The sequence below is a fragment of the Delphinapterus leucas genome, chromosome 12 (assembly GCF_059928025.1).
Source record: "Delphinapterus leucas isolate spDelLeu-1000000601 "Yukka" chromosome 12, BTC_Dleu_Yukka2, whole genome shotgun sequence".
Lineage (NCBI taxonomy): Eukaryota > Metazoa > Chordata > Mammalia > Artiodactyla > Monodontidae > Delphinapterus > Delphinapterus leucas.
In genome coordinates this window covers 25,611,629-25,755,807 of record NC_143140.1, presented here as the reverse complement: position 1 = coordinate 25,755,807, position 144,179 = coordinate 25,611,629, and the positions used below count along the sequence as shown (strand labels likewise).

The 144,179-nt window shown below is 38.4% G+C and overlaps 1 protein-coding gene across 4 annotated transcripts; it reads left to right on the top strand.

Moving 5' to 3' along the window:
* Window positions 1–37,114: 37,114 nt before the first annotated feature.
* Window positions 37,115–129,750, top strand: CEP162 (centrosomal protein 162). 4 transcript variants are annotated; one of them, XM_022552063.3, is made up of 27 exons: window positions 37,115–37,800; window positions 38,865–38,980; window positions 49,265–49,376; window positions 52,074–52,220; window positions 52,552–52,735; window positions 54,750–54,817; window positions 60,007–60,122; window positions 61,749–61,779; window positions 64,361–64,477; window positions 72,705–72,812; window positions 73,419–73,500; window positions 77,817–78,099; window positions 78,968–79,229; window positions 86,414–86,547; window positions 86,809–87,036; window positions 87,578–87,718; window positions 89,532–89,644; window positions 91,778–91,883; window positions 96,727–96,853; window positions 98,041–98,204; window positions 99,288–99,392; window positions 102,646–102,858; window positions 103,990–104,639; window positions 107,749–107,890; window positions 110,016–110,114; window positions 115,189–115,323; window positions 127,760–129,750. In XM_022552063.3, exons 2-27 carry the CDS (start codon window positions 38,924–38,926, stop codon window positions 127,967–127,969), a joined length of 4,134 nt encoding a protein of 1,377 aa, XP_022407771.1. In that variant the 5' UTR covers window positions 37,115–37,800; window positions 38,865–38,923; the 3' UTR covers window positions 127,970–129,750. The 4 variants fall into 4 exon arrangements, with proteins under 4 accessions (XP_022407771.1, XP_022407753.1, XP_022407780.1 ...); XM_022552045.3 differs by having other exon boundaries at window positions 72,621–72,812; XM_089921799.1 differs by adding an exon at window positions 114,855–114,959 and having other exon boundaries at window positions 37,743–38,980; window positions 72,621–72,812.
* The last annotated feature ends 14,429 nt before the right edge of the window (window positions 129,751–144,179 follow it).

The following is a 144,179-nucleotide window of genomic DNA, read 5'->3' as shown; positions in this document are numbered from 1 at the left end:
TGCGACATGTAAAATTTTTGCTAAACTACTGTTACATTCTTTTCTGATTTAGCTTTTGTCCACTAATACCTAGAAATTCCTCCCCCCCGGCCCCGCCCCAATCAGCACTGCAGATTCTGTATGAATCTGCTGTTTCAGTGTTAGTGGACATTACCGTGGCTTCTTCCAGATGATGGCGAAAGATACCTGAGCACAGCTGATTAGGGAGAACACATAATAATGTCAAGTAGATATTCTAAATGTACTTTCAAGAATAAGGAGTGACGTCCCCACTACTCATACATTTATCAGCTGTTATTTAATAAGTATAAAAACCTGCATATGGTTCTTTCACACTTGTTAGAGTTAATACTCTAGCTTTTCAACCAAACACTTACTGTCACTGTTTTACAGACAAGGAAACACAGTCCCAGAGTCCTGAGCAGAACCGGGGCTCAACAGAACCATGCTCTTTCCATGATATTTACTCATCTAAAAAAAGAGAAAAGAAAGTGAAATTACAGATACTACTTTGGGAAAGGTGTAGAGTGGTCCACCCCATGGAAAAAAAAAGTAAAAAAAATTAAAAATGGGACTTCCTTGGTGGCACAGTGGTTAAGAATCCGCCTGCCAATGCAGGGGACACGGGTTCGAGCCCTGGTCCTGGAAGATCCCACATGCCACGGAACAACTAAGCCCGTGTGCCACAACTACTGAGTCTGCTCTCTAGAGCCTGCGAGCCACAACTACTGAAGCCTGCGCGCCTAGAGCCTGTGCTCCACAACAAGAGAAACCACCGCAATGAGAAACCTGTGCACCGCAACAAAGAGTAGCCCTTGCTCACCACAGCTAGAGAAAGCCTGCATGCAGCAACGAAGACCCAACACAGCCAAAACTCAATCAATCAATCAATAAGAATCAGTGTGGTTTATCAGATATCGATCAAAAAATGTCAATATCTTTGTAATATTACAGATTACAACCCTATGAGTATGCTGCCATTGGCTTATAAAAGAAAATCCCATCTGCTGTCTGGCAGAGCTCTTTAGTTCAAAACATTTAAGAGAAAAATGTTGTGTTTTCAAGTGAGTGTTCTTTTTATAGTATATTTTAAACAAATTATGTTAGCTAGAAACACATTGTTGTTTATAAGCAATTTTTTTAAAAGCCTCCTTGATTTGCTTTTGGATTTTGCTTTCCTTTAAAATGCTTAGCAGAGGCCAGAGTAGATAGGCTAAAGTAACGGGGTGCTGTACACAAGGAGGAAGCCAGTTTCCTGGCTTCTCATCCCCATCTAAGAAAAAATGTTTCCTCTAGTGCATGCTTCTAGGTTTATGTTCCAGTTTCTCCAGCTACAACACATGACTATTATCGAATAGTTACCAGGACGTTGGCCTCTTCTTTTCACTGGTGCGCGTTTGAACCAACATCCGTACCCAGTCTCCAACCCCTCGCCTCCCGCATCCTCCAGCCTTCTCCTACAATGTGACACATTTGAAGGCAGGGCCTGTGTCTTAGCCTGCAGGACCAAGCACAGTGTCTGGCACGTGATCGAAATGAATTGAGGTAATTAATTGGAACTTGCTGTTTCCATATACCAGGTAATCCTGACTAATAGACCAGCGCTTCTCAAACTGGGCTGTGAATTGAAATCACGTGGGGAGCCTTAAAAATGCTACTGCATGGCCCCCACTTCCTGAGATCCTGATTTAATTTGTCCAGGGTGTGACCTGAGCATCAAAATGGTTTAAAACTCTGCACGTGGTTCTAACGAGAAGCCAAGAGTGGGAATAGCTGTAACGATTAGATGCTTCCCGAATTGACAGATTCTAATCCCATGTTTATTCTGTAACTGCAATGTCTTAGGTTATAATGGACAGTTATTTTCCCTCCCTTTATGATCCCATTCCCTGCTCTTTGGTAATAAGCAAAGTGACTGCTTTTTAGTTATTGGCTGCTAAACCAGTATTTAAATCAATGCAATATGAAATGCCCCCAAACTTCCAGTGGAATGTGTTTTGATTGTATTTTAAGTTGGTTTTGAGCAGCTTTTCTTTTAGAAAAAAGAAATCATTTTACAAGTCTAGGCTCAGGGAACACACAGAACATAATTTGTAACTCTCACTTACTCCCCCTGATATATAGATGTTTTCCATGCCAGTAATCTGAAAGATGTTTGTATGCTCTGGAAGACACACACACACACACACATTTTGCTAATATAATTTTATAGAGTAAGACCACACATAGATGTTTGGGGAAGCCATTTTTGCAAATAAATTGGCATGATTCTTAAATCAATAGACAATGTTCCTCTTGAGCTCACTGGGCTCGCACACCAGAGTGAAATTAACTCCCAGTCAACTATAGGATAACATGGCTTACAAGATCCTTTGTGTTCTGGCTCCCTCCTACCTTCGTCTCTGCTGCTAGGCAACCCCTCACTTTCCCCTTCTCTCCTCACCCTCCACTCTCAGCACTTCTTACTCTGTGGAGCCATCATCCCATGAATGTGCTGCCAGTGCCGCACTAATCTCATTTATATTCTTGTCCCCATCACTAGACTGTAAGCTCCTCATGGAGCCATCCTTTGTCTTATCTCTAACACCTGGAACAGAGCAGCGGCCAGGAATACCTTTGACCTGTTAAATGATTAAACTCCAAAGTCCATGCTCTTTCTGGGACCTTTTACAAGAGCAGTCAGAGAAGGTTAGGAGGTAGATAACTTGTTCTAATCAACCACAGCTCTGGGTGTGACTTGAATACACAGACCTTGGGTCAGGGTGTTAAGTCATTCAGAGAAAGGAAAGAACAACATGAAAAGTGGCTGTGTGTTTTCAGACAGCACCAATAGACTGAAATAGCAGGAGTTCATTTATATTATTAAGTTTGCCATTGTTTTCAACACTTTCTTGGTGGAGGAACTTCAAAGAATCATCATCTCTCCGTTTTCATCTCCTTTGAAAACTGGTTGGTATTCATCTGTTTCATCTCCTTCATTTCTGCCAGAGAAGGAAAACTAGCAAACGTGTCAGGGTTTACCCACGAAGTACTCAGGCCATTTATCTGAGTGTGGATTCTCTGGTATGCATTCAGGTTGACTGGTTTACCTTGCATTGCCCTCAGGTGGTGTTTTTTTTTTTTATTTATAATTACTCACTTGCAATCAATTTGTAGCAACAAGAAGATACTCAGGACCCGGCTCTCATCTGTGGCAGACACTGCCAGCTGACCACCAAAGCTATTTCCTTGTCTTCCTGGGCAAAACAGCAAGACTACACTTTCCAATCCTTTGCGATCCTACGTGGTCACCTGACACTAGCCAATGATATATGAGTGGAAGTGATGTGAGCCCCTCCCAGGCCTGGCCCATAAAAATCTCCAATGCACGTCGTCCGATAACGCTTTTTCTTTCCTCTACCACCAGCTTGATGCCAAGTGGTGAAGACCGGCAGAACCACCAGGTGGAAAGAATCTGCATCACTGAAACCGCGTGGAGGAAAACTGCCTGTAGGAGGACTTCACGTGAGCGTGAGTAAGCACTAAACTTCCACTGCGATAATCAACTGAGATTTGGGGGTATATCAGTTACACTGATAATACACAATCGAGCCCTGGTTCCCCGTGTGACGGGGATTCTGCACAATATTGATGCAGAAATGAGCACCGCAGCTGCCGCCGGTGTCTGGGAAACTCGGCACCCTGGAACCCTCACTGCTCCCCCTCTGGGAACTGGACCCACCTGGGCAACACGCCCCAGAGCCTCTCCCTAGTTCCTATCACCTTGCTCATCAGTGGATAGGATCACCGCAGGAGCCCCTCTTTACGCACTCCCCTTTAGAGTTTAGTGGCGGGTGGGCAGGTGGGGAAAAGAATAAAGAGAACGTTCTTGAGCATCCATTATGTATCAGGTATTGTTCACACATTATCTCATCTTCAACATCACAGACCCCACAAGGGAGGCATCCTTATCCCCACTCTCCATCCAGGGAAACTAAACACTCACACAGGGTTACCAGATGGTTGTGGCAGAATCTAGATACCGAGTGGCTCTTCTGTCTAGAGGGCCAGTGATGACTCCACCCACCATGAGCCCCATACAGATACACACCCATCCTGCTTCCCTGTCACGGGGTCTCCCTTGGAGCACGCCCCTCTTGGAAGGGCAGTGTGGGAGCCTCTCCTTGCAAGCCAAGTCGTTTCACAGAGACCAGAGTGGGTGGAGGATGTGTTACTAGCCTCCTCATTTAAAACTTGGAACACATTTTTCCATGGAAAAGAATATTATGCAGAGACATTCCATTTCTTTAAATGTATGCGAAAGCACTTTGCAAACCATGAAGAAGTATGCAGTATGCCTATAAGGACTTACTACTCTACAGTTCATTAGCACTCTAATTTTGATACTTTGTGGATTAAAGAGGTTTTTGTGAAGTAGTTGGAGAATTTAACCACTGACTGTTACATTGTCTCAAAGGAAAAGCACATTCCATAGCCAAACAGCTGACTTACAACAGACATTTGGAACCGAACGCATTCATAAACTGAGAGCAGCCTGGATTAACATGAAGAGGACACATCATCACCATCTTCATCAAGTATTATTTATTAAGAACAGTGCATAGGGTGAAGGCTTCGGGGTAGAGGAAAAAAAGAAGTGTTAATCTAATTTTTTAATGGCTAAAATTCCATATCCCCAGTTGTGAATGAACTCAAGCTGTTCCCAAACATCCCTCTCATCTTTCTCTTTATTTCCTTCCCTTCATTTTGCACTTATCTTTGACTTTCCTTTCTTTTTCTTTTCCTCTTGCCATTACATTTTTGGTCTATCTTCCCCATTTACTCACATTTATTCTTGCAAGAAACAAACGTTTTTCTAAAGCTAACATTTTCTCAGACTTTGTGATAAAGTCTAGAAATACCAAGATGAGTAAAATGCAGTTCTCTGCAAACTCCCCAACCAGTAGGGGAGGCGAGCCCGTAAACAAATAAAATTCTGTCTAGTGTGATCAACACAGAAACCTGTTGGGGGAAGTGAGGGTTTTGTCTAGGCAGGAGTTAAGGGGCAATTCAAGTTCCCTTCGTGCTCACCTTACACTTGCATGCCCTTTCTCCTGCCACGGCAGTTTAAACCTTTATTACTTCTCTTCTGAACTACTTTACACTGGTCCTAACCCGTCTCCTGGCCTCTGCCTCTCTCCACTATAATCTAATGCATATATTGCTGCCAGAAATGTTTCATTGGGACAACTTCAATTGTACAGTGCCCCCTACTTATCTCACTGATACGTTTTGCTCTCAGAGTTTTATAATAATTCCTCACATTGCATTTGGAGGCCCTCCATGGCTATATCTGTAGCCCATCCCTATACAGAGCTCCCTTATTAGTTAATCAAATTGAACCACATGTTATTCCCCAGACACGCTTCCTTCCGTATGCTATTCTGTCTTCCTGAACAGTACTCTGCAAACCACTAGCATGAACTTCTATGTATCCATCAACACCCTGCCCAAAGCCCACTTACTTACAGAGCATTCCCTAATCCCCTCAGCTATGGCTCCTTTATTCCTTGTTTTGAGGAATGAACCAATGTTTGTTGAGCATCTTTTATGTATCCAGTGTGGTCCAGGGTAGTTTTCATGGACTGTCCTATTCAGCGTTCACAACATCCCTATGAAGTCACAGTGTCAGTTTCCCCACTTCTCAGGTAAAGAAAGCAAGGCTCCGAGAGGTAGAGTGGTGTGCTCTAGGTAAGGAAGTGGCAGACCCAGAATCTGAACTGCTGTACAACCAGAGTTCAAAGCCCATGTTTGTCTCTTTCTGTCAAGCCTCATTGCCTCCTTCTCTTAGAAAAACAGATTGAAAAGTGGTGTGTGTACTCACTAATGTCTTTATAATCTTGTGGATACTTTCATGTCAGAAACTTGGTCTTAAACATCTTTGCATACCAGAGTACCAACTGCTGTGTGTGGGATAGTATTGATAGAAACTTAAATAATGTGACATTGATGAAAGTGCCCCATCAGCATGACACTGGGGAGGTGGGGTGGAATCAACAAGCCCTATCTTGTTGCCATATGCAGCTTAACTCATTAAGTTATATTATTACATTACATCAGTAACCGGACCACAGAATCATATGTCCACAGACTCATCAATGCAAGGAATCAGATATGGGATGCTCACCGGTGTAATTCTCTAAAGAGATTCCAAACAGAACAGAAACTAGAGAAATGGGCCCTTGGTGTTTGCATCTGGCAAAGTTTGAGGAGGAAAGGATAGTGAGTGTCAGAAAATACTGAAAATGCTTTGTTTATTTGCTTAGATATTCAAAGTGAGCTATTTGCCAAATTTAGGGACCCAAGTACAAGACTGAGAAACAAACAAGTGTTTCTTCTCAGCCAATAATAGCTTCTAATACCATCTGGAAACCTACACCAGTTAAGAAAGAAACAAATAGGCCTTTTTTTCGCTTTCCTTCTAAGACCTCAAAGCTTGTAAATCTGGGATCTGTTGGGTAGGGAAAAGGAGAGAGTTCCAAAAATGGAGGCCCTCCATAAAACTCCAGCCCCCTGGCAACCAAGACTTCAGATCATAGAGGCAGTCAAAGATGATGTTTGTTCTGATCTCAGTGGTTCAGGAACAAAATAGAGGTTGCTGCTATCTCATTCCGCCCTGAAAGAGCGTCACTGTGACCCAATTTAGAGTTCAGTCCAACCCTGTAAATTACTATGATATTTTTATTGATACCATGAAAATGTACCCTCATTTCTCTATTGTCACTAAAGCATGTTGTTGAAACACTTAAAATATCTTGGCACGCTTTAAAAGTGATTTTTACAAAAGAGACATGAAATTCATGGTGAATTTCAGTCAACATGTCCCTCACAGCGCTTTCTCTCCCCGTCCTCAAAGCCACAGAATAAAACAAAGTGGGTCTAAACAAGACCTCTGAACATTTTCTGATGGTAAGAACATCTGGGTACCCAGGAATGGCAATCAGTGTTACAATCTTCTCTCATATCCTAATGCACACAGGAACAGTATTAAGCTAGTTTTATCATCAGATTTCACTTTTCAGTGAAGTTTTAATTACCAACCCTTACCATTTCATTTCTGCGAGGGAGTCTTGTAGTTCACCTCCCATTTTCTTGCTTTCCAAATCTTTCTCTTGGCGGGTCCCAGCCTACTCCTTTTCCTGCCTCCTCCTTTCATGCCCCATTCAGAAAGCTTCAGATCCGATGTGACTGCTCACCATTCCCTCGGCAGGAGTTTTTTTTTTGAATCCTGTATTATCCTAACCACACAACAATTTCCAGCCATCAGGCACATAATCTGAGTTGCACATTAGCCTGGAAATGGACTTTTCCCCCATTTGGTTATCTTATCCACAACATGTGCAACAATTACCTCATTCATGCTTGTGCTGGTTCCAGAGATTAACCCCCAAACTGTCATGATAAATGTACAATTTAAAAAATAGTCAGTTTCCTCAAACTTTATTTTGTCAGCACTGTTTTAAATTTCATCCCCTGTTATGACGTGGCTACTAGAACTTGTCATCTTTTATACACTCTCATTTCCAAATGCTGGAGCCAAAGATGATGTCATATGTTCTAGTAGCACTGCACTTATCTAAAGGAAAAAGCATACCAAGAACTTTTTCTAATGTTTTTATTTGTTATAATAACACACACAGCACAAGTTGGAAAACATATTTTTAAGGGAAACCAATGAGACAAGCTTTAACCTTTAACCGTGAAAAGGATTCCTTGAGTATTTCAAAGGAAAGACAAATTCTATTCCTGAGACCGATTAGGCGCTGACCGGCAGAGGTTTTCGTTTTCTTCGTGAGTGTTCAGTACAAGCAAAATCACTCCATCTATTAGTCAAGCAACAATTTTGTCATAAGCATCGTGCAGGTATCATGGAGAGTGTTAAGAAGTGAGGGATTGTGTTCATATCCAAAAGAATTTAACATTTTATCTTTTTAAAAAAAGGAAAATAAAAGAATACGAAGATTCTTCCATTTTCTAATTAACACTGGTAGCATCATATTTAATCAGCATAAATGGAAGGAGGTGTCATGGGAAACAGAAGACCAGGGCATGGTCTTGGGAATGTGATACTGGACAAGTCTCTTGCTTTTCCTCGTTTATTAGAGATAGTCTGTTTTATCTCAAAGTGCTTGAGGAAGATTAAACAAGTAATTCATGCAAAAGTGCTTCGAAACTATAAAGTACTGCTATACAAATATATGGTATCATCTCTGCCAAGTTTCAGCCCCGCTCTTAATTTTTAAAATTATCAATAAAGATGTTAAAAAAAAATTATCAGAGTTGGAACTCTACCCAATTTACAGTTTGTACACCCTTCTCTCCCAGCAGTGACCACCCTGTCCTGTAATCACATCTATCTGATTGTCCCTCCTACTAGCCTGCAAGATCCTTCAATTCATCTTTATAGCTCCAGTGCCCAGGGCAGTCTTGGTACATGTCTGTTGAATGATTTACTTTCCAAGTGAATGCTTATATGGAGCCCGCAATTTTCATTAACTCATTTCTCATTTTCCGTCTTTCCATTAAAGCCTAAAGCTCTTGTCTTTGCCTCACTACTATACTGTCTACAAGAATAATGTTAATTTTTGTTCTACCTCCCAAACCGCCTCTTCTTCTTCCGTACTTTTCTGTGGAATTTTACCTTTGGCCAAGAAGAGAGAATTGTTACCATAACTGAAGCCACCACATGTAGGAAATTTCACTGAAGTCTTATGAATTACTCTTTCAAATTCATGGAAATTTTGAATGGAAACTCATGTTATAACTGAATTTATCTTAATAAAAATAATATTTTTTCTCCTAAGTATTTGAGTAAAATGGGGGTTTCAGAAAAATGAGCCCGCATATTCAAAGACCCAATATCTTGGCTATACAAAGCACAAGAATAATCTATATTAAAAGTTTTATTAATGTATAAAGATTAAGGAGGAAATTTGATCTCAAAAGTAAATGTAATTTAACTGTATATTCTGAGCATATACCATTACCACCAAACAAATTAAAAAGTCTGGAGAACGTAAGTAAGCCATTTTTTTTTTAAATCACCTGGGAAGGCGTTTGTTTAATAGAATGAACAAGCCTACTCTTGCATTCTCATTTAATTGGTCTGTTAGACCTCATGAAAGCATTTTTTAAGCTTCCAGTGTGCTTCTACTGCACAGTCAGGGTGGAGAATTTCTGAAGCACACCCAGAACTGAGAAGCACAGAGGAAAATGTAACCTAAGAACCTGGGAATAAGAAACAAATGCCTCCTATGAGTTAAACTCCAAAATAGGAATCCAAAGTTGCAGAGTACAGATACCTAACTTAGAGAGAGAGAATGGCTCTCAGATGCAGGATTTATGATTAGGGTGTTGATAGGGCTAAAGAAAGGATATTTCAGTCAGAAGAGGCACTGATCACCCGAGGAAGCATGGGGAAAAGAGTCAGAAAGATCAATATTGACAGAATGAGGACAGCATTGTTCTAGGGAGAGGAACTCTGACCTCCAGGTATACCCTCCATGGAGGAGGCAACCCCATCCTTGGGTGAGGCACAGGGGTCTTAGATTCAAAATAACCTCGGGCTAAATCCTGGCTTTAATCACTTATCAGCTGTGTGATCTTATGTAAATCACCTAACCTCTCTGATCTTCAGATCCTCCTCTGAAAAATAGTTTTATCATATTCAAATGTAAATCCATGTAAATTAGCACAATGTCTCCTATATAGTAAAAGCTCAATACTGATGGCTATTATTATTGTTGTTATTATTAGCTATTGTAAGTTGATGGCACAGTTATTGAAATCACTCAGTTAACACTCTCCTTTGTTTTCACACTTACTAAGCAACTATCTAATTGTAACTTTGCTTTCCATAAAGGTTTATCTATTGGGAAAGAATGTAATGATCAGTGATCAGAAGTGGCTGATCAACTGAATAGCTCTATTTCTCATCAGAAATTAATAAATTAGAATTTTTGTTTTTATATATCAGTCTTTTGTGACTGTGGTTACTGAGTTTCCTGGAATAAAGTTACTTATACTTAATTTTAACATCAAATGTTTTAGCTTTAGCCTAATGTTAAGAATTAGCCCCTGGGCTGTAAAAACTGACCAGAGACCTCCTTGGATAACACTGGGCCTAACCTAGACAAGGGCCCTTCTCATTCTAGTTGCCTACTGCTCCAAACTGCGACACATGTGCTTAAAGAAAAAATATATATATATTTTTAAATGTTTTTTATTTTTATATTTTAATTTTATTGGACTACAGTAGATTTACAATATTGTGTTATTTCAGGTATACAGCAAAGTGATTCAATTATACATATACACATATTCATTTCTTTTTTAGATTCTTTTGTCATGTAGGTTATCACAGAATATTGAGTAGAGTTCCCTGTGCTATATAGTAGGTCCTTGTTGGTTATCTATAAAAAATTTTTTTTTCAATTAGATCCTCAGGATTCTCCCTTATAAAATGAAGATAACTTCTTTTCCATTTAGAAAAGACCCTTTACCATTTCTTTTAGGGTAGGTTTAGTACCGATGAACTCTTTATTTTTGCTTCTCTAAGATGTTCTTTCTCTCTCCTTAGATTCTATTGATAAATGACAGTCTTGCTGGGTAGAGTATCCTAGGTGTTAGTGGTCTCAAGCAGCAGGGAAGGAGGGAAGGGACAGCACGAGAAGGAAATGTCAGCTGGTTTTCACAGAGAGAAAAGAGAATTCAGGCTCCAGTGTTGCTGTTTCTGGAGTGGGCACTCATCTTTAACGCATATAATGTGCAGACTATCTGCATTATGATTTTTGAGGTTTTTTCCTATAATATTGGGGGGAGAGGAAATTTCTTACAAATTAATCTTTAATTCTGTTTTGGTATATTTTTTCTCTCTGTCCTAAAGAGTACAAACAGCATTTTCTTATTCCCATATGAAAAAATCACTCCGAATGTAAGTTGGTGCAGCCACTGTGGAAAACATTGTGGAGGTTCCTCAGAAAACAAAAAAATAGAATTACCATATGATCCAGCAATCCCACTCCTGGACATATATCAAGACAAAACCATAATTCAAAAAGATACATGCACCCTGATGTTCATAGCAGCTCTATTCACAATAGCCAAGCCATGGAAACAACCTAAATGTCCATTGACAGAAGAATGGATAAAGAAGGTGTGGTACATATATACAATGGAATACTACTCAGCCACAAAAAGAATGAAATAATGCCATTTGCAGCAATATGGATGCAACTAGAGATTATCATACTAAGTTAAGTGAGTCAGAAAGAGAAAGACAAATACCATGTGATATCACATGTGGAATCTAAAATATGACACGAATGAACGTATCTATGAAACAGCATCACAGACATAGAGAACAGACTGGTAGTTGCCAAGGGGGAGAGTGTTGGAGGAAGGATGGAGTAGGAGGTTGGGTTAGCAGATGTAAGCTTTTATATATAGAATAAATAAACAATAAGGTCCTACTGCATAACACAGGGAACTATATTCAATAGCCTATGATGAACCATAATGGAAAAGGATATAATAAAAAGAATGTATATGTATGTATAACCGAATCACTTTGCTGTACAGCAGAAATTAATACAACATTGTAAATCAACTATACTTCAATTTTAAAAAAATGAAAATAAAGAAAAGAAAAATCACTCCCAGAATTTGATTTCATTTTGTGACCTCCAGTAGCTATTTATGAATGATGTGTGAATCATCTGAAATATTTTTTCTAGAAATGTCATTGAATGTTTCATTTCCAGTTGAGAAACAGCTGAAGGATTCTGTGCATACAGCATACTTATTATATGTATTACAGAATTTTATGTCAACCTTTGCATATCAAAAAGAAGTGGACATCTTCGTACTGATACACAACACACTACATGCAGAAAGAATAACCTTATCCGTGAGGAAACAGTAAAACAAAAGGAAGTGTGTATATGTGTAATTTCATTGTTGTGTTGTTGTTTTCATCATATTTGTCGCTGATCGAGAGACAGAAGGCAGTGTTGGTGGAATTTCCATGTATCTCTCAGTCATCCTTTTTGTGGGTCATAGGGCCTTTACAGACTCTGATGAATGTCATGGTCCCTTCCTCCCACAAGTAACAGACACAAAACTTTGCATTCAGTTTCTGGAGCTTATGGATCTACTGAAGTCTATCTATGTCCTAAAGGCCCAAGGTTCAGAACTTCTGCTCTAAGAAATTTCAGAATCTGCCCACAGTGGGGTCATGGTCTCTACTACAATGGATCCAGATTCACTTAATTTATTTGTGTTTGTTGGATTCAATTTGTAGATAAAACTACATTAATCTCTACCTTGTAAAAGAGGAAAGGCTAGACACCCAGTACCTGAGCTGTTTCCTCCTAAGAAAGACAGTTGAGAGCACACACCTTATGATGTCCATGAATCTGGAAAATAATGTAAACGAGCAGAAGCCATATTGACGATGTACTCACAAAACAATGTGAACAGTAGCTCTAATGTGTATTTTATTATGTTTGATCATTTTAATCTCCCAAATTGAAAGGAAGCCCCATAATATAAAAATATACATCTACATAGGCAATTATTGAAAATTTATTTCTATATGACTTGAACATGAGGAGCCTGAAATACACTGCCTTTTCTCTTTAATCCATTGCCATAGGAACAGGGTGATGCTTTCTGCACTGGCCCCTATTTGTGGCCTCTTATAAGTATTTAGGTCTGAAGAGATACAGTTAGAACTAAATAGAATATTTCTGAGAGTATGGATTTGTACTTCCTGCCAAGCATTCTATTCTCATATACCCTTGTGACCCTATGGAAATGGGAATGATGAAAATATTTTCTGGCTTGGAGGTTAATCTATAGTTCACTTTCTCCAATGTACTCCACCAAAGACCAGATGGGATACTAAAATGAACTAGATTCTAACTACAAAGCACCCTTGTAGCCTGAGGCAGGGGAAGGCATTACAAATATGTGTGCTATGTGGAAGTCCCAGCGGGATTTCCACAAAGAGCCTGTCTGAAGGCACATGTCCACTCTGGGAAGCAAACCACTCTGAAATTCCCAATTCACTCTCAGCACTGATCCTGCAGCCTGGGTACGAAGGCCAATTGGAACCATGTGTATGGACTACAGCTCTAGGCAGATTGCCGTGCCCTTGCCACACCGCCTTGTGGTTCTGGTCCCAGAGCCTTCCCAGTTCCACGCTTGCAGAACAAACTCTCTAAAGCCATTGACTTTGCCTTCCAGAAAAAGTGTACCTCTTGTGATGGGGAAACACAAGCTTTGGCATCATTCAGACCCAGGTTGAATTCTGGGTCTCCCGCGTTTTAGCTATATGATTTGGAGCAAGTGACAATCTCTGGGGTTTATAACCTCATATGTAAAAGGGATAATTATACCCTTTTATCTTGCAGAATATTACAAAGATTAAGAAAATAAAGTAGCAAAGTGGTTAAGCGTTTTAAAGCTCTACATTGTCAGCTTCAGTTTCCTCATCAGCAAAGTGGAAATAACAAAACACTTACCTAATAGGGTTCCTGGTAAGGATTCAGTGACTTAATATATTTAAAGGGCTTCAGCCAGAGTTTGACATGTATTAAACACTTAATAAATGTTCATATTATTGAATGATGCCCCTATAATATTTAGCAGAATGCTGTGGTAAAGTAGGAGCTCAAAAAAAATGGCAGTATTATTATCATTTTATTTCTTCCTAAACATAGTATGAAAGGAAACTGTAATGTTTATTTCCGTGATCCTACAAATTCAATGTTTAGTGTCCTCAAAAGCATCTCGTTTAAAATGTCCTAAAACGTCATATACCATATCCAGATTGTCTGTACCAAACTCAGCTTGTGTCTGTTCCCCAAATTTTCTAAGGATATAAAGCATAGGCTGAATTAAACAGATTCAGTGAAAGCTAAAGAAAAGTGCACAAGGGGAGAATGTTGGTCCAAGATAATAGGTATGTGACAGAAGAATTTAGTAATCTCTACCCAAAATACTCTGGTCCTTCTTGAAAATCTCAACAAGAAAAATAAAATATTTTCAAAAAAGAATCTTTTCTTAGTGGCCAAATGAAAGATTTGTATAGTATTTTACTCAAAACAGCAATTTTTATTCTGCATCGAGGATACTTTAAAGAGGAGAAAGCACAGTTGTGTGCACGGTCATGAAAATGATTCCAGGTGCAACGAGCCCTCAAGATTTATATAACTCAGCTCTTAATTTATTTCCTTTAATCCACACGATATTTCCCGGCTTCTCAATTGTCAGCCACATGTTTCTCAATAAAGACCATGGTGGCACCAAACTTCCAAGTTAGATGCTCTGAGTGCATTTCTTGAGTGGCCAAAATGAAAAGTAGTTACTCTTTTTAATAATTATTTTCTCTTGTGATATTTCCAGAGGAAAAAGTCAAAGGTTTAATGCCAAAACTTGTAATTCTGCATAGAACCTGTCAATGGACACAGGGTTACCAGGAAGCCGGGTTGGCAAATTCTGATGGTAATGCCAGCATGGAGCAGCCCTGGAATTGATAAGAAACTATCTCATTGGTGTAATGCATGGAGCATGTAATGCATGGGGGGAAGGCAGCTAATTAAAATCGAAGTCCATTGCAATTTCAATATAGAAGCGTTCTTTGAAAAGAACTATAATACAGGAATATTAACCAATGGGCAACATGCTCTTATTATCCAAGTAACAAGGGAAAAGATAAACCTGTGTAGATAACTGCAAGAACTATAAAACTATAATACAAGTTTTAGTGAATGAAAGTTCAAACTCAGTTATTAAAAATCAATCTTTTGAGAGATAGAAAAAAGCTTTTATCTAGAAGAAGTTCACCTTTACACCTGCCTGCTTGTACTTTACCTGCAAGAACAATTTCTTGCAGCCAATTAAGTAAGCAAAGGTCATTATGCAAACGGAAAAATTTTATTACATTTGTTTAAAAATCATATCCATAAAAAAAACCTATGGGGCTTCCCTGGTGGCGCAGTGGTTGAGAGTCCGCCTGCCGATGCAGGGGACACGGGTTCGTGCCCCGGTCTGGGAAAATCCCACATGCCGCGGAGTGGCTGGGCCCGTGAGCCATGGCCGCTGAGCCTGCGCGTCCGGAGCCTGTGCTCCGCAACGGGAGGGGCCACAACAGTGAGAGGCCCGCATACCGCAAAAAAAAAAAAAAAAAAAACTATGTAAAATTAAAAGTTCAACCAGAGTGACACTATTAACACTTTCCTCTAAGAGGTCTGAGTAAGAATTCATTAGAATGGAAAGGTAATTTGTGAAAGTTTTATATGAAAAATGCTATAAATCCCCCCTTTTAATATTAAACATTAATTTATTACATCCCCACTTAAAATTAGTGAAATCTATTCTACACCATCAGCTACCATTCAAAATTCCAGGAGAAGCCCTTTTGTTACCTTCCTCGTGGTATTCCAAAGCCTTTGTTAATATAAGGAGCAGTCATTTCTAGTTGTGCATCTTGTGATGAGAATTTATTTTTTAGGATAAACGTCCAAATGAGCAATTTTCACATGCTCTGAGTGTGGTGTTCATGTCGACATCATGGCTTATGAGCAGAGGTTAAATGATAGATAAATCATTTCATGAGGCAACATACTTAAAACTCTTTCTACTCTCCATGGCTATCAGTGCCTTGGTGCTGTCTTTATCTTTGCTACAGCCTGTGTTCTTTTTTTTTTTTCTTTTTAATATGATTCCCAGCGTTTTGATGTCATATGTTTTGCCTTATTCAGCCATTTGGAGTACAGGTGTGCCACTGTGTTTCTGATGGAGTGTTGCTATTCCAGAAAGCTCCATCCAAAACACAACCCCACACATGTAATCCAAACCCGAAGATGAGTCAGCCACGGTGCCTTTGCTCCAGTTCTTAAGAGAACGCCTCACATAGCTCCACAGAATATAGAATTAGTAACACACGCAATAGTTAAGGAATAATCCTGAACTTGAAAAGATCTCCATCTTCCTCTATGAATTTTCAAGGAAGAAATTTGGTTATAAATTCTGTGTGCATTCTACTAGAATTACAGTCAGTGCTTTCAGATTACAAGAGTCTTTCCTTGGCGAATAAACCCCCATATACTTGCCTTATACCAGCTCCGAAATGGGGACATTCCACAATACTGGTTCAATTATTTTTTCAATAAGAACAGGAAGCTTAAGAGAATTTCTCGCCATGGAAATATTCCCTCAAGTGCCGGTCAAGACTCTATGGATCCTGACAAGCACGTCACCCAATTCTTATGTCTTTGAAAATGTTTCAGTTTCTTATCACATTAAGGAAACGACCACTTTCCCAAAGCAGGCAACAACAAAGAGCACAGCCTGGGTTTTAGGTTAATCTGGGTATTATTTTCAAGGCACGCTTTGGAGAGAGCCTTTGAGTGCTCTGTCGGAGGCTTGTCTCTGCCAGTGTTTATTTCTTGTACTGATGCAGTTCAGAGGTGATTAGTGAAAAGGATGCTGAAAGAAAGGGAATAAACGAGTGGACGGGCGTCATAGTCTTTTTGCTCTTGTTCAGAGCCTGCACGGCCGATTCCATGGGGGCAGATTTGGCACTAGGTGGGTGGCTGCCTGACTTCAGATGCTCAGCTGCTCATGCTGCCTGGACACTGACAGACTGTCTCCTCCCTTTGGGACCCCCAGGTGATGAGTCTCTGACCCTTTAAACATGAAGGCTGAGTACCACATGGTGACTCGCGAAAATGCTATCTCAAGATGCAGGACTTTATGAAGAACATTCGCATGCCGCTTCGCTGCCTGGGGTCGGTTTGTTACATTGTTTTTGTTGGTAGAAACTACCTTCCAGTCTGCATCCTTTAATAAAATATAGCCACGGACGAATAGAAGTTTCAAGCTGGGAGAAACTGATAAACCATCTAGCCCACACTTCTTCAAGGATTCAAAAGATAACATGTGGGAAAACACTTTGTAAACTGAAAAACTCTCCCTAAGAAGAATGTATTTTATTTTGAAGATGGGGGCAACCAATGACAAGAGAATTATGTCTTGTCTACTATACTTTAGGCTGATTGATAACGGCATAATTAATTTTAGCATTTTCATACGAAGTTTTAATGACAAAGTTCATTTAAAGTTTAAAATTAGACCATCGGTTCTGTGACTTCTGTTTTGAATGTATATTTTTGGATGAGGAATTCAGGACGTTTTCGTGCAAAAAGTCTGTCTTACAAAAATACGTGAAACGCCAAACAAAGAAGTTGTCAACCACAGCCAGAACACTTCTGTAGAGGTGACCACACAATCTGACCTAATGGGAAAAAGTACAAGTGAGGAGTGAATTATTTCACAGGACAGACAGAAACACTTTGCCAAGGCATGTTCTTTGGGTAAAAATAAAAGAGTGATATAAACTCTTGTGTAATACTTTAATACCAGAAGTCTTCCCATGCCTTTGTCTAGGGGTATCTGCAATCCAAAAAGCAGAAAGGTGTAGGTGGCTGCCCAGAGATGCGCCATCAGATTTCCATTTTTGACTAGGATCCCTAAACTAACAGAGCCACAGTGGTACGGAGAAGCAAGTTCCAGGCCCTCTTCCCACACGGCATCGGACAGGGAGGCACAGGAAAGAGAGAGAACTGCCAGACAGGCTCACACCTGGTTGATCTCAGCCGAGGTGCTGGATGCTATGGTGGCCAGGAAGCCAGGTGTTTCTTTATCGCTACACTTTGGGCCCATCAGTGATGCTCTCAGGTTTGAAGGAGTGAGGGTGAAATAATTGTTCATTGACTTCTGTGGATGTCCCCCAGCATCCACAGCTGTCATGGAACCTGCACGTCCACAGCGAGCAGCTCGAAGAGGCCTGGCTAACAGGTGGAATCTGGTGGAGTCACGTCCCTGCTGGGATGCCACCATCCTGTTTCCTCATCCTCTTTTTCTTTTGTTTTTTTTTGGCCGCGCCTTGCGGCTTGTGGGATCTTAGCTCCCCAACCAGGGATGGAACCTGGGCCCTTGGCAGTGAGATCACAGAGTCCTAACCACCAGATCACCAGAGAATTCTCTCCTCATTCTTTTCTATGAATGCCTTCCGGCCCTCTGCATGGACCTCAGGATTCCCTGGCCCAAGCTTTCTCCAGTTCCTCCACTAAAACCCTCTCCCACCTCCGGCACGTGCCTCTTAGCTGCTCATAATGTGTTAAAGAAGAATAAGGGTATTGATCCACAAAGTGAGAAGTTGAGAATTCAGAGAGAAAGAAGGAAGTGTAGCAGTGCTGACTTTACTCAAAGCTAAGACATTAAATGCCTTATTAGAATTTGACTCATTTTAGCTTCTTCTTAACCGTGGGCATCAGCAAATTGGGAGGAAATGGGTTAAGCATTTGGAGTGATTTTCATGTTATTAACTAAAAGTGACACGTAAGATGATCTTGAACGGCAAGATTAAAATCCAGGGCACTTCAGTGACATCCCAAGCCCAGAAGGTGCCAGATGTCCATCCACCCTCTTGTGTTTCAGTACCAGGCCCCCTTTTATTTGTTTTCTTTTACAAAGTGGTGATACTGGGAACGGGGATGTATAGTGTCGTTTATCCAAGTAGCCCTGTCAAAGCTCTTGATGACAACTGTCAACACATCAACCACCCCCGCCTCCCTGGTTAGAGGCTGTCTCTTATTCACCAGGCCCAAATCTGGCAAACCCAGGAATCCAGTGGCAGAACTGAAACAGACTTCATTTCTCAACTCCACCTGGGGGGAGAATTTCCACCCACCCTGACTCCCATGATCCTCTTCCATTCCCGTAATGGAGGGAAAAGACTGCATTCAATTCCTCCAATATCATATTGGGAAATTTAAAACAAATATCCACTTTTATAGCTTAAATTTGGTCCTGATTTACCTTCTAAGCTAATAAGAGGGATGAAAACTGGTTATAATGTTGAGAGTGAATCTCTCATGTCTAGAGAGGGAATCTCTCTCTCTCAGTGTGGTGCTTAGGATAAACATACATTCACATACTGTTTGTTATACTTCAAAAATTTAAAAAAAAAAGTTCAGTGCAGGGAAAATGTTTCTAGCTGTATTTAGAGAGTGACCTGAGATGTGGGAAAGTTGTCTATTGCTTATGTTATTTTTTTCACCCACTTTTGAATTCTTTGAGGCTACATTTCCCCTGAGTTAAGCAGAGATTGCCACCCACCTTGGCTCTTCCTGCCTCTGCCCCAACAGAACCTCTTTGTTGTTTTATCTAATCAGATTCAGAGGCCCTGCTATGGTTGGCTCGCTTGGATTTTTCAAGGAGGTTATATTTCTTATTTCCCAGGCTTCAGAAGAACTAAAAATAACTGGGTGAAAAATCTGAAAGGCAAAGCTGCTCTATCTGCCAGCATTATAAGGAGATAGGATCCGGCTCAACCAGAAGAGAGCGTATCTCTGTCCGTCTGGGATGATTAAAGCAAACTGGTATCTGATACCAGTTTGGTAGCTACAGACTCTGGTTTTTTGAATGCTCATATTCAATAGGCTTATATTTTTCTTATTTGTCGGTTAACACTATTCATGTGAACACTGCTTCTGTGTAAAACTGAAATTGCCGTTGAGTCATGCTTGGCCTTCACCTTTCTGTGTCTAATATTGAAAAAAAAAAACAAAAAACAACAACAGCTAGTGGAGTAAATTTAAAATAGCACCAATGGAAAGTGTTCTATCTGAGTGGCCACTGTCACCATTAGTCCACTTCCAGTCACCTTCTACATTGTAGTCTCATGCTGATTCTTTTACCACTCCCTGTCGAATCTCATCCAGAAACCTGAATAGTGTGTAGCCCTAAGGCTCATTATGAAGGATTTGCTAATCAAGACAAGCAGTCCTCTTTTTGGAGGCTTTGCTGGCAGAAACATCCACCTCTGTGTTTTTGAAAGACGGATTATGCCCATGAAACACGGGTGAGAGAACATCTGTCACACGTGAAAGATAAAATATATCTGGCTTTGCCTTTTCATGTGTTATTTTTCAGAGCCATAAAACATTAAGAGACTAAGTCAGGGGAAAAAGTTCAAAAAAGGAGTTTGTACCATTAACTCTGCTAGGGCGTAAGAGGAGATATAGGATTTCAGTTTTGAACTTACAAATATGTGAAACTAGAGATTATGAAAATAAATATTTAGCCATATTCCTAGTTGTCTTTTTGTAAAGGTTAACGGTTTCATACTGAACTAAAAGCAAACGAACAGTGGTGAAATAAGAACTTTGTTCAAACTGCTTTCTTTGCCGTGTTCACAGTGATAATCTCGCCTGACAAAGATAAGCAATAAAAAAAGTTAGACTCTCCAAGATAACACTGAAAAGTGACATTGTTATCAGAAAGCATTTACATACGACATGGAAATTTTAATAAATAATCCATCTTAAGTATATATAATAACATATAAATGAGTTCAATCATCAGATTTGCCAAATTGTTTCCTATAGCTGAGCTAAGTCCCAATTGATAAGTCAGAATAATAAAACTGACTTAAATGGGTTGTAGGGGAGTGATGAGTAGGACCCGAAGCATATGGGAACAGGATTATTCCCAATGTCTTTTGCGTTTTCCATACTGGATCACAAAAATGGTCGGCGGAGATTCTGGGTTCTCTGTGTGGTTTTTGCAAACCTTTTTCTACTTCTGACTATATTTAAGCTCTATTCAGGGCAAGAACATCGCTACCCTATTCACAGCTCTTCTCCAGAGCTTATCAGTCACTGGTGCTCACAAAATATTTGTTGAATAAATAAGTGAAGGAATGAATCTTTGAACAGCCTGGGTAGAATTGGTCTCTTTTGGGATGATAGATTTTAAATGGGAAATACAGTGTAAGAAACACAAAACTTTTTGTTAGTGTTGATGATAACATTTTCTTTTCCCTCTCACTCTAAAATTATTTTCCAATCTAAAACTTTGCAAATAAAGAAGTAGAAAATTTAAGCCATTATCTGCAAAACAGAAGGCTTCTTTTACTAGCTATTCCATGCAAAGTTTTGTTTAAGAGGAAGGAAGGATGAGTGGATGCGCAAGGAGCAGGAAATCTCTGAGGAATTTTGTGTCTGTTATAAAGGGACAAAGAGAAGAGAATATGGTACAAAAAGGCCACAAGCAGCTGACAAAATGCTATTTAAAAAAAATGAAAACTGTCAATACCTGCATTATTTTGCCTTGTCCAGTAGCCCTAGTGCTTATTTTCATCCCCAAAGCTTGTTTTGCTGGAAAATGCTTTTAGATCATCACATTTTGTTTCAACCCTGCTAGGCATTTGGAGGCAAAAGGCACCAACACTTTTGCACAATATTTCCATAGGTCTACCCTTGCTCACAGATTATAAGCTGGGAATATCATGACAATATCTACGCAGTTCAAGTCATTTTGAAATGGGATCTTGTACATACAAAGTTTTAAAAAATACATATCTCCATAATAAAGAAAAGACATAGTTCCCCATATACGTTAAATGACTTCACATACTCAATGTCTCTCTCATCTGTGTATAAGCACATATCTCTTCTGTAATACATATGTGCACGCATATAGGAGAAGTCGGTTTTGAATGAAAAAGTCAAAGAGAACAAAGTGGAATCCCACTTCAAAGGGCGTATGATAAGTACGCCCCTGTTAAATGTCTAGGAAAATAGATCAGACCCATTTCTCTTAATTATTTGCCAAGCGCCTAGCAGAGCCAAGTATATTACCAACACTATCTTGTATTTTAACAGCCCTGAGAAATAAGTATTACTGTTATTCCCATCTTACTGATAGAAAAAAGAATTCTCAAGGAGGTGAAGTAACTTAAAGCCCAAGCCACGCAGCTCTAAATAGCTTAAATGAGTAGGCCTCGTTCTACTGACAAAGCCATTGCTCTTTCCAAAACAGTCTAGTTGTTTGTTAGCTGTGTTCCATGTGTAGCCGGGCATTTTTGACTGGATACTGATGGTTTAGATACCATCCCACTCTCTCCACACACATTCATACATATGCATACACACACAAGCACACACCTTTACAAACATATGTTTGACTACATTTATTTGCTTTTTTTTTTTTTATGAGGGTGAGAGACAGTAAAGGAAGTTATAGATGGATGGGATGGTTATCTGTTATCATCTGGATCAGTAGACTGGATTTTTTAAAAAGGCAATAGCTCTAAGCAGATGGAAATGTTCAGATGTGCTTTGGGTTGTGGAGAAAAGTATGTCAGAGCATGAGAGAGAAGACCCTTATGCCCCTCTGTTGGACACCCCACACTGTTCTGGGGCCCAGCTTAGGGAGCTTGGAGAATGCCCTGAGACAGTGCCCCTGGGGTGGACATTCGTGATTTCCTGGTAGCAGTGGCAGGTACAACTCCCCACCTGGCACTGCCAGCAGCTACCAGAGGTAACAGGAGCCAGGGAGGCAAAAGAGAAACAAGGCAAACCCACTGGGGAGTACAAGTAAGGAACTGGGGGACACTTTGGAGAGAGGCTGTGGATCTATGGTTACAGACCCACATATGTCTACATACAGATGTCCATTACACCTGGAGCCTTGGGATTCTCAGGAGGGGCCTCAAGGCCCATCTTGGGAATTGAGGAGGAGACCCAACAGGTGGGACTTCTGGCCTCTATGCCTATTTCAGCCAGAGCCTCTCTATTTTCTAATGTTTTATAAACTGGTATTCCACACAATATATCATTTGAAAAAATACTCTGCTGCTTTAAACATGTAAATTACAAATCTAAACCATAGTACCTCTCTTTTTTCCAATTAAAATTGAGTTTGATTTCCCTTCCGCAAGTTATACAACAAAATGACAGGAAATGGATGCAAGAGAGAGTGGTTGCTGTTGATATTCCCAAGCATATTTTCTTGAGCCAGCTATTTACTTACCTATAACTCTCAAAGGTGCTTCATCTACTCTGAACACCTAAAAGTCATCCATATCATTCCATCCCCCACTTCTCTGCTCAGATTCAGCTCTACATATGTGACTGCCTACTGGATATCTCCAACTGCACCTTACATTCCATAATTCAACATATATCCAGCCCTCTTTAGCTTACCTAGTCAATGACCCCAGCACCTATGTACCCATCCATTCATCCAAGTTAGAAGCCTCAAAGCCATCATCAACTTCTCCCTCCACCCGACTCCACAAGTCAGGAAACCAATACATTTAGCTTCTGGAAAATCTCTCAAATCCTCTTTCTCTCTGTCTTCTTCACTGCCCCTTTCTTTTAAAGCCCTTATTATCTCTCACCTGACCATCACAATAGTCTTCTACCTGGACTCCTTGTCTCCATCCTTCCTACCAATCTTGAGACAGACAACAGAACTATCTTTTTAAAATACAAATATGGTCATAACATTCCCTATTTTAAAGGCTTCGATGTGAAAAAAAAATTTGGCATGACATATGAGACCCTTCACGCTCTACCCTAACCTTCTTAACTCAAATATGAGTGCTATTGACCTAAACAGGGTCATTTAGTTGCAAGAATTATGGCCAATAAAACAGGAAAGGAATTTATTACAGGATACATTGAGGAGCTCACAGAAATTTTGGAAGGGTTGAAGAACCAAACTCAGAAAAGGCAGAAAGAAAGGGAGGCAAAGCAGAAAAACCACAGCCCAAAGCAAACTACACAACCAAGAGAGGAGAGACCACCACTACTGCCACCACAGAACAGTGGTCCTGGGCTTTGAACCTCCACTGCAGCTCTCTCTAGACACTGGGCGTGGCACTGCCCCACAGCCACTGCCTCTGGAAACTGGAACCCCAGTGATGCTGTTAAGACCAGAATGATTCTCCATGCAACGTGTTTTTCTGCTTCGGTTGCTCCATCCGACTGGCAGCGCCTAAGTTAGCTATCCATTCCTTGCCAAGAAAGGCGGAAGTGGGAAAGGCTGCAAAAGCAAGCGGCAGATTTTTCAGTGTCATAGGGAGAGGCTGGCCACAAAAAGTGGAATCAGATGCTAGACAACAAAAAAATCGACAGAAGTACAATCCATGCTTCAGCTAGTTGGGCTGTGCAACCTTCTCCAAAGGAGACCTGCTCCTTTTGCCTCTTTAAAAATGCTGTTCTCAATATTTGAAAAGATGATTTCCTGTTTTCTAATAAAGGGAGCACCTATCTACCCCTGGTCTAATGTCACCTCCTCTGTGAAGCACTGGCTGGTGTCTTCAGGCAGAGCTGGCGTTTCTTTTGTTTGTGGTCATCACACTTAATTGGAGCACCTCTCACAGGGTGTTGTCATTATTATGTCATTTCACAATTCAATGTCCCATCTCAACAGTGAGTTCCTCATGGCAGGGACTGTGTCTTGATGTCTGTGCCTTCAGAGCCAGGCATTGTGCCTGGGACAAAATATGTTCTCAGTAAAGTTTGTTGAATAATTGTTGTGGCTCCCCTAAGGAGAATGTTTTGGAGTCTATGCGTGATCCCTAGGAGACACTGGCCTTGACTGCCAATAGTAGAGGCACCATCTTCCCCTTGCCGAGAAACTGACAGTTCCCAGAACTTTACAAGACAATTGCAAGCTGGAAGGCACTCCTGGCATGAACATTGCCCGTCAGCCTCATAATCAGCACTTCTCAACTCAGTTCTCAGCTCTAACATTCATTACGGTGTGTTTTTTGGCATAATACTAAGGTTACAGCTGTACCAAAACTTATATGCAGTTGTTTTATTGCCTAAACGAGTTATAATCTGGGTAGTATAGAAACTGTGAAAAGTTTTCCATTATTTCATAGGTGAAGGGTAAAGTAATTTCAAAAGTAATCAAATCCTGTTGGGTAGGACTCATACACACTAAAATTTATATTGTCTTCTCTCTGTTATAAAGACTGTAAAGAAACCATTTTCTCTGCCTAGATTTCAGATTTCAAATGAGATAAAATTCTTTTAACTTTTTTTTTTTTAAAGAAGGCATTGGGTCTTTTTTTCTAGTTGCGGCAAGCGGGGGCTACTCTTCCTTGTGGTGCACGGGCTTCTCATTGTGGTGGCTTCTCTTGCTGCAGAGCACGGGCTCTAGGCGCGAGGGCTCAGTAGTTGTGACTCACGGGCTCTAGAGCGCAGGCTCAGTAGTTGTGGTGCACGGGCTTAGTTGCTCCATGGCATGTGGGATCTTCCTGGACGAGGGCTTGAACCCGTGTCCCCAACATTGGCAGGAGGATTCTAAACCACTGTGCCACCAGTATGTCAGTATAACAATATAAAATTTGATAAATTTCAACATATAGTATAACTATTAAATTTCCAAAGGCAATAAACTTCATACTAAGTATTAAATTTTTGATCAATAATATAACTAGAAGATAACATATTCTTTATACTATTAATATTATCTGAAAGGTAACAGAAAGCATTTGTGAATAATGTACATTTTTTTTAGGAATGAGATATTCTACTTGGTATCCACTTAGATGATGGCCTGAAAGTAACATGTTTCTTCAGCAAGCTGAATGTCATTTATCAGCTGAATGTCTCTTGGAGGAACAGAGAACTATTGTTCTTCAGGCATTTGAGAGATAGTGGTCAAAAACCATGGTAATTATTCCACCAACATGCACCATTTTCCTTTGCCAAAAGGAAATTAACCTAAATAGCTAACTGGAAAAAGAAATGATACCATAGTTGAAATGGGAAAATTGTGTGAGGAATAAGTATACATAAATTCGGAGGGAATGTAATTATTCTCTTGTCGTGAGACTGGGTGAGATACTGGTTTTTCACATCTGTAAACTTATTTTTTTCATTTCACAGCTTATGGCTTTCATCAGTGTGCTTGGGAAGATTTGACACTCCAGCAGTCCTCTGAAATTTATTTTGATAGAATTTCTTGACCTTGGTTTTTGAGAACCTTTTTATTCCAAATGATCTTGCTTGGGTTCTGTCATAATATGTTGGGCCAATGTAGGTGTGAGCAGTATTCTTATGAAACTATTAACATGTATTGTTTGTCCTTTCCCTACCTCTGTCTATAAACTGCATTTGCTTCTTTACCCTGGGGTCCCGTCTTTGGTCCAGGACGCCAAGAAATCAAATAATACGCGAGTCTCCAGCTTTAAGAGGAAATGCTTAGATTCACCGTGACCTAGATAAACAACAATGGTAGGAGGAAATTTGTTACAAGTCTCAACCCTCATACCCACCAGTCCTAGTTTAATATTTATTTATTTTGCTATTATTAGAGCATTATTAATTTGGACCCCTTGCACAACATGAAATCTTTATTACAAACATACAATAACTTACTTTATTTTCATTTAAACTATAAATACCCTTAAAAGTTTACTGATGGTTCAGCCTCCTGTGGATTTTTTAAAATATAAAACTCTCACATTAGGAACTGCTCATGGAAGAGGCATAAACATGGGAAATGCAACCATGTTTACAGTAACTTCTCAGAAAATTAAAGCTTTGATTGTTTTTTTAATGAAAAATGTATTTTTAAAAATATAAATTAAACAGGAACTTTAATTTTATCTGATAATTTTTCTTGCCAAAAAATCTCAATCAAAACATTCACAAAATATAAACAAGAGTAATGCATACTTGCATGTTTCTTATTTTACTTTGTACTTTCCCTCTTTTTGCAAACTTGAAAAAAAAAGACTACACTTCCAATACAGATAATTAGAAAAATATAATAAAATACCTAGAAAATTAATCAAATATGTCCCCCAGCCCAGACAACTTTCATGAATGGCCTATGCATATTTTCTATGAGGTTATATGTGTATGTATTTAACAAAATTCAAATTATAAGTTCTAAATTTGATGTTTGAAATACTATCCTATCCTCTGATTTCAGTCTTTAAAGTATAGAGAACTTTTCAAAATTTAAAAAGAAATGGAAAAGAAAATAGTCTTTTGTTCTTGAAGAGTTGCCAGAACTGAAAATGTAGAACAAATTCAGCTTAGTAGTATATTCTAGTTGTGTTACCCAGACTTTAAATGACTGTTGATCTGAGCCAAAAATATATACTTCTCTTCTAATGTCAGATGCTACCTTCTCAGTAGCCTGCCCGTAATTGGTTTTCACTCCATTTCCTGCTCACCCTGCCAGCCCTGCCTCTCTACCCCTGTGATTCACCACGCTTTGGCTGTGCTGCATAGGGCTAGGAGTCCTCGACCGTCCAGTTTCATCCTCCTTGATGGTAGATGTCTTGTCCATTTGTCTGCCATGTTGCCGGATGTTTGGGTTCAAACAAAGTGTATTTGTGATGGTGACATTTCCAAGGTCTATACAGGGTCTACCTCCACAGTTAAAATCATATCTGGGCGGGCTTCCCTGGTGGCGCAGTGGTTGAGAGTCTACCTGCCGATGCAGGGGACACGGTTTCGTGTCCCGGTCGGGGAAGATCCCACATGCCGCGGAGCGGCTGGGCCCGTGAGCCATGGCCGCTGAGCCTGCGCGTCCGGAGCCTGTGCTCCGCAACAGGAGAGGCCACAACAGTGAGAGGCCCACATACCGCAAAAAAAAAAAAAAAAAAATCATATCTGGGACTCTCATGAGAGGCCTTCCCCCCTAGTCAGCCTAGGGCCTCTTCTTAGATTTACACACAAAGTATGTTTTTGTGAATATGTGACTTTATTTCTTCTTTATTTCTTGCAGTGTCCGTGTTACATATTTTGAAATAAAAAAACTCAATTTCAACTAAAATGAACTCAAATGTGTCTCCTTTTAAAATAGTATCAAGAAATCAGAAACAACCTTGAAATGGTCATCATCTCATGAGTTTTACTCTTTTTTGTTTTAAAGAAAAATAAAGAATTAACACCCCTCTTCCCAGTGGACAAAAAGGAAGGGGAGCATATATGCTGCATCTTTACCAATGTATTAGAAAATAGCTTCTCAGAGTAGGTGAACAGCCTAAATGCATTTACAGTAAGTCCCCTACATATGAACCTTCAAGTCGCGAACTTTCAAAGATGTGAACGTGCCCCTGTATGCCAGCTGTCGTACTGTACTGCTGTACTTTTCAAGGTACTGTACTGTAAGATTAAAAATGTTTTCTGTATTTTGTGTGTTTGCTTTTTTTATGTATTATTTGTGTGAAAAGTATTATAAACCTATTACAGTACAGTACTCTATAGCTGACTGTGTTAGTTGGGTACCTAGGCTAACGTAGGACTTAACGAACAAATTGGACTTATGAATGTGCTCTTGGAACAGAACTTGTTCGTATGTAGGTGACTTACTGTATTTTTATAAGAGGAAGGAAATAAAACTGCTGAAGTTACTTTAACTTTTTACGTTAACTAATGAGAAAAACGTGGCAAAAAATAGCAAAGCTTATTCAGACTTTTCAAAGACATTGGGACCGGGTACCTTATTCCAAAGGTCATCACCAATGGTCATCCTCACTCTAAGGACTCTGAGGGACCCTCTTATGGAGCAGTAAGCAATTAGTCCAGGTTTTTCATTTATTCCAAGTCTCTCAGAATTAAGACACAAAACAAAAGAATTTTTCCACTGATGCGATATTTATCCAGATTAAGAGAAGCAACTTATTCATCCACTTACTAGACTCTGGGAGGGTACAGAACATGTGGGATGACTCTTAGCAACTGCTGAGCTGATAGAAGAGATTTTGCAGTTCCCACATCTCTCATTGTGCCTGGACATTTGGTTTTCATTGCTCTCTCTGAAATTAGAGAAAGTAATAATGGATCACCACATTTATAGTGTAATTGTAATTACTCCTACCTAGAAATAATGTGCTTACCCATGCTCAGGGCAAAGGACAGTCTCTCTGTCTAATACACAAAAGTGGGCTAGAAGGGTGGGGGGGCAGCATTACCTCCATACATATGACAGTCATTTTAGAAAAGTTTTAAGTTACAACTTAAACCATTAGACAATAGAATGGAACCAAGAGACAATAAATCCAATAGTTTCAACAACTAGCTATTCTACACCTACTTGTGCAAAACATTGGTATGATACAAAAATTTGTAACACAACAGCCATCCTCAATGAATTTATGATCTGGTAGGAGAAAGAGAAAGGGCAAGTATTCAATAAGTAAGTAAATAAATATTTTAAAACATAAATAACTTTTCTACTAGAAATATAAGCAAAGCAGAACTATTGTTTCCAACTTGAAGTATCAGAAGGTCACTGAACGCTTGGGTGTGAGCATGAAATAAAGCTAAATTGGATGTTCTTTTCCTCCATATGCAGTTTTCCCAAAGTTAAATGGATTCCTTTAATAAGGTAGTGGTGTTATAGAACTAATGCTATTCTCAATATAGTTGATTATGGAATGTGGAACAATGCAGATGGTGGATTATTCAGGATTTGTCTTCCTTTGGCTTTCACCATGAGAACCAGTTCATTGCTCATAAAACTCCTGCAGAGAGCAAACAAGGGAGGGGATGGAGATGAAATTCATTTTGGAACTTGTTAGAAGCATTGGTGAAAGGTTTGGTGGAATTGTAGAAACAGACTCTTTATATATATTTTTTCTTTCACGGAAACCTTGTGAGATTTATACGGTGACCAGAAAGTGGTACGTGTGCTTTGGCTTTCTGGACAAAGGAGTTCTTCAAAGAAGGACTTCAAGAAAAAAATCAAAAATTTCCCCCATTTCATATCAAATATTGTTATATTTTTCCTCTTAAGATTGATTATATAACCCAAACAAACAAGAAACATAGTAAAATATTTTTCAACTAACAGAACACATCAGTATTCACACAAGTAGCAGAATCTATTTTCATGTTAAAATTGATGGATGCTAAATTTAATAATGAAGCAAGTGTGAGCATCAAAAAAATCTAAAAACAAAAATTTTTTTTAAACCCAAAGAATGACTTTAAAATAATTATTATTACCAAGAAAGGAGCATGAGTTAAAATAATAAAATCTGCGGTGAATATTTCTGAAGCTCCAGATTCTAATCGGCCTCCCCCGGCCACCACACACAGATGGTCATCGTATGTAAAGACGATTTCAGATATAAGCAGTATGGAGGCTTCCAGAATTTGAGAGCCACTGGAAGATCAGAGATTAAACCCAGCAAGATAGAACTGACTCAAAAAAGAGGACAAAAATGAGGGGAGGAACAATTGTATGGACATTAGTTAAGACTAAAGTTTGGTTGTTTAAACAAATAATTCACAAAAATGAATTCCTCTGTTAGTCACAGATTTGTGGTTTTATTACTTTTAAGGCTTTTTGATGGTTCTGATGCCTCTGGGGCTCCAAGAGACAAATGAAAAATGTCTTTTTATACACTAGATTGGAAAAATGGAACAAATAATAATGGTGATAATAATAGGTATCAAATCATCGTTGACCGCATACACCGTACGATGTGCTTCATGCAAAACAACATGACAGTTAACGTGCATTGAGCATTATGACGTACAATCACTGATGAAAATTTTTATATGTTAACTCATTTATTCCTCACAATGCTATGGTGTAGATTCTATTGTTGTATTTGTTGGATGAATGAGGAATTTGGGATGGATGGTGTCATGCTTTAATCTAAATTTCTTGTGTAAGTCAAATACAATTTCTCTCAAACAGGATTTTGATTGTCCAATGTCAACTCATGTGCCACAGTATTTTTTAGTCCCCATTTTTTAATAGTGGTAAAATACACATGAAATTTACCGTCTTAACCATTTGAAGTGTACAGTTCAGTAGTAAGTACATGAATATTGTTGTACAACCTTCAGAACTCTTCAAATCTTGCAAAACTGAAATCCCATACCCATGAAATAATCCACAGACCCACCATTTTACATTCTGTCTGTATGAACTTGTCTACTCTAGATAGTTCATAGAAATGGATTCACACAGTATTTGTCTTTCTGTGATTCACTTATTTCATGTGCCACAGAATTTTTGAAAACATATAAAACTATGCCAATACAAAAATATTAACAATCATTTTACAAGAAGGTTTTTCATTATTATTACTCCCCAAAAAGGGCAATGACAACTGATGACTTGTGTGTTTTATAATGCCAATGAAACTTATTTTAACTTATTGGTTTTTTGCATTTCTAATAGAGCAAGAAAGGTTTTAGGGACTTCCCTGGTGGTCCAGTGGTTAAGACTCCACGCTTCCAATGCAAGGGGCACAGGTTCAATCCCTGATCGGGGAACTAAGATCCCACAGGCTGTTCAGTGCCACCAAAAAAAAAAAAAAAAAAAAGATCCATCCACCTCACTACAAATAACTCAATTTCGTTTCTTTTTATGGCTGAGTAATATTCCATTGTATATATGTGCCACATCTTTTTTATCCATTCATCTGTCCATCACACTTAGGTTGCTTCCATGTCCTGGCTATTGTAAATAAAGCTGCAATGAACATTGTGGTACATGATTCTTTTTGAATTATGGTTTTCTCAGGGTATAGAGTTTGTCATACAGAGTGAAGTAAGTCAGAAAGAGAAAAACAAATACCGTATGCTAACACATATATATGGAATCTAAAAAACAAACAAAAAAATGGTCATGAAGAACTTAGGGGCAAGATGGGAATAAAGACGCAGACCTACTAGAGAATGGACTTGAGGACATGGGGAGGGGGAAGGGTAAGACGGGACAAAGTGAGAGAGTGGCATGGATATATATACACTACCAAATGTAAAATAGCTAGCTAGTGGGAAGCAGCCGCATAGCACACGGAGATCAGCTCGGTGCTTTGTGACCACCTAGAGGGGTGGGATTGGGAGGGTGGGAGGGAGGGAGATGCAAGAGGAAGGAGATATGGGGACATATGTATATGTATAACTGATTCACTTTGTTATAAAGCAGAAACTAACACACCATTGTAAAGCAGTTATACTCCAATAAAGATGCTAAAAAAAAACAGACAAACAAAAAAAAACATTTTAAATCAATGTGTGCTACCTATGACAGACAAAACACATATCGATAGTAGATATTTAAAATAAAATTTATTATCACTAAGATATTTGATACATTTTGCATTGTCAGTTTCTCAGGTGAAAAGTTTGTGAGACACACTTTACTATGCTTTATGAAGTAGATGCTATGTGCACTAAGAAATGTATTCCTTAACACTTCTAAGTTTTAATTTTATTTCCTTTCTTTTTTTAATAAGTGGAATACTTTTTGTCAATTATAGACCCCACAAACCAGATGAGATTAAAAATTATATATTCCCAAGACAAGTAGTCACCAACATTTTGCATTTAAAATTTTATTCTTAAGCTAAAAATTGAGACCACCAAAGGCAAATAGAGCCTCATGTTTTTGTAACCTAGTGGATAATTTTATTGTTAAAAAATATTTTTCTTCCTTCAGAAATGACATTAAGTAGATTGTGGTTTTTTCTTTGTAAAAAGCCTCCTAAGAATGTTACAGGCCAGATTTCAAACTTAAGTTTTTTTCAACAAAGCTCAAATTTTCTGTTCAACATTGTTCTTTCATGACCTCTGATGGTGAAAATGTAAACTGACATTACAAATACTAACAGAAATAATACCACAAATTCCATTTACCTTTTAGTGAAGATCCTTTCCCTTCTTTTCATATTTATTTACTTTGAGAATGTAATGGTATCAATTATTCAACAATACAGAAAGAGTGTTAGACAATTTCCTACCACTTCAAAGCATAAGAAAGCCCTCTTATTCAGTCTATAAATCTCTGAATGTATGTGTGCATAGAAAGAACATTTTAATGATATAAAAACTTACTACTGTGACTACTAGCTCTCAAATGGAAATGGAATAAAGTTTCGATAAAATTGAAACAATTATTTTAATTTACAAAATCATCACTCTTCCTAAATCTCTGTATATATGAATAAGGCAGCATAATTGCATATTAAGACCTGAATTATTTGGACTTATTTATTGCTTCAAGTTCATTAATAAGATTACTGTCTAGACCTGAGCTCCTCCCTAAAAAGCGTCCACACAGGTAATTTATCTGGCAATATGACCCCAGAGAGCAGGAATAATGAACAGGGGAATAAAAAGAGGAAAGAAGGAAGAGCTGAAATAAGGATGCATTATCAAAATGATTATGGCCAAACTATGCCGGATTCCACAGGCCTTTTAAAAGGCCGCAATGAAATCCATGAAATAAATAGGAGAAGGGAGAATTCCCTGGATGTCTAGTGGTTAAGGCTCTGCACTTCCACTGTAGGGGGCCCAGGTTCGATCCCTGATTGGGGAACTAATCCTGTAAGTTGAGTGGCACAGCCAAAAAAAAAAAGGACAAGGATTTTTCAATGGGCTTCCATCCCCCATGGATTTAGTGGCCCTTGGACTTTGACTACCACATACCCACTTGTAGGTTGCACATGTGTGGCACTTCAGTGGTCATTCCACACCTGCACTTGTTGCCAGAAAATGTCCAGGGAAGGAAGCGGAGGCTCACACCTTGGTCAGAGGTGAGGCACTCCCCAGTTGCACCTGCAGAAAGTCTACGAGAACTGATTGTAGAAACTGACTTCAGTTGAATGCAGGGCCAAGAGAATTTTAAGTGATGAACAAAGTGGTCACTGATGCACTAGAACCTTTGCACTACTCAGATTCACGTTTTCTCTCCATTAACTCCTATCTGTCACTGCAAGGTGCTAGCCAGCCACAACTTGTGCAAGAGGGTTTGTGAACTAGCTACCATCCCTGCTGCCACAGTTGGTCCCAAAGCCTTGTTGATAGTCATCAGCTCTCTTCTCCACCAGCGATTCTAAATTTTTCTCACCCATGGCCAGCATCTCAGCTGATCTAATGTTGTTTGCCTGGCAGAGGGATCCAGACCTTCTTCCTCTAGGTTGATTTACTTTGCCTTCATCAGGGAATAGTTGCTGTAAATGCTGATTCACCATTATCACCTGGCACAAAACACCAGGAGATGCATCAATCAAGCTGATGGATATTCCTCCCTGCTTCCATCATAGGGCAGTGACCCAGGCTCTTCGCGTTAATAAGGGTAGGTTAGTCTTGCAAATATGCTAACATATTAATTCTCTTTTGCTTGATGATCCAGGAACGAGGAGCCCAAAGAGGTGGTAGTTAAGTTCTGTGGAACTCTTTTACTTTGTCCTCTGGTGGCCCTGGTGAACGGCCATAAGGCCCTTTGTGGAAAGATAGGGAGAATGTTTCTAACTATTCTTACGATATTACAGAGTCCTTCCTCAAGGGCACTCACCCTCCCTTTGAACACTTGGTATCTGGGTCTGTTGAAATTAAATAAATCCAGAAATTGGATGAAGGATCTGGATTTTCCATGATGATAGCTAATGTCAGTATTCCACTCACTAGATCACTTTGTTATACACACACACACACATACACACACACAATCAAGTAATCACTCAATCAGCTGTCCATTTATCTCATCCCTCAAAACACCATGATTTATTAGCTATTGGCACAAATCCCTGCAGGTCGAGGCACCTGATTGCTACTAAAGACTTCTGCCCATTTCAGTAATTACAACCATCTTGCGATAGTTTTGTATTGCTACATGGGCTCTGCCATTGAGAAATCTCATAACTGCACTGATACTGGGGAGACTAGTTCCACAACAGCATCTCCTGTTAATAACTCTGACCTATGCAGGACAGACATCACCAAGTTTTTTCACAGATGCTGGCCTCTTCCTCACCAGTGAATTCCTTCTTGCCTTACTGAAGGGGATGTCCTATGAATCCTCCTGGGGAGCAAAGTCAGAGGCTAGGTTCTAGATATCACAGATATCTACTCTAACATTCCCATCTCTGTGAGCCTTCTGACATCTTCCTTAGTACTCTGCCAAAGCAATTTTAGCATCTCTACCTCATTTTCCTATCGGCCATTATCACATTCAGGCTTCAAGGAAACATCCCAGCAGTGGGCGAGGACCAACGCCAGGTGTTCTCGCTAGCATGTTGAACCTCAAGACATGAGTGAGTGTTCCCATGTCAATAAATCCTTATGCAGCCTTATTTTATTCTCCCTACCAGTTCAACACTCTCAAGATTCACTCCTACATGTGTTCCCCTGGTTCCTTTTAGTATATATAACATGGGACATGCACTTTCTGCAAACCATTTCCTCCCAGAGCAAGGATTATAGTTCTGCGCTCAGAAGATGTCTGAGACCTGACCGGATCACTGGCATGGAGATGGTGAATGGCGGCAGGGCTGGATCCTGAGGAGGACAAGTGTCATCTTGTGAGTTGCCTTCCTCATATGAGGGTCTCTAAGTCTTTGCAGGCTCTTTAGGCAATAGGAGGATGCTCTCTTTTAGCAAAGGGAATGGGACTGCTTCTGCCAGTGAGGAGAGTTCAGGGAAATTGAGAGTTCAAGATTCCCAGAATCATTTACCCAAATGTCTCTATTGCTGGTTTCAGGATTTAACTGTTTTCAACCAGGGCCCTAACTCAGGACACCCAAAGAAGCTGTGTCTTCATTCTCCTTTGCACCTATGCTGCAGAAAATGATGATCTCCTCAAATGCTGACAGAGGCCCTTGGCGTTTACCATGTGCCTTGAATCGATTTTGGCTGACCTGAGCCAGTCATTTTCCTTATTTCAAAGAATTCAAAGAAATCAATAAAAATCCAACCATCCTTATAATTACCACTGCCACCATACCATTCAAGTATAACAGTAAGTATGTGAGTCAACCCTTCACTTTCCACCTGTACCTACGGCCAACGAACCTCATATAAGAATCGTAGAGCTGTGCTCCATTGGTTATCACCACCCCATTTCCCATTAGCAGTGGGATCTTCATTGCCATCTGACTGTTGAGTTACTCAGTTCCTAAATCCCATCCTAATGGTCCATTTTCCAGGGCTAATCCTGATCTATCTATCTTTCCTAGTGTTTGCCTGAAAGCAGAACATGAGACAGAGCTCTGCATGAGAGTAATTTACTCAGGAGTGGGTTGCCACGTAGCAGTAGCCATGAACAAGGAGAATGACGTAGAGAAGGATGGAAAGCCAATACAAGAATGCGCTATCAAGTTGGTCTCTGTTGTGAACAACTGGTTCTGGATCACAGAGGACATCGTGATTAGTCTTATGAAACGAGTATCAACACTGTCCAGGGCCAGTAAGGGGAATCGTTTGTTCATCAGATCCAGCCCCCACTGATCAAGCTTGGGCCTGTAGAGATTAAATCCCCCACTTCTAAGTTGCGAATGTTGAGTGCTGAATGGTTACCCTCAAGGATCAGAGAAGTCCCACGGATCAGAGAGCAAGCAGTTCACACTGCAAGCTCCAGACAGGCACACGGACGAGCTACACCTGTGTGTAGCTAGTGACAGCCTGAGTGGCAGTGGTCCCAGTAGCTGTGGCAAGAGTAAAAAACGAGGCCAAGAAGATCTGAGGCTACTACGTATGTGTGAATTAGTGGGAAGGAGGCTGAATTTGCAAAATGCTTCCTAGTAGGGATGGGTGGAGAAAGCTTCCTAGAGGAAATGAGGGCTAAATTGAAACCTAAACCACCTAAAGGATGAGTAGAAGTCAGCAAGGGTTGATAAAGAGGAGACAGGCCATTTTCAGTGAGAAAGAAGCTTCCTCCATCTTCTCAGAGGTTGAGGTGGCTTCTAATGTTTTCCAACCACACCATACTTCTTCTACAATAGCAGTGGTCATACAGAATTGCAATTGTCCGATCACTTACCTGCTCCACTAGACCAAAGACTCTGTTAGGGCAGGGATTATGACTGTCTTTGCCCATGCAGCACATATTAGAAACAAAAGTATAAACTTAATTGAATTGTCTTGTAGATTGTAAAGATTAAGTGAAGTAATGCATGCACAGCTCCTAACAACTAAAGTGCTCAGTAAATAGTAGCTTTTAAAAATCTCTATTATTATTCAAATCTTTATCATAGGGCACAGTTCTGGCATGTACACATTTGTATCGCAATAAACACCTGCTGAAAGAAAAGTTCAGGCCGGACATGATGAGGTCCTTAACTATGTCTGCCAGCAGCAACGCTTTCAACTGCTGTCGCTTTTACATTTTGTATCCTAAATGCTGTCCTCTGAAACTCCAACGTGCGTTGTGTTCTTATTTTTTTAGAGGAAGGAATAGCAAAAATAAAATAAAAATCCAAGAAAGTAATTGTAAGATGCCGCTGTAGAATGGGGGGAAAGGAGGGGTAATGGGAAACCATAGCGATGTTCTGATATGGGTAGGACTTGGGGTGTGTCTGTGTATTTTCAATTTCTTGTCCACTAGATGGTGGAACAGAGTCCCTATCCTGGCAACAGAGTTCTTCATAAAAGGTTACAGGTTCTCTCACAACGCCCACGCAGGGCTTTGCACGTGAAGGAAATCACCCAATAAGTTAAATTTTTTCAAGGCTTCCGCTTGTAAAGCAGAAAGCCGAAACGACACAGGAGGCAAATGTTAGGGAGAGGTGAGAAGGGATGAGAAATGCAGAAAGACAAGGAGCAGGGGAGCTAAACTACATTTCCCAGGAAGCCACGGGCGCACCTGCCGCACCCACCACGCCTGTTACGGCGCTCGCGACCCTGTCGTCCATCCCACCCCAAGGAGCACAGAGAAGGGCACGGAGTCTCCACTGGTGTAGCAGCGGTGGCGGCTCCAACCCGCCAGATCGTCCTGCTGAGCCACGACCACTCCACCCTGCGCTTGTAGAGCCGAAGAGACACTCACCGCTGCCCCTCTGTTCCCGCGAGCCACGTGACCAGCTCGGGTCATGTGACTCCAGAGCCTGGCGGCTGAAGTCAGTTACCCTGGCAACTGCTGGGCCCCCTCAGACCGTCCGGGAAAGCGGGGAATTCAGAAGCAAAGGTAGGTGAGGCGTGGATACTTGCTTTCCACTCGGTTCAGCAGGGCCCAGACTGTGCTCAGACCCGCTGCTCAGGGCTTTAGTTTCGGGTCACTCCCTTCCTCCACCCCGGCTCCGCTGCGGGCGCGTCTTTGTCTTCCCGCCGACTCCGGAGCCCGCGCTTCCTGGGGCCTGGGACCCTCTGAGTGGGACCCGCGTTTGACCCACAATTTGGGGCCAAGACCTTAACCGCCCACACACTGAACTGAACAGAAATGCAAATGAGGGGGAGGAGGTGTTACCGCGCAGCCTGAGCAAAGTATTGACCAGATCTCCACACCTCCCGCCTCCACAAAAGGAAGCTGAGGTCGGAGCTGCCTCATGGAGTTACGGTCCAGAAGCTGACGCAGATCCGAAGTTGGGTTCTTTAGGGAGACTGGGGAGAGTTGGGCATTGCAAGTCACTATTGCGTAGTTTTTGTTGACCTTCCCTCCGTCCAAGAGAAACATAATTTGTTCTAATTTGCTCCATTAACTTTGTTTTAGGTAGATTCTGAGTCTTAAGGTATTAATCCAGAAATTTGTATCTGGAAACGCCCCCATATCAGGAAACAGTCTGTTTTTCAAAACTTCTTAATATGGATTGATAAATAACTAGCTGAATGATAAGATGGCACAGACTCTGTCCTGCGCTTTGCAAAAGGGAAACAGTCTTTTGGATTTGCTAGTTTTTACTTTTTAAAAGTTTCCTTGAGAAGCCCTGGTTTATTTAAGGGATGTTAAATAACACACACACACAGACACACACACACGCTAATATGCATAGATTTAGGAAATATTCTCGAGGCCACTTTTTAACAACTGTATATTAAGAATGAAAATGTAATTCTCAACTCTAAGTCAAACTGTGAAAGCTGCTTTTTCAAATCAGTTTTATTAATGAATTAAAAATCTCTTGTCCAATTTACTGGTCAGTAATTGTGTGTATATGCTAAATCATGAGAGAAATGTCTGAAGTTCAAGGCTGACGGTTTTTATGATGTGATTTGGATTTCCTTAAAGGATGTTTATTATCTCTTGCCATTTAGTGTTTCCACTGTTGTAAATACTTTGGAATGTTTACTTTTGGAAGGGAAAATTATTGATAATGGCCCACTATTCCAAAGAAGAGCTGGATGAAGAGTTTGAACAGTTCATGAAAGAGGTAAGTTTATATTTTTAAAAGCTGTATTGTAAATTGTCCTACAAGAAACTCATTCTTCTAGGATGCAGTCAGCCTATCATCAAGCTCTGTCACCTGTTTCCAAAATACATCTATCATCCCTCTAGTTCTCTCCCTTTTCACTGCAATTTACCTAATCCAGGACTCCATCATCTCACTAGGCTACTGCAACAGTTCCCACGTACTGTCCAAGCGTTCCTTCACCACACGGCTGCCAGCGTGGTTTGTGACATAAATCAGACTCTGTTACTCCCAATGGAAAACACTATTGGTCTCCCATCACATACAGAGTAAAATCCAGACTCCTTTCTGTGGCTTACAAAACCCTGGATGATTTTGCTCATGCCCACCTCACTGACTATACACTGCCCTTCCCCCTTTTCCATTCATGCCTTTTTTCTCCTCCAGACACGCCAAGCTCATTTCACATTAGGAGCTTTGTACTGTTCCCTCTGCCAATAATGCTGTCTATTCCTCTATCCTTTACCTGGATGGTGAAGATCTCTCTTTAAAATCACTACCTAAGAGAGGTTTCTTTCTGTTGATCCAGTAAAAAAGTAACTACCAAGTTCCTTCTTATACCATGTACTTAATTTTCCATGTAGCTCATTCTTCATGTAGCTCTTAGAACCATTCATTATTTCACTTGTTTAGCTCTCTTTTCTGCCTCCCTTAAGAATGAATGGTCTTTGACATGACAGCTGTATTTTTTTTTATTGAAGTATAGTTCATGTACAATATTATATTAGTTCAAACAGTGATTCAATTTTTATAGGTTATACTCCATTTAAAGTTATTATAAAATACTGGCTGTACTCTCTGTGCTGCATGATATATACTTGTAGCTTATTTATTTTATTCATAGTAGTTTGTGCATTTTAATCCCTACCCCTACCCCTATTTTGCCCCTCCTCCTTTCTCTCTTCCCACTGGTACCCACTAGTTTGTTGTCTATATCTGAGAGTCTGTTTTCTGCTTTGTTATATTCATTTGTTTTATGTTTTTAGATTCCACATATAAGTGATAACATACAGCATTTGTTCTTCTCTGACTTGTTTCACTAAGCATAGTACCCTCCAGGTCCGTCCATGCTGTTTCAAATGACAAAATTTCATTCTTTTTATGGTTAAGTAACATTCCATCATATATCTGTATACCACACCTTCTTTATCCATTCATCTGTTGATGAACACTTCCATATCTTTGATAGTGTAAATAATGCTGCTGTGAACATTGGGATGCATTTATCTTTTCCAATTAGTGTTTTTGTGTTCTTAGCATATATACGCAGGAGTGGAATCACTGGATCATATAGTAGTTCTGTTTTTAGTTTTTTGAGGAACCTCCATACTGTTTCCATAGTGGCTGTACCAATTTACATTCCCACTAACGGTGTACAAGGGTTCCATTTTCTCTACATCCTCACCAGCATTTGCTATTTGTAGCCATTCTGACAGGTGTGAGGTGATACCTATTTGGGGTTTTGATTTGCATTTCCCTGATGATTAGCAATGTTGAGCATCTTTTCATGTGCCTGTTGGCCATGTGTATATCTTGTGCCCATTTTTTAATCAGGTTGGGTTTTTTTGTTTGTTTTTTGATATTAACCCCTTATTGGTCATATGATATGCAATTGTTTTCTCCCGTACTATAGGTTCTTTTCATTTTATCGATGGTTTCCTTTACTGTGCAAAAGCTTTTAAGTTTGATTAGGTCCCATATGTTTAGTTTTGCTTTTGTTTCCTTTGCCTTAGGAGACAGATCCAAAAAAATATTGCTACAATTTATGTCAGAGTGTTCTGCCTATGTTTTCTTCTAGGAGTTTTATGGTTTCAGGTTTTTTTTTTGTTTTTTTTTTTCGGTACGCGGGCCTCTTACTGTTGTGGCCTCTCCCATTGTGGAGCGCAGGCTCAGCGGCCATGACTCACGGGCCCAGCCACTCTGCGGCATGTGGGATCTTCCCAGACCGGGGCACGAACCCGTGTCCCCTGCATCAGCAGGTGGACTCTCAACCACTGCGCCACCAGGGAAGCCCAGTTTCAGGTTTTATACTTAGGTCTTTACTCCATTTTGAGTTTATTTTTGTATTGATACATGGTGTGCGAAAATGTTCTAATTTCATTCTTTTACATGTAACTATCCAGTTTTCCCAGCACCACTTACTTCAATAAGAGACTGTCTTTTTTCCAATGTAAATTCTTGCCTTCTTTGTTGTAGATTAATTGACCATAAGTGCACGGGTTTATTTCTGGGCTCTCTATTCTGTTCTGTTGATGGATGTGTTGGTTTTTGTGTTGTGATTACTGGAGCTTCCTAGTATAGTCTGAAGTCAGGGAGCTGAAGTCAGGGAGCTTAATACCTTTAGCTTTGTTCTTTTTTCTCAACATTGCTTTGGCTTTTCAGGGTCTTTAGTTGTTCCGTATAAATTTTAGGATTATTTGTTCTAGTTCTGTGAAAAATGTCATACATGTTTTGACAGGTATTGCATTAAATCTGTAGCTTGCTTTGGGTAGCATGGACATTTTAACAATATCAATTCTTCCAATCCATGAACATGAGCTATCCTGCCATTTCATTGTATCATCCTCAGTTTCCTTCATCAATGTTTTATAGTTTTCAGACCATGAGTTTTTCACCTCCTTGATTAAGTTTATTCCTATGTATTTTATTCTTTTGGATGTGATTTTAAAAAGGATGGTTTTCTTACTCTTTCTGATAGTTCATTTTTAGTGTATAGAAAAGCAACAGATTTCTGTATATTAATCTTGTATCCTACAAAGCTACTGAATCCATTTATTAATTCTGAGAGTTTTTTGGTGAAGACTTTAGGGTTTTCTATATGTAGTATCATGCCATCTGCAAATACTGACAGCTTTACATCTTCCCTTTCAATTTGGAAGCCTTTTATTTCTTTTCATGTCTGATTGCTCTGACTAGGACTTCCAATACTTTATTAAATAGAAGTGGTGAGAGTGGGCATCCTTATCTTGTTCCTGATTTTAGAGGAAGCGCTTTCAGTTTTTCACCAATGAATATGATGAATATGATGTTAGCTGTGGGTTTGTCATAAATGACCTTTTTTACGTTGCTATGAGTTTAGATACCAACTTTGATGAGAGTTTTTGTCATGAATGGATATTGAATTTTGTCAAATGCTTTCTCTGTATTTATTGAGATGATCATGTGACTTGTTAATGTGGTGTATCCCATTGATTGACTTGCAAATATTGAACCATGTTTGCATCCCTAGAGTAAGTCCTACTTGATCATGGTGTATGATTCTTTTTATATATTGTTGAATTAAGTTTGTTGAGGATTTCTGCATCTATATTCATCAGAGATATCAGCCTGCAGTTTTCTTTTTTTGTAGTGTCTTTGTCTGTTTTTAATATCAGGGTAATGTGACCTTGTAGAATGAATTTGGGAGTGTCCTTTCTTCTGTTTTTTGGAATAGGTTGAGAAGGATATTAGCTTTTTATATGTTTGGTGGAATTCTCCTGTGACGCTATCCTGGACTTCCGTTTGCTGGAAGTTTCTGATTACTAATTCAATTATACTACTAGTGATTGGTCTGTTCACATTGTCTGTGTCTTCCTGATTCAGTTTTGGAAGATTGTATGTTTTTAGAAATTAATCCATTTCTTAGGTTGTCCAATTTGTTGACATGTAACTGTTTGTAGTATTGTCTTATGATTTTATTATCTGTGATATTGGTTGTTAGTTCTCCTCTTTCTTTTTTATTTTGTTTGTTTGGGTCCTCTTTTTTCTTGATGAACCCCTGGCTAAAGGCTTATCAATTTTCTTAATTTTTGGGGGGACTTCCCTGCCTGGTGGAGCAGTGGATAAGACTCCACACTCCCAATGCGGAGGGCTCGGGTTTGATCCCTGTTCAGGGAACTAGATACCACATGCATGCTGCAACTAGGGATTCACATGCCATAACTAGGGAGCCTGCATGCCGTGAGTAAGGAGCCTGTGAGCCACAACTAAGGAGCCCACGAGCTGCACCTAAGGAGCTGGCAAGCTGAAACTAAGGAGCCCTGGAGCCATAGCTAAGGAGCCCGCGTGCTTCAACTAAGGAGCCTGTGACTACAACTGGGGAGCCTGCCTGCTACAACTAAGATGCCATGCAACCAAAAAAAAAAAAAAAATTCTTTATTATTTCAAAAAACCAGCTCTTGGTTTCATTGATTTTTTAAATTTATTTTATTTTATTTTTTTGGTCTCTATTTCCTCTCTGGTATTTATTATTTCCTTTCTTCTGCTGACTTTGGACTTTGTTCTTCTTTTTCTGATTCCTTTGGATGGTAGGTTATGTTGTTTATTTGAGATTTTTCTTGTTTCTTAAAGTAGGCCTGTATCACTGTAAACATTCCTATTAGAACTGCTTTTGCTACATCCCATGATTTCAGAAAGTTGTGCTTTTATTTTCATTTGTCTTAAGGTATTTTCTGATTTCCTCTTTGATTTCTTCATTGACCCATTGTGTTTTTAGTAGCATGTCATTTAGTCTCCACATGTTTGTGTTTTTCCCATTTTTCTTCCTATAATTGATATCTAGTTTATACCATGGTGATCGGAAAAAATGCTTGATATAATTTCTGTCCTCTTAAATTCGTTGAGACTTTTTTGTGGCCTAGAGTGTGGTCTGCCCTAGAGAATGTTCTATGTTCACTTGAAAATAATGTGTATTCTGCTGGTTTTGGATGGAATATCCTGTAGATATCTATTAAGTCCATCTGGTCTAATTTGTCATTTAAGGCCAGTGTTACCTTACTGATTTTCTGTCTGGATGATCTGCCCATCTGTCCAATTGGGTATTAGCATTCCCTACTACTTTTGTATTATTGCCAGTTTCTCCATTTATAGCTGTTAACATTTGCTTTATATATTTAGATGCTCCTATATTAGTTGCATATATTTTAATGAATGTTATATCCTCTTTTGTATTGATTCCTGTATCATTATACAATGCCCTACTTGCCTTTTGTTTTAAAGTCTGTTTCATCTGATATGAGTATTGCTACCCCAGCTGTCTTGTTTCCATTTGCATGAAATAACTTCTTCTAGCCCCTCGCTTTCAGCCTGTGTGTGTCTTTATCTCTGAAGCGAGTCTCTTGTAAGCAGCATATAGATGGGTCTTGTTTTTTTGTCCAATCAGCCACCCTATGTCTTTTGATTGGAGCATTTAGTCCATTCACATTTAAAGCAATTATTGATAGGTATGTTCGTACTGCCATTTTGTTACTCTTTTCTGGTTTTTGTACTTATTCTCTGTTCTTTTCTCCTTCTTTTTGTTTCTTCCCCTGTGGTTTGATGATTTTCTTTAGTGGTATGCTTGTGCTCCTTTCTCTCCAGTTTTTGTGTGTCCATTATTGGGTTTTTATTTCTGGTTACCATGGGGTTCATATATGTTGATCTATGGTTATATCCACTTGTTTTAAACTGGTAGTCATTTAAGTTCAAACACATTCTAAAAGTTCTACATTTTTTTCTCCCTTCCTCAACATTTTGTGTTTTTGTGTCATATTTTACATCTTCATGTTTATCCCTTACCTTTTTATTAGAGTTATAGCTGATTATACAATTTTTGTCTTTGAATCTTTGTACTAGCTTATTTAAGTTGTTGATCCATAGCCTTTACTATATATTTGTCATTATTAGTGGGGTTTTTCTTTTCCTATACATGTCTACTTCTTGTTGTAGCATTTTCTTTTCCACTGAGAGAAGACCCTTTAACATTTCCTTTAGGGTCAATTTAGTATTGATGAACTCTTCTAGTCTTTGCTTGTTTGAGAAGTTTTTCATCTGTCCTTTAATTCCAAATTATAATTTTGCTGGGTAGAGTATCCTAGGTTTTAGGTTTTTCCCTTTTGCACCTTAAATATATCATGCCGTTCCCTTCTGGCCTGCAAAGTTTCTGCAGAAAAATCAGCTGATAGCTTTTGGGGGGTGGGGTTCCCTTGTATGTGACTCTTTGTTTTTCTCTTGCTGCCTTTAGAATAATCTCTTTATCTTTAACTTTTAACATTTTAATAACACTTTAATTGTGATATGTCTTGGTGTGGGTCTATTTGGGTTCATTTTATTTGGGACTCTCTGTGCCTCCTGTACCTGGATATCTGATTAACTTATTCAGGTTCAAGAAATTTTCAGCCATAATTTCATCAAATAAATTTTCAACTCCTTTCTCTCTGAGTTCTCCATCTGGGACATCTATAATATGAATGTTGGTACACTTGATGGTATCTCAGAGTTCCCTTAAATTGTTTTCATTTTTTAAATTTGTTTTTTTTTTCATGTCTGATTGGGTGATTTCCATTATTCTGTCTTCCAGATCACTTATGCATTCTTCTGTATCACCTAGTCTGCTGTTAATTCATTCTAGTGTGTTTTTCATTACAGTTGTATTCTTCACTTCTGGCTGGTTCTTTTATATTTTCTAATTTCTTGTTAAAATACTATGTTCATCTATTCCTTTTTCAGCATTCTTATTAGTAATGCTTTGAACTTCTTATCTGGTAAATTATTTATCTCTGTTTCATTAGTTGTTTTTCCTGTTCTTTTGTTTGAAACAAGTTCTTCTGTCCTCTCATTTTGTTTAACTTTCTCTGTCTCTATGAAATTAAGTGAAACAGTTACCTATCCCCATCTTGAAGGGGTGCCCCTTTGTGGGAGTGTCCCTGTGCAGTCTGCATGTGCCTGGTGGCTTTGATGGGAGAGCTGGATCTGACGTAAGCAGGAGCTGTGTCTTTCTCCAGGGTGTGCTGGCAGCTATCACTTTGGTAAGAGGTGGGACTGGAGACGAAGGGGCTCAAGGCAGAGCCAGGTGTGAGCCAGGGCTTCTCCTCACTCAGTGGCCAACACCACCCTATGAGGGGTGGGAGTGAGTCCCAAGGTGCTGGAGCAGAAGCCCTGAGGGTTGGGTCCCAGCTGGTTCTGTTTCCTATAAGCATGTACTCTTTCCTCTCCTAGCATTGTCACATTGTCATCTTTGCCCCAGAGAGCAGTAGTGCTGGAGCAAGAGGAGCTGGAGTAGGGGTTTGGCTTGTGCCAGGCCTTGTGCCAGGGTGGTCATAGGAAACCAGCCAGAGTCCCGCGCGGTTTCATTCTGCTTCTTCCACCTTGTTTCGGGAGTAAGGAAATATGTGCACACTCTTCATGAGCAGAATCTCGGTTTCTTACAGCCCCACTGTCGGTCCCACTGGTTTTATAACCAGCTATGGGGACTCATCTTCCCAGTGGCAGACCCCAGGGCTGTGGCCCCCAATATGTGGTTCTAGCCACCTACTCCCCAGAGTGGGTTTCCAAGCCTTTTAATCCCCTTCCTTTTCTGTGTCCCTTCCCTGGGGAACAGGTCCTGACCTGATCACTTTTCTTCCCTTCCTACCCGATTCCATATGTCTTTCTTACAGCTTGTTCTACTTAACGTAACAATTTCAAGGTTCATTTATGTTGTCATATCTGTCAGTACCTTATTCCTTTTTTTATAGCTGAATAATATTCCATCGTATGGATTTGCCACATTTTGTTTACCTGCTTATCAGCTGATGGACATTTGAGTTCTTTCCACTTTCTAGCAATTATGAATAATGCCGCTATGACAATTGTATGTAAGTTTTTGTGTGGTTGTATGTTTTCATTTCTCTTGTGTGTATACCTAGGAGTGGGAATGCTGGGTCATATGGTAGCTCTATGTTTAACCTTTGGAGGAACTGTCAGACTGTTTCCTAAACGGCTGTGCCATTTTACTCTCACCAGAAGTGTATTAGTAATATTAGGGTTCCAGTTTCTCCATATCCTCACGAGCACTGTTGTTAACTGAGCGGCCAGCTGTTTTGTTTTGTTTCGTGTTTAATGATAGTAGCCTAGAAAGCAGTGTGGAAGATTGTCAGAAGTGAGAATACCTGCTATGTATTAGACAGTAGGATGGGCATTCTCTGTTTCTTTGCTGATCTTTGCCACAGCCCTGCAAGGTCAGTGTCGCCATGCTTGTTTTACATATGTATAAACTGAAAAGAGGCGTAATTTTCCCTAAGCAACAGAACTAGCTTATTTTGAAGTTAAAAGTTTGAACTCAGATCTGTCTGGCTCCAAAAACTTACAGTCCTTCTTTCACACTTTTACGTAGCCATGGCTTTAGGAGGAAAAAACTGAATCTGAGGCAGATTGTCAGAGTTTGGTAAACAGCGAGAGATAGAAAGAGAGAAATGGAACATTTCAGCATGACAGTGAAGTATAAGACTGTGTGGAAGGTGATGCAACTAAAATTCAGATGGAGTAAAGAATACTCTTTCTTTTCTCCTCCCCTCATCCTGCCTGGTGGTCAAGGAAGACAGTGAGTTCTTTTCGAAGATTTAAAAATGGCATTCTTACAAGTCACTGGGGTAGAGTTGTTTGGTTGTGTGTGTAGTCATCTCAGAAGTTTAAGAAGTGCCCCAGGTACCAATGTCCTAGTTGGGGGACCATATAGAGTATTTGAAAGTGGACAGGCCTTAGTTAGAGAAACCCAAGTTTGAATCCCAGCTCTGTATCACTTACTGATAGTTGCAACCTGGACAAGTTGCTTAACTTCTTTGAGCTTACTTCCCCATCAGTAAATCTCTGCTGGATTATTTAAAGACTAAAATAACCTGAGTATAGATCCTGACATAGAGCAGGCAAGTAATTAATAAACGTTGATTTCTTCTCCAGAAAAAGTGTGTAGAATAAGGATAAAAAGGACCAAGAGCAGAATCCTGGGGAAGTCTCGTGTTAAAGAAAAGGGCAAAAGGGCCAAGAGCTATTAGAGTTGGTTAGGAAAGGTCACAGAGGTGAAGTATAACCTGGAGGAGGTGGTGCTATGAGGTCAAAGGGCGAGATTTGCCCGAAGTGAGAGTTGGTCACCATGTCAAACTCCGTGGTATGATCAGGGAGGTGACTGACAGTCATCCTTTATTTGTGGCATGTAGGAGGCCTGTGGTGACTGAGGAGAGCTGTTTTGGATGGGGACCAGATTTTAAGGGGTTTAACAGTGACCTGGAGAAGTTAGAATGTACATAAAGGAAAGATGATAGAATGAAAGGGAGGTAGGAGTAAGGAACTTTGCCTGTTTGCTTTGTTTTGTTTGTTTGTTTTGTTTTGTTCTTTTTAAGTAGGGTAGACTTAAGTGTTCATTTTTTTTTTTTTTTTGCGGTACACGGGCCTCTCACTGTTGTGGCCTCTCCCGTTGCGGAGCACAGGCTCCGGACATGCAGGCTCAGCGGCCATGGCTCACAGGCCCAGCCGCTCCGCGGCATGTGGGATCTTCCCGGACTGGGGCATGAACCCGTGTCCCCTACATTGGCAGGCGGACTCTCAACCACTGCACCACCAGGGAAGCCCAAGTGTTCATTCTTATACTATACAATTATGCCAGGTGCTGTGCTAGGCCCTGGGGATGCAGTGATGAGCAAGTTTATAACCTGAGGGAAGGAGGGCAAGGAGATTGTGGAGGGAGTGAGGTGCAGAGATGGATTAGGATAACCCAGCAAGCGAGAACTTGGTGAGGCGGGAGGTGGCCCCTCTGCAGGTTCTCCTGGGAGTGGAGGAAAGAATTGCTCTTCTGAGAGAGGAAAGCAGCGTCTTAACGGGTGAGTTTAGTGGTGGAGTGAGGGGAAGGAGAAGGAAGGTGGTTTTTGACCTAAGGTCTTTATTTTCTCTGTGAAGAGAGAGCCCAAGTTATTGGCTGAGAGTAAGGGTGGTAGATCGAGGTTAGAGTAGGGGTTTAGGATTGTAGTAAGATTTGAACCTGAAGAGTAGAAAAGGACAAATAAAAGTTTATTAAAGTTTATTAATCATTGTGACAAATGCAAATTTCTCTGGTAAACACCTCACACTCAGTTCTTGCTGGTCTTAGAATTTTGTGTTCTTCTAGAGTGATGCTAGGTGATTTTGCACAATCATTATTTATTCTTAGACCCGAGATAGTGTCTAAAAAAGGATTATATCCTTTTATTCCTTCCTGATTAGGTTTCTTGATCAAGTTTTTTATTTCTTTGTTTTTATTGTTGATGTTTTTCTCCTTGTTTCATCTGCTTGTTTAATTCTGGGTATGAAATCAGTGTTCAGAGATGTATTCTTGATGTTTAAGTTATTTTGACCCCATAAATCTAGAAATATATGAATTTATACATAATTGCTGAGAATGTTTAGATGATAACTGAAATATCAGAGAACAAAGAAACATTTTCAGTGATAAATCTGGGATTCTTGAATTTAAAATTCACTAACTTATATATGATTTAGCTTTCAGATGATTCTTTTGAAAATTCAAATAAAACACCTAGACAACCTAAAGAAGTGAAGAAGAATGATACAGTGCCATGGTGGATAACTGAAGATGAATTTGAAGATGGTGGTAAATATTGCTGATTTTTAATTTTAAGTTATTTGACCACAGGGGGGCAGTCAAGACTTTTTTTTTTTTTTTAAACCCCACATTTGTTTGTTTATTTTTGGCTGTGTTGGGTCTTCGTTTCTGTGTGAGGGCTTTCTCTAGTTGTGGCAAGCGGGGACCACTCTTCATCGCGGTGCACGGGCCTCTCACTATCGTGGCCTCTCTTGTTGCAGAGCACGGGCTCCATACGTGCAGGCTCAGTAGTTGTGGCTCACGGGCCTAGTTGCTCCGTGGCATGTGGGATCTTCCCAGACCAGGGCTCGAACCCATGTCTCCTGCATTAGCAGGCAGATTCTCAACCACTGCACCACCAGGGAAGCCCAGACAAGACTTTTAATTCTGGATTTTCTTACCATGCTTTTAATAAATATATAAGGAAAATAATACTAATAGTGTGAATTTTTGAAGTTTGACTTGATTTTCATATTACTTTATGATATATTTTTTATATAATAGGGAATCTGTGTTTCTGCATTATCAGATTATTTTACATTGAAATAATTTATCGTTCCTCAATTTAAGCTGGTGAATAATGTTAGGTATATTTATATATTATCATGTTTAATGGTAAATTGATTTAAAGTGATTTAATAAAATATTCTGACAATGTATTAATGTCACTGCATTGGGAAGATTTTAACAAATCTATAGATTTTGGTATTGGCCTGTGTTAATGACAGTAGAAAAAAATAATTTTATTACCTTAATAGTAAATAACTCATTATTGATCCTGTCTAGCACATGAGTATATCTTTTTTGGAACTATTCCTACTCACATCTTTACAAATAGAAAATTACTCTCTGGGTGTTTTCTTCAGTATAGCTACTATATATGATATTGCTGTATTCGCAAGGATCCTCAGACTACCTCTATTAAGTACCTATGTTCACAATATTTGTGTCTCACTAAGCACCATTTTATGAACTGATAGGATTTCTATATCTCTTCTTTTTCCTTGTGCTCCTTGACCCTCAACAGTAAATAATAAATGTGTTTAATAAATAAATGTTACTGTGAATTTGATAGTCACTTCTCTGTTCTTCTTAATACTTCACAGTAAGGAATTGCCTTATTGAAAAGTTCAGTGTGTTTTCATAAATCCATAAACCACGCACAGTGCTAAAGTTTGCATGTGAAGAATTATGTTTTAGAATCTTTCCCCCTATTGATGCTTGAAAAAGATACATGATTAAGTACTATTGAAATAATTGACAATGATTTGTGACTTATTTAGCATTAAAATCTTTATCTAGAAAGTAATGAATCAGAGATGTAGTATGCAAACTCACCCTAAAGGGAAAGAATAGGTCCTAGACCAACACTTGAATGTAACCTGACTAAAGATACTAAATTTTTTTTTAAAAGAATGTATCAATCAGAGTGGATTTGATTAGTAAAGGATGCAAAGGATACTTAGGAAGGAGACTTTGACAGTGTCCATTTAAACACAGCGGAAGAAGGTTCCTCTGCCCAGGGGTATAACCTGGTCCCTGGTTCAGTCACAAACATTTATTGAGTTCATGTTATGTTCTGAGTACTTGGCACTAGTATGCAAAAACTAAATATGATTCCTGCCATCAAGAGTATAGAAGCTTCTAAGGGAGAATTGAACACCTCTTTTGAGAGGAATGCATTCCCAATCTTACATAGATGCCATTAAACATCAACATTGAGCTACTTCAACCTTATAATTTTGCTTTCTCTTTCAGTTGCCATAAGGACAAAATGTTCTGTCTAGTTAGTGAAACCGTCTAATTCTCCTACTGGTTATACTCTTCATTATAAATAACTGAATTGGATCTTGGTTTCAGTTGTATTAGTCTCAAATGAGGTTGGTTAGTGTGGGTCACATCCCTGAGTCCATCTTCAGAGCCGGGCTGAGACCCTGGACAGATGCCCCGACGGCACCCTGACCTTGGCGTGTATGTTTTCATTTGAAGTGCCTATAGATATATCTCCTGATTTTCTCCAGCTGTTACTGGATCAGTTAAAACCATTATTCACACAGAGCCATAAAATAATTTGTTTCTAAAGCCTCTCCAATAGGATGCTAAGTAGGAAATTGAAATCACAATTTGTAACTTCTCAATAAGGCTTCCTTCTAAGCAAAAGTGGTATTTTTCTAATCTTATTATTTGTATCATATAATATAGTTATTTTTTCCCATATATCAGTTTTTTACAACAAATATATACTGCTAGGATAAAGAAATTTTGATATTGTATAACTTTTCCAGTGTTTTCTAGTGCTTTTAGAATGAAGAACAAAACCCTACCCCCAGCCTATGTAGATGAGCATGGTCTGACCGTTGACTCCTGCCCTGGGATTACTTCCCCAAGTGGCATGGTATACTGTATTAAGTACTTGTGCTTCAAAATCATTTTTTAAAAATCTCGTCTCATTATGCAGGTTTTTGAAATATTCCACTTAATAAGATGCACTGCCGTCAAATAGAATTGTAATTTTTGTTTTGTGAATTTTGGGTCTGGTGGATTTTTATTTCATAGACCAGATTTATTTCATAGCTACTGTCTACTAGTATAACTAATATAACAGTACAACTAGTCTAAGCTAGTATAACAGTACTACTGTGTTGGCATAGTAGTCAAAACAATTCTCTTAACATAAATATCCAACTATATTAAATCCCATCCCAGGACTACTTGGAACAAATGTAAGCTATTTGAAAACAAAGAAGACTCCTCAGCCTATTATGGAAATAGAAGAGGAATCTGCTGAAAGGATTCAGTTTCTTAAGAGCAGTGGAACCTCTATCTTAAGTATTGACAGCTTAGAGGCCAATGGTAAGAATTGTGAGGGATGTGAGCTGACAGGTTAATTTCTATGCTTATAATCAGGACTTTTAGGAAAGTTAACTCATAACTATCTTGGAGCCTCCTTTACTGAAGCGTGTAGACAGATTTAATATCTTCCTAGAAGGTTTAGAATTATACCCCTGGAGAAGCTTCATAGCCTTATGTATTATAATGAATATAAAGCTATATTTGAGTAAGAGATTAAGTGAAGTATGTTTCAAATTTTTTGAAGTCTATGTAATGTCAATAAATACATCATTAAAATTAATTTTTTCAAAATTCTATGTGTTAATGAAATATATTTGTGCTTTCCATTTAGAGATAGTAGTTCCTGAGCTCAATCATAGCGTTCTTGGATTGGGATTGGACACATTAGCAGAGCAAGAGGAAAAAGAGCAATTTTTTGCCAGGCTTGAGAAAGGCTTCACATCTTCCATTGATTACTCCAGATTAAATAAAGAATTGGATTCTAATGACTCCACACATTTTAAAGCTTTACATAGGTAATGTAAATACAATATAAACTAATCATTGAGTGATTTTTGTGTCTTTATATTTTTGAAAGGCTGGTAGATGCATGGAATTGAAGGGGTAAACATATATAACAGGCAAAATTTAAATCTTAGTTTTAATTCTATTTTCTCTTCATTATTTTGGTCAGGGGTAGCTTACGTGTATGTGTGTAGAATATGATTTATATATACATATATATATATAGGCTGGAAAATGTTGATGTGTATTTGAGAACCTCTAGAGATCTGAAATTTCATGCATGAGGTACTTTTGAAATGAATAGCACATTGCCAAATAGACCTAACTAGGAAGGTAATTTATTAAGTGATTTTCCAGAGGTAAGATCAGTAAGAGAGTCCAGACTGGTAGCTATTATAAACTCAGGGGAAACAGGAACAAAAAGGGAAGGAGGAACCAGGGAGCAAAGACCGATTTGGTTTGTATCCTACCTTTGTGTATGGTTGACCCTAATGATTATTAGGGGACTTCATTTATCCTGGAAATTCTACTAATTGACTAAGCTGGTGCCGCAGACCTTTGGCATTCTCAAGACTTCTTTGAAACCTTGTATCTTTAATTTCCTCAGTTTCAGTTTTCCATTTAATTTTTTAAGTTATAAATGGAAGCCAGATTACAATTTTAAGATTTTAAGAACACCAAACTATATTTAAATTAAGGGTCAGGAGACTCATAGCCTCTGGTCATCAGAGTGCCTGGTCTCCTCAAGATGCTTATTTTCTTGGACAGTGGACAAAGCAGTGACCCTCATGAACTGTGTCTGAGATTTTTACCCTACTTGCAAGCTGACAAGTCAGCCTGCCAGTTTTATGAATGCTGACAATAGACACAAGATTGCTGGGTCAGAAACAAATGGACTTTATTTCTCATCACAAAAGCAGGACCTGAGGGTCACGTTTATTTGCCTTAGTTTCCCATGCCCCACAAGGTTCATGGGGTCCATGATGGCTGTTTGCCAGTGCAACGGGTTGCTTTACAGGAGAGGGTCACTGAGCTTGGGGAATCTTTGCTTTAGAGTAAGCGGAAACAAGCCTGCTTTGGGGGCAGAAACATTGCCTCGTCTCTCAAAGTTGCTCAGTGCACACAACCCTGAGAAATGACCTAGGAAGGAGGGTCTGTGCCTTGCGTTCTTGGCATACCCAGCAAGAACACCTAGGGACCATCAGGGCCCATGGTGGTTGCCTGTCCTAACAGTGACACAGATTAAACATACACAGGTTTGCTGGCCACAAGTTTTTGCCCCTTTGCAATATTTCTTAACATTTCTTTGTTCTTAACGATATTCTTAACTACTGATATTTCTACGCAAGAACAGCCTAGGCAGAGTGCAGTACTGTATTGAGTATGCAATGGTATTTTCTGCTACTGTTATTAGAGTTTATAGTTTCTTGATCTGCTAATGATCTCACTAAAGCCATGGTTGGGGGACTGAAAAAGGTAGAACTGATTCTTTGGTTTGAAGGAAGGCGGTACATGAACTAATATATCCAATATAATTAAAAGTAGCTCTCTTGTCACCTTGCTGAGTATTTACTGGCTCAAGGCTCTCTCGTTCAGCTTCCATTTCAGGATGAAATTGCTTCTTAGCTTGTAAATGCTGGTTCTGGCAGTTTTTTTCTGGTCTCCACATAGACTTCACTGATTCTTACAGCTTGTGGTCAGTTCCTAATCTTTAGCGTAGAAAGGCTGGCTGGGCCCTGAGAAATGTAAATGCACATATTTATGTATAAAATTGTGTATATTTGTGTATAAAATTAAGAAAATGGCATTTTTTCCCCTTTGTATTACTTTGGCAACTACAATTAGTCTTAGATCCTTTATTTTCAAAACATTTCCCTCATAGCTTCCAGATTTTTAGCTTTTGCTAGAACAAAAGTACTTGAGAAGAAATATGTAATGTTAGAGGTTTTTAAAAAATATACACAAAATATTGCATGGTAATGTATTATTAACATGTAATACTAAATTAAGTAAATATTTTTCCAGTAATCAAGCTAATGTGGAACTGACTGAAGATAAACATGAGGATGAATCAAAACATGAAGAACTGGCAGGTAATTTCATTGGTTCTAAAATTTACAGTATTTGAAAAGATAATATAGCTTTTAATAAAGACATTGATAAGAGAAAAAAGGAAAATCATATTATCTTGGCAAGAGCTTGAACAGGTAGAGTGAGTTGCCTACAGCACAATTAGAGCTACTAAGAAATTGTTGTAAGTGCAGGACTGCTTCATTTGTTGGGAGTGGGTAGTGGACCCATTTGGAAGACAGAAAAAGGACTTTTGTGCTAGCACCAGAAGAATGTGTGCAGTCAGGACAAATACCTCCAAAGCATGGTGAGGGAGGTGTGTCTTTTTCCATCGTTTGACTTTTAATGTGTCTGTGTTTCTATATTTTAAACGGTTTTCTTTTGGTAGCATATAGCTGAGTTTTGCTTTTATATCCGATCTGACAATCTCAGACTTTTAATTGAAATGTTTCTACCCTTTGCAAAAATATATTCATTGGTATGGTTATTTACTCTTTTGCCATTCATTTTTTTATCTTCCCATCTTTTTTTGGTTATTGCTTTTGTGCTACATTTTATTGGATTGAGTATTTATACCATTCCATCTTAACCCTTCTTTTGGGTTGTTAGTTGTACTTCTTTGCTGTATTTTTTTCTTAGTTGCCCTGTGATTCACAATATGCATCTTTATCTTATTAGAGTCTACTTTCAAATAACATTATACCACATTACATGAATCTTAACAGTAAACTTCCCCCAACCTTTTTGCTATTTTTGGCATACATTTTTCTTCTACATGTCTTAAAGACCCCACAATACAGCAGTATTATTACTATTATCATTATTATTATTGCTTTTAACAATCTGTTATCATTTTAAAAAAATTTTAAGGAAGGTAAAAAAATTTATACATATGTAAAAATTTATATTTATCCATGTATTTACCGTTCCCAATGACTGGTATTTCTTTGCATAGATTTGAGTTTCTTTTTTTTTAACTTTTTATTTTGAAATGAATTTTAAAAGTTTATTTTAAAATTAAGATATAATCGACATATATAACATTAATTTCAGGTGTACAACATAATGATTTAATATCTATACATTGTGAAATGAGCACCATAATAAGTCTAGTTAACATATGTCACTTTACATAATTACAAAAAAATTATTTTTTCTTGTGATGAGAACTTTTAAGACTTCTTCTCTTACCAACTTCCAAATAGTTGCTATCTAGTATTATTTTGAGTTTCTATCTAGTATTATTTTTGTTCAGCATGAAAAACCTCCTTAACTTTTCTTGCAGTGCAGGTCTACTAGGGATAATTTCTCTGAGGTTTTGTTTATCTGAAAGTATATTTTGCCTTTGATTTTGAAGAACACTTTTGCTTGATATAAAATTGTAGGTAGTTTTTATTTCTTTGAGCACTTTAATGATTTCATTCTATTGTCCTCTGACATTATTTCTCATGAGCAGTCAGTGGTAATTCCTGTTATTGTGATTTTGTATATATATTATCTTCTTTTCCCTCTGTTTTCAAATTTTTCTCTTTAGGCCAGTTTTGTGGCAATTTGATGAGGATGACCTTGGTGTACTTTTCTTGCATTTATCCTGTTTGTTTCTTGTATTTATCCTGTTTGGAGCTGGTTCAGCATCAATTGATTTGTGAATTTATAGTTTCCATCAAAATCAAAAAATGTTTTTGCCATTAATTATTCAAATATCATTTCTGCCACCCCTTGCTTTCTGATCCTAATTACAAGTATGTTAGAAAGTTAAATTTTGTCCCACAGGTCACTAAGACTATTTCATTTTTTAAACCTTTTCTCCTCTCTGCTTCAGTTTTTATTGCCGTGTCTTCAAGTTCACTGATTTTTTTTCTTCTTTTCTTTAATGTTTTGTTAATTCATTGAATGACTCTTTTTTCCTTTTACTCTAGAAGTTTCTTTTGGATTTGTTTTTTCATCTCTTTAGTATGTTTCCAAGTCCCCAACATTGAGTATATTCTGCTGATCCCAGTATTTGTTCATTTCTGGGTCTCGTTCTGTTGGCTGCTGCTTCTCCTAGTTGTGGTCACTTTTTCCTCCTTGTAATTCTAGTAATTTTTTAACTGAGTGTTGAAAATATTATAGATTTTTTACATTGTTGAGTGTCTGGATCTTGTTTTCTTCTTTTAAGGAGTATTGAGCTTTGTTCTGGCAGATAGCTTGATCCTTTCAAGCCTTTTCTTCTGCTTTGTTAGGAGACGTCAAGAGGATCCTTACTTAGTCTAGCAGAGTTTGACCCTGCCACTCATGCACAGCCCTCCTGAGATTTCCACTGAATGCCCCTACTGGACAATGAGGATTTTTTCCACTTAAGCTGGTTAGAGCTTCAGAATCTCCTTACCCTGTGCGAACTCTGGGAACTGTCTGTCTAGCCTGCAGCTTCCCAGTTATTCTCTGCTCCAGCTGCATATACATGACTCAGTATTCAGGAAAGACTCCAGGAAAGATTCAGAAATCTATTCCATGTAGATTTCTAGTGCTCTATTTCTGCATCAGTACCTTCTCTATCATTCCCTTGCAGCTTCTAATCACCTTGTCTTTTCTGTACTCTTATCTCTGTATCCTTAACACAGTGAGACCTTCCTGATCCCCTCCTCCCTGCTCAGCGCTCCAGGATGTAAATACCTTCTAGTGAACGTAGGGCTCAGCTCACTTGTTATCTTTCTTGGGAATCATATTTTTGTGCTATCGATTGTCCAGTGTCTGAAGACAATTGTTTCATATATTTTGTCCATTTTACTCATTATTTACAAAGTCCTTAATATCCAAGATGGTAGAGGAGAAAGTCCTCTAGATTGCATCATACTTAAATTAAAATTCACAGCCAAATTTTCCAACAGAGAATGAAAAATGTCGCTAAAATGTATCTTTTAGATCTTTTACATTGAGAATTGTTTACCTATTTTCTATTTATGCAAATAATATTTTCAAAGTTACAAGGGTATGGAATGTGATAGTAGAAACATATAACATGTGTAACATCTTCCTGTCAAAAGGTCAGAACGATAAAAATTAATATTCTCATTGTTTCCCAAACAGTGTGAAAGAGCTGGATATTATTGTCTCTGATATTTTTCATATGAGAACCACCTTTTCAATTGGGTTTTATTCTTTCATTTTTATATAAACTTAATTTCCCTTGGTGTTTCTTTCAGAAATCTCTGATATGCTATTTTCCTTCCTGTTATTTCTTGTCCTGTCTCATTTCTCTCTGTGACTACCAGTGGCATTTCCTTCTTGCTTCAAACCTAGTTTAATCATGACAAATTCATGAGGAGGAGGTTGGTCTTTTATATGTTGGACAATAGTATTTGCCTACAGACTATTCAGTTAGTAAGTGCAACTAACAAAATGTAGTTTTGAAAAATGCACATTAGATTAGGACTTTACTTAATCAGAAATAATATTTGGCTTTATTAACTTTCAATTCAGATTAAGTGCAACACAAGCTATAATAATAGTAACAAAGATAATTACTACTGCTAAACATAATGGCTAACACTAATATATACTACATATTATATAACACTAACTCTTAATCTTCTCAGCAACCCTCTGAAATAAGTACTGTTATCATCCCTACTTTACAGATGGGAAAAATGAGGCAAAGAGGGTTTGTGACCTGCTTTTGGTTCTACAGATGAAAACAGTAGAACCAGGAATTGAATCCATGTCTTCTGGCTCCTGGTCATGCTCTAAGCACTATACCACACTACCCAAACTGTTTCTTATACTGCTTCTTTGCAGTGACACAAATGCTGCATCCCCCTCCATTGATTTCAGATGGTTCCCAAATCTCAAGTAGTTGTCTGAGTTCATTGTCATACCCTCCCTTATCTCCTCTCTCCTTGTTTATCATCTTTACTTAAGAAAGACTAATCACTGAGGTACTTAAAATTCAGTGATTCCCACTAGAATATTAGGATCTTAATCATCTGTTATTGGTCCTAGCATCTAGAATTTGTCTAATACAAGGTAATTTCTCAGTAACTGTTTTGTGAATTGAATTATGTCTACTGATATTTAGAAAATCCCAGGCAGTGTTCTTTCTCATATAGAAGAGAAGGAAAGGTGTGCTTCTCGTCCTCAGAGTGTAGATATTGATGTAGTTAACCAACTCACCTAGCTTATCTACCTAAGTAACAATACCCATGCTGTTCCACCATTGTATTCCTTATGAACTAACATGGAGATGTTTCTGTAAGTAGATCTCACTGAAAGCACCCCTATTTAACTTAATTATTTTCAGACTTCCATTGTTAATCACATTCAAGTTGTCCCCTCTCTTCTAAGAGAGGACTGAAGGATGGCCATTCCAGAAGCAGACTCTCTTGTACCTCGTGCAGTCTTTCTCCCATCAGGCCATCCTGTCTGACTTTTGAAATACAAATAAGATTATGCATGATCAGTTCCACTCTGAAAAGGCCATTCCTGTTCTATATAGCCCACAAATCTCAGTCAGTCCTTTGAGTTAACGGCTGTAAACAACGAATTAAAAATTGATGAAGAGATCCTGGCCAGATAGTGCCTGCCCACCTTTGCCATAAGTAGCTTGATGGCATCATATTAACATGGACACATGTTTCCCTTCTGCTACAAAGCCATTGAGATATAATGTGGGACTTTAGCTGAGAAGTGCCCAGGATTAAGAAGTAGTGGAGGTCATATAAGGCTAGTATTTACCTGAGGGAGGGGTCAGAGATAGACCTTTCATAAGTACTGCTTAAGTGTTACAGAAGAGATACCTATAAAGACAAAAAAAATCAACTTAAAAAAATAAGCAAAATCCAACCTTTTGTTTAAGAGTGTCAAGATTTCACAAAAGTGCTCCCTTTTATAAGTAAGCAATTTTGAGATTTTTGTCTTTAAAAAATCAAGTAATTGAAGTTTGTTTTAAAGATAAAATTTCTTGAACAGCTCTAGAAATTTTCAGTTGGTTAATTATACAAAATATTAAAAATGTAAAACTGATAACTGTTTGAAAGTATAAAAATAAAACCCAAGTCTTACGAATTGAATTCTCTTTAAATCTTTGCCCAAAAAAGTATGTTCTTCAAGGTATCTTTATGTTAACATTTAAATAAATTATTCTTATGCATACTTCTTTTGGAAATCAGTAATATTTTCATGGAATTTGACTTTTTTGACAGTATGATCCTTGTATTTTTAAAACTATTTTCTTCAGAAAATTATAGTGATGATTTTGAAGATGAGGAGGATATTGATGCACCTTTGGCTCCTAAAGAAGAGACTAATTCCAAAGAAAATTCCAAATCAGAAAAAATAAATGTACCTAAACAGGTATGTATCAATTATATGTTTGACAGTTTGGAGACTTCTTTCATCACCTTAGCTGACTGTTGCTGTATAAAGAGCTCAAAATACAGAGTTCTTTATAGTCTAGCTCATTGTTGTAAAGTTATAGGTCTCTTAATACTCAGACGTTTTCTTAACTCAGGTGTAAATTTAAATCTTAATGAAATACATGGCAGTTGATGATTTTCTGAAAGATTTCTTTTGGCAAGTTTCCTTAAGCTTTAGAAATTGAAAACTTCATTAAAATCTCAAATCTAATTTTTAAACAGGTATATTAAACTATACTTTTCTTTGGTAGGTCTTGTCCTTGTGAAGTGCAATACATAGCTGCCTCAGTATTTATGCTAATAGTGACATTACTGTCTGAAACTTACTGGGCTAAGATTGTAAACTAAACTATTCCATTCACATTCAGTGTTGTTGTACTCTAATTCTCTTGTTTCTCAGTTCTTACCAAGAATTGGCTACCAAGACTGGCTAAGGGTACTATTCCATATTGCCTGCCAGACAGAACTTATCCTTGAAGCTACCTAATAGTAACCAGTAGGACAATTACTATTTGTTATATTGGTTTTGATCTGGATACAGTCTCTTTTGCAACTGTGTTAGGACTAGATGTTTTGAACATATATGAAACCATAGACTCTAAATAAAAGCAGGGATCACTTTCTGGGTATTAAGAAATACTCTTATTTTTTAATTTACCTAGTACTTTTCCTTGGTATCATTATGTCACTCAGTTTGTGGGAGAAAAGAATATGACCTTAGAAATACATGAAGGTTAAAGCGATCTGATAATTATGCTTAGAAAGTTAATGGGATTCATACTTGGAATATGGCAATTACAATACTTTGTATTACAGTAATTTCTACTAGAAAAATAAATAGGTCAGTAGAGGGCACAGTAGTTTGGTATATTAAGAAAGTATAGTCTGTATAAAAAAGTGTCCACCTAAATGTGGAAGCCTAGTAGAGGGCCGTCTGAGTAAGGGTCAAAATAGGAAGGAATGAAAGCTCTGCTCTTATGGGTGGATCCTATACACTGCCTATCCAGGTGGAGAATATAGGTGACACAATTAGAAAACTTACTCTAAGGGAACCTATAATTTTGACAAATTTCAACTATCTTGCCATTTGATGGCCTGCCTTTTTTGAAGATTTTGTCTTAAAATGTAGATGAAATGATGAGTGCAACTTATATTTGATCATTAATTTTGATCAATAGGGAAAATGGTGATATTATAATAGCAGGAATCTTACGTGAACTAGCCATGTTATCTTGGAGTTCGAAAAGTAGGAGAATTCCTGAGCAAGGTGGATGAACAGGTGGCATTGAGATACTTTAAACAAGGCTTATAAAGGCCTGAATTAATTGCTGGTAATCACCAAGGTTCTGAAGAGACTTCTAGACGTTCTCTCACAACTGCATTCTCTAGTCTTATAGAATTGTCGGTGAATGAGTGTGATGAAAGAAATCTAGAAAGCACGTTTCTCGATCTTTTCATCATGGAGTAAAGCACTGGCTTTCAAATTTTGTTATTCTTTTGCATTGCAGTCATTTCGTGTAACTTCAGTTTCAAATCATGTAACTATTTTCTTTTTTTAATTTAGGAAGAAGAGAAAACTGGCATGCTGGCTAATGGTAAATATTATATATATTCCTAAATTTTCATTGGCGAAAAATTGGTCTGTTCAGAATTACATCTAAATAATTCTGAATAAATTACTATTTTTGTTTTTAAATATTTTCTGATGAATTAAGCTTTACACATTTTCTCAATAATACGTTCCTTATGGCTACCTTAAATTCTTCCTGTTGTATTTAAGAGTACTTATTTTTTAAAAGCCCAGCATGCCTTTATGGATAAATTGTACCAGACATTCAAAGATGTATTGATATCAGTCCTTGTTAAACTCTTCCAAAAAATACAGGAAGAGGGAATTTTTGCAGACTCATTCTGTAAGGCCAGCATCACCTTGATACCAAAACCAGACAAATATTCCTCAGGAAAACTACAGAAAAGCAATTCTATTTACAGTGACATCAAAAAGAATATAATGCTTAGGAATAAATTTTATCAATGAGGTAAATTATGCTTAAAACTGTAAAACATTGAGGAAAGAAGTTGAAAACACACAGATAAGTGGAAAGATATTCTGTGCTCATGGATTGGAAGAATTAATACTGTTAAAACATTCATACTACCCAAAGTGACCTACAGATTGAGTGAAACCCCTATCAAATTCCAATGATATTTTTCACAGAAATAGAAAAAACAATCCTAAAATTTGTATGGAACCACAAAAGACCTCACATAGCTAAAGCAAACTTGAGAAAGAGCAAAGCATGGAGGTATCACACTCCTTGATTTCAAAATGTATTACAAAGCTATAGTAACCAAAGCGGTATGGTACTGGCATAAAAACAGACATATAAAACCAATGAAGCAAAAACAAAAGCAGTGAAACAGAATAGCCCAGAAATAAATCCATGCATCTGTGTCACCTGATCTTCAACAAGGGTGCCAAGAATATACAATGAGGAAAGATAGTCTCTTCAATACATTGTGTTCAGAAAACTAGACATCCACGTGCAGAAGAATGAAATTGGATCCTTATCTCACACCACATACAAAAATCAACTCAAAATAGATCAAAGACTTAAATATAAGACCAGAAACTGCAAAACTATGAGAAGAAAACATAGGAAAAAAGCTTCTTGATGTTGCACTAGGCAATAATTTTTTGGATATGACCCCAAAAGCACAGACAACAAAAGCAAAAATAGAAAAAATGGTATTACATTAAACTAAAAAAAGCTTCTGCATAGCAAGGGAAACAACAGACTGAAAAGGCAACCTATAAAGTGGGACAGAATATTTGTAAACCATGTATCTGGTAAAGGGTTAATATCCAAAATATGCAAAAAACTCATGCAACTCAGTAACAACAACAAAAAAAAATTAAAAGTGAGCAGAGGACCCAGATAGACATTTCTCAAAAGAAGATATATAAATGGGCATACAGGTGTATGGAAAGATACTGAAGTTCACTAATCATCGGGGAAATGCAGATCAAAACCACAATGAGATATCACCTCACACCTGTTAGAATGACTGTTACCAGAAAGAGGAAAAAATAAGTTTTGGCGAGGATGTGGAGAAAAGGGAACTCTAGTGCACTGTTGGTAGGGATGTAAATTGGCACAGCCTTTATGGAAAACAGTATAGAAGTTCCTGAAAAAAATTAAAAGTGGAACTACCTTATTCAGAATCCCACTTCTAGATATATATCTGGAAGAGATATCTGTACTCCCATGTTTATTGCAGCATTATTCACAGTAGCATTATTCACAGTAGCCAAGGTATGGATACAACCTAAATGTCCATCAACAGACAAATGAATAAAGAAGATGTAGTATATATAATATTACACATGTATATGTAATATGTATATGTATTTACATGCATAATATTTCACTTTAAAAAAAGAAGAAATCCTGCCATTTGCAACAACATGGATGAATGTGGAGGACATTTACATGAAGTGAAATAAGCCACATGAAGAAAGACATACTGCATATTCTCACATATGTGGAATCTAAAAATGTCAGTCTCCTAGAAACAGAGTAGAATGTTGGTTACCAGAGGCTGGGGTTGGGGGATATAGGAAGATGTTGGTTAAGGGGTACAAAGTTTCAGTTATGCGAGATAAATAATGCACAACAATGTTAGTTAGACTATAGTTAGTGTTGTATACTACTTGAAACTTGCTGAGAGGGGAGATATTAGGTGTTCTCACCACATACACAAAAAAGGGTAAATGGATATGTTAATTATCTTGATTTTGGTGATTATTTCACAATGTGTATGTTTATCAAATCAACAAGTCATAGATCTCAAATATATACAGTTTTTAATTGGCGATTATACGTCAATAAAATTGGAGGAAGAAAAAATTTTTTGTTATTTTTTGCAGGCCTTTTGCCTTTTACATATAAACGTAAATTAGACTTGTATATAAGCGTAGATATGTGTTGACGTAAGCCTACTCTGTTGTATATAAGAATAAAATGCTTCTTTTAGATCTATGATTATGTATTCTTTATATGTAAACATTTATCTTTGTTTTTATACAGATTGCATACAATTTAAATATTTTGTTTATGGAACCATACAAGCTCCTCTATATTCCTAATATTTTTTTCTTTTATGTTATTCCAGTAGTGCTGCTTGATTCATTAGACTCTGTTGCAGAGGTCAACCTTGATGACCAGGAGAGAGCAACAACTAATCCAGAAGCACTGCCAGATATGACTGATAATGAAATGACAGGAACAGGTAAGAGGGACAAAGTAGCTGTTCTCTAAATATGTAATATTCTATGACTAATTGACTTCATTTCTAGGGAAATGTATGTGATATAATATATGTCATAGTTATATCAATAAAATTTTACATTTTTTATTGAAGTATAGTTGATTTACAGTGTTGTATTGTGTCACTGCTATATTCACTGAATACAGCAGTGATTAAATTATGTGTGTGTGTATAGACATACACACGTATGTGTATATATAACTTTTTCAGATTCATTTCCATTATAGGTTATTACAAGATCTGAATATAGTTCCCTGTGCTATACAGAAGGTCCTTGTTGTTTGTCTATTTTACATACAGTAGTGTGTATCTGTTAATCCCAAACTCCTAATTTATCCCTCTCCCCCCTTTCCCATTTGGTAACCAAAAGTTTGTTTTCTATGTCTGTAAGTCTGTTTCTGTTTTGCTAATAAGTTCATTTGTATCAGTTTTTTAGATTCTCCATATAAGTGGTATCATACGGTATTTGTCTTCTCTTTGTGACTTAATTCACTTAGTATAATAATCTCTAATTTCATCTATACTGCTGCAAATGATGTTATTTTATTCTTTTTTTGGCTGAGTAGTATTCCATTGTGTGTGTGTGTGTGTGTGTGTATACCTTCTTTATCCATTCATCTGTTGATGGACAGTTAGGTTGCTTCCATGCTTTGACTATTGTAAGTAGTGCTGCTATGAACATTGGGGTGCATGTGTCTTTTTGAGTTAGAGTTTTCATCTTTTCCAGATATATGCCCAGGAATGGGATTGCTGGATCATATGGTAACTCTATTTTTAGTTTTTTAAGCAACCTCTCTGCTGTTCTCCATAGTGGCTGGACCAGCTTACATTCCCACCAACAGTGTAGGAGGGTTCCCTTTTCTCCACACCCTCTCCAGCACTTATTATTTGTAGGCTTTTTGATGATGGCCTCATTTTAGTTTTGACTTGCCTTTCTCTAATTAGCAATATCCCTATCTTTTCATGTGCCTTTTGGCCATCTGTGTGGCTTCTTTGGAGAAATGTCTGTTTAGGTCTTCTGCCCATTTTTGATTGCGTTGTTTGTTTTTTTGATATTAGGCTGTATGAACTGTTTGTATATTTTGGAAATTAAGCCCTTGTCAGTTGCATCATTTGCAGATATTTTCTCCCATTCCATGGGTTGCTTTTAGTTTTGTTTATGGTTTCCTTTGTGTACAAAAGCTTATAAGTTTGATTTGGTCCCATTTGCTTATTTTTGCTTTTATTTCTTTTGCCTTGAAAGCCTGACCTAAGAAAACATTGCTGTGATTTATATCAGAGAACGTTTTGCCTATGTTCTCTTCTAGGAGTTTTAAGGTGTCATGTCTTATAAGTCTTTAAGCCATTTTGAGTTTATTTTTGTTTATGGTGTGAGGGTGTGTTCTAACTTCATTGATTTACATGAGGCTGTCCAGCTTTCCCAATACCACTTGCTGAAGAGACTGTGTTTTTCTCCATTGTATATTCTTGCCTCCTTTATTGAAGATTAATTGAACATAGGTGTGCGGATTTATTTCTGGGCTCTCTGTTCTGTTCCGCTGATCCATATGTCTGTTTTTATGCCAATACCATGTTGTTTTGATTACTGTGGTTTTGTAGTATTGTCTGAAGTCTGGAAGGTATGCCTTCAATTTTGTTTTTTTCCATCAGATTTGCTTTGGCAACTCTGAGCCTGTTGTGTTTCCATATAAATTTTAGGATTATTTGTTCTAGTTCTGTGAAAATGTCATGGGTAATTTGATAGGGATCACATTAAATGTGTAAATTGCTTTCAGTTACTAGTATGGCCATTTTAACAATATTATTTCTTCCAGTCCAAGAACATGAGATAGCTTTCCATTTCTTTGAATCATCTTTAATTTCCTTCATCAATGTTTTATAGTTCTGAGCATATAAGTCTTTCACTTCCTTGGTAAGATTTATTCCTAGGTATTTTTTTAATACATTTTTAAAACAGATTGTTTTTTCATTTTCTCTTTCTGATATTTCATTGTTAGTGTAAAGAAATGCAACAGATTTCTGTATACTAATCTTGTATCCTGCTACCTTGCTGAATTCATTTATTAATTCTAATAGTTTTGGTGTGGAGTCTTTAGGGTTTTCTATATAGAGTATCATGTCATCTGCCTGTAATGACAGTTTTACCTCTTTCCTTCCAATTTGGATCCCTTTTGTTTCTTTTTCTTGTCTGATTGATGTGGCTAGGACTTCCAAAACTATGTTGAATAGAAGAGGTGAGAGTGAGCATCCTTATCGTGTTCAGATTTCAGTGGGAAGGCTTTCAGCTTTTCACTGTTGAGTATTATGTTGGCTGTGGGTTTGTCAAAAATAGCTTTTATTATGTTGAGATATGTTGCCTCTGTACCCACTTTGGTGAGAGTTTTTTCCTGAATGGATGTTGAGTTTTATCAAATGCTTTTTCTGCAGCAGTTGAGATGATCATATCATTTGTCTTTTCTTTTGTTGATGTGGTGTATCACATTGCTTGATTTGCATATGTTGAACCATCCTTGTGACCCTGGGGTGAATCCAACTTGATCATGGTGTCTGATTCTTTTTATGTATTGTTGGATTCGGTTTGCTAATATTTTGTTGAGGATTTTCGCATCTATATTCATCAAAGATACTGGCCTCTAATTTTCCTTTTTGGTAGTGTCTTTGTCTGGTTTTGGAATCAGTGATGGTGGCATCATAGAATGACTATGGGAGTGTTTCCTCCTCTTCAGTCTTTTAGAAGACCTTGAGAAGGATCAGTATAAGTTCTTTTTTGTATGTTTGGTAGAATTCCCTAGTGAAGGCATCCAGTCCTGGACTTTTGTTTGCAGGGAGTTTTTTTTGTTTTGGTTTGGCTTTTTGTTTGTTTTTTTTTTTTGCAGTACATGGGCCCCTCACTGTTGTGGCCTCTCCTGTTGTGGAGCACAGGCTCCAGACGCGCAGGCTCAGTGGCCATGTCTCATGGGCCCAGCCGCTCCGTGGCATGTGGGATCTTCCCGGACCGGGGCACAAACCCATGTCCCCTGCATCAGCAGGTGGACTCTCAACCACTGTGCCACCAGGGAAGCCTGGGAGTTTTTTTATTACAAATTTTATTTCAGTTCTAGTGATTGGTCTGATCAAATTATCTATTTATTCTTGATTCAGTTTTGGTGGACTGTGTCAACAATAAAATTTTCAGTATCATATTTGCTACTATATTTAACAACTTAAATAATCTGAACTTGCTAATTGTGACACATAATGCTAGCAGGCTGAGTAAAGTGTGTTTTAAGATATATACTTGTTAATAAATGAATGAATGCTGTTGTTACAAAGTATAGTATTGTAGATGAATATTGACTCATTTTCTGTACCCCACCCCCCCCGAGTGTTCCATTAAATTTGCCATGCATCAGAGAATTGAGACTTCAGTCTTGTGCGTTTCCATAGTTCCCTCTGTGTAGGCAAAAGCTAGATCACATCCTAAAAGACCTTTAAGATAGTGCCTTTTCAAACTTTTTTAAAGCAGTGGAACTCTTACCTCTAAATGGAATCTTAGGTAGTACCTCTATATAGATAAAAAATGTATTTTATCAGTATAAATATAAATGTTTACATATGTGACATTTACTTATAAAGTTAGTGAGAGTAGTAATGGTCCTTTGAAATCCTTAAAATTAAAAGTTCTAGATATTTGTTACATTCTTATATCATCAGACTTCCAATATGTTTGTATATTTTGTTTTTGTTGTATAATATGAACGTTTTCTTGGTTTACCAGATAAACAAGTGCAAATGGGAACTTTTCAACTTGCTTTTTTGCAAGTCTCAGTTGACCAGTATGGTCAACTAAACCAACCCAGACACTTGGAAAAAAAGAACAATAGAAATGATAAATCACTAACCAACTCTGAACATCTGCTTGCATTTTATTTTTATTTTATTTCTTATTTTTTTCTACTTTTCTATGGAAGTATAATATACTTGTATAATAATTCACCTATCATCATAGCTTGATGAGTTTTCAAATACTGAACACATCCATGTAACCAGCAACCAGATGAGAAAACCAAACATGATCAAAACCACAAAGTCCACTCAGATCTTTTATTTCTAGTCAGTGCCGTTCCAAGAGTCACCACTATCTTGTTTCATCCACTTCCATTTTAAAACGTAAAAAAAATTAGAACAGAATTTTTCCATCAAGACATGTTACTCATTTACTTGTTACTACCCAAGTGAATATTCCACCATGCTGAAAGCATGTGCTGAGCACATGTTCCTCATTCTTACTGCTGTTTTTATTTAAGTACTTGTCACATATGTGCTGTGATGGTCAATCCACTTGCACTTCTTTCAGTAAGCAGATATGGATTCTTTTAAAAAACCAGTGTAGAGCTACAGCTTTTCTAATCAGTGATGCATAGTAGAGGGTTCTTTTATGTACAGGATGGCCAGAGAAGCTTTATTCTAAGATACACATGAAAACAAAGCCAGAGGCAAGAGTTATCACTCTGATGCTCTTTACAGTTACATAAATGGCACATTTGAGTGTGCAGATTATTTTTTATTACAGTTTTTGTGTTTTAAAATGAAATTTCAGTCAAATGTCTGTGGAACCCGTGATTTTCTCTGAAAACTGTTTTGTAAAACTCAGTATGAAAACCGCTGCTGTAGGTTATAAGAAAAACTCAGAAATAAAAAATGTATTGCTGGAAGCAAAAATTCTATTAAGATGATCCAGGTCAGTTATATAAAGCTAAATTTTCTTGGTCTTATTTCTTAAGTGTTCTTGACTCTGAAATAATTTGGTAAGTCAATTACTAGAAGAGTGTAAGTATAATCTTATTGTCTTGTGGCCTTGGATTCATATTCCCAGCCTTTCCAGTTACCAGCTGCATGACACTGGACAATTAATGCCTCTAAGCCTGTTTCCTCTTCTTTAAAATGAGCTCTTGTGATGATCAACTGAGTTAATATATAGTGCCTAGTATATTGTTAAGATTCAACAAGCAGTGGCAACTGTGTGGTTCTCATCATTATTATTTATATCAACACTCTGTTAAGAGTACAAATTATAATAAAGAACCTGAAGGCATAGAGTATAAATACCTTTTGGCTGTGAGGTATTGAATTTACCTAGCATTTCAAAAAATACACTTGAAAATTTTCAAATCAGCACCTGAACTTGGTTTAAAAACTGAAAAGATCAGTGGCTTGTTTTTTGTTTACCAGGTGTCTTCCAGTATTAAGCAGTCTCCGTTTAGGTAATATGTTGTCAAAGATTATCTCTTTTTTGATAATACTATTCATGAAACTTGTGCTTTATTGTCTTAAAATGGTTGGTAACTGTAAAATGAGGGCCAGATCTAGCCTTTTGCTTGTTTTCATTTGTCTCAAGGGCAGGTACCATTTTGTGCTGTGGCTGCATGACCAGAGCAGTCACAGGAGGACAGTGTGGCTCCACAACGGGACCCTTGCCTCTGCCCAGTAGGATTTGACCCTTTTCAACCTCCTAAAGTGGAAAAAAATTGGGCATTTTTGACTTGTGGTGATATATAAAATACATGCAGAGAAGTCAGCCCTTTTCTCTATAAAATGCATGAAAAAAGTTAACATATATGACCCTGGAATTATTTTTAACATCAGTTGGGTTAATGACTCAAATTAGGAGAAAAGTGCCTTTCCCTTGCTCTGTTTTCTGAGCAGCCCATAATACCACTCGATCTTCCATTTCTGATTTCTAACTTTTAGGTCGTTGCTTTTCTGCATGTTTGCTCAGCTGTTGCTTTAAGCCAGAGCCTCTTCTTTCTGACACCTCACACGTGTTAAATTTGGTATGAGCATTCAGTGCTGCTGTGCGATTTGCCACTGGGATCATTTCTTTTATACATACTCTGAAGATAATTAAGCATCCTGGTATTTCTGTAGAGGAGACAAAACACCTTGTGCCTTTTCCCTTTCTTCATAAAAATTCATTCTCTCCCTCAGTCATGCTACTCTGAATCTGACAGGTGGTTTAGGGCAGTGGTCCCCGACCTTTTTGGAACCAGGGACCGGTTTCATGGAAGATAGTTTTTCCATAGGCGGGGGGCGGGGGAGTATGGTTTCGGGATGATTCAAACACATTACATTTGTTGTGCACTTTATTTCTATTATTATTACATTATAGTATATAATGAAATAATTATACAACTCATCATAATGCAGAATCAGTGGGAGCCCTGACCTTGTTTTCCTGCAACTAGATGGTCCCATCTGGGGGTGATGGTAGACAGTGACACCCAAAGTGTGTTGCTTACGTCCAGCCTACTCTGTAATCTCATTTTGGTTGCTGTCCGGTAGTGGACAGCTAATGTCGCCGCTGATCTGACAGGAGGTGGAGCTCAGGTGGTAATGCCAGCGATGGGGAGCGGCTGTAAATACAGATGAAACTTCACTCACCCGCCTGCCGCTCACCTCCTGCTGTGTGGCCCGGTTCCTAACAGGCCATGCATGGCATGGCCCGGGGGTTGGGGACCATTAGGCTTAGCTTAGCAGGCAAGGTCTTTTTCCTCAAGTCCTACTGAATATCCCTGCCGCTAAAACTGTCAGTGATTCTGATCTCATGGTATCCTCCACTTTTTTGTTTTTAATGTATTTAATCAAATCTATTCCTTTATTGGGCATGCTCCAAATAACAGTGGTGACCTGAAGCAGTAGATAGAAAGATATCCCACTGTGAGGCATTCTTACACAATCATGTGTGGCACTTGGCTCCCTCTTATGTTTAGAGTTGAAAATAGTTCCTCAGAATTTTATACTATGCAACTTACACATCATATAGAGGAAGAGGAGGCTGTATATGCTCTTGTAAATATTTTTAGGCATTAATTGATTAGTTCATGGGTATCAAGAGAAAAGGAGACTGGTCACCATATTTCTCTCTTTTTGTTTTTTCCACTCTTCTATAGCACTTTTTTCTTTTCTCTAATTTTGAAAATTCCACTGTTAGTAGTGAAGAGTACAAAATTAGTAAGAAAATACTCATAAAAGTCTTAGATCATTGTTGTCATTAGATCCTTTGAATTATTTCCTCTAGAGTGTATTCATCAGTTGGTGGGAAGAGGAGGAGGTTAATAGGGAAGGAAGAGTGAACAGTGACGTCACGTCTCCTATTTTGGATGACTGGGTGACTGATCATACCACAGCCAAAATAGCAGGTACTAGTAGCAGAACAGATTTTGTTGGGGAATATGATTAATTCACTCGAGGATGTATTAGATATGATTTGCTTATAGAACAGTCTCCTTGTCAGGAAGTTTAATGTTCAAAAAAGAGATAAAGACAAAAGACATAGATTTGGGAGTCACGTGCACATGGGCAGTTATTAAGTGAAGGGTCTTGATGAAGTTATCCACTCCACTACCACCGCACCCCCCAGAAAAAAAGAGAGGTTTTAAAAAGAGATGGAGGAGCCCTGAGATGAGTCATTTACCATAAAAGATGGAAAAGCAGCCATCAGAGCAGTGGGAAGAACAAGAAGGTGCTATGCAGAGGAAACAGTCCCCAGGAAAATGGCAGGGTCACACGTCTCACAGGGTGAAGAAAATTTTTAAAAGTTGAAGAAAATTAAAGGCTGGGTTTGGCTACTAGGAAATCACTTTCTATTATAGCAGCTTTAGCAGGCTGTAGGAACATATTGGTTTGCAAAGCTAGAGGATTGAATTTCAGTTGAAGAAATGCAGAGTACAAGACGCTTGGTGGCCCCATGAGGCAGAGAGAGAGAGAAGAGAGACAGAATCCTTGAAAAATTGTGTCAATTTGAGAAATTTAGGAATAGTTTTATCCAATGCAGAGAGGTCGATTAAGGGTAGTAGGAAGAGACGATAACTAGTAGAGTCATATTTTACAGTTAGCACGTCAGGACACATCTCAGCCCGCTACAAGAGTTCCTGAGCCTGCTGTGATTCATGCTGGTAGGCTGTGGCCACGCATGACCCAGGTTTGTATTTCACTCTATTTTGATCACGTCAGTATTGTCCTATAGGCTTGTACACCATTCCTAATAGATTAAGGGACAATGTTAGTGTTCCATATTTCTTAGGTATTTGTGTGAATATACTAGAGACTACATTTAATTCAACAGGTGTTTCTTATGGACAGAGCAGTAGTGACATTGAAGCACTACATCAGGCTTATTGTCATATTGCCCATTCTTTGGGAGATGCAGATGAACAAAGACCTGAGAGTAATGCAGTGGAAAATACCAAGAACTCAGCAAAAGATCATCCTCAAGAAAATGAAGGGTCCTCTAAAAACATCTCTACCACAGAATCTGGTAAAAGCTTCTTTGTTTGAGACCCTCTCTGGACAGTTTCCGGTGTGGTATAATTTAAATGCAGTTTGCTGTAGTGATTGTTTCTCAGTATCTGAATTTAAAGCGTTTGTTTAAATCTGGGAATCACTGGTTTAGCTATAAAGTTAGAGCTGAACATAGGATGAAACTTCAGTTCCTCCTCTAATATGCCTTGACCGAATTAAGAAATCAGTTGCGTATTTTCACATTTTTTACACTTTTCCATGAACATATACTAAAGTTACTTTTAAAATAGAGAACAGTATTTTGGGATCAACTAAATATATAATTAACGTGTGTATGTGTGTGTGTATTTGTGGATACACCCATACACATATATTTGATGTGTGTACGTATATATATATATATATAGAGAGAGAGAGAGAGAGAGAGATAAAATATGTAAATATATATTTCAAATATGAATATCAAAGAAGATTTTCTTATAGGGGGAAACTGGGATTATTGTATGTGCTGTTCTGTTAACTACGTCAATCAGAGAAAATGTGATTTTGGTGGTATTAGACACTAAGTTAAGCAATTTACATAAGATTTTTGGTTGCTGTTTTAACTTTTCTCCCCTCTCAGATCTGCCCACAGTAGAGGAGCTGATGAAGCCCATCAGAATAGATTCCTTTGGGGTCAGTGGTTTCGATTTACAACCTCTCAGGTATGACTTTTTTGGAATGGATTGAACAGGTTGTTTGTTTGTTTATTGTTTTGTCACTGGGAACTTTTAGAATCATTTGTTCTACAAAACCATTCCTAATGAATGATTAACGTGTAGCTGGTATGTGTCTACCTGTGAGTCACTCCTGTTTTTTTTTTTCACATTAGTTTTACTCAATTAGTTTATCAAAATTCTTCTCATGGTAAAATTTAAAAATAAATGCTACTAAAAAGTTGCTGCCACTAGGTAGGTAGTCTTAAAGCTTTCCACTGAAAAATAAAATCCCTTCAGCTCTAAATAGCTCAGGGACAGTTGATTTGAATGCTGAGAGGGAACATTAATTTTATTCTGTGCTGAGTCATCCATTCACTTCTTTATAAGCCAGTTAGTTTTACACTTAGTCACAGACCAGCTGTTGTCTTTCAGGGTGAGTTCTTGGATCACAAGAAAAATGGGCTTCATGAAAATGTTCCAGCTCTGGTACATTTTAATGACAGCTTGTGGGACATGGCTGTCATTCACCAACACAGAGAAGCATATCACAGTAGCCTCGTCGTAAGGCTGCACTTTGCATTCGTGAAGCACTTAGAGTGTCACACCCGTTATCTCATGAGATCCTCAGAATAAGTAGGTCAGGCATCTTTATCGATGAAACTGAGGTAAACCAACTTAGTGGTGGAGCTCTCACAGGAGCCAGTAATGACGACGATGGTGATGATGACGACAGCTAGTATTTTAATCACATGCTTACCGTGGGCCAGGTACTGTGCAGAGTTCTTTACATACTAGATTTTATTTAATCTTAAAGCAACTCTATGAGGTCTCTTCCATTATTATCCCCATTTCATAGATAAGAAACTGAGCTTAAAGAGGTTAAGTAAATTGTTCAAGATCATGTGGCCATAACCCAGGAATGCACTTGGATTGTCAGGTCTTTGATCTCCATGAAATATTTCTGTGAAAAGCCTGTCATCCATGCATGTATTCATTTGTTCATTTGTGTTATCAACAGACAACTTTTTGAGCCTCCCTTGAACCCCATCCTCATCCTGTAAATCCACTTGCAGTGATTTCTTGGCCTTGTTCCTCCCTTTGTGCTAATTGAGAGAAAATGATGCAGCGTAGCTTACACTAAACCCCGTCGACTTGAATACTAAGCCTAGTATTCTTCCACTGGTCTGCAGTGCTAGTTAGTATTTTTAAAGCGCAGTTATGCTTACCTACCATTGCTGTTTGGGGCTGTGCTAGTGTTACTGAAGAGATTTTTCATACATCCTGTGTCTTTGTTGGCGTAGGTAGCACCATTTTAATAATGTGAGTTCTAAATAAGGATTTTCACATTGTGTTTTAAAAGCTGAGAGCCAAGTGTACTTACATTAAAGGCATAACAATAATTATAGAAATGTCAGTAGTATAAACTTTAGTACACATATCAAAAAACTTTTTAGTAAATTAGGATAAGTAATTCTAGCTGCTGTAACAAAAATATCCTTGAAATTTTAGTAGTTTAACATCATCAAAAATGTATTTCTTGCTCGCATCATAATTCCATGTGTCTCAGTGGAGTTGAGGCGGGACTCTGGTCCACATGGTCATTTAGGGACCCAGGCTGCTTCTGTCATCAACACACAGTTTCAAGGTTCTCATGGCCTCATCTAAACAGTTGCTAAGGAGAGAAAAAAGATGGTTTAGCATAATTCCTTTTAACTGCCTCAACACAGAAATGTTACATCACTTCAGTCCACATTCTATCGGTAAGAACCAGCACATCTAGCTAACAGAGTCCAAGAGGGCTGGGAAATATGGTTTGCTTGTGTGCCCAGAAAGAAAAGTTAAATGCATTTGGTAGGCATCTAGCTAGTCTCCACAAGAATCTCCTCTTTTAATAGCCAAATATCCATTCTACTCTTAATGAATACAAAGACCTACTCAGCCCCTCCTCAAAGCAAACAGCTCAAGTCCCATTCAGGACTCTGTCCATCTGAAAGGCCAGGATTTCCAGGTGAAGCACAGTTCTCTTTATCAGGTTTGAATATAGCTCCTCATTGTCTACTAATCAGTGAATTAAAGAGACAAGTTACATACTTCATTACCCACACCCTTCTCATTCAGAAAGGAAAAGTATGAAGAAAATACAGCCATCAGTAATGCAACTTTGAAATCCAGTGAAAGACCTTGTAAAGACCCCCTACCTTGAAGATGGGAATTTTCCTTAATTACGCCATTGTTCTGCTCTTAAGGAGAAACTACCATATATATATATATATATATATATATATATATATATATATATATATATACAGGGTGTGTGTGTGTGTGTATGTATGTATGTATGTATGTAGGTATATATATATATATATATATGGTTCCGTATAGCTCCTGGTTCCAATTCTTGAAGGATTTGTCTTGTATTTCATCACCATTGGCTTCAACTGAAGGGGGTTTCAGGGGAGGAAGCTATGCCCATCTTGGAGGATGCACTGGTTTCTCCATCCACTTTCTGCCTACAGGTGGTTTTAAGGCTCCCAAACAAGTCTCTAGTCTTTTTTTTTTTTTTTTTTATAGTAGGGTTGTGGTTTCTTTGTAATTAGTTACTTCAGAAAGTTTATTAGGCTTCTGATCTATTTGGTTCCAGTTAGTCCCATGTGCCAGCAACTACACTAAACACTCTTTGCTACACAAAGGTTTTAAATCTGCTTTATGTCTTTGCTTCCTTGTTCTTTTGTTTTTTCTCTCTCAATTTAATTGCAGCTGTCTGGATATTATTAGGAACAATAACCTTGTGTTTGAAGATGACACTTATAATGTGATATTTGCCAAGGGACTGAGTCACTCTTTTCAACCACGAAGTCCCATGATGTCTTGCTTTTTCATAGCATTTTTCAGTGCTGAATCTTATTGTTTGAGTTCAGACACAGAGAGTGAACCTAAGAGGCCCTGAGTTTCTAGACTCTGTTTCCTTTGATTTCTTCTTAAAAAAACAGCCCATTCTATCTTGAGCTCATCTTTTTCTCATAATATCTTGTCAAAAGTAGCCAGTAGTAGCTAGCACCTAAAAACTGCCTGTTCTCTCCTACCATTTCCTTAGTACCCCACACTCGGTAGCCATGTGGTCTGCCTTATAAACTGTTATAGGTGACAGTTTAGCAAATGTTTTGTCGCTATAAAACATGGGTTGTCACCTCTCCAGCCTCTACTATCAGTTTCCTTGCCACCCAAAACCCAAGCACTAAGCCACTGACTCATATTTTAGGTTCTTGTCGCCATAGCACTCACATTCTAAAGGCCAGAACTAGTGAATGGCCCCATCTAGATTGAAGGCGTTGAGGAAATGTAGTTTAGTTGGTTCACAGCAAGAACAGGGAACAGTTTTGATGAGCAGCTAGCCAGGTTCTGCTACCATTAAGAAGGAAAGAACTATTATATTTTCTGATGATTCCAGCTACTTCTATTATTTCTAACAATTATCAAGAAGCCAATCTATCTTATATGAAAATGGTAGCTTCTTAAACTTTCCTTTAATCTTATTTTATAAATTACAAAATTAAATGACCTAATTGACCATGATTTAGTAATTTGACAATGACAATATCCGTATTTTGGGAGCTCCCATAATATGCTGATATTTAACCACATTTATAACATTTCCTTAAGGGACAGTTTCCATATTTTGAAAATCTAATGGTCTGAAATGTGACATTGCATTTAAGTGTTTTAAACCACAGAGATGATTTTATTTCAAAATCCTAGTGATTTTTCTTGTTTTACTTAAAAATTTTCCTATACTGTGATGAAATTATGCATTTTAATATTTATATTTTATGGCTCATTGACGTAAATTATGGTTACTTGGTTTCTTCTAGAAATGTGTAAAATGTTTTTCCTGCTTCAAATGCATGTTGACTTTATGAGATACTATAGATAAAAGATATATTACAAAAAGGCCACTTAGAAATTCATTTTTAAATTTTTCTTAGACAAAAGCAATCTCAGTCTTGTTTGGTTTGGCTTTCCTTTGAAGTAGGTCTCAGAGTCAACCATGAAGTCCTGTATATTATACTGCATTACAATTATCACCTGAAATTTAAAACAATTATGTGATGCTATGTGAGTATACTCTGTTAACCAGAATTATAAATAATATATTTAACATTAATGACCTAATTTGAAGTTACAAATATTAGATATATTTAATACTCTCATATATTAATCATGTAAATGTATTTTATATGTATCACGTGTATGTGTATATTAATAAAACTGATATTTGAGGAGTTATATAGGGTTCATTCTCTGTGTCCTGTTTTGTTTTATAGCTATAGGAAACTGGCTGAGAATAAAGAATCTGAATTTGTTAGACCTTTACCCCTTAATATGAACCAAAATGTTATGTCTCAAGAACCACAAACTGTGAACCAATTTTTGGACAGAAATGAAGAGAATGTAGTTTTAGAAAAGGCAACAAATGAAGGTACAGAAACTAACCATCCAAGAGTAAATGCTGTGGAAGAACAAATAGATAAAATGTACCTTGATATTTTGAAGAAAAAAATATCTGTTGGTCCTTCATTATTACCTCAGGATGACAAAATAAATAAGGTAAGTTTTTATAATTCAAATTGATTTGACATATTGATAAATGAAGTTATACAAATACTATTGATAAGTATGTACTTCTTAAGCTAGTGGGACTGGTTACATACTAACCTCCACGTAGATCCTGGATATCTGCGAGCAGCCTATAACAACACCCTGTAGTCCCCAAATTTAAAAATAGCACCGTAGCATTAGCTTTCTTCTTGAAGCCATTCTTTATATTTTTCATTTTTTTAGTAAAGGTAGTCCAGAGTTTGAGTAACATAAGAAAATAAAGTGTATTCGTCATTCTAGTGCTTTTCAATCTTTCTAGTAGTTTGTGTTCTGCAAAAGTAGGTAAGTTGACATTTCCTATAAATGCTATTAGCAGCTCTTAAGAAACTTATATTTCATGGTTCCTTTTTTCTCTGTTCTTGATTTATTCTGATTATATAGGCTCCATGACCACAGTATTCCATTTTTATTTTACAGTTCTGAGTTATGTGTTTACCATAAACTATCTCTTTGTATCAATAGAATAAGGCAGGGTACTAATAAATTTTTACCTTGAGAAATCTGGAGAAAAAAGAAGCTAAGACTTTTGTCATTTCAAAACATGTTCTTCCCTGCTCTCCTCCATGTTGATTCTAGTAATTACATGTCTTGCTTTCTGGCAAGCTTATTTTGTTTTATTATTTTGCTTTGTCTTACTCCTGACTTTGAAGATGTGCTTCCAAATACTAAAATTCAGATGAATTAGAGAACTTTAATATAATGATTTGCCTTCTATGAACTATGTTCTTTAGTAATCAGTATGGTTTTGCTATCTGTTAAATCTTATTTGCAACTGTAGTCGAAGTTTAAGTACTAAAGAGCTTGTACTTGTATGCAGACTTTTAGATCTCAACTCAGTTCTGGAGAAGAAGGGGCTGGAATTGGTAAACAGCTACCATACAAGAAGGCCAGAAGTGCACCTCCTTTATTTAAAAGAAAACCCCAGAGTGGATTATATGCATCAGTTAGGAGCTCAGGGTATGGCAAACCCAGTTCACCCTTCAAGACATTTTCTAATCTTGAAAAGAAAACTTCAAAGGACATTATGAAGAGCAAAAGCTTGAGATCCATTCCTACCTCAAATCAGGCTAGGAAAAAAGGTAATCATATACTCTTTTCATGATAGAATTCTGTACATATAGTGTATCATTTTATTTTCTTTGTTCTCTACTTTCCCTGTTTCCTTCCTCCTTCCATGAACTTCCCTTATTCATAGAAAAAAATTATTCATAAGGTACTGCATTCCATCTTTGAAAGATTCAATTCAGTTGAGTTCAGGAGGTTTTTCATCGTAAGTTCTAGGTTTTCCTGAACGAGACCCAGAAAGTATGGGAAGTGAATATAAAATAGGAGAGTCAAACCCCTCCTCATCTGGTTGGCTTTGTAATATCCAAAATATTTGCCAGAGAAGAGCTATGATTTCAGAATACAAACGGCAATGTATAAATGAGGGTCAACCATCTGGGTATTAGTTCAGTATAGACTTGGAGAGTAAGGATGTTTTATAGATCAAAGAATGCATACTTTTATACTCAGTGTCTCTGTTAGTTATTTCCTAATGTAGTTGCTTATCGCTATATTGGCAGAAGGAAAGGGTAATTTTCCTCTTAGAAGCCCATGCAACTAGTAAAAGAAATAGAAATGCTCAAGTCAAACCAACATTTCTGTTGCCTTAAGACTCCAGTGGGGAAGGGAGAGCAGTAGAGCCAGAAGCATTTTGTTCTTTTCTTTGTGATTAAATCAAATAGGTTACCAATTCCATCATTGTTTTCTGGTGATAGTTGTCGGAGGAGAACTAACCTCACTGGAAAATTCACTTATAGCTTAAAAAGTAGGGAAGTGCCTTTCCCTACTACTGTCAATTCCAGGACCACTTTGTCTATATTTAAAATTCTTTCAGCATTAAAGACTCTTCTTCTGTCTGTTTTGGTGTGTCTTCACTGCAGCGATCTGTGTGTGTAAGATGGAAAGGCTAGGGCTGATCTGTATGAGAGTGCAGGAGAACAGCAGTGGGGGATGGCTATTCTGGAGAGACAGGAATATGATTGTTGGCTTAATGCAAGCTTCCTTTCCTCCTGTTCTTAACCTACGGACCTCTGACCCCTTTTCCTAAGAAGTCTCTTGTGTTCTCTTATTTTCTCGTTTCTGTGGGACATCTGCTTGTGATGTTGTCATCTACTCATTGTTATTAATAATTAACTGCCCATTGGATCTAGTGCTTAATGTTAAGGAAAAACACTTGGAACATTTCCCAAATTTTAGAATCATCAAGAGGAGTGTGAAAATTTTTCATTAATGTTTTAGGAGTATTCATTCTGTACTTTCGGGATCAAGAAAATGAAATTTTGTTTTTAATATTATTTACTCTATTATATGTATTTTAGATAAACTAACCACCAACATTTTTGAAGTTTACTTTATCCAGATCCATTCACATAACAAATATTTTTTGAGCACCGACCTTGGTCCAGGCAATATTAGAGGCCCTTGAGATACATTGGTAAACAAAGTAGGCAAAGATATCTCCCCTCCCTCATTTTGTGGAACTTTCATCTGATGAGGAGAGATAGACTTTTAGCAATATGCATAATAAATCAGTAAATGAGGTTATATGCTAAGGAAAACTAAAGGTAGAGCAAGAACGTCAGTGGGGGAGGTCACAGTTTTCAATAAGATAGAGTAGGCCTCCTTGAGAGAGAGCCATTTGAACAAAGACTTGGAGGAGGCAAAGGAATTGGCCGTGTGGATAGCTGGGGGAAGCGTATTCCAGAAAAATGAAATGACTAAATAGTGCAAAAGTCCTGAAGTAGGGAGCGATGCCTGGCATGTTCAGGGAACAGCATGGAAGCCCATACGGCATGGGCAGAGAGAGTAGGAGATGAGACCGGAGAGTCAAGGGAGAGGCACATGTAGGCTTTTCTAGGGCATTTTAAAGACTTAGGCTTTCACTCTTAGTGTGAAAACATGAGCCAATGAAAAGTTTTGAGCCGGAGAGTGATTCATCTAATTATCCTTTAGACAGATTTCTTTGGCTGATACCTTATAGACCATATACATACAAACATATACACACACTGTAGAGGACACAGGAAGAAGCTCAGAGCCCAGTTAGAAGGTGATGTTAGGAGTGCAGGCTAGAAGTGATGGGGCTGGAACCAGTGTGGCAGCAGTGGTGGTGATGAGAAGCGGTTGGGTAAGGGTATATTTAGAAGACAGAACCAAGAGTCTAAAAGATCGGTTTGGGGTTGTGAGAGAGGAATCGAGGATGATGGCAACTGGGAGAATGAAGTTACTCTCTCGCTGGGATGGGGAAGGCTGAGGGGGAGTAGATCTGGGGGTGGAGAGAAGACCAAGAGTTCAGCTGTCGAGGTGATAGTTTTGAGGTGTCTGTTCTACACACAAGTAGAGAAAACAAGGAGGCAGTTAGGTAGAAAAGTGTAGAGTTAAGAGGGTGGTGTGGACTGTAGGTTTCAGATGTTAAAGATGAATATTTTTGAAGCCATGTTTGTCTGGGTTTTTTTAATTGAAGTATAGTTGATTTACAATATTGTGTTAGTTTCAGATGTACAGCATAGTGAAATTTTTTTTTGCAGATTATATTCCATTATAGGTGATTACAGGATATTGGGTATAATTCTCTTTGCTGTACAGTGAATACTTGTTGCTTATCAATTCTATGTGTAGTAGTTTGTGTCTGTTAATCCCACACTTGTAGTTTGTCCCTCCCACCCCTCTCTCCCCTTGGTAACGACGAGTTTGTTGTCTATGTCTGTGAGTCTTTCTGTTTTGTATGTACATTCATTTGTATTATTTTTTAGGTTCCACATAGAAGTTTTATATAGTATTTGTCTTTCTCAGTCTGACTTAACTTCACTAAGCATAATGTTCTCTGCAACTGATGAAGATTATCAAGAGAGCATATCTAGAGAAAAAGGAGGCAGGGCCTGAACCCTGGGCATGCTAACCTTAGGAGGTCAGGCGGAAGAGGAGTCGCCTGCAAAGAAGACAGAGCAAGGTTGCAGGAAACCTGAGTATGCGGGGTCCTGAAAGCCAGGTGAAGACAGTGTGTAAAGGAGAATTGATCTGCTCTATCAGTTGCTGCTGAGGGATAAAGAGAGATGGGGACTGACAGCTGGCCTTTGGGTTTAGCAGAAAGGAAGCCATCAGTATTGGACAAGCAGTTTCCGTGGATATGTGGCTGTGAAAGGCAAGCTGAGTGAGGATAGGAGGAGTGGAGTTGGATACTTCGAGCTCTAGATGCCCCTGGAGAAAAGCATGTAAAAGGTAGGAAGAAAAAAATGGGGCAGTAGCTGGCATGGAAGTGGAGTTAGGAGAAGCCTTTTATTTTGCTTTGTTTTGTTTTAATGGGAGAAATAATAGTTGTGAATGAATAATAGTATGTTTATGCACTTTGGAAAGATGCAGTGGACAGGCAGAAATGCATGATGGAGGGGAGAATTGCTAGTGTCCTTGAGTAGAGGAGCTGTCTTGGGATCCAGTGCACATGGGAAGAGTTGGCTTCAGAGAGGACCGTGGACAGTTCGCCTGTGGGCAAGCCGATAGGAAGGGGGGAGATGTGGGTGCAGACTGGTGGGTGGGTAGAAGTGGTGAGAGGTTGCTTCCATTTACTCTGAGAAGTAAAGTACAATGTGATGAGGTGGCAGTGAAGTTGGGGCAGGGGTGTTGGAGGAGGGAAGATGTGAAAAGGCCATCCTGGAGGGTTAGACTGCAGCAGGGAGCGTCGGCGTGCAGTTAGTGACCACGAGTGTAAGTTGAGACCAGGCAGGGGGTGTGTGTATTTGTATATGTGTGTGCACAGCCACATTCTACTGCACGATTGCAGGTGTTGGGTAGTTGTATAGTTGGGGTTATCAAGAGGCGTGGCTTTTGCCAAATGAGTACAGTGAACTGAGAGAGGAGCAAGAAGGGAGAGACCAACGTATGTGGAATGTAAGTTGAGTCGTGAAGGAAGAAAAGACATCGGGGGGGTGATACAGCATGACACAGGCAGGACCACAAAGTGAGTCCCAGGGGGTCCCAAGGATGGTGGGAATCCAGGTGGGAGGAAAGATTGATGGAGAGTAAATGCATTACTGGTGATAGAAAAAGATCTAGAGTGCCAGTGGGAGAGAGCAGCTGGGGCGGAGAGGCACGTATATACGGGGGTTGAAAGGATCTCCTGTGCGTGTATGGAAATTACTGAGAGTGAAGAGAGGTAATGTCATGGGGTGGGAAGGAAACGAGGGGGTTGGTATAGAGGTTGATAGATTAAAGTAATATTTTTATGGATATTTTTCCCTATTTCACAATTTCACAGTGCTTGTGACTACCGAAATAAAAAAGAAACACATCAGTAAAATTCATATTAAAGTACAGTGGTAAACTGTGACTGTCTATTTTTATACTGAGCTACTTTTTCTCATTAGACTATCCATTAAGTATGATTTTTTAATCTCTGTCTTTTTATTGGAAAATTTCCCAGAGTGACTTTAGTTTCATTTCCAAAGAACTGGAATTCCTTTGGGGTGGTTGTTACTTGTCACAGCTTTGGGTCTTCAAGAAGCAGACCCTGAGGCAAAGATGAGTGTCCAGAAAGTCTAGAGACTGTGCTTGGGATCCGCATTGGGTATGATGAAGAAGAAGCCCAATGACTGGGGCTTACGCAGTTAGAAGGCTTCTTTTTTTTTCACGTAACCAAGAAACCAGGGCTCGTCAGTTCATAGCTGGTGCAACTGTGCAAGGACCCTTCTTTCCTGCTGCAAAATCCTTAGTCGGTGACTTTTGTCTTCCTTGTCACAAGATGGCTACACAACCTCCAGGCCTGTCAGGAGGAGAGGTGAAAGGTAAAAGGTCCCTGCCTGTTAACTCAGCAGCTTCTTAATCAGAAAAGTAGTCACTTTCTTGGAAGTGCCATGTAGGAAACTTTTGCTTTCATCTTATTGGCCAGAACTTTGATCCTGTGTTTCCTTCCCACCCCTCTCCCCAGTTGCATGGAGTCCAGGGGGATGGGTGTTTTTAACTGGCACACTGCTGCCCAGGGCAAAATTAGGTTTCTGTTATTAGGGAGGAAAAGGAGATTGGCAGCTAGTGGTGTCTGCACGTGGCAGTTTTCCTTTTTATTCTAAATTAATTTTCTTGGGCTATTGCCTCTTGTATTTTTATCTTTAGAGTGATACGTTTACTGTCACAGAAGGAATAATTGCTCATTCTTTAAATTTAAAAAGCACAGAGAAGTAAAAAGAAAGCAATAATTAGCCAGGAACAACTGAGGTCACACTGGGTGAGCCTCTTTCCATGCTTCTTGTATGTATGTCCTTGTCCAGGTCGAAGGAAGCGGGGATGGGAGCTGGAAGGAAGGAGACAGGCAGGAAAAACAGACAAAGCATTTTATAAGAACAGATCACACTTCATAAGTTCTTTTTAAATAAAATATTAGATTGAGTTTTACTTAAATCTGTAAGACGAGAAAGAAACTTCATCCTAAGAAATACTACATCTCAAAAGATCCCTTTAAGAAAATAGACTGTGGAAACCTCTGAAAGGTTGGCAAAACCATGTTGTTGTTTTTACCTACATTTTGTACATTATCTGTTTTCCCTTCTATGAAATATGAGATAGTAAAACCCCCAGTCACATGCCTGCTACCCATTTTTGTTGGATTTATTTTTACTTGTTCAGGATATATTTAGTTTATTCGCTCCAGCGACTGTAATTCTCCTCAGCTTTTGAATGAGGGTCTTGGTTCTGGCTATGAAAGGGCCAGAATGCTTTTCACCAGTCCCTTATCCATCGCTTCTCCATTCTGGAATTATTTTGATTGGTTTCTTATTTGACTGAATTTTCTTAATCCATTGTTTTTTCAAGAAGGGTTCATGGGTTCCAAATTCTGCAGTGTTTTTTCACGTTTGAATTTTATATCCAAGCAAATTTTCTTTCGGGTATAAAGGGAAAAGATACTGTCCATGTACTATTATTGAAAATAATTACTTAGAGAAACCAAAATTAAGAATCCAGGAAGGGAGAATTGTGGTATAAAAGCACTGGCTGACTGCAGCTTGAGCAAGAACCACCTGCCACTCTTGGCCACCACATCCTAGGGAGAATCACAATGCTAGCAGAATCACACCCCATTCGTTGGCCATGTTGATACACCTCCAGTGACTTGGAAGGATTAGTGCCTGCTTTTACAGTGATTCAAACAGTTCCTTTATGAACACTTTAAGACATTTCTCGAGAAAAACCTTCCACATCAAACAATCCAATTAAATATGATTACTACTCTATAAGGAAAATCCTGCGTGCCCGGAAAAGATTAGAAGGAAATCTCGGGCTGAGGTACTATTGGGGACGTGTTTCTTCTTTTGACTTTCCTGTATTTTCCAAATCTTTTAATGACCGTGTATTTTACTTTAATGAAAAAGTAAACTCTGCATTTGAAAAGTTAGCATCTTGAAAAAATTATATTAAAAATATAAATTTCAAATGCTTCATTTACATCTAAAGCAATCAAATAAATGTTTACTCAGTGTGCAGTTCAGAATCTGTAATAATTGAACATGGGCCGCAAGACCTCTTCTAGGTATTTCCCTTAAATGTTTATTTTTATTATTAACTGAATAACTTACTGGCCTTAGAATTATTTCCACTGTTTGAGGATTTACAAGGTACCTTTTAAAAGCTGAAAATCTCACCAGAATATATATACATTAATCACATTTTTTCTAATTTAATAAACAGGGTATTATAGCAGTATTGTCATTTTGTTTTTTAATCAGATTTAAACTACTTGTTATAAAGTTTCCATGTAATCTATATTATTCCAGTGATACTATATCTTGATATATGTTACTTATAAAAAAATGTGCTCTGAAAGCACACTTAATCTGAAGTAAAATGCTTCATAAAGCTATCAGCTGCTCTTTGATTCATTGTTTAGATATTTTTATTTGTTACAGCTGTGAACATTTGACAGAATAATTACTGAAAAATAATAAAACCTGAAATTATCCCAATCTACATTCTCCTCACGTTTATTCAGCTCCAGTTGTCATTTGACGTGAATCTTGTGTCATTACCCTTCTGTGTCAAATTGAGCAGAATGTTGATTATGGGCAGGAGTTCAGAGTGCAGTGAAACAGATGCGTTGCAGGCATCAGCCTGCTTCGTGATCATCGTTTGTCTTAGTGTTCTCATTGTATTAGTACTTATTGTTACATAATTGCTGAATACACACTCAACTTAGTTTGTATTTGTGGTGCTTTTATCCATTGCTTACAATCTTCAGAAATCTTATCTGGAACGAGACTCATCAGGCCTGCAGCTTTGGGTAAAGCAGCACCCCAAACGGAAAGTTGCCTGGCTACTCCTAAGAAGTCTGAAGGCCCTACAGAAGCAGATTCCTGTGCTCAGGTTCAGAATGTAGGTATTGAATTTCAAAATAATATTCATAATGTTTTTATGTTCTGTAATTATATATTGAAACTAAATTATAAATAATGAGATATATGTAATTTATGTTGACTGATATTCTTGTCACACAAGAATTTATTGATCTTCTTATACAGTAGAACATTGTTAACCGTGTCATTTTTATTCTTTGTGGGGTTTTTTCCCCTAACCACCTGTGTTCAAACCTAATATTTTAACTCTACATAATGAAGTAATGCTTTTCCTTTAAAGGATTCTTCAGGATACCATGGTGGGAACAAGGAGACAGAATTGATTATGTTTAAAAGAGTTCAGGAAGCAGAGGAAAAATGGAGGGGTGCCCAAGCCCTAATTGAGCAAATTAAAGTCACATTCTCAGAAAAGGAGAGAGAGCTGGAAAACAAGATGGAGGAACTAAAGAGACAACAGGAAAAGGAACTCTTCAGACTGAATCAAGACAATTATATTCTACAAGCCAAGGTACTAGACACATTGTCCTACTTCTCCTTTTATTTAATTAAAAAAGAACTGGTACTCCCCGCTAAATGCATTGTCATTTGCTTGTCCCTGGGGCTGCTTCACTTGATATATTTGCTGTATAAAACATGAACATGGTTCCTGAGAGTGCCTCCTTACAGAAGAGCCTACATAGAACCCCTGGGGGGGGGAAATTGAAATTGAAATTGTCTCATTTTGATCATTTTCTTGTTAGCAGTCCTTTCTGAAAACAAATCCCTTGGTTCACTGTGACCTTCGCGGAAGACAGAGTTTCAGAAAGAAAGCTATGGAAGGTCTAGATTCAGAAAGTGACACTGTGTAGCATTTCTGAGTTACTTCCATCATCAGAACTATCAGCACAAAGCACACTGAAGTGGTTTAACTGTAGTTGGTGTTATGATCATTCCACTGTGGTTATAAGGCAGTCTTAGGTTTATGTACCTTGAATTTTCTGTTATTCTCCCTCACTGCTCACTGTATCATTTCCTTCTCCAAATAAAACAATACCTGCATGTTCTCAAAGTTAAGTGGCTTTGAAGAATCAAACAAAAAACAAAGGTGGTTGCATTTTGGAGAAACAGCTGATCCTGTCACTGAAGAAAAATTGAAGCAAATCCAAAAAGAAATACAAGAACAAGAGACACTTCTTCAAGGATATCAACAGGTATGGCTCTTCAGCACATAGTGAGTTTGTCTTGAGATTCTTTGATTATAAAAATAAGGCATTTAAAAATATTTGTGTCCATTTAACAGGTAATGGGAATTCTGGCAATGAGAGAAAGTAATAATTTGACTAGTGTGTACATTTCTCATGGGCAGGATTAGAGTGGTTAAGGGCATGGGCTCTGGATTCAAAAAATCTGGTTTTAGACTTTGCTTCACTACCTGCTGTGCAGCCTTAGGCAGATCATTTCACCTCAGCCAGTTTCCTCATCTGTGAAGTGGGAATGAGGATAATAGTACCTGTCTCATAAGGTGGTTGTGAAATTAAAATAAGACAGTACAGATCAACCACTTCGTGCCTTCCACACAGTAACCAGTTACTGCATGTTGCCTGTTACTAATTGTAATAGCCATATTTCCTTAGAAACTGTCCTGTTTTTCTTTAATTTTCTATAATTTTTTCAGTAGATAATATTAGCTAGTTTTGATATTATATTGAGAAATATAAATCTGAAATCAATTGCCAATGCCCTGAGAGTGAAAAACAATTGAATTAAATGGGAGAAAATGAGTGTGTCCTATAGAAGCCATACATTTGTTCTCTGGGATGATGGAGTTTGGTGGTGTTGACCTGGCAGTCAGCCAGGGCAGGTTTGGTGATCCCCAGAATGAGACTTGTCTTAGTTTCTTTCCCATCACTCCTTTTTCTTAACTTGCCTCCCCTTCTTCTTCTGTCTCATTACCTTTTTCTTTTGTGACAACAATAGCCTAAGCATCCAGCCTACCGATAACCAGCATTTTCATTCCAGGGACATCCAGAGAAAGCATCACCACATCAGAGACTACAGCTTTTGCTGTAAATGAAATTGTACTGATTTTGCAGGACACCCCACCATAGAGTTAGTGAGAACCGTCCAAAAACCCTTCCTGCCATTCTCAGCTTGCTGTATAGGACATGGGTTTTAAGGAGGATTTCACAGACCTATGAGTATGCCAACCACCCACTCTCACAAAGATAATACAAAATTTATGTGTCTGTGTATGTATGTATTTTTCTGAGTTTCATTAACTCTGCAGATAATCAAGCACAGACTGTGTGCCAGGCACTAGGCCAGACGTGGTGAGACAGTTCATAGTTTTCATTAGATCCTCAAAGGTCTGTGGTTTTCATCAGATTCTTGATTTTAAAGAGGTTACTAAGCCAGAGCATCTAAGCACAGATGGGTACTTTCTCCCCCTGATCTCACTGTTTGAGTCCCCCTTCAGCTCAAGTCAGGTGCTGTACTGGGTCTAGTCTCTGCTCTGCTCTGTCCTGATCTTCCACAAACACCCAGTCTCTTAACTCCCTGCTCACAGAAAGTTCCAGAAACAAACATGGATACCCACCGTGGATACATCCAATTACCTCACAGCAGAAAGACGGGCCAAAAATAGGAAAAAAGAAGGTGCAAACAGTCCCATTGGCCTTTCCATCCCTGGTGCCTGAAGTCAGGATGTGGTTATTCCTGCAGTCTCTCCCCCATTTACTCCTGTGAAATGCGGTACATTATACTGACAGGCTCTTTGGCTTTGGGAATTTTTTTTCAACTTTTTTTTCAAGTAAGCATTTTGAGCATTTTAGAAAGAATTGTTTTCAGGTAACAGATTTTCTTCTGAGACAAATCAAAGAGTTTGAAAAAGATTTTGCTTACTCAAAAACTGAAGAAATTTAAAAGCTATTAAAAATGTTTAAAGGATGTATCTTTTAGAAGCAGATATACTTATGTAAGCACTACTGATTTTCAACTAAAACATAATTTTCCGTGTATAAAAAGGAAAACGAAAAATTGTATAATCAAGTGAAAGATCTCCAAGAACAAAACAAGAAAAATGAGGAGCGAATGTTCAAGGAAAACCAGAGTTTATTCAGCGAGTTAGCTGCCTTAAAGTAAGTCCTTTTAAAATTCTTAAAATCAAATATACTTGGACTATTTCTAAGCATTTTATTGTTACATTAATAAAACATTTAGGATACTTAGAAATTTTTAAAAATTGTACACTGATTTACAGTTCTGTAACTTTTGTATTTTTAATATTCAGTGGATTTTCTCTTGATATTAGATGACTAGTACATACTTTCAGTATTTTCAGTATATTCGTATTTGAGTTTGACATCTATTTCAGGAAATTGAATATTCCTTTTAAGCCTGAGATACTTGGGTAATACATCTTAGTAATAATGCTGTTAGTAATAATAGTAAAGAGAAAATACAGTGTTATTTACTGTCTTAGGTCAGGTTCCATACAAGTAGAGCCTGAGGTGGGGATCCTCATGGAGGTGATTTCCCGGAGGATTAGTCTCAGGAGATGGGGAGCCAGAGAAGCAAGATGGGGGCGGGTAGCAGGAGGGGAGGCAAGTAAGAATGTGGTCTCGGCTGGAGGCTGGCTTCATTCTGCTCTCGCCAGGAGGCTCAGGAGAACACATTGCATTGCAGAGTTGGCCCCTACTTGAGGCACGTGGGGGGCAGCCTTTTGTACCCCCCAAGGCAGCCAGTCCCTGGCTGAGGTGGGCCCCAGGGAGTGAGTGGGGGTATCCTCTGGGCCAGGGGGCAGGGGTTGCTATTTGGCAAGGGCATTTCTCCAGAGAAGGAGAACCTGCGAGTTATTACAACCAGCGCTCACCGTGGCAGGCTGACGGGGCACCAGCAGCCACTTAAGAATCAATCATACTTCAGACTGTACGGCCTTTGGGATGTTATTACATCCGTCTTTAACACACTAAGTGAAAGAGCTGAACCAACAAATGTGGGCAAGCTAGGGTACTGTCTTCTTTTGGGAAATGACTGCCAGCTATGCATCATTTCATGTAAACACCTAAAACTTCAAATAGGACCGCGATCAGAAGAAATTTCTTTGGCTATGAACGTCATGTATGTTTTATTTATTTACATACTTCTTCCATTTTTTTTGTAAGGTAACTTAGGGCATGTGAGGCAGGGCTGCTGTTAGCTCACACTCATCTTTCATGCAAAATAGAAAAAAGCATATCTTGTAGCAGACAAAGCTGGAAAATACACAGGTTGGCTAGTGAGGGCACTTTTGTGTAAATTAGGAAGGGGAAAATGCCCCTTTCTCCTGGTAAGTGTGACCCCAAGCCAAGGCTGATAATCTGCACAGTTCTGAGGCATGAAGGCATTTACATCTGCTTTCTTCCCAGATGCTTCAATAAAGTATTTTAAAATTTCATATCTGATAATGTTGCCTGGCCTTTTTTTTTTTTTTTTTTTTGCGGTATGCGGGCCTCTCACTGCTGTGGCCTCTCCTGTTGCGGAGCACAGGCTCTGGACGCACAGGCTCAGCAGCCATGGCTCACGGGCCCAGCCGCTCCGCGGCATGTGGGATCTTCCCAGACCAGGGCATGAACCTGCCATGTCCCCTGCATTGGCAGGCGGACTCTCAACCACTGCGCCACCAGGGAAGCCCTGTTGCCTGGCTTTTAAGAGAGAAGATCTATTCCAGGATCCAAACCTGAAGCTCTAAATGAATTTTCACAATGGAATAAATGGTTTCTTTAGAAAGTAGGGTTAGGTGATCATATGTGTACTCCTAAACTTGTATAATATCTCTGGAAAAAAACAGAAAAATTGATTTTAAGGTACCAGTAGTAGACTGTGTTTGTTTTTATTTGTTAGTTTCCATAGGTATGATTGGCAATTTGTGTTTCTCAGGAGTCTAGAATGATGTGACAAGGAGTACAGAACACCACAGGGGAAATGCAGCAAGTCTTTCCGGGAGATTGATTTTTTTTTTCCTGAGAATTGGCAGGAAATATTTTCATATTACAAATAAACCAGTACTCTTAGGGTTTTGGTTCTTTTAGATTATACATAAAAATTTCACATGAAGTATACTTCTCTTTTAGTATTTTAGTATTGTAATCTTTAGTTTAAATAAACTTTCTCTTCAGTGACTCACATAGTTTCAACGTACAAAGTGTTTTTAATTTTTAAGAATTGAATATTTTGTATTGAAAGGAGTACCTTTTAAAATATATATATTTTTTATTTTCAAAATAAATCAGAGAACAGATGCATAAAAGTCGTTTCCTGTCTCAAGTAGTTGAAGATTCAGAGCCCACCAGAAACGAGAATTTTACAGATCTGTTAGCAGAACTACGGGTGGCACAGGTAAGTTGCATAAGGATTTTAACCATTAGCAATAGGAAAGATTGTTATAAAAATCTCTACATGTGTAAAAAAAAAATCTGCTTTTGTAATTTATGAAAAAATAAACTCTGCTTATAAATTTCATACCAATTAAAAATTAGGAAATATCTAAGGTTAGCACTGGGACACATGTGACCTTACTATAGAGGAGACAATGTGATGCTGGTTTTAGATGGCATCCTCTTTATAATCCAACCTCTCATCAGGCATTTATCACGTGGAGCCATGGTTGGAGGCATAACCTTATTTAGGGCATGTATACCTAACTTCAAATTCCTCATTGGAAATGTACGGCTAAAATAGGAAAATAATTTGAAGATAATCATTCACCTTAAAAAGTTAGCTGGCTTTTCCTCTGTCTTCCCAAGCGGACTGTGTGGTTCTAGGGGGCAGAGGCTATATCTGCAAATATGTGTGTCTGATATGCCTAACACAGAGGTGAAATGCAATAGCTACTGTATAACTTTTTTCTTTATTTGTATTGAATTGTTATAAAGAATATGGCCTAGAATTTTCTAAAGCAATATTTATCAATAGGAGAAGTTTGGGGATTTAGGGCAGATTAATTCTGTCTTAAGCAGAACAGTTCTAGGCATTGCATGATTTTTATCACTCCTGTCGCCAGGAACTATGCTCATGGTACCCACCAGTCACTGCAACACTCAAAAGCACTGCCACGTTTCCAGACATCTCCTGTGGGAGGGCAGTCAACTCTCCCCACTCCCTCCCATTAAGAACCACAGCACTAAACTAAAAAGTCCTTCCAATCTATTTGAATGATTATGTAAATTAGAAAAATTCCAATTACATATCACTTTTTAATTAGAAATTTATTATATAAAGTTAGGTTATATAGCACTTTAAACATGCCTTAGTTCAATAATTGATGCTTAACAGACTTTTATGTAAAATACAGCTTCAAATATGAATCCATTAGAGAACTTTCTTAAGATGCATGTATGTATAGAATGATTAGATAGGTAGGCAGATAAGTAGAAAGAAGGAATAAATGATTGGACACCCGCACTTATCAGTGGGCCTCAAAAACTAGCAAGTTACAAGAGCAATTAACATTGCTGAAGTTTATGAAGACTTGGGAAAACATGGTAAGGTTTCAAGCACAGCATTAGCTTCATTTGAAGGCTGTTATTAGTGACCTTTTAAAAGTGCTACTTTGAACACACTTTTTTCTGACAAACGGGAAACTAAAACTGCCACTGAAATCACTGGAAAATGCTGGCTAAAAATAAGAAACATCTTGTAAGTGCATAACCCAGCTCTCAAGAAAGTAAGGGGAATCTCTAGGGGTCAGAAATGAACAGGGATACAAACCTAGCAGTAAACATTGCTCCTAGGCTGCCAGTTCAGTAACCACGAGCCTTGAGCTTTAATAACAAAGTAGAGATAGGACCCCAGGATTTCAAAGGGCCACATCCTTCAGTAAAACAGTGGTCCATGAAAAAACCCACCCACCTTCAGAAGGGGCTGAAATATCAAGAAAGCTTATCTGTCTTAACTTGATTTCTGTATAGAGAGGGGGAAAAAAAATCCCTGCTCAGTGTCTTACTAGTTGTTCAGTATAAATGTCATCCCTACTGCCTTCATTTGTGTTTTAGTATTTGAATTGACACTACTTTCAAGGTTTGGTCATACTCAAACTGGAAAAAGAAAATAGCATAAAAGGTGGTCTTGAGTTAGTGATCATCTTAAGTGTGTCTTAAGAAACACATGCAAAACACTCTTAGGGGTATCCATCCTTAACCCAGCTCACATGGTATTCCTTCAGGTAAAATCCTGCTGACGGTACGCCCAGAATGCAGAATTACAAAACCCAGGGAAACAACCCACTGTGAGCAGGCATGGGATGATTTAATAAACAGCAGGATTAGAACCCCAGTCAAATTACTGAGTAGACTATGAAATAAATAGACTTTAAATGATTTAATATACAAAATAAGTGAGAAATTCAGTGTGAGGAAAGAACAAAACAGACTAGGCAAATTCAGGGAAAAACAGAATAAGTAGAAAAATTAAATAGATCATACATAACTAAGAAGAAATTGGTAAACTAGAAGATAGATCTAAGGAGCTTAGAGTGAAACACAAAAAAATAGAGAAATGAAAAATATCAGAGATGTGAGATACTCTAGTATGTAATTAAATTTTTTTTAAAGTAATGGCTAAGAATTGTCTAGAAATTAATAAAAGAGATGAATTCTCAAATTCAGGAAATACAGTGAGTCCTGCTCAGGATACATAATTTAAAATCTACATCTAAATCCATCATGGTGAAAGTACCAAAGGCAGGGAACACCTTAAAAGAAATCAGAAAGGAACTTCCCTGGTGGCGCAGCAGTTAAAAATCCACCTGACACTGCAGGGGACACGGGTTCAATCCCTGGTCCGGGAAGATCGCACATGCTGCGGAACAGCTAAGCCAGTGCGCCACAACTACTGAAGCCCATGCGCCTAGAGCCCATGTTCTGCAACAAGAGAAGCTACCGCAAGGAGAAGCGGGTGCACTGCAACGAAGAGTAGCTCCTTCTCGCTGCAACTAGAGAAAGCCTGCGCGCAGCAATGAAGACCCAACGCAGCCAAAAAAAAAAAAAGATTAAAAAAAAAAGAAATCAAAAAAAGAAGAAGGGTTAAAGATAAAAATTACTTAGGGTTGTGTTTATTTGTGCAAATATTGAAAGATGGAATGTCATGCGTTAATTTTCATTCACTTTGGTTTTCTGAGTTTAAATAGTTCTAGAGCAAAAAATTCATACTGAGATAAATCTGTAATACAATATTCATATCAAACCTACTTACGTATAGTCTAATTTGTACCTTAAAAATTAATACCAATTAGTGTAGTCTTAAAATGTGAATTGTTGTTTTGTAAACTATGGATGGACACATACTAAAAGCGAAGGCCCTGAGCCCTGTTCTTCTAGATTCCCAGGGTGGAGAGGAGGATGAGGCTGACTGCAGTTCGGCCAGTCAGTCAGGCAATCATTCTGGAGTTGGAAAAACAGTAGGTAAACAAGACAGACATGGGCCTTGCTCACTAGGAACCTATATTCTACCAGGGAAGACAGATAATAAGTGAACAAGAAATAGTTACAAATAGAGGTAAGTTCTTTGAGGAAAATAAGAATAGAGACTAATGGTAGGCAGGGCTGGGGTAAGGCAGCTGTCAGCCGTGTGGGCAAGGAGGTGCTCTCTGAGAAAGTGGTGTCTGCATCAAGAATGGAGGAGAAGCAGCAGCTCACTGTGCAAAGACCGAGCCTTCCAGCCAGGGGGAAGCACAGGCCGAGTCAGGATTGGGCTTGGTACCTTCCAGATACAGAGGCACCTGAGGCAGAAGTGGGTGAGTAAGGACAAGAGTGATGGAAGAAAAGGTCGGAGAGACAGGCAGAGGCCTCTTAGTGTCCACGCAGTAGGTTCTTGTAGAAATTCAATGCTCTCCTGAAAAGACATCCACAGAAGATCGCACAGAAGATTAAACAATTAAATGATACAGCTAGGACCACGATTATTCAAGCCCTTATGAATGGATTTATTTTCTTCATTAGACTGTATTTTAGATTCTAAGGTAGGGTGATAGAAAGTTTCTAAGAATTTTCATTTTGAAAGTAAAAGATACCAACTGTGCCCCAGGAGTTTGTTCAGCAGTTGTGAGTTCAGTTCAGTATACATTTATTGAGTACCTGCCATGTGCTTGGTGCCATAAAGTAAGCAAGTAGTAAAATCAGTCTTGGTCCCCAAAGAGCTCTCAGCCTAACAAAGAGAAAAGGCTTGTACCCAAATAAGTGTTGTATGAAACAAAGTAGTAAATGCTGTGCTAGAGGTACACTGAAAGTTTGTGGTAATGCTGGGGCAGGTATTATCATGAATAGCCTCATTTGAACTATGCTCTGAAGGATAAGTATGACTTTGGCAAGGCGAGGAATGAGGGCAGTTGAGAGAGTGCGGCATGTGAACACATTGAGAATTTAACTTTTTAAAAAATGTGCCAAGCATTTTTTTGCATTTGTGATATAGGGATGAGCAAAGTAAAGTTCTGCTTTCAAGTAAACGTCTATGTCAGGCGGTGATGAGTGTGTGAGAAGAAAAAATAGCAGCACACCTGGGGGCCAGGATGAGGGTTGCCGTTTTAGAATGATCAGGGAAGGCCTTCCTGGGGCCTCGTTTGAACAGAAATCCTGATAAAGTGAAGGAACGAACCACCTGGCTGTGTGAGGGCAGAGGATACAGTAAGTGCAAAAACACCGTGGGGTTGGAACGTGCTGGGCAGGTTCAAAGAACAGCCAGGAGGTCTCTGCAGCTGGTGTGGAGTGCGAGGGGGAGATTTGTAGGAGATGCGTCAGAGGAGCGGGCACGACTGGGTTCTGTGACACTGAAGGTCATGGTAAGGGCTGTGGGCTTCCCCCAAGAGGGGTGGGAGCCACCAGAGAGCTTCAGACAGAAGACTGACATTAACTGACTCTTGAAGACAGTTCCTCTGGCTACTGTGAGGAGAAAAGACTAGGTGCTGAGAGTGGAAGAGGCAGACTGGTTAGGAGGGTTATTGTAGTAACCCAGGAGAAGTGAGAACGGCAGAGTGGAGGGGCTTGGAAGCTGTGTTGAGTTACGTGATTAGAACTGATTCTAGTAGGCTCTGGGGAGCTCGTGATCGTTTGGAGGGGAATGGTGATAAGATCAAGCTAAAATTTAGAAAAATAATTAGCAGTGTTTATGATGACGTGGGTGAAGGAGACTCTACCACAATTTATTGTGGTTGGAAATAATTTGCTTTCGTATTTTTATGAATATCAAGAAAGAAAAAAACAGTTTATTGGAAGACATCAAAAGACTGAAGCAGGACAAACAGGCTCTTGAAGTAGACTTGGAAAAAGTGAAGAAAGAGAGAGACCAAGCCAAAGACCAGATTGCTTATGCCACAGGTAAAAGTCTGAGCTGAAACGGTTTACCTTTATACTCCTAACTGTTCTAATCTTGAGTTAAGTAATAGCAATTGGATAGTATAGTTAAAATGCTATTCCTTGAAGTGTATTGTAATTTTAGAAACTTAAAAAAATTAGTTAATAGGTATGTGCATTTGATTGGTTTTAGCAGCAATAATTGCGAGACCAAAGAAAGTCACAGATTGTTTTGAATTCATGGCATTGTAAGCTTAGTTGTTTACAGTCATCCCAGCTAAACTGTGACTTTCCAGGGCACGGTCTCCCTTTTTATACCTGGGTCTGAAACATAAGCTCTCAAGTAGTTACCAAATGAACAAATGTTTGTAGAAACACAAGGATGGATATGGTATACCCCACCAGGGAAAACAAAGGAGAGTAAGATAAGAACGCAGAAGGAGAGTAAGATAAGAAAGTTTAACATTAAAAAAATTAGAAATAAACATGAGGGTGCTAATAAGGGTTTCAGAGAGGAATAGCATTTGAGGGTCCTGACAGCTGGAGAGATTCAGGAGTAAACGAATGGAGGGGGCCGCTCAAGAGTGTTTCATGAGTGTGTTTTTGGATACACCTGTGGATTGCAGCTTAGGATGGCAGAACACAGGGCTAGAAAGGTTAGTCAGAGAACCCCTTGTTTGCCAAAGGAAGGATCTTTCCTCTGTGATATGATCTTCGTGTGAGATGTGTATAGTAAAATCCACTTACTGTTTGTAAGAAATTTACTTTCTTCATCTGTAAAATAGAATAACAACAATAGTTCCCATCATATGTTTGTTGTATTAATTAAAGTCTTACATGGGAAGCGCTCTCTAATGTTTGCCATTGTTACTTTTTAATATAATTATAGGAATTCTTCATTTTTATTATCTCCTGAATCCAACATTTATTTTCATAGAAAAGACTTTACTTTTATAATGAAAGTCAGTGGGAAAACAAGTGATTCAACTTTGCTACAAGTTTGAGGATTTGGACTCTGAACACAGTCTTCATCCTCCTTTACTAATACACTAAACTAGACAAAGACTTACGTACATCAGTTGTTTTTGGCCTCTTTTTTTCTTAATGCTTTCATTAGAGAGACATTGGTTTTCATTTAAAATTTTTCAATGTAGTTTATTTCCATATTTTGAAAAGTTACAGTGGAGTTATTGTATTACTTTATTTTATAGGTGAAAAATTATATGAAATAAAAATTTTAGAAGAAACACATAAACAAGAAATAAGTCGCCTGCAAAAAAGATTACAGTGGTATGCCGAAAATCAGGAACTTCTGGATAAAGATGCAGTTCGGCTTAAAGAAGCAAATGAAGAAATTGAGAAGCTGAAACTTGAGGTAATGATCATTTCAGACTGTATTTCTATAGATGAACCCTATTATCTTCAACACTCCTTCATAGCTTTGTGTCATCAAATCAATATACTCGAAATTCTGTTCATTAAAATGGCCAGTTTGACTTCGGTTTGTGTTTATTTGTGTAGTCTATTTTAAATTAGCCTGAGAATACAATCAGCCATCTGTATCCACAAGTTCCCTATCCAGCAGATTCAACCAACTGTGGATTGAAAATATTTGGAAGAAAAACAGAGTTTCAAAAAGCAGAACTTGAATTTGCTGTTCACTGGCAGCTATTTTCATAGCATTTATTACATTGTTTTAGGTATTATAAGTAATCTAGAGATGATTTAAAGTATATGGGAGTTACAGGCAAATACTACACCATTTTATACAAGGGACTTGAGCATCCCTGGGGCTTCGGCATGCCCGGATCTTAGTATCTGCAGGGGTCTGGGAACCGGTGCCCCACGGTTACCAAGGGGCAACTGTAAATCCAAGCTCCTTAGCGCACAGCCTGTGAGGTCCCCATGTGGTCTGAACCCTGCCTGTCTTTCCAGCCCCATCCGTACTGCACTTCCCGGTCACTCTTCTCCCAACCACACGGGCCTCCCTCTGGTTCTTGAACAAGCCGAGCTCGTTCCACTTGTTGCTTTGGCCTAGAGTGTGCACTGACTTAGCTCCTTCCTGTGTCTCACTCCTTGTTCAAGTCTCACCTCCGATTTCTACTTCCCAGAAAGATCTTCCTGACCTCTTAATCTAATGTAGCTACCAGTCTCACCTCCTCTGACTCTTTCTTCTCATTCCTTGAGTTTATTTTCTTCATAGTACTTGTCACTCTCTGAAGTTATTTAATTTACTTAATGATTTTGTTTATTAGCTTTTCAACTGTCTCCTTCCATTAAGATCTAAGCACCATGAAAGCAGGAACCTGGCTTGTCTTGTTTGCTCTCCATATCTCCAGCTCAGTGCCCTATCTGGGATCTGATAAGTGAATTAATGAACTGCCATTACACTTCCCTCTTGGTGTTTCTCTGCTGTGTTTTAAATATGCTTCTTAACATGGTATTTCCTTATTGGTAGGTTGAGAAACTGAAAGCTGAATCTGGAAATCCATCCATCCAGCAGAAGATACGTTTAAAAGAAAAAGCAACTGATGCCAAAAAAATTCAGGATCTAGAGCGACAAGTACGTGTTCAGGGTAAATTTTCATTAAGATATTTTATATACAGAGCATTTTTGTTTTCTCTTTTGTTTCAGGAGTTCCTACAAGATGTAGTCAACTTGGAAATTTTTGGTTTTATTCATTCATTTTAATATAGAACTGCCTCTGCTTTAAACTTTGAATACAGTATTTAAAGTAACAATAAAAACACAGTAAACAACATCATTTTATGTACTCTGTGGCTTTCTGCATAAAGAATTTTTAAGAGTAGTGTGTCTCATTAGGTGGTAGACCTATTGATGAAAGGTTATTTGCATCCCAGCTCTATTTGACATCCAGGAAGAAGGAAACAGAACTTTGCCACTCTGGGTGTAGAGCTAGGATCCCTTCTCCTGATCACCTGTAGAGCTAGGATCCCTGAAACCAGGTGAGAGAGGAGGGCACAGAAGGAGACCCTCCAGTTGGGAACATGTTAGTAGCGCTAGGGAAGTCCAGCAGAACACCCTGGAAACCGAACATCCCCTCCCAGAGAGCTGGCCATAATTTTCAGCTCTGGCTCACTGGTTAGGCTTAGAAATACTCATTTCATGGTCATTGTGGCTGGAAGACTTTTTTCAAAACCCATATAGTAACACTAGGATAAAGGTTTTTTTCCATTGAAATAGTTGTTTTGTAGGCTGGAATATTAATTGTACCTTACGTTTTTAAAGCCTTCTGTAACGTAGTATTTGTATTCATAACTAAATATTAAAACAAAATTAGAATTTCTAGTCCTGTTCATAAGAGAACATGATCCTGTAGTCAAGTCATGACCCTTAGACTACAGATATTATTCCATCACAAACCTGAAACTGTGAGGTCATCACTGGGCTGCATATCATCCCAGTTTTATAAGAAGAAGGAAAACTAAGCAAAAAATTAACTTTGTTACTTTACAGGACCTGTTATTATTAAAAGGTATGATTTGGTAGTTTGGTTTAGTGGCCAGGAAAGGAACAGGACTGAAGTGGTTTGAAGAGCGAGAAATATTCTGAAATAACTATAGTCTAGGTCGCTTGGCTTTTTTTTTTTTTCCCAGTGCCTAAGACTAAGATTAGCCTATGTAGAAGAAGCTATCCAGAATTGTGAGAGAGGAAAGAACAAAGGAACCACTTCTCCACTAGATGATTTTATTTTAAGAGAATAATGTAGAAGTGAATGTATGAGAGTAAAGAGATTTTGAAATTTCTTTGAAACGGTGATCCATATGGATCAGAAATATAACGTTTTATCAAAGTAACCTCCCTCTTTTACTAACACTTTCATTAAAAATTTATTGGTTTACTGTCTTAGATTATATCTTTCTAAAATATTGTTAATATTTTGTATAGTTTGCTCACATACATTTCAGATCTTGTTCTGTTCCCTTGAACAGAACATTTCTATCCTAATGATTTTAAATCTTAATACATATTTTATAATCAAGGTATATCACAATATATTCAGAATCAGTTTGAGCCATATCCTGAAATAGATTAATTGTAGAATAAAACATCTTTTTTTCTAAATAGCACATAAGTAAAAGTGGGGCTAATTTATATGCATGTTATAGTGAAAATTTCCGATGTGTGTTCATTCATGCTTTTATTTAATGGAATATTCCATAGTTTAATTTCCAGTGAGATTTAAAAAACAACAACAAGAGCCACACTGGTATCAGAGACCAAAGAATAAATTAAAAAGCAAAATGAAAGAAGATAGAAATAAAATTAATTTTCTGCCAAAAATGTAGTATACTTTGCAAAATATCGAAGTCAGATTGAAAATATGGTTTAGCACTTTAAATTAATATGTTAATTGTAAATATGTTAAAACGAATTCATTTAAAAAAATCTAGTCTCTTTTTAATATACATGGTGTCTCTGTGTGTGTGTGTGTGTGTGTGTGTGTGTGTGTGTGTGTGTGTGAAATATATACCTTTATATGCTTACGTCTAGTCTAGATTTTTAATACCAGGGGAAGCAAAATGAAAAATTTTATAGATGAAATGATCCATTTTTGTATCTGGATATATTCCACTTTATGGTATATCTATGAATGTGCAAGCAGTCTTCAGGAATGGAAATATTTGCTGTTAACTTTGCAAACGATGTGACCCTTAAGTACCTACTAGGAACAATATTCAGTCTATAAACAGGATTTTGAGCAACCCATCTTGCCTTAGGAAAGGTAGTTTTTGGGACCAGATCATATATAATAAAAACCATTATCAGGCCCTCACCACATGCTGGGCACTCGGCTAAGCACTTCACCAAGATAAATGTCATCTGATCCTCACTTAAATATATGAACACCATGAAATCAGTATTGTTACCTCCCCACTTTACCGATGAGGCGAAAGAGATGTATAGATTGAGGAGTTGACATGCTGCTAACACAGTCTTAACTCCAGACACGCTCTAACCTCTGCACTAGACCACCTCTTAGGTGCTATTTTATTTATTTTATTGCATACTCGGGGGTTAGAAGACTGTTCAACGAAGTTTTATTCTCTTACTCTATGTTTTTCAAAGGTATCTTAACATAATACCTTAAACAAAAGCAGGTATACACACGTATGTGTATATAGTATCAAGCTCTAATTTCTGTGGACCCAGGTGCAGTTTTTCCTTACAGAAAGACTGTGTAGTATGTTATTGTTTTAATAGACGAAATGAAAAGTTGTTTTTATGAGGACTTCATTAAGTGTCATCTAATCCTCTTTGCTTCCTGATTGAAAGAAGTCATTTTAAAGTAGATTAAACTTTATTTGGAGGAGGACTGGGGTAGCGGGGAGATGGTTGCAGGCAGGGGCAGGGGCTTCGGAAGCTGTATGTTTATTACAAAAACTTTGCACATTCGTGTGCAGATAAGTAATTTTTCAATCAGTAGACAGTATAAACACTTACCTGAGGGGTGTCTGTAGAAAAAGGGGAGGGGGAAAGAGCTTTGTCCTCACAAAAATTGGTTGTTACTAGTATAATAGGAAGACCCAAGATCTATTTCAAATAAACATAAGAGGATTTCTGTAAATTAACCAGTATTAGATTAGACATTATACTATAATGTGTTTTAATCAGGATATAAAATTTGAAATTAATTTGTGCTGCTGTGCATTTGATTCAGTCTTGAGATGTGATATGAACATCTCTCTGAAACCTAGACATGACTGATAGAGCATAATCTAAATTTTGACATTAAGCTGCTTAATTTTAATATATTTGTGACCTTAACATGCATACAAAAATATTTTAATAGGTTAAGGAAATGGAAGGAATTCTAAAGAGACGATATCCCAATTCTTTGCCTGCTTTAATATTGGCTGCATCAGCAGCTGGTGATACAGTGGATAGAAATACAGTGGAGTTTATGGAAAAAAGGATAAAAAAACTAGAAGCTGATCTGGAGGGCAAAGATGAAGAAGCAAAGAAAAGCCTTCGGACCATGGAACAGCAGTTTCAGAAAATGAAGGTAAGTGCCGGGTAGCCATGGAGATGGGGCTCAGAGGTGTACCATGGGGGCTGGGGGCTTCTTAGAATGAGACCGAAGAGTAGTCTTTGGAGGGCAGAGACCAAATAGAGGAATGAATTCCAACCCCACCCCCCTTTTAATCTATCTAAACGTACCTAACTTTTTCCTTTTTCCAGTCCCTATCCCACCCCCCTCTCCTGCCCCTGCTCACTTCCAGCCACTTCCTCCTTTCATTTCTGATTCCCAGTGCACACCAAGCATTTCATTGCCTTCGCATGTGCTCTTCCTACTTCCAAAATACCCCTGCTTCCACTTATCCCCAAATTTACACACATCCCTCAAAGCTGAACTTGAATGTGCTCCCTCTGTGCCATCTTCCCTCCTTCCTTCCCTCAGGCCTCCAGACACACCCAGGTGCCCCTCTGCGCCGTGTTCATAGGCCCATTATCGCAGTTATCATAGGACATTGAAATTTGCCGTGTCACTCAACTCACTGGGCTGTGGACTGTTTGAAGGCAGGAACTGAGTTTATCTCTAGGATCTGGCACAGAGCCTGGCATGCAGTTGTAGCGCAATAAATACATTCAGTGATTGAATGAACAAAGCTCTTTCATGCCTCCCTCCACAGAGTAGACTATTAGGTTATTTTGTTAATAATAGTAATAAAGCTCCAATATGCAAATTCTAAGCTGACTTATTACTCCTATGAGATTTCTAAATTGATGTTAGAAGGTTGAAAATGTGCTGTTTCTTACAGATATCTGTAACCCCAACTGCTTTCCCTATTTATCCTCAGGGAGTATAGTGTGTCAGTTTGCATAGAGAAGAGTACACAATAATAGGTTTGCTTGTGAGGTTAAAGTAAGTTATGGTGTATAAAAACTTGTAATGTTATGAAGCAACATATAATTAGGAAATTATGTAACATATATTGAGAATATATAATGGTATGCCCTTCAAAGTTAGGACTTCAACACATTTGACTGACTCAAGGAACATGGGCTTGGAGGCATCAGAATATATGGTGAGTCCCTGAATGAAGGAAAAGGCAGGACCTGGGAGAGTGCAGGGCTTCAGTAACTAATGAAATGTTTAGCAGTGGTTTGTCGTTACATGGATTATTTTCTACAGATTCAGTATGAGCAGAGACTGGATGAGCAGGAACAGCTACTTGCCTGCAAGTTGAAGGAGGCGTCCCAGAACCAACATGACAGCTCCTCCAGAGTTAAAGCACTAGAGAAGGAACTGGATGACGTTAAGGAAGCCCATCAAATCACTGTAGGAAATCTTGAAGCTGAAATAGATGTTCTTAAACATCAGAATGCTGAATGGGAGCTCAAGAAAGATGATAAGGATGATCAAGATTTCCAGTCTATAGAATTCCAGGTGGAACAGGCTCATTCTAAAGCTAAACTGGTCAGACTCAACGAGGAGCTAGCCGCAAAGGGGAGAGAGATACAGCACCTTTCACAAACTGTGGAGAGGCTTCAGAAGGAGAGGAGAAAGATGCTCTCTAATCAGCACTCTAAGGCTAGGGAGGAAATGACTGCCAAAAGGGTGAAGAAACATGTTCTGCACCCGGGTAAAAGAAATGCTAACTCCTCTGGAACCCTGGAGGGCAAGCTTTACCAACCACATACTTTTACTGATTCCGATATTTCAGAGGTTGTACAAGAAAACTGCAGATTGAAAAATGAACTGGAGAGATTAACTGTGGAGAGGAATGAGCTGAAGATGAAATCTGAAGTAGCAGTGAACCAATTTGAAAACTCCATGAAAAGGTAAAAATGTGACTTCGTCAGTATATGGAGACATAAAAAGATAAAAATTTAAAAATCATAGATGTATTTCCCCTGGATAATTAGCTTGACCCTGAACTAAGTTCATTACCAGATTTTAAGAACCTGTATTACATTGGTAAGCACAGATCTGTTTCAGAGTTGGATCTTCTACCTATTGGAAGCTCAGATTCTAATGAACTTGAATCTTCATGTCAACCCAGTTCTTGGGCTGAGCAGTCTTACCTTTCTGCACGTATCCAAATGGTGTTGATAAGCTGACCCACTGGGCCTTCCTGCAAATGAATACCATCATTTATGGTTGCTGTAGGCAGATAGCTATCAGAAAACAGCTCTTAGTGAAACTAGTTGACATTCTAAGAGGAAAAGGTCCTCTTCCAAAATAACTCTTCAAATTAGTCTTGTGATTACATCTCTTCACGCCTTGAAGAACTTCTGTACTCATCCCTTTCCTACTCAGAATCTCCAAGTACCGTCTCCTGTCTCTTTCCTCTGAGCCTTCTTACATGCTCAGATCTTTTTCATCCGATCAAACCAAGTTCTGGTCCTCTGCCTTTCAGTAGCAGTTTTCCACAAGTAGCCTCTCCTTTTATTTCCCCCTGACTTCCTCTAAGCGTGGCTCTCATCCTCACACTCTTTTGAACCTGGTCTCTCAATAGCCTTTCTCAGCCAGTGGAGTTTTCTCCATCCTCATTTTCTGTGACGTTGTTGACTACACTGCCTTTTCTGAAAGGGTTTCCTCCTTAACGTCCATGACTTGGCACTCTGACTAAAGCTCCTTTTCTGCTCCTTTTGACAGACTCCTGACTCCTTTTCCTTCTCCCTCCTCAAAAATCTGACTTTCTACCAAAGTTCAGGTTTTGGCTTTCTCTCTGTTCTCTGCTTTTTCTCCCTTGCTAAACTCATCTGTTCTCTATGGCTTCTATGAACCACGACTCCTAGATTTACTTTTCAAGGCTTGTTCTCTTCCCTGAGCTCAGGTGTTAAATCTAAAAATGTGTTGGATTATTCCTCTTGGAATCAGTAGTATCACAGATTTTCTCTTTTTTTAACCATAAACTGGCTCCACCTCCCAACTTCCCCATCTCTGTCTATGACCATATTTTCAGTTGCCAGGCCCAGCTTTACCACCTTTATTCCTTGGGTTGACAGTCTATGGGGTGCTTCCTTATAAGTATTAATTTTGCTTTCTTCCTTTTTATAGTGTGGTCTACTTGGTTTACTAGACAGTTTTCCCACCCCACTCTCCCTGATTTCAGTTTCCGTCTCCCCCAGTCATCTAGCTTAAAAACCGTTAAAATTCTTTAAGTACTCCTGTATCTGAGTCACTCTGCTCTCCAGTGACTCCCAACTTCCTAAAGTATCAAGACTGAATTTCTCTACCTGGCATCTCAAGTCCCATCACCATTCTGATCCTGCGCCATCAGAGTAGTGTTACTTGCCAAATTTCTTTCCTGCCTTTTGCTCACTCATGTTTCATTTTCTAGGAAAAATATTACCTAGAACTTCTTAGAAATTTCTTGCTCCCATCTTCAACTCCTGTATAACTTATGTACCAAGAAGCACTAATTATACACCACCTAATAGCTCCTTGAGAACTGATGTATGATTATACTTCTTTTGCAACCTGTAGGCAATAATAGGTTTGATTATGAAGTTTAAAATAAGGTTTGGGGCGTACAGAACATGTGTAGTTTAATGTTTGTGAAGCAACATATTAATTGTGAAGTTATATAACATATATTGAGAATATGTAACGTCATGCCCTTCAGAGATTAGGATTTCAGTACATTTGACTGACTTACGGAACCCAGAGTTAGAAGCATCAGAATACGTAATGAGTGCCTGAGTGAAGGAAGAGGTAGGACCTGGGAGAGTGCAGGGCTTCTACCAGAGAATAAGGATAGGAAGCACCTAACAAATGCTTATTGACTGATTAGCAGCCACATCTAATTGAGTCATCATGGCAGTCATACTGCTTCCAAATTGAAACCTTGTTTCTTTAGTCCTGAATATGATAGTAGTAATGAAGCTGTTTGGAAAGAATCATATTCTTTCCTAGAAATAATTTAAAATTCAGGTTCTCCTATAAATTTTCCTATACATAATTTATAATTTTTTAGTATTGTTAATCTGCTTTTCAGACAGCTCTGGGCCTGAGAAGTGAAAAGTGTTTCCTAGGCCCAGATTTAGGCTGCTTTTTACTATAGTTCAGTTATGTCATGGGTGCTTTAGATTTTTATGCTTTTCCGAGGGTCCTAATCACACTGTTTCCATGAAGAAATGTAGTCAAGTAAGCAACTGATATGTTTGTAGTTTGGGGATTGCCATGTTAACAAGTGTCAACAGTGATTTACTAGATATCTGCTTTCAGTAAAATTGTCATTTTTTAATAATTTTTCCAATAAGGGGAAATGTTTATAAGAAATGTATCAGCTTTTTGGTATAACTTTACCATTTACTGAACTGCCACTGAATGCATAAATTTTGTCATAGAGACAAACGAGTAGTCTCAGGTTCAAGTAGTCTCAGGTTCAGACTACCCTATGTCCTAAGAATTACCGTAAAGATCATTTTATTCTTGCAACCAGCAGCCAGCCCTGGAGTCATATGCATGGACCAAAAACTGGTGAGTGTTGCCTAGAAACAAAGCACTGGAGAGTCTAAATAATTGGGGCAAGAAATCTGAGTTTATCTTAAAAGATAAAATGACAAGCTCTTTGCCTTAAATCCAAACAGAACATTTAGAACCTTTGTTTCTCTCAGAAAGTGCCCCAGGCTGGGGGGTGTCCAGCTCTGCTGGGCTCAAACTCCAGCTCTGCAACTTACTGATCTGGGACCCTAGATACATCACTCTTTCCTACACTCAAGTTTGCCTTTATAAAATTGAGTAAATAAGAGCAAGCTCATGGAGTGGTTGTAAGAACTCATAGGCAGTAATGTATAAAGCACCAAGCACAGTACAGTAGATATTGGTGCCTTCTCTCCCTTTGCTTCTTTAATTTCCAGGCTTCTTACACTATTTTTGTGCTGACTCTGAATTAGAGGTTGAAGAGCCACTTTTATGTGTGGTCTTTCATTTGCTCTAAAGGTTCAAGGAAGAAACTGCAGCACACATCACATCCCTCAAAGCATCTCATGAGAGGGAAGTAGAGAAACTCCTTTGCCAAAACGCAGTCGAAAATTCTTCTTCTAAAGTAGCCGAACTAAATCGTAAAATAGCAACTCAAGAGGTAGGTGACTTTAATAAACTTTGAGTGTAATGCAGTTTTTTTTTTTCAAGACTGTTGACAAAGTATCTGGAAATATTTTAACTTCACTTCTTGAGGTTGGTGATAGGAATGGGAAATTACTGTCACTTTCTTTTTTTTTTTTTTTTTTTTTTTTTGCGGTACATGGGCCTCCCACTGTTGTAGCCTCTCCCGTTGCGGAGCACAGGCTCCAGACAAGCAGGCCCAGCGGCCACGGCCCACGGGCCCAGCCGCTCCGCGGCACGTGGGATCCTCCCGGACCGGGGCACGAACCCGCGTCCCCCGCATCGGCAGGCGGACTCCCAACCACCGCGCCACCAGGGAGCCCCTCTTTTTTTTTAATAGAAGACAACACTCTTACCATATATGTGTTTAACTATTCTACTTTACAGTTATACCTTTAAATAAGTGTTTTTGCAATTTTGTCCCTATATTTCTCAAATATATCTTCCTGTAAGTAGGCTGTAATAGATGGTTGAGGGATACATCCAATGTGAAGGGGACCTTGTACTTAAACCTGAATGCTGAACCACCTCCTTCCACCCCAAGTCCCAGCTGCCAAGTCACTTTTCTTTCCCCATTACCTGTTGTTCATTAAATAATGTTTTGTGGTCATTCAGGCGCGGGGGATAAAATAATGAACAGAGACATGTACACAACTATAGCCATTATGAAGCATAGTCTTCTGAGAATTTTTACAGGGCACGGTGACAGCTCATCTGCATTTCCTCGTGTGTCTTCCTTCTTGGATAGTATGTTTGTCAACTTGGAATAGTTATAAATATCTACTGTGTGGCCCATCTTCTGTGGTTTTTGCAAGTTGAAAAACCAGCATTAAAATAGAATTTGCAACTTACTTTCAAATGGTGTATCCAAGAAAAAAAGAAAAGAAAGCAAATATGGCAAAATGTTAGCAGTCGGTAATTCAGATTGAAGAATAGATGAATGTTCATTGTGCTCTTCATCTTTCTGTAGGTTTTAATACCAAACTGAGGGGGAAAAACTGCAAGAAATAATTATCTCATGATCACCTCTCCCACCCATAATTATTTAATAAGATTTTAATTAAAAACAAGTCCGTCAGTTGGGGAAGTTTGAGTGTGGACAAGACAGGAGATATTCTGAAATTACTGCAAATTTTCTTAGGTGTAAAAATGTTATTGTGGATTTGTAAGAAAATGCGTGTTGAAATATTTGGTGTATCTAAGGGTGAGATGTAATGAGGTCAGTAATTTAATTTCAGATAGCTCAGAAATAAAGAACTTTGACTGTTTTAATACTTGACTGAAAAAGATTTAAAGTGCTTTTTTGAGGTAACCATTATACAGCGTTGCAGAGAGCTTCTCTAGCTTTCTTACCCTCAAAGGAATGGGGTGTCAGTGGGTGGCAAACATAATATCAAGTGATTATATGATAAGGAGAGGTCTGGGAGGGATGGGGAAAGTAGTGTCATTAGGCCATAGTGCCATAAGTATCAATGTGTAATTTTCCCAGAGTTCTAAGTGTAATATTTTAAATTGAGAGTTAAATGAAGTCAGCATAGTCCGATTGTAGAAACAGTAAAAGTAAATCATTAGAGAAAAGAAACATGAATTTTTCCTGTTTTTGCAGCTTCTTGATGGAAGTATTTACTTAGGTACTTCAGTTTCTTTGTCTAAAAATGAGACTTTTCACAGATGTTAGGTTTTATTATTTTAGTCACTAGCTCTTTAATAAAAACTATCTTAATTACAAAGTATAAAGATAATATTGGCCACTTTCTTCAAAATGTTTAAACTTTATAGAAGTTGATTTTAAGTGGTATTTTTCAGATCTTCAAAAGAAAAGTATTAGAGATAAAGAAGCCAGGTAGTTACATAGTTATTAATTTATGTGTGTGGTGTTATATATTAAACTTTGAAAGAAACAAAATGATGAGTTTATTCAATGAGTTTAATTTATTCAATGAACTTAATTTCTGTGGCAATGATGTTAGATTTTGGCAATTATAAAATATTAGGATCCTTTCTATTTTTTAATACGAACAAGTCATTAGTTCACTTTCATTTTTCAAATAATGTTCAAGGAAAAGCTTTATTAACTCAGTACTTCTAACATAATTTCCTAGGTACTTATAAAACATTTCCAAAATCAAGTTAACGAGCTGCAGGGTAAACAAGAGTCTCTTGTAGTTTCTCACGTTCGAGAAGAAATCCTACAGAAGGAGGTAAGAAATAACCAAAATATTCTGCTAATATAAGCTTTTCTTAACCATTTCAATCATATTCATATTTCTGTATAATTCTTTAAATTTAAATGTACAAATAGAGATAACCCAGAAATATCTATCACATCAAGAAAATATTAATAAAAGCCAGCTTTCCCCAGATGAAGCTCAAATGTTAGCTGATTAAGTTATTTATATGTTTGTATTTGTCATTGAGATTTTCTGGGCAGTAGGGAAATGGGGTGAGTTTGGTTTGGCTGTTTTGAGTTTTTAGGAGGTAAAATTGGATGGTTAAGGCCATTTCTGCATTAAGTACTAAGACTATTTAATTTGGTTAAGAAATAGGTAAAGAAATTATGACAGTGATGCTGGATCACTAAGAAGAAAACCATTATTGGAAATAGATCTTTCTAGAAACTCACTTTTTTTTTTTTTTTTTTTTTTTTGCGGTACGCGGGCCTCTCACTGTTGTGGCCTCTCCCGCTGCGGAGCACAGGCTCCGGACGCGGAGGCTGAGCGGCCATGGCTCACAGGCCCAGCCGCTCCACGGCATGTGGGATCTTCCTGGACCGGGGCATGAACCTGTGTCCCATGCATCGGCAGGCGGACTGTCAATCACTGCGCCACCAGGGAAGCCCCAAAACTCACCATTTTTATTACTCTGAGATTCTTTTGATTCTAGGAAGTATGAAAAACCAGATAAGCTGTGTATTCTGTTTGAAGCATATACATCATTTTTTGTTATTCAAGGACTTATTAAATCACATGATAAAAGCAAAACATACAACTAATTGCATTATGGAAAGATTAATGTAAAAATACTCCACAATTACGCAACTATCTGTTTTAAAAATCTTGTTCTAGGAGTTGAAAGGCTATATAGTTCAGCACCGTGCATTCTTTTCAGTGTTTAAGAGGTACATAAACTTTGTTGTAATAAGCAGTAAACGTACAGAACCTCACAGACCTCAAGTAAAATTTTTAGGAAAACAGTAAAAGGAAGTATGTGTTCATGTTTGCAAGATATAGAGCAAGGTCAATTTTGGTCAAGTTACAGTGTTCTTAGTTTGAGAATAGCTAAATATTTTGAAAATAGAAAAGCTATAACACATGATTTTCAAGCCTATTTACTGGAAAACTAAGTAAAGCACTCCGTCTCTTGAATAAAGCTAATGACAATCTGCCTTTTGATACGACCCATATTTATCATAGCTGTTTTACCAGGGCTAATTTATTCCCTCTCTGGTGCCCTGTGTGTTATGAGGCATTCCGTCTCAGGCCAGTGGGAATATAAACCATTCCCAGCCTGTATGAGCTCCAAGAATCGTTCAGGCTACTGTTTCCACGGGCTTTGAAACCGCCTCTGGACAACAGACTAGGCAGTTATAGAGCTCATCTTGTTTGTTTCCTTTCTCTCATGAATTACAGCCCTGCAGTGCTATTAGCCAGTTTTGGAAAATAGTTGTTTCGTATGTTGTCTGGTTTTTTCTGGTTAAGAAATCCCTGTTGCTTACTCCACCATGGCCTCAGGTGAAAGCATAATAAACAGTGGTGAATTCCGTTTTATGACTGCTTTTTTTTCTTTTAATTTATTTATTTTTATTTTTGGCTGCATTGGGTCTTCCTTGCTGCGCACAGTCTTTCTCTAGTTGTGGCAAGCAGGGGCTACTCTTCGTTGTGCTCAGGCGTCTCATTGTGGTGGCTTCTCTTGTTGCGGAGCACAGGGTCTAGGCGCACGGGCTTCGGTAGTTATGGCACGCGGGCTCTAGAGCACAGGCTCAGTAGTTGTGGCGCACGGGGGTAGTTGCTCCGCGACATGTGGGATCTTCCCGGACCAGGGATTGAACCCTTGTCCCCTGCACTGGCAGGCGGATTCTTAACCACTGCACCACCAGGGAAGTCCCTGACTGCTTGTTTTTAAAGTAATTTTATAGAGCTACAAGAACACTGAGTGATTTCAAATTTTTCAGCATAGCTCAAGTTAGTTACTAGAGATTTTTAGTTCTCTTTGATGGTGTCATACTTAACTTGATTTTTTTTGATCCTTGATTCCTGCATTGGTTATCTGTGCATTCGAGTAATTGGTGTCCTCTTCCAGACTTTGCAGGTTTGCTACGGCAGAGACAGTTCTTTACCAGTCAGCTCAGTTTGGGTTTCTGGATGTGTCTGCTGGTCACATCCTTGGGCTTGCTTTCATGGTCTATTTTTGGGCAAGGCCACTGCCTGAGTTCTGAAGTTGGAGGAAGCGGGATGCCACTAGCTGAGTACAGTTGGACAGGATTCCTGGTTTGGTTCCCTACCCAAGTGAAGCTGTTGCCTAGCCTGTATCCAGAGTGCCAACTGTGGCTTATGATCACTGTATGACTCTGTTTACTTGAACCTACATTTTACAAGAAGAGTCAAAATAGTAATAATAGTTACTGTTTATTAAGTGTTTACTAGGCACTAAGGTGTTCTGTGTGGTTCTCACAATAACCCAAAAGAGTAGGTACTACTATTCCCATTTTATAGATGAAGAAACTGTTGCTAAGAAAAATGAAATAGCTTACCTGAGGTCACCAAGCAGAATACAGAAATGCAAGCATTAGGACTCAGGGCCTCTGGCTCCAGGTCCAAGGCTCTCAGTTACTTTTTTTATTTTTTAATTAATTTATTTATTTTTGGCTGCGTTGGGTCTTTGTTGCCGTGTGCAGGCTTTCTCTAGTTCCAGTGGGGGGGGGGCTACTCTTCATTGCAGTGTGCAGGCTTCTCATTGCAGTGGCCTCTCTTGTTGAGGAGCACGGGTTCTAGGCATGCAGGCTCAGTAGTTGTGGCTCGTGAGCTTAGTTGCTCCGTGGCATGTGGGATCTTCCCAGACCAGGGCTCAAACCCGTGTCCCCTACATTAGCAGGTGGATTCTTAACCACTGCACCACCAGGGAAGTCCCATCAGCTACTTTTTTACGAATCCCCTATCAATGGACATTCAGGTTGTTACCAGTTTTTTTCTATAGCATTCAAGTAGGAGGAAGCATTTTTGGTCATACATCTTTGCTTGTGTATCCAGTTGCCTCCAATGGATAAATTCACTAAAATATAATAATTTTTTAAAAGTAAAGATTCAACCTTAATTTATACTCTTAAAGGTGATTTTAGGTAGGTACAAATGAAGGGACGTTTTCTCTATTCTTTGTCTAGAACCAAATTTCTGAATTTAGGTAGTTTACAAATGAATGTTTAACCTCTGAAAGGTGACTCTGTTGATTTATTCATGGATAATTGTTAAACACCTACTCTCTGCTGTGCATGGCTCTAGGTGCTAGGAATACTGAGGAGAACAAAGTTAGACAAAAATCCCTGCTCTCATGGAGCTTACGTTTTATTTGGGGAATCAGACAATAAACAAATGTAACTTTTGATAAATCAGATCAACTGAGACAACATCTGTTAAGTACTTAGCCTAGCACCTAGCACATGATACTGCCATAACTCACTACTGCCTGTCCTTTAAGAGTCAGTTCAGCCACAGCTGCCTCAGGTTGAGAATCCTGCAGCCCACCTCTCCTTCAGGTTTAGGACTCCCTCACTTACCACCTCACTGCTTCTTGGGCATCTCTCCATGGCAGCACATCATGTTAGAATTCTCATTCTCTCAAGTGCGCCTTCCACTAGACCAGAACTTCCCAGCTGGTGGACCTGGAATGGGTTACCTGTGGTCACAAGATGATGATGGCTGGAAAGGTCGTCTAATGACAAACTCAGTCATTTTTCAATTATTAAAGAGTTTATAGAAGATGAAGTGATATTTGACCATTACAAGTATGACAATGCCTCTGACAACTTGCTTATTTAGTTCAGTATCTTTTTGTTTTGTTTTGTTTCGGGGGGGGGGGTTGGTTTTGTTTGGTTTTTTGTTTTGTTTTACAATTTTTAGCAATCATAGTTTTGACATACAAGATTTTGTTGTCCAGCACCCATCACCACAGCATGGTATGTATGGCATCTCCCCAGCCTTTCTGCAAATCATCCTAATTAAGGTCTGCTTATTTCTTTGGTCACTGATGATATCAAGGATGTCCCACACTTAAAATATTTAGATTTGCCTCTGATTTAATTTGCTTGTATTTTCACATTTTTTAAACTAACTTCAGAAGAGTATATGGGTTCTTTTTTTTTTGTTTTTTGTATTAGTGTTATTAAGTACTTGGGTGTTCCCATGTAAAGCATAATTGAATTGTTAATTTAATCCTTTTCATTTGCTTGTTAATTATTTTGCCTTTTGATATTAACAGTTGGCAAAGTTATCATAATTTTATGGTATAAATAAAATACAATTAATTTTTTTTATGAAGTCCAATGTAAAGATCCCTCATGTCACCTCCATTTCACTCCCTGGTGCCATAAAAGTTTTACCATTTTCTCTGGGTCATGATTTGAAAAGGAGGTACTGCACCAGACTGTCATCTCCATGAGGACAGGGACTGTGTCTTTCATCTCTGCATCCTCAGATGACCTAAGAGACAGCCAGCACAGAAAGAGTTCAGTACTTCCTTATCTCTGTTTTATATGCATACATTCACATGTGGAATGAATTATTATAAGTGACAAAGTGATATGAACCAGAAGATAATTACAAATAGAATTATAGGGAGTTGACAAAAGAGGATCCATATTTATTGAACTCTTTCTGTGTATTGGGTGGTTTAAATGCATTATTTAATCCCAGCAGTAATCACACTATTAACAAGTACTTTGTAACAAGGCTGAATACATCAAAGAAAGTGCCCAACTTCATCTTCTGCACCACAACCAGCCTGGCATACCTGGAAGGGAGAAAGTGGTCCAATCATCTGGAACCTTTTGGAATGTGAGGTCACTTCAGAACAAGGATGAGCCTTTACTTTCTGGACCAAGGGAATGAAAGCTATTATTTTAACAACTCCAGATACCTTTGATGTTAACAAAAAGCCTCTTATCTAGAGAAATTTTATACAAAGAATATGCAGTGACTGTTCTTACTTCTTATGACTGCCTGTTAAAAATGAATTATTTCCTTGTTATCATAATTTCCCATTTATTTCATATCTCAATTTTAGATTACAAAACTCTTGGAAGAATTGAGAGAAGCCAAAGAAAACCATACACCAGAGATGAAACATTTCATGGTCTTAGAAAAGAAAATTAAACAGATGGAAATGAGACATGAGCAAAGAGAGCAGGAGCTTCAACAGGTGAAGTAGTAAACCACTTTTACATATTTGTACAGTTCTTCACATTTAAGTACCTCCCGTTTGCTATCGTTTTGTCATCCCTAGCAAATTACTTAAAGTATTTCCATTGTATATTGATTTTATTAAAAATAAATGTATAGCTTTTAAGAGAAAATAAGACTTCAATTCTTAAATACCTGAAGATTGGTTTGCCTTATATCTACAGAAATAGAGTAAGAACTTTTGTATTCTGTTCTTTATTGTTGATGGATGCCTGAAAGTTAGGCATTTTACCTTGGGAACAGGGCTCTTGGGAACCGTGTTCCATATTTAAGTCATTTCAATAAATGTTAGTAAGAAACAGGCTTATATTAAAATACGATCACTTAAAATCTTATTTGCCTAGCACCAGTAACATTGGGGTTACTACATGTAGCTACAAACAGATAAATTAACAGAAATTAAAATGGGCAGAAGGGCTTGATGTGTTTTTAGGCACTAGCCTTGGTCTTGATATTTAGCTTTGCTTGAACAGTGTATTAGTCTGCTTGGACTGCCACAACAAAATATCATAAACTGAGTGGCTTAAAAAACAGAAATCTTCTCACAGCTCTGGAGGCTAAAAGTTTACAATCAAGGTTTCCAACTGGTTCAGTTTCTGGTGAGAGCTCTTTCTGACTTGCAGATGAACTTTTTTCTCCATGTGTGCTCTATGGGGTGGAGAGGGGGAGTAGAGAGAGAAAGAGCTCTCTAATGCCTCTTCTTATGAGGACACTAATCCAGTCTAACTAGGGCTCCACCCTTATGACCGAAACAATATGTTAGACGAGATGGACTTTATAACATATATAATATATAGTATCCAAAAGGAACAAAATACATTTTCGAGCACACATTCTTCTCAAGCACACGTGTAAAATTCTCCAGGATAGATCATATATTAGGCCACAAAACAAGTCTTAATAAATTTAAGAGGAGATTAAAATCAATCAATCATCAAGCATCTTCCCTGACCACAGTGGAATGAAACTGAGAATCAGTTGCAAGAAGAAAACTAGAAAATTCACAAATATGTGGAGTTAAATCACATGCTGCTAAACAACCCACGGGTTAAAGAAGAAATCAAAAGATAAATTTAAAAATATCTTGAGACAATTGAAAATGGAAACACAGCATACCAAAATTTATAGGATGCAGCAAATCAGTCCTGAGAGGGAAGATAATTGCAATAAATGCCTACATCAAGAAACAAGCCAAAGACAAAGAAAATTTTTAAAACAGCAACAGAAAAGCAATGTGTCACATACAAGGGAACCCCCATTAGAGGATATGTAGATTTCTCAGTGGAGAGTTTGCAGGTGAGGAGACAATGGATTGATACATTCAAAATACTGAAAGAAAAGACTGTCAATCAAGAATACTATAGCTGGCAAAGCTCTCCTTCAGAAACAAAGTAAAAATCGTCAGGGAGTTCATCACCACTAGACCTGCCTTACAAAACTCCTAAAGGGAATTCATCAAATGGAAATAAAAAGGTGCTAATTAACATCATAAAAATATATGAATGTAGTTGAAAAACTCACTGGTAATGCTAAATATATAGTCAAAGTCAGATTCTGTAATATTGTAATGGTGAATAATTCTCTTACAATTCTAGTATAAAAGTTGAAAAAACAAATGTATTAAAAATAACCATAACTACATTAGTTATTGCACACAGTATTTAAAATATGTAAATTGTAACATCAATAACCTAAAATTGAGGTGGGAAGCAGTAAAAGTGTCAAGTTTAGTATGCTATTGAAGTTTTTATCAACTTAAAATAGGATGTTATAAATATATCACATTTTATGTAGGCCTCACATTAACCACAAAGGAAAAAATCCTGTAATAGTTATCCAAAAGATTATGCTAAAGGAGTCAAAGCATACCACAAGAAATCATTAATTCACAAAAGTAGACTGGAAATGTAAGAAGCAAGGATCTACAAGACAGAAAACAACAAAATAACAATAGTAAATTCTTATCTATCAATAATTCTCTTTAATTTAAATGGATTAACTTTTTCATTCAAAACAGTAGAATTGCTGAATGGATGAACAACAAGATCCAAACAATATGCTACCTACAAGAGACACACTTTAGCTTTAAAAACACACGTAGACTGAGAATGAAGAGATGGAAAAAGATATTTCAAGCAAATGGTAACCAAAAGAAAGCAGGAGCAGCTGTAGCTATATCAGATCAAATAGAGTTTAAGCTAAAAATCACCAAAAGAGATAGTGAAGGTAATTATATAATGATAGAGGGCTCAATCCATCAGTAAGATATAACATGTAAATATTTATGCATCCTACATCAGAGCACCTAAATATATAAAACAAACACTAACAGAACTAAAAGTAGAAACAAACAGCAATACAGTAATAGTTGGGGACTTTAATATCCCACTCTCAACAATGGATATTTCATCCAGAAAATCAATAAGGAAACAGCAGGGTTTGAGTGATACTATAGAAAAAATGGATCTAACAGATATATACAATACCTCCCCCCCCCCAACAACAGCAGAATATACATTCTTATCAAGCACACAAGGAACACTTTCTAGGATAGATCACATGTTAGGCCACAAAACAATTATTGGTAAACTTAAGAAGACTGAAATCATAGCAAGTATCTTTTCTGACCTAAATGATGTGAAACTAAATATCAACAGGAGGAAAACTGGAAATGTGACATATACATAGAAACTAAACAACACACTCCTAAATAAACAATGGACCAGAGAAGAAATTGAAAGAAAAAAAAAAAAGTATCTTGAGATAAATGAAACGTGAAACACAACATACCAGAACTAATGCAGTGCAGCAAAAGCATTTCTAAGATGGAAGGTTATAGAAATAAATGCATGTTTCAAGAAAAAAGGTATCAAATTTTAAAACCTAACTTTATACCTCAAGGGACTAGAAAAAGAACAAACTAAGCCCAAAGTTAAAAGAAGGAAGGAAGTAAAGATTAGAGCAGAAATAAAGAACAAATAGAAAAGATTAACAGAACAAAGAGTTGGTTGTATTGAAAGATAAACAAAATTGACAAACCTTTACCTAGACTGAGGAAAGAAAAAGGGAGAGAACTCGAAATTATAAATGAAAGAGGGTACATTACAAATAATACCACGGAAGTACAACACATCATAGGAGACTACTATAAAAATTAACTATAAAAATTAAATGCCGGGGGCTTCCCTGGTGGCGCAGTGGTTGAGAGTCTGCCTGCCGATGCAGGGGACACGGGTCCGTGCCCCGGTCCGGGAAGATGCCACATGCCGCGGAGCAGCTGGGCCCGTGAGCCATGGCCGTTGAGCCTGCGCGTCCGGAGCCTGTGCTCCGCAATGGGAGAGGCCACAACAGTGAGAGGCCCACGTACCGCAAAAAAAAAAAAAAAAAAAAAATGCCCACAAACTGAACAACTTAGAGGAAATTGATAAATTGCTAGAAATGTACGATCTATTAAGACTGAACCATTAAGAAATAGAAAATCCTGAAAAGAGCATGCTAGTAAGGAGATGGTATCAGTAATCAAGTCTCCCAACAAAGAAAATTCCAGGAACAGATGGCTTCATTGGTAAATTCTATCAAATTTTTAAAGAATTAATGTCAGTCCTTCTCAAACTTCCAAAAAGTAGAAGAGGAAGAAATACTCTCAAACTTATTTTACAGGCCAGCATTACCCTGATAACAAAGCCAGATAAGGACACAACAAGAAAATAAAACAGTAGACCAATTTCCCTGATGAATATAGATGCAACAATTCTCAAAAACAAACAAAAAAAATAGAGACCTGCAAGCAGGCACCAAGCACTGCCCCCTGTCCTGGGAGTGCACGGGCTGCAGCCACCCCTAGGGGACCCCTGAGCAGGCACCAAGGGCTGCCCCCACTGTCCAAGAAGCACGCAAGGGGCCGTGCATGTGCACCCCATATCAAGGGGATAATGGCCAGCATGCACTGAGGAAAGAGGCAGCAAGCATCCAAACTAAAGACAGCCCCTCAATTCTGGACAAGGTGGCAGAGTAGAAGGACTTGAGCTCACTTCCTCTCACGAAAACACCAAAATCATAACTGCTGAACAACCATCAACAAAAAAGACTGGAACTTGTCATAAAGATGTTTTTACATTCAAAGACAAAGAAGAAGCCACAATGAGACAGGAGGAGGGACACTTTCGTGACATAATAAAATCCCATACATACCAAGTGGATAACCCACAAACTGGAAGATAACTATTATCACAGAGGTTCTCCCACAGGAGTGAGAGTTCTGAGCCCCACGTCAGTCTCCCAAGCCTGAGGGTCTGGCATTGGGAGGAGGAACCCCCAGAGCATTTGGCTTTGAAGGCCAGTGGGACGTGACTGCGGGAGCTCCACAGGACTGGGGGAAACAGACTCCACTCTTGGAGGGTGCACACAAGTTTTCCCAGCACAAAGCAGTAACTCCATAGAATCCTGGGCTAGACCTACCTGTGGGTCTTGTAGGGTCTCCTGGGGAGGCGGGGGTTGGCTGTGGCTCATTGGGGGGCAAGGACACTGGTGGCAGAGGCCCCAGGAACACTGATCAGCATGAGCTATCCCGGGGGTTGCCATTTTGGCACCAATTCCTGGCCCTAGCCAACAGGCCACAGCCTGCAGGCTCCAGTGCTGAAATACCTCAGGGCAAAAAAATCAGCAGATAGGAGCTTAGCCCCACCCATCAGCAGACAGGCTGCCTAAAGCCATACTGAGCTCACAGCCACCTCTAAACAAACAACTTGATGTGGCCCTGCCCACCAGAGGGACAAGATTGAGCTCCACCCACAAGTAGGCAGTCACCAGTCCCTCCCACCAGGAAGCCTGCACAACAAGCCCCTGGACCAGCCTCACCCACCAGGGGCAGACACCCTAAGCAAGAGGAACTATGATCCTGCAACCTGCAGAAAGGAGACCATAAACACAGAAAGTTACGCAAAATGAGATGACAGAGAAATATGTTCCAGACAAAGGAACAAGATAACTCACAAGAACAACTAAGTGAAGTGGAGATAGGCAATCTACCTGAAAAAGAATTCAGAGTAATGATAGTAAACATGATCCAAGATCTCAGAAAAAGAATGGTGGCACAGACCGATACAAGAAATGTTTAACAAAGAGCTAGAAGATTTAAAGAACAAACAGAGATGAACAGTACAATAAGTGAAATGAAAAAATACACTAGTAGGAATCAGTAGCAGAATAAATGAGGGAGAAGAACAAATAAGTGAGCTGGAAGACAGGATGGTGGAAATCACTGCTGTGGAACAGAGTAAAGAAAGAAGAATGAAAAGAAATGAGGACAGTGTCAGAGACCTCTGGCACAACATTAAACACACCAACATTTGCATTATAGGGGTCTCAGAAGGAGGAGAGAGAGAAAGGGCCTGAGAAAATATTCAAAGAGATTATAGCCAAAAACTTCCCTAACATGAGAAAGGAAACACTCAAGTCCAGGAAGTACAGTAGAGTCCCATGCAGGATAAGCCCAAGGAGGAACACACCAAGACACATATTAATCAAACTGACAAAAATTAAAGACAATGAAAAATTATTAAAAGCAACAAGGGAAAAGCAACAAATAACATACAAGGGAACTCCCATAAGGTTATCAGCTGATTTTTCAGCAGAAACTCTGCAGGCCACAAGGGAGTGGCACTATATATATATGTGTGTATATATATATATATATATATATATTTTTTTTTTTTTTTTTTTGTGGTACGCCGGCCTCCCACTGCTGTGACTTCTCCCGCCGCGGAGCACAGGCTCCGGACACACAGGCCCAGCAGCCATGGCTCATGGGCCCAGCTGCTCCGCGGCATGTGGGATCCTCCCGGACCAGGGCACGAACCCGTGTCCCCTGCATTGGCAGGCGGACTCCCAACCACTGCGCCACCAGGGAAGCCCGGGAGTGGCACTATATATTTAAAGTGATGAAAGGGAGAAACCTACAACCAAGAATACTCTACCCAGCAGGGCTCTCATTTAGAGTCAACGGAGAAATCAAAAGCTTTACAGACAAGCAAAAGCTAAGAGAATTCAGCACCACCAAACCAGCTTTACAACAAATACTAAAGGAACTTATCTAGGCAGAAAAGGAAAGGCCCCAACTAGAAACAAGAAAATTACGAATGGGAACGCTCACCAGTAAAGGCAAATATAAGTAAAGGTAGGAAATCATCCACACACAAATATGATATCAGAACCAGCAGTTGTTGAGAAGAGGAGAGTACAAATTCAGGATATTAGAAATGTATTTGCAATTAAGAGACCAGCAACTTAAAACAATCTTGTATATATATAGACTGCGATATCAAAACCTCATAGTAACTGCAAACCAAAAGTCTATAAAAGAAATTGAAGATGACTAAACCCATTGGAAAGATATACCATGTTCTTGGATTGGAAGAATCAATACTGTCAAAACAACTATACTACCCAAGGTAATCTACAGATTCATTGCAATCCCTGTCAAATAAACGCATTATCAAAATGTGTTTTTCACAGGACTAGAACGAAAACTTTTAAAATTTGTATGGAAGCACAAAAGACCTCAAATAGCCAAAACAATCTTGAGAAAGAAGAACAGAGCTAGAGGAATCATGCTCCCTGACTTCAGACTATACAACAAAGCCACAGTCATCAAAACAATGTGGTACTGGCACAAAAACAGACATAGATCAATGGAACAGGATGGAGAGCCTAGAAATAAGCCCACACACATGTGGTCAATTAATCTATGACAACGGAGGCAAGAATATACAATGGAGAAAAGAAAGTCTCTTCAATAAGTGGTGCTGGGAAAACCAGACAGCTACATGTAAAAGAATGAAATTAGACCATTCTCTAACACCATATACAAAAATAAACTCAAAATGAATTAAAGACCAGATACTATAAACCTCTTAGAGGAAAACATAGGCAGAACACTCTTTGACATGAATTGCAGCAATGCCTTTTTGAATCTGTCTCCTAGAATAATGGAAATAAAAACAAACATAAACAAATAGGACCTAATTAAACTTAAAAGCTTTTGCACAGCCAAGGAAACCATAAACTAAACAAAAAGACAACCCACAGAATGGGAGAAAATATTTGCAAACGAAGTGACTGGCAAGGGATTAATCTCCAAAATATACAAACAGGTTATGCAGGTCTATATAAAAAAAAAACAAACCAACAACCCAATAAAAAAAAATGGACAGAAGATCTAAATAGACAAAGAAGACATACAGATGGCCAAAAACCACATGAAAATATGCTCAACATGAGAAATGCCAATCAAAACCACAATGAGGTATCACCTCACACCAGTCAGAAAGGCCATCATCAAAAAGTCTATGAACAATAAGTGCTGGGGAGGGTGTGGAGAAAAGGGGACAGGACCTTCCTACACTGTCGGTGGGAATGTAAATTGGTACAACCACTCTGGAGAACAGTATGGAGGTTACTTAAAAAACTAAAAATAGAGTTATCATAATGACCCAGCAATCCCACTGCTGGGCATATATCCAGAGGAAACTAATTTGAAAAGATACATGCAGCCCAGTGTTCATAGCAGCACTATTTACAATAGCCAAGACATGGAAGCAACCGTAATCTCCATTGACAGCAGAATGGATAAAGAAGTCGTGGCATATATCTATCTATCTATCTATATATATATAGTAGAATATTACTTAGCCGTAAAAAAGAACAAAATAATACCATTTGTAGCAACATGGATGGACCTAGAGATTATCAGACTAAGTGAAATGAGTCAGACAAAGACAAATATTATGTATCACTCATGTGGAATCTAATTTTTTAAAAAAATGATACAAATGAACTTACTTACAAAACAGAAACAGACTCACAGATTTCAAAAAACAAACTTATGGTTACCAAAGGGGAAATGTGTTGGGGAGGGATAAATTAGGAGTTTGGGATTAACATATATACACTACTATATATAAAATAGATAACAACAAGGACCTACTGTATAGCACAGGGAATGCTACTCAGTATTCTATAATAACCTATATGGGAAAAGAATCTGAAAAGAAAAGAATATATGTATAAATATATAAATGAATCACTTTGCTGTACACCTGAAACTAACACAACATTGTAAATCAACTATACTCCAATAAAGTTAAAAAAATAAAAAAGGAACAGTGAAGTCAAAAGGCTGCTCTAGCAGCACATATAGTGAAACCTTTGCATCTTCTGGAGAGACTTATTTCCTAGATTAACAGTACAGATGCTTGTAAGAAGCTACAGGGTAATGTTTTTTGGTTTTGTGGGTTTTTTTCAGAATTGAAATTACAGAACAAATTTAATGCTTGTAGCACTTGTGAAAGGGACCTTTTAAACCTGTGTTTTTCCTTTCTATTTGGAAGCTGCTCTCAGCTCTGAGTTCTATTATAGTGAATATGAGGGGAAGCCTTCATGACCCACCTACACCAAGGCATACTTATACTACCAGTATTACCACTGTCAGTGTATAGAAGATGACCGTATCAGGATATAATTATTTCCAAAAAGGCATATATTCCTTGTTTAAAAAAAAAAAATTAGCAAACCAAATTCAACAGCACATTAAAAGGATCATACACCATGATCAAGTGAGATTCATTCCTGGGATGCTTTAGCATATGCAGATCAATAAATGTGATACACCACATTAACTGAAAGATAAAAATCATATGATTATCTCAATCAGTGTAGAAAGAACATTTGACAATATTAAACACTCATTCATGATAAAAAAAAAAAGTCTTAACAGATTAGGTATAAAATGAATGTACCTCAACATAATAAAGTTCATAGATAACAAGACCACAGCTAACATCATACTTAGTGGTGAGAGACTGGAAGCTTTTCTGCTAAGATCAGGAACAAGAAAAGAATGCTCACTCTCACCACTTTTATTCAGCATAGTACTAGAAGCCTTAGCCAGCGCAATCAGTCAAGAAAAATAAAGGCATCAGAATTGGAAAGGGTGAAATAAAATTGTCTCTGTGAATGACATTATTTTATATATAGAAAATCCTAAAGACTCCACCTAAAAACCGCTGGTCAACAAATTCAGTAAAGTTGCAGGATACCAAAATCAGTATACAAAAATCAGTAATGTTTCTATATACTAGCAACAAATTATCTGAAAAATAAAACAATTCTATTTACAATAATATCAAAAACAATAAAATACTTGGAAATAAATTTATCTAAGGAGATAAAAGATCTGTACAGTGATAACTATAAGACATTGATAAAAGAAATTGAAGAAGACACAAATAGAAAGGTATTCAATGTTCATGGATTAGAAGAATTGATATTGTTAAAATGTCCAAAGCCATCTATAGATTCACTACAATCCCTGTCAAGATTCCAATGGCATTTTTTACAGTAATAGAAAAAACAATCTGAAATTTGTATGGAACCACAAATAGCCAAACTAGTCCTAAGAAAGAAGAACAAAGCTGGAAGCATCTCATTTCCTAATTTCAAACTATATTATACAAATATATAACTGTAGTAATCAAAACAGTATGGTCCTGGCATTAAAAATAGACACATAGACCAATGGAATCAAATCAAGAACCCAGAAATAAATCCATGCATACATATTTGATAAGGGAGCCAAGAATACTCTTTGGACAAAAGACAGTTTCTTCTATAAATGGTTGTGGGAAAATTTGATATTCACATGCAAAAGACTGAAACTAGACCGTTACCTTACACCACACACAAATATTAATCCTAAATGGATTAGAGACTTAAGTAAGACCAGAAACCATAAAATTCCTAGAATAAAATATAGGGGGAACATTCCCTGACATGTCTTGGCATAGATCCTTTGTGGATATGACACCTGAAACACAAGCAGTGAAATAAACAATAAACAAATGGGACTACATCAAACTAAAAAAGCCTGCACAACCAAAGAAATAATTAACATGATGAAAAGGCAACCTATGAAGTGGGAGAAGATATTTGTAAACCACACATCTGATAAGGAGCTAATATCCAAAATATTCAAGGGACTCACACAACTCAAGAGCAAAAAAAAAAATTTAAAAAGGGGCAAAGGACCTGAATAGACGTTATTACAAAGAAGATATTTAAATGGCCAACAGCTACATCAAAAGGTGTTCAAGATCACTAATCATTAGGGAAATGCAAGTCAAACCCACAGTGAGCTATATCAAAAAGAATGGCTATTATCAAAAACACAGAAGTAACAAGTATTGGTGAGGATATGGAGAAAAAGGAACCCATGTGCACTGTTGGTGGGACTGTAAATTGGTGCAGCCAGTGCTCATTGAACCATTATTTACATCAGCCAAGACGTGGAAATAATGTTAAGTGTCCATCAGTGGGTGAATGGGTAAAGAAAATGTGATATATTATATATATACATAAAATGGAATGGTATTCAGCCATAAAAAAAAAAAAAAGAAACCCTGCCACTCGTAACAACATGGATGGACCTTGAGGGCTTTATGTTAAGTCAGACAGAGATACAGATTCTATGTAATCTTACATGTGTACTCTAAACAACCCCAAACACGTTGAAACAAAGATCAGATTGGCAGTTGCCAGAGGCAGGGTGCGGGGGAATTGGGGGAATTGGGGGAAGGTGGTCAGAAGGTTAAAACTTCCAGTACAAGATTTTGAAACTTACGTGAGGTGACAGATGTTAACTAAACTTACTGTGGTAGTCATTTCACAGTCTTTACATATGTCATGTCACTACACTGTATACCTTAAACTTATACAGTGTTATGTTAGTTATGGTTAAATGCCGAATTTCAATATATAATAGACATCCAAAATTTTCAAAGTTTAAAACTTAGAATTGAAAATTCATACAGCATTTTGTATTCCGCTTAACTCAAGCATGTGTTTATACAGTACTTCTGAAATTCTTTCATTTTAGAATTATGAAGCTACTCTGTAGCCAGGCAGAATTATAAATGAAAATTTTATTGGGCTTCCCTGATGGCACAGTGGTTAAAAATCTGCCTGCCAATGCAGGGGACATGGGTTCGAGCCCTGGTCTGGGAAGATCCCACATGCTGTGGAGCAACTAAGCCTGTGCGCCACACCTACTGAGCCCGCGTGCCACAACTAGAAGCCACCGCAGTGAGAAGCCCGCACACCACGCAGCAACAAAGACCCAATGCAACCAAAAATAAATAAATTTTTAAAAAAATTTTATTGCAGAGGTTCAGCGGGTGTAATGTTTGGCAACATTATTGGCTTTGTTGCCCTAACTAATTGTTTTTGTATGTCTATAGCTTTCTGTGGTTTGAAGTGCCTGTGACTAACGATTCCCTTATGATGACGTATTTTGAAATTATAAGAACAGTATTGTAAGCTACTGGACAAGGTACACTCATTTCACAGTTGAAAAAAATTGACCCACATAAGCAAGGCAGTCTAGTGTGGTAGTTAAGAGCAGGGACTCTGGAGCCACCCTGCCTGGGTGTGAATCGTGACTCTCTGCCTGCAACGGGTTCTGTGTGAATCTAGGGCAGATTAATTTTTTGTTTATTTGTGCCTCTCTTTCCCTACCTGTTAAATGGGGATGAATATGTAGAATATCTCCTAGTGTGTTGGCAAGATTAAATGTTAACATATGTAAAATGCTTAAAGCCAAGCCTGGCACATGATAGATGTATGTGCTTTTATCCTATATAATTCCTGCTGCTACAATGTATGGTTCATTAATGACACGTGTTGCATTAAAACTGTCTTGATTGCATCCCAAGTACTGTTCTTAAGAACAGCATTTTAGGGACTTAGCTGGTGGCGCAGTGGTTAAGAATCCACCTGCCAATTCAGGGGACATGGGTTCGAGCCCTGGTCCAGGAAGATCCCACATGCCACGGAGCAACTAAGCCCATGCGCCACAACTACTGAGCCTGCGCTCTAAAGCCTGCAGGCCACAACTACTGAGCCCACATGCCGCAACTAGAGAAAGCCTGCGCACAGCAACAAAGACCCAGTGCAGCCAAAAATTAAATTTTAAAAAAAATTCTTAAAAAAAAACAAAAACAGCATTTTGGGGATGTTTGGATTCATTCCAAGGTATTGGATGCTTTAAATGGTACCCTTCCCCCCTCCCCCCACCATGGCTTAAAAGAAAAAGACTAAACTCCGTAACTCCCTATCAGAATTAGATATTAAAATTCCCACTTACTCTTCACTTACAAGCCTGTTTATTGACCCAGCAGGGCCCGTTAGGTAATGCTCCCCTCCCTCTGCCTCCCTCCCCTCTGATATATAGGTCACAGGTTTACCGTCATCAGCATCGTCCCACTTGAGCTCTTTGAGGCTATTAGAGGTTCTTCACCCACACTATGAACTCTAAAAGTAATTTGGCATTTTTTAATTTGCAGATAATACAGCAGACACACCAAGTAGTAGAAACTGAGCAAAACAAAGAAATTGAGAAATGGAAAAGACTTGCACAGTTGAAGAATCGTGAGCTGGACAAGTTCCGCACGGAGTTAGACTCGATTTTGGATGTTCTCCGAGAGCTGCACCGGCAGGGGTTGGTCATGCCAGTTGCTTTGGCAGAAGAAGTGAAGGCACCAGAGTATTACTAGAAACTCGCATTTCATGTGACCTCACAGAAAGGCCTGAAGATGGACGGTGGATGGGGTCTCTGTCAGAAGGAGGCTTTTGAAAAAAGTGTTAACAGTATGTTGCCAGAACACAAAAGCAACATTTCAAAATAAATTACCCTTTACCAATTAGGAGGGGAAAAAAAGAGCAGCATTAATGGTGTATTTTACTGAAAATCATTAACCAGTCACATTTTAAATAATTTATGGACAAGTCCCTTTTTGTCAGGTGACTAGAACTAGTGAGATTTATTGCAAAAGGTCTCACTTTCACGCTAGATATGCAAAGAAAACAAAGTTGCAAATACTTTGCCGTCATTGACTAAGTGTGTATTCTTAATTCCTGGCCAGAAGGACAGCTCCTCTTTCCCACAGAGACACAGAGAGGAATGTGAGCACAGAGGCTCGGACAGGCACTAGAGTAGTGGCGCTTCCGTGATCATTCTGATGAGAGTTGTAACTTCTGTACAAGTAGATAGGGAGTGAACTCTCGTGTTCTCCCAGATTTCCACTCCTACCTCTAGGTGCCTCATTTTGCACCTGATATAAAAGTGCAAAATATATTTCACAAGTAATAGGGGAATTTGATTTATTCACTGTTTTAATCTTTCATGCTACATGTCTTAAATGTCAGTCCCTTTTTTGTAACTTTAAGGTTGTAAACAGAATATAACATTTTTACTTCATTTAAAAAGTAAATATATGTTCACTAGAAAAAATTAAAAGCATGCATAAAGGTAGCCAGATTATTCTTCTGTTTTACAATTTCATTTCCAAAAGCAGATAGTGGGCATACAAGATAACTGGTAAGTTAAAGCTGTAGCTACTTTGTTTTCAAATGTTCTGGCCCAGTGCTGTCCAGTGGAAGGATCGTGTGAGCCACATGTAATTTTAAATTTTCTAGTAGCCACATTTAAAAAGATAAAAAGAAACAAATGAAGTTAATTTTGGTAATTTATGTAATATATCTAAAATATCAATATAAAAATTGGGTTCTTACATTCTTTTTTTCATACTAAGTCCCCCAAATCTGGCAAGTTTTCCATTTATAGCACATCACAGTTTGGACTAGCACATTCCAAGTGCTCAGTAACTACATGCCAGCAAGTGCAGTTCTAGAATAATCATTACAAAGTGAAATGCTTTATAAAGGACAGTTGAAATAAATCTTAGTGAAATTATAGGTAGCAAATGTGAAATGTGGAAATTAAAGGAATGCAATTAATGTCCAGAATTTTTAATGTCCTTTTCCTAAGAGGGTAGAAAGCATTAATTATAGTTTGTTGCTTTTTATGTGAAAGAATTTTAAGTTATAAACTATTTTGGTTATTATTTGAGTGTGCTTTTGTCGATTTTTTTATTTGCAAACCTGCTAATTTATAACTACACCCCGCTCCCGTTTGTTTTTTTTGACTATCCATGGGCCATTCATTCTAAGCACAAACACAGCTGATTCTGAAACATAAGAAGTACAGACATTAGATTATCACTTACAGAGAAAGTACATTCTATATTGATGAGGACTCCGTATTCCAATTTGGAATAAGCTGTGCACATGGCACAGCTTCAATTTTACTTACAGAGTAAAGGTCCATACGTACTATCAGAACTATTAGTTACAACTAGAAACCTTGGGGACCATACCCCATCCCTTAGTTATTGCACTGAGGGTCTAGGATGAGAACACATTTAGGCCATCTTGAAAAGGAAAGCTTTTATGAAGATTCAGACTCCAGAAATTATCAGTCCTCTTCTACCACTTCCATCTCCCTCACAATGTCGTAGGACACCTGCATCCACAGGCCTTCCCTTCAGGAACCTGGTCAAGATACATGGTTGCTGCTCTCACTGCTGCTTTTGTGCAGAGATTTCTGATTGGATCTATTGTGAGCCCACAGCGTTCCATAACTAGTATCTACCCATCAACCCTTAGAAATCCAGGCTTTAGTATTAGGGTCCCATTCTATATTAGAAAAATCCTAAATTTGTGACTAAATGCCAAGAAGATGGAAACATCTATTCCTCTTTCCCACTCATACTTCCTAAGGGCTCTAACTGGGTAGGTCTAATATCTGCAGGCATGTTATATAACAGGTAAACTTACTTGGAATTGGACACTTTGTAGTTACATAACTATTCAATGGCCTCCTACTTTGAAGAGCCCCTTAGCAATGGTTGGAAGAGTGAAGTGTGAAAGTTTTCTAATCCAAGTTACGGATAATTCTACTTTAGTATTTGAACCTGTTAATTATAGCCTTTTTCAGTTTCTATCGAAGAGTCTTTAATGAAAAGCACATGTATTCCTTCTCAGCACCTGTCCAGCTTGGTAAGGGATTAGTTCCTAGCATAAATTAACCTATTTCCTTCCCTCTAAACCAAAGTAAGTCCAGTTTTCTCTCCAGGTTTGCCGAAAGCTTCCATCACCACTACTTAAATAGTGCAAACGGGGAAAAATTTTTTCCCACCAACACCTACTCTCTAGGATTGTTGTAAGAAATCAGTTTGAAGGGCAGTATTAATCTCAGAGGAAAGGGGGAGAGGCACCAAGTTCCACTAGTAGAATAAAATGGGTTGTTAGTAAATTCAGTAACAAGAGACGAGACTTTGTGGAAAAGGGGACAAAAAATGGGGGAAGGGGGGGGGGTGCGATAATTGTACCAGGTGTGCATCCTTGGAGCACAAAAGCGAAGAGGCAGGAACACGGCAGGAGTCTGGTCCAGTGGAGCTAGTCTCAGTAAGCTTGGCCGGCTCTTGAACTCCTGGTGGCCTGCCAATGGTCCCCACCTTAGGGTATTGATATTACAATGAGAAAGTCCTGATGCAGAGGACAGATCATAGAACTGTACGTGGTCTGTGTTAACTCCTTGGAGAAGGATCTAGAAGGTACTTGGGGGAAGGATTTGTGAGGCAGGCAAAAGTGAAGTCATTAGAGAAGGACTGTTGACAAAAGGGTTAAATTGAGCCTGCTCATTGGAGAAGCCTGAGTGGAATGAAGCATCTTGGTTTTTTCTCCCACCGGCTCCAGGCAGTGTCAGCGATCAAAGATATTTGCATGCCCATGTCTTACCTGTTTTGCTCATTATCAAGGCCACGTGCAAGGAACCCTAATGAGATCAGGCAGGTGCTCACTCCCCTGGCTTGGGGTCAGAGCCTTCATAGCAGCCCAGTCCCTCATACATAGCAGGGGCTTAATAAATTTATCACCTTCTCTTGTCCTTTCACCTCCACCTACATACAACCCTCTGCTCCCTCCAATCCCCAGAGATCACATCTACTCTCATACTCATGGTACAGCCACCACTACCAGCAGGGTAACATTGGGTCTGATCCCTACCCTTCATTTCTCCTGAGCGCCAGCCCCTGTTCCTAATTCCTGCCAGAATTACCCACTGTCCTCATAAAAGTCTGCATGTTTGAAACCAGCTGCCCACTCCCCTGAGTTGCAGCATTCTCCAATGAGTTCCAAACTCTAAGGCATTCTTGACCCTTTTCGTCAATCTGGGATGCTGTAACAAATTACCATAGATTGGGTGGCTTAGACAAGGAATTCTGGAGGCTGAGAAGTCTGAGATCAAGGTATCTGGGTGAGGGTTTGCTTCCTGGCTGTCTCATTGTATTCTCACATGGCAGAGAGGAGAGAGAAGCAAGATCTCTTGGGACTTTTATGAGGGCACTAATCCCATTCGGGAGGGCTCTACTCTCACAACCGCATTGAAACCTAATTTCCTCCCAGAGGCCCCGCCTCTTAATACCATCACATTGGGGAATAGGTTTCAACAGATGAATTTTGAGGGGACACAAACATTCAGTCCATACATTGAGTAACTTTTCCCAACATGGAGTCATCAAACCTGTAGCCAATTTCTTCAGAATAATGCTTATATCAATGTCCTTTTCCATTCCCATGTCCACCACCACTGAAGCCCTGTCACCATTTTACTCCTTATTTTTCTGGTAGAGGTTTAATTGATTCCTCTGCGCCAGTGTTCTCCTCACTCCAAATAGTCCGTCAAACGGCACTGCCAGCTCTGCTTGAGCATTTCCCCTTCCCACTTCACTCTGTTGTTTTTTAGGTGTAAATGTCAGAATCCTTACCCCAGCCTCCCTCTCCAGCAGACTTCTAATCTCTTACACAAATCCTCCCTATGTTACTACTATTTGTACTACTGTAATAAATTTCCACAAACTTAATGGCTTAAACCAGCACAGATTTATCACCTTACAGTTCTGGAGGTCAGAGGTCCAACACAGTTCTCACCGGGCTAAAAGCAGGGTGCATTCCTTCTGGAGGCTCTAAGAGAGAATGTTTCCTTGCCGTTTCCAGTTTCCAGAGCCCACCCGTATCCCTCGGCTTTTGCTCTCCACTTCATCTTCACCGCCAGCAAGCTTGCATCTCTCTGAACGTTCTTCTGCAGTTACATCCCCTTCTGACTCTAAAAGCAGCTGGGAAGTGTTCTCTTTTAAGGACCCATGGGATTAGCTTGGGCCCACCTGGATAATCCAGGCTACTCTTCCCATGGCCTCCTCTCAGGATCCTCTTTTCCCATCACACTCAGGTATTATGTTGATGTGACGCTCACCTTGGGTAATGTTTCCTCTTGTGAGCAATGTAAGGGTTGAGACACTTAAGAATGGCTTTTTTGTTTTTCTCCCTTAGTCTTTCCACATTCGTTACACCTGGTGAGATTATATGACTTCTGTTTATTTGCAGCCGAACACTGATCTTTTTTTAAAGGATCACGTGTTTAAAAGGCTAATAGACAATTTATTAGAAGGTATAAATCCTCTTAGATTTTTGTCCTAAAATATCTGTAGTCCCTTTTGCCATGTACAGGAACATTTTCACAGCTGGCCACCTTGTGGAGGAGGGAGGGGCATTATTTTGCCCACCATACTCCCCTCATTCCCATCAATGTGCAGATCTTCTAACCGAGCCACCTATACTCCCACCTCTGCTCACTTCCTCCTTTCCACTGGCCATCTCACTCCCACCACTTCCTTTGTTCACATCCATATCAGGATTTCATGATCAAATCTTCTCTAAATGGAACTTGTATCCTGCATCTAATGTCTGATCACTGTTCTCATTACATATGCACACAATCACACACATACATCCCCTACCCATCTCTTTATTTTCCTAGAATCTCCTAGAGGAATCAGTTCCTTAATGATGATGATATTGACAATGATTGCAGGGGCCTCTCAAGGACTCTGATAAAGAGGGAATCATTTTAAGGCTGCCACAGAAACAGGCTTAACTGCTATAGTGTTTAATGGAATCAACCAATAGTTCAGCATTTAAAAAAATTTTTATATTACTGTATTTAAGATTTTAATGTGAATTTTCTTTAGCCACTAACCAAGATTTTACTTTAGGACAAAACTCTAAGAGGGTTTCTATCTTCCAACTAATTGTCTGCTAGCCTTTTAAACATGTGATCCTTTAAAAAATGATTAGTGCTGGGCGGCATATAAACAGGATCCATATGATCTCACCAGATGTAACGAATGTGGAAAGACTAAGGAAGAAAACAAAAAGCCATTCTTAAGTGTCTTGAACCTTACATTGCTCACTGGAGAAAACATTACCCAAGGTAAGTGACACATCAACATAAGGCCTGAGCATGATGGGAAAGCTGATTTCCGCGATCATACAGTTATGCTGCTAATTTGTTAGGTGCTAAAACAATTTCCTCATTGTACTTGTTCCTAATAAGTATGGAACAGTTTAGTCTCTACAAAAAGCAGGCTAAACATTTTCCCCTGCTGCCGGATCTCTGGGTTGAATGTCCGCATAAGAAGGACATGATTATACTTCATACAGAAACTCTTCCTGAGAAATAATAAGCTTTTAGAGGGCATAACTGCTGTTCCCCTAGTGGAGGGCTAGAGTAGGGTTGGAGGGAACTATTAGAAATACAGTAGGTCTGAGTTGAGGTACTGCTGCCCTGACAGCCAAAGATGTCATTGATATCTTTAAGGATAGACATTTTCCCAAAAGTTCAATGAGTGAGGGAGTATGTGAACAATAAGTAGATTGTTAAGACACAGCTGCATGTAGTTAGCACCACAAGTCAATTATACTATGTTTTGATATTTGGAAAATAATTATCCCATTTTTCTTTGAAAGTGCAGTAGTAGTAATAGAAATGATAAAGAAAGAGCCATCTTGGAGATAAACAATAGAATAAGCAATTCTAAATTTGTTGGATTCCTTGACAATATGCAGGAAATGAGCTAGATGTCTTCTGCAAACATCTGTTAATGCAGGGCTTACACCTGCAACGTATAAAACTAGTTTTTTCAGCAGACAAAGGGAACAAAGTCAAGATTCCTGATCTTGAAAGGTTTACTATATGGCAGGAAAGATCAGAAAAGTACATCTAGCCAAATATGAATAAATGCAATAAAAGTATTATGAAGTGTGAATGGAGCACAGAAGAAAGAGAAATTCCTTTCACCTGGGATCTGGAGAGCCTTTTCTGGAAAAGAGATGGTCAAAGAAATGGGTGGAATTTTGGCAAAACAGGATGTAAGGAAGTGAATTTAAAAACTGATTCTAAAATTCATATAAAAATGCAAAGGATCCCAAGTACCCAGAACAACTTTGAATAAGAAAAATGAAGTTGGAGGACTTACACTATCTGATTTTAAGACTTTTTGAAGCTACAGTAATCTAGAAGTATGATATTAGTGTAAAACTGGCAAATAAAATAATGGAACAGAATAGAATGTCCAGAACTAAACCAACACATATACGGACAACTGATTTTCAATAACGGTGCAAAGGCAAATCAGTGGAGAAAGGATCTCTTCAACAAAGAGTGCTGGAAGAATTAGATATTCATATGCAAAAAAAAATGAACTTTGCTCCATACCTCACAGCATACACAAAAATTAACTCAAAATGGATTATAGATCTAAATAGAAAATCTAAAACTGTAAAACTTCTAGAAAAAAAACGCATCAGATTAAACATTTATGACTTGGGTTTGGCAAATATTTCTTTGCTATAATACCAAAAGTATGATCCATTTAAAAGAGAAATTGATACACTGAACTTTATCAAAATGAAGACAGTCTTCAAAACTCTTCAAAAACATTGTTAAGCAAATGAAAAGACAAGCCATAGAAACTATTTGCAGATCGTATATCTGATAAAGAATTTATATCCAGAATAAAGGACTCCCAAAACTCAATAATAAAGCAAACTCCCCAATATGACAATGAGCCAGACTTGAAAACACACCTCACAAAGATATCCAGATGGATAATAAGCATATGAAAAGATGCTGAATGCCATTAATCATTAGTGAAATGCAATTGAAAACCACAATGAGATACTACTACACACATACTAGAATGAATAAAATTAAAAAGACTGACCTTACATAGCATTGGCAAGGAAGTAGAGCAATAAGAATTCATATACACTGTAAGGAATTTACAGCAATACACTTATTTTAGAAAACTGTTAAGCAGTTTCTTTAAAAATGTAAACACCTTACCGAAAAAAAAAAAAAGGTAAACACCTATCTACCATACGACCCGGACATTCCTCTTCTAGGTGCTTTAGAAAATAAAAGCATATGTCCATACGAAGAATTGTAACCAAATATTCATTGCAGTTTTATTTCTAGTAGCCAAGATTGTAAATAACCCAAAGATCCATCAACAAGTAAATGGATAAACAAATTAGGGTTTAAACAAGTAGGGTCTAAACACTACTCACAATGAACTACTCAGCAATAACTCAGCACTAAACACTACTCAGCAAAAAAATAATAAACTATTAATACACACAACATGGATGAATCTCAAAATAATTATGCTGAATGAAAGAAGTCAGACAGAATAGATACTGCATGAATCCATTCATACAAGTATCTTGAAAATGCAAACCAATATATGGTGATAGAAAGCAGATCAGTGGTTCCAGGGGAAGAGATGGGGAGGGAGGGATTACAAAAGGGCAGGAGAAAACTTTTGTGGGTGATGGGTGTGTTCATTGTCTTGACTGTGGTGATGGTTTCTTGGAGAAACACTTAGGTCAAATGTATTAAATTGTATACTTTAAAAGTGTTAAAAATTATTTTGCCAAGTATACCCCAAAACTATTTTAAGAAAAAGCAATTCAGTCCTGACCCACCTCAATGCCTCACTGGAGTGAGATGATAGCCCCTCATTCTGTCTGCCTAACAGGAAGGGGCAGGGGAATTTCTCTCATGGAAGATAACATATGTAGCATCAATGGATTTTTCACTCACAATGTCTGCCAAGTAATAAAAAATTTCTAGACATGAAAAGTGTCAAGACTGCATGATTGATAATATGAGAATAAGAAACATTAGACAATAGATGCAAACCCACAGATGATGTAAAGAGTTAAAAATAAAGACTACAATAATTACCTTTAATATATTAAAGAAAATAGAGGAAATTATGGGAAAATAGATGACAGTATAAAGATGTTCACCAGAGAAATACACTGGCACCTATTTTTAAGAAAAATCAAACTGATACTCTAGAACTGAAGCTTTCAGTTCTGGAAAACATGGTGAATTGAGCTGATTTGGATCTCTTTTAAGTAAAACTTTTAGTGATGCTGGATAAAATACAACAACAACAAAAATAATATAGGGCTAACTATGAAGGAGAGAGAAATTCCCAGGTAACATATAAAGAGGACACTTAAAGCCAGAATGGCAAGTTTGTAAGCTGATGCCACAACACTCTGGAGAGAAGGGGTTTTAATCTGCAGTGAATAGGGCTATAATGTCTATTTAGAAAAAAAAAGGGTTCATACCAGATGTAGAGACTTCCTTTATAGAAACCTCCCTCATAAAAGTTATTGGATGAGCTGCCCCTTCATTGAAAGGGAGACTGAATGAACTACACACACACACACACACACACACACACACACACACACACAGAGGAAAGGGATGAAGAAACTGGTGCTTCCAGGGTCTCTAGGAAAAAAGTCTCCCATAAAAAATCTAAACTCCAAGCCCATGTTTCATGTGGATATGGAATCCAAATGTATACTCTATTTATGATTCAGGAATTCCCAAGCAAAAAACATAACAATTCCAGATTGATCAAATTACTTGGGGCCTTAGGATAAGCAATACAAAATTGTTCTCTAGGGAAACTTTTATAAAGCAGAATGTATGGGACAATCATAGGAAAAAATAATGCTTGCTGGAGAGCTCACACTACAGTACACATACATACATGCACACACACACACAAGACAAAAAATAGAAGTAAATAACTGGCCATGAGGAAGAAGCAGCTTACCCCAAAAACCAGGATGATTAGTATTCTGGAGCCTAAAATTATGAAACAATCTAAAAGAGAGCATAAAATAAATATGAATGAATCATTAAAAAAATAAAATAAATCATAGAAAACATGAAAAATCAGGACATCATGAAAAAAATCAATTTTTAAAAGAACTAAACAGAACTTATGTAAATAAAATATATATAACATCTGATATATAAAATGCAATGGTTATTGCAGAATATTGAGTAGAGTTCCCTGTACTACACAGTAGGTCCTTGTGGCTTATCTATTATATATCTAGTAGTGTGTATATGTTAATCCCAAACTCCTAATTTATCCCTCTCCCCACCTTTCCCCTTTGGTAACCATAAGTTTGTTTTCTATGTCTGTGAGTCTGTTTTGTAAATTTGTAAAGTTCTTTTTTATCTTTTTTTTAGATTCAACATATAAGCGATATCATGATATTTGTCATTCTCTGTCTGACTTACTTCACTTAGTATGATAATCTCTAGGTCCATCTATGTTGCTACAAATGGCATTATTTCATTCTTTTTTTTTTTTAACATCTTTGTTGGGGTATAATTGCTTTACAATGGTGTGTTAGTTTCTGCTTTATAACAAAGTGAATCACTTATACATATACATATGTTCCCATATCTCTTCCCTCTTGCGTCTCCCTCCCTCCCACCCTCCCTATCCCACCCCTCCAGGCGGTCACAAAGCACCCAGCTGATCTCCCTGTGCCATGCGGCTGCTTCCCACTAGCTATCTACCTTATGTTTGTTAGTGTATATATGTCCATGCCTCTCTCTCGCCCTGTCACAGCTCACCCTTCCTCCTCCCCATATCCTCAAGTCCGTTCTCCAGTAGGTCTGTGTCTTTATTCCTGTCTTACCCCTAGGTTCTTCATGACATTTTTTTTTCTTAAATTCCATATATATGTGTTAGCATACGGTATTTGTCTTTCTCTTTCTGACTTACTTCACTCTGTATGACAGACTCTAGGTCTATCCACCTCATTACAAATAGCTCAAGTTCGTTTCTTTTTATGGCTGAGTAATATTCCATTGTATATATGTGCCACATCTTCTTTATCCATTCATCCGATGATGGGCACTTAGGTTGTTTCCATCTCCGGGCTATTGTAAATAGAGCTGCAATGAACACTGTGGTACCTGACTCTTTTTGAATTTTGGCTTTCTCAGGGTATATGCCCAGTAGTGGGATTGCTGGGTCATATGGTAGTTCTATTTGTAGTTTTTTAAGGAACCTCCATACTGTTCTCCATAGTGGCTGAACCAATTCACATTCTCACCAGCAGTGCAAGAGGGTTCCCTTTTCTCCACACCCTCTTATTTCATTCTTTTTTATGGCAGAGTAGTATTCCACTGTATACATGTACCACATCTTCTTTACCCATTCCTCTGTTGATGGATATTTAGGTTGCTTCCATGTCTTGGCTACTGTAAATAGTGCTGCAGTGAACATTGGGGTGCATGTATATTTTCAAATTATTTTTTTTTCTGGATATATGCCCAGGAGTTGGATTGCTGGATCATATGGTAATTCTATTTTTAGTTTTTTAAGGAACCTCCATACTGTTCTCCATAGTGGCTGCACCAATTTACATTCCCACCAACAGTGTAGGAGAGTTCCTTTTTCACCACACCCTCTGCAGCATTTATCGTTTGTAGACTTTTTAATGATGGCCATTCTGACTGGTGTGAGGTGATGCCTCATTGTAGCTTTGATTTGCATTTCTCTAATAATTAGTGTTGTTGAGCATCTTTTCATGTGCGTTTTGGCCATCTGTATGTCTTCTTTGGAGAAATGTCTATTTAGGTCTTCTGCCAATTTTTGATTGGGTCATTTGTTTTTTTGATATTGAGCTGCATGAGCTGTTTGTATATTCTGTAATAACCTATATGGGGAAAGAATCTGAAAAAGAATGGACATATGTATGTGCATAACGGAATCACTTTGATGTATTCCTGAAACTAACACAACACTGTAAATCAACTATACTCCAATATAAATTAAAAATAAATAAAATACACTAATAATAAAACAATTCACAGGGTGGGTTAAACAACATTTTAACTTGCAATATCTAGTAAGTTCATTAAAATTCAAGGGTAATCTCTAAAATAATTGTTTAAAAAGAGAATAAAAATAACGGAGCCAAAATAAAGCCTTCAGAGTAGGCCAGTCACTATTCTAAAAGTTCTTTATATATTTCATCACTTAAGGCTCACAAGCTTTGAGGTGGATAGTATCCCTTTTTATATATGAAGGAAGTGAATCTCAAAGAGATTAGGTATCCTGGTGAAGACTGCACAGTTAGCAAGTGATGGAACCAAGCCCAGACAGGCTATCTCTAGACCCCATGCTCTTAACCACAACTGCAAGGTATAAAGCAGGAAAGGAGAAGAGCAAAGTAAATAGAAATCACAAAATAAAATGCTAGAAATAAAACATCATTGGTAATCACAGTATATTTAGATGAAATAAACTCACAAATTAAAATTTATAAATTTCATTTGTTAATCTGAAACAAAGCAAAATTAAAACTTAAAACAGATTGAAAGTCTAAAAGAATAACAGAGAGAGGTCAAAAGTTAGAGATAGAACAAAAGATATTAACCAACAGAAAGGGAATCATTCAAGCCTTCCCCACATTCACTATTTACTTGACACCCAGCTTGATTGGCCATTTACTGGTTCTGTGCCCGAGCAAAATACTGAATTTCCCAGAGCCTTAGTTCTCTGACCTGTAAATAAAAGAAACAGTCTCTCCCTCCATCCAGCCAATTTTTATTGACCACTGACTGTGTTCCAGGCACTGGTCAAGCCACTTGGGACCTATCAGTGAACAAAATAAAGATCCCTGTCCTTGCAGAATTTATATTCTAGTAGAAGGAGCAGAAAATAAACAACAGACATAATAGTCACGTGAACTGTAGAGTATGATAGGTGATAAGCGCTGTAGAGAAAGAGCAATAGAATATGGTCTGGGAAATGGGGGTGCCGGGGCAGAGATAAGGGAAATGCAGTCCCCAATTTAATGAGATGGCCAGAGTTGGCCTCATTAAGAACATCGAGAAGGGGGTATTTGTTGCTAGGGCTTCTGTAACAAAGAACCACAAACTGGGTGCCTTAAACAACAGAAATTTATTGTCTCACAGTTCTGGAGGCTGCAAGTCTGCAATCAAGGTGTCAGCAGTGTTGGTTCCTTCTGAGGACTGGAATCGACACTGGGAGGGAGAATCTGTTCCAGGTCTCTCTCCTTGGCTTGTAGATGGCCATCTTCTCTCTACATCTTCCCATCCATCATCTCCCTTCTATGCATGTCTATGTGTCCACATTTCCCCTTTTTATAAGGATACAAGTCATATTGGATTAGGGCCCACCCTAATGAACTCATCTTAACCAGTTACATCTGCAACAATCCTATTTCCCAATAAGATCACATTCTGAAGTATTGGGGGTTGGGACTTCAGCATATGAATTTGGCGGGGGGGAGACACGATCTGACCCACAACAAAAGGCATTTGTGGAAAGACTTGAAATAAGTGAGGGAGGAGCCATGTGAATATCTAGGGCAAGAGTGTTCCAGGCAGAGAGACCGGCCAGGGCAACAGCCCTATGGGTACATGTCTGCTGTCTTCATGGGACAGCAGGGAGGCCATTGTGTCTGGAGCAGAGTGAACCGGGGTTGGGGGACAGGAGATGAGATCAGCTGAGGGGGTGGGGGGAGGAAAGCTTTGAGGTTATTGCAAGGACTCCAGCTTCTTCACTGAGTGAAATGAGAAGCCATTGCAGGATTTTGAGCAGAGAAGTATCCTGACTTAACTCCTATTTAAAAGGATTCTTTAAGCCTCTGTGTTGAGAGTTCTCACCGTAAGTTTACAAAAAATTAACTTAACACAGAGGCCACTTAGTGCCCAATAAATGTCACCTGTTATTGTTTATAAGGGTGCTGGTGGTGTCCTACCCAGATTTTACTATCCAGTGTGTTATTCCCAGCTGCTGGGGATGCTGGCCTACTACTGCCTCCTTCTCTAGACAATTGCCCTTTGGTCAAAGTAGAAGTTGCCTTACCCTGACTGACTTGGTTTACCAAAGGTCATGCCCCTGCCTCAAGAAAGAATGACTCTGTGATGCAATTTACGCCTCTTGTCTGATAGAATGAGCACATGTGACATATTGAGGAGACTCACAATGTTCTTGAGAATGTTATACCAGCAGAAACACTGCCAACTTGGGGACAGAGACAGAACAAGAGGAAAGAAGGCTGGCAGACTCCCCCAAATTTTACATTCAGGGAACAGGTTGATAAACTACTCAGTTACAAATACATTCTACCCTTCAAGAAAAAGGAAGGACAATTTCAAGGGTAGAGCTGCAGGCCCAGAGGGCAGCCATGTGCCACAGAAGATTATTTACGGGCCTTGCAACCTAATAGAATTAGCACAGTTGAATTCTGAAATTGCTTGGAACTGGTGACTCCTTTCTCCTTTCCAGTTTCTCCCTTTTTGGACAGGAATGTCTAGAACTGGTATCCTATACTTGTCCCACCATTGCATTTTATGAACAGATAACTTGTTTCTAGTTTTACTGGTCCACAGATGGAGAATTTTTCCCCAGGATGGATCATACAAAGGGTCTCACTCATACCTGACTTAGATGAATAAGATGATGTCATTTAGGACTTTTGAGCTGATACTATTTTGACTATATATTGGACTTTGATTTCATGGTGTAATATTTGAGACTTTGAAGGATGTTGGGATAAGAAGGATGTATTTCGCATGTGGGATGGACATGAATCTTTGGGGCCAAAGAGAAGAATGTGGTAGGATAATTCACGCCCCCCCCCAAAAAAAACATGTCCTTTCCTAATCCCTAAAACCTGTGCATATGTTACCTTGCATGGCAAAAGGGACCTTGCAGGTGTGATTAAGTTAAGGATCTTGAGATGGGAGATTACTGTAGATAATCCAATGTTATCACAAATGTCCTTATAGGAGAGAAGCAGGATGGTCAGAGACAGAGATGTAAATGGAAGCAGAGGTGACAGTGATACAGGGCCTTGAGCCAAGGAGTGTGAGCAGCCTCTGGAAGCTGAAAAAGGCAAGAAAATGGATCTTTCCCTAGAGCCTCTGAATGGAACACAGCCCTGATGACACCTTGATTTTAGCCCACTGACACTGATCTTAGACTTCTGCACTCTAGAACTGTAAGATAATAAATGTAGGTTGCTTTAAGCCACTGAGTTTGTGGTCCTTTGTTACAACAGCAACAGGAAATGATTCAGGAACCAATGAACATGTTGCATGTGTTGCCTGCTGTGTGGTCATAAAGTTCTTTGTATCTGACCCAGGAGTCTTGTGTCTTCTGCCAGCTTCCACAGAATTGTGTCATGCTAACTTGCTAGCTTTCGAAAGGGGTCAAATCTTAGACCTTTCACAGTTCTTGACATTTAATTAACAAAAATGATGGTATCATCATGGGTATTTTTCTATCTTTTGAATATCCTTCAGTCTTCTAATAAATCTATTTCTAAATAAGATACCACTTAAATAGTTTTGAATCTTAATAATAAATAACCCATGGTTTAAATTTTGTTAAGTTATTAATAATATTTGCATTAGTAAAAGTTATTAAAATCAACATTTTAATGAATGAAAATAGCAAGTTTAATGAAAATAGCAAGTTTCTTTTTGCAAGACTGTGTGTTAACTACAAGAAATGTTCCATGCTTTGTCTACTGTTTAGTGTTAGATTCTTAAAGAATAATATTTTCCTCAAAAGATATTATGGGAAAGGGGTTTCTTTTGGTGGAATAATTCCTAAATGAAATCTGGTGCATGACTCAGACCAGTGGGGTCCTAGAGATGATAGAAATTGAGACACTATAAACATGGAATCATTTTTAAATGAAATTGGATGTGAAAGCAAAGAAGCTGAGAAAATTCTGGTGCAGTATATGGATTTATTTTTCAGCTTAAGCAAGACAGGTGGTAAACAAATCCATAATGAAAATGCCACCCAGAGATTAGCAGCTGGCCATGCCTGCAACGTGACTGTGCAAAACCAAGTCGTTTCCAAAACAGTGTGCAGGTTTGATTCCTTCATGAAATTAACTCTGGGTTGCCCCAGGCCACCCTGAATATCTGCTGATGGGGTATTTATAACCCATTCACCATTCCAGCTCAAAGACCACACACTAGCCACATGACCATCACTGCCACATCTGCCAGGTAAACAGCCTAGCAAATAGCACTCTTCTTGTTCACTAGCCAATGGTACAGTAGTGTGACCAGACACAGTTACACCAACACAGAGACACAGGAGGCACCGCCCCTCACCCAGCTGATAACCTTCCATACATTTCTGGGGACAGGATTGTCCTACAATGTACCATGAATTGGTACTCATCCCAGGAGAGGAGGGGCAGGGCTGTCTCCAGGTTTGAGCATGGGTGGCTGTAGGGTCTCAGAACTGCTGTTTCAGCACAAGCAATAGAAATGCTAGCCAAAGTGACCATGAGAAACGAGACTCCTGACGTCCCGGTGGGTGCTCAGGCCCCTGACAAAAGCTGGGCTCAGTTAAGGGTTGAGTGGGAGTTACAGACCTGGGGGATGCTACAACAAAAGCTAAGAGGCAGCGCCCTGGTTTATACTGCTTTGGGTATATCCAGCCTCATCCGAATACAAAACAATAAATTCACAAAATATTAGAACTAGAATGGATCATCTACTGCAGACCTTACAGTTAAAAAGATGGCAGCCCAGAGAGGCAAAGCAACTTGCTGAAGGTAGAGCGTGGCAGTGGCAGGTAGGAATGCAATATGCCAAACCCCATTCAAGAACACTGACACTGAATACATGGCCAA

Excerpts from the sequence above, each read along its gene's own strand:
- CEP162 (XM_089921799.1), top strand. The coding sequence starts at position 38,924 with ATGGCCCACTATTCCAAAGAAGAGCTGGATGAAGAGTTTGAACAGTTC. Across the intron at positions 102,859-103,989 it reads AGCAGTTTCAGAAAATGAAG|ATTCAGTATGAGCAGAGACT; the intron begins GTAAGTGCCGGG and ends TATTTTCTACAG. Across the intron at positions 115,324-127,759 it reads GAGAGCAGGAGCTTCAACAG|ATAATACAGCAGACACACCA; the intron begins GTGAAGTAGTAA and ends TTTAATTTGCAG.